We start from the raw sequence: 121,896 nt of genomic DNA on the forward strand, positions 1-121,896 counted from the left end.
GCAATATCCATGGTAATGAAAATAATAGATATTTTCTTTGTTTCTTTTTGTTTACTTTGAATACACAATATTTTATTCCACTAGAACTGAATCATTTTTAAGTTGTCTTCATTGTGTAAGAAGCTGACTTTGGACCCTTTTACTGAAGAAATATGGGGGGAAAATTATTTTGTTGTCAACAGAATATGAAGTATGGAAACTTCTGGCATTCAGATTAAAATTTCTGTTGATTTCATGCAAAGACCAAAACAGTAGTGAGGAAGAAACACTGCAAAAATAAAAAAGAGAGAGAGAGAGCATCCCACTGGAAGAAATAAAAGGAGAAAAGCTTCTGAAGCTGGAGGAACAGGGCCAGGCATGTCCCCTAGATATGAGGCGTATAATGTTCCTCTTTCCTTCTAATAAACTGCAATCTGTTGAGGACTGACCATCTGTCAGCTCAACAATAACAGTGATCTTTATGTGATAAATAAAATGCAAATTCTAACTGATTTGAGTAAATTAATCATCTGTTACAGTGTATTCTAAGGTGTTTCAGGGTGGAACTCATTTAAACATATCCATTTAAATTCTGATTTAAATCATTGATCAAAAAGACTTTGTTTAATCTTTTTTTTTTTTTTTCCTATGAGCTGTAAATCACCTCTCTCTTCATTTTCCACTTTAAAAGTGCACTTTTGGGGAAAAATAAGGATCTGAATTATGTAAAACCAAAATTGCACACCAAAAATTTTTTTTCTGAACATTCCTATGTTCCTTTGGGAGAAGAAAAGCATACATTACATATTATCTTTGGAAAAAGCATAATTTAATACTTGAAGTTTATTATGTTCTGTGTATAATAATTATTTTCCTATTATGAAATATTGTTTTTCAGAACAGAAATAGGCATAGTTCCAAATTCTGATTTCCTTAGTAGCTTTCTAGATATGCCTCTAAAATACCTCAAATCTAGCCCCCAATACTATCTTTAATTTAACTTATTTGTAGAAAATTTTGAAAGTTTGAATGAGGGCTTCCCTGGTGGCTCAGTGGTAAAGAATCCGCCTGCCAGTGCAGGAGACATAGGTTCAATCCCTGGCGCAGGCAGATCCCACATGCTGCGGGACTAAGCCCATGCACCGCAACCACTGGGCTGTGCTCCAGAGCCCGGAAGCCACAGCTGCTGAGCCCACGTGCCACAACTACTGAAGCCCCACCAAAGCCCAGCTGCTCTAGAGCCCATGCTCTGGAGCAAGAAAAGCCACCAGAATGAGAAGCCAGTGCAGTGCAACTAGAGAAGAGCCCACGCAGCAATGAAAACCCAGCACAGCCGAATACGTAAGTAAATAAAATTTGTTTTAAAGGTTTGAATGAATATATTCTTGCATGCAATGCCTTACCATGATGTTTGAATTGTAATTTATAAATTAATTATATTTTTGCAGTTGTTAGGATGTGTTTTGCAAAATACATATATATATGTATATATTACCAAACATTTTAGTTTATGTTTTTGTAGTTGAGTCTTAAAAATTAACCTGATATTTATCCACGTTGAGTCTCTATGTAAGTATTTTTTAGAACGTATTTAGAATGAAGGTGGAATAATGATTGCTATTTTCTTTCTGACAATCTCTCAGACTTCTGTTAAGCTATAAGTAAGCTGAGTCTGGACTCATGGAAAGGCTCTTGGCTGAGAATCAGAACTATACCTAAAACCATAAAGTTTTATTGCCCCTTCCTGTTTGTGTATTAGTCTCATCATTTTTCATCAAATATTTATTAGGCACCTACTGTGTGCCAGGAACTTGTTAGGTATTGGGTTTGCAACAGGTCAAAGAGCAATGTGAGTTCCTGTCCTCAGAATTTCTTAATCTACTCTCTTCTAATAGTGGCTGTGAATCAATCCTACCCATTATCTTAAATTCTCTACTGAACTCTAGATTTGAAGCAGTGATCTTTTCAAATACCTTTGCTTTTGCACAAGGGCCCAAGCTCCTCTGTCCAGAGCACAGGTCACCCGTTATGACTCAGTCATAGATTTGGTGCTGACAACTCTATTCAATTCTGTGTTATTGCTCAACCAGTGTCTAAGGATTAAAGGATCTTTATGAAAATTATATGTTTATCTCTCGAGCTCTAGATGGCTGAATATTACCTTATGGGAACATGTACTCCTCAACAATGGAAATATTGAAAAGGCAATTAAAATTTAATAAAACTGCCAAGCCAATGAGATTGATATCTTTAGAGATAATTTCCCTTGCTAGTTTTTAGAAATGATATAAAAGTCATTTCAAACATCCTCAAAGCTTTTCAAATTAACTTACACTACAGAGATACCATACAGGCTCTAAGAAAAGTAAGAGTATTTAGAGGCTTCAGAGATCTTGTTGTTGTTGTTATTTATTTACTAAGACAAAGAAAAACACTCCAGAAAAAGGACCAGGTTAAAAACAAAATGCATTATCTAAATTTGCTTTTGAAAGAAAATTAAAAGGGCATGTAGGACTGTTTGATATTATTTCTCTTATTTGTGGCGCTTCCCTGATGACTCAGACCGTGAAGAATCTGCTGCAGTGCAAGAGACACAGGTTCAATCCTGGGTTGGGAAGATTCGCTGGAGAAGGAAATGGTAACCCACTCTAGTATTCTTGCCTGGAGAATCCCATGGACAGAGGAGCCTGGTGGGCTATAGTCCCTGGGGTCACAAAGAATCGGATGCGACTGAGCAGCAGACATTCTTACTTGTATTGTTTTCTTGAAATCCCAAAGTCATACAATGAACAAAAGGGTCAGCTGAGCGAACACATATATTTGAGATAAGCTACTGCTCAGCAATGGAGCGGATAGCATCTCTCTCATTTTTGTTTTAACAATGATTTAATGAATGTGCTTATTATTGCATTTCACAAAAACATCATAGTTACCTACTAAGAATCAAAAATAAGGGATCCAAGATGGTTAGGATAGTCTGCTTCTGGCAAGAAGGCAGACAGATATTTTTAAATCCTCCTGTAACAGAACACCTAGATACCAGATAAATTTCACAAAACTGTGTAAAACGTGTATCTGAGATTATATGAACGTGAGAGAGGACTAATATGTGAAAGCTTGTCTGGCTACAGGCTTCAGCTGACCTCAAGACATCTGAACAGCATAGAACTAGAGCCTTGTTTGTTTAACCATCATCATCGTTATTCCATGCTGCTGCTGCTGCTAAGTCACTTCAGCCATATCCAATTCTTTGTGACCCCATGGACTGTAGCCCACCAGACTCCTGTGTCCATGGGATTCTCTGGGCAAGAATACTGGAGTGGGCTTGCCATTTCCTTCGCCAGGGGATCTTCCCAACCTAGGGATCGAACCCAGGTCTCCCACATCGCAGGCAGATTCTTTACCATCTGTCACCAGGGAAGCCCTATTATTTCATAGCATTCACTTATTAATAAGCACCCTGACAATCTACATGTGTTTCAGCTTTCATGTTTACAGAGGAGGAGCTTTTTGCCCAGATTATGTTAGGAATTCCCATTGACTCCCTGGTGAGTTCTATGAATATTGAAGTGGAGAAGCCATCTCCTGGGACTGACTGTCTGCTCCCAACTTTCCTTTGGCTCAATATGAATGAGTTAGTGGTTCCCCAAAGTAAATCTAGACTAGATATCCTTAGGAGATGTTCTGATTAAACTACTGCTGGACTAGAAACTAGATGGAGAATTCCCAGAATACTTACATGAAAAGTGACTGGCTTTCTTTCATTTAATAGCAATGTGCAAAAAATAAGTCTCAACATTTAAAAAGCATACTTTCACTAATCTATTGGCAAGAATGGAATTTGTATGAAACACAACAAATTTTTGGCCACCTGATGCAAAGAAATAACTCACTGGAAAAGACCCTGATACTGGGAAAAATTGAAGGCAGGAGGAAAAGGGGAAAACAGGATGAGATGGTTGGATGGCATCAACTGACTGACTCGATGGACATGAGTTTGAGCAATGTCCAGGAGTTGGTGATGGACAGGGAAGCCTGGCGTGCTGCAATCCATGGGGTCGCAAAGAGTCAGACACGACTGAGCGATTGAACTCAACTGACGTGAACTGACCACACAATTCATGTTAGCTGGAACTTGTACTAAATAACCTTTAAGCTCCAATCAGTTCCTTTTTAGTGGAATTCTTTTCAAGGAAAAATATGTGTTGGCTTCTCATGATCTAAGCTGACAGTTCTACTGTGAACTACTCTTGATGCATACATACATATTCATAGATCAAAGCCAATTTCCTTTAACAACATATAAAAAGATAGATTTTTAGGGTGCTAACTGAATGCTTCAATCTGAGTAATGATTTTCATTAGTAAGTTCCAAATTGCACTATTAGTCTTTTGGCTATCATGTTAGAATAAACACTGTATCTGTATTATCCTATAATAAAACTCTTGTTAGAATTTCATTATATATCTCAACTTGTATCATATGTCAACTAACTTGTATTTTTGTTCTTTATCAAAAATCGCTAAGAAAATTATTACCAGACTTTATATGGTTAACTCATAATTCCTGATTTCTTTATATGTTTAATATGAAATGGTCCAGGAGGTGTTTCCACTGTCAAAGATGATAATTCCTTTCAGTGATATAGCACATACTAGAAAATTAACTATTCCTCCACAAAAACACTTCAAATATAGTAAAAAGAACCATAGGTTTTTTGTTTGTTTTTCTTTATTTTAAAGACAGTTCTGCAGATTTATAGTTTAATATTGGAAGATTAATAAGCCTTTTACAATGTATACTCTGTGCGTGTGTGTGTGTGCACACGCTTAGTCGTGTCCAACTGTTTGTGACCCCATGGACTATAGCCCACCAGGCTCCTCTGTCCATGACATTCTCCAGGCAAGAATACTGGAGTGGGTTGCCATTTCCAACTCCATGGGATCTTCCTGGTCCAGGGATCGAACCCACGTCTCCTGAGTCTCCTGCATTGCGGGCAGATTCTTTACCACTGAGCCATGTATACTGTGCTGATACTTTATTTTTGTTTATTTTATTTATTTGGGTGCTGGGGCCTAGTTGCAGCATGTGGGATTTCTAGTTGAGTCACGTGAACTCTTAGTTGCTGCATGTGGGACTAGTTCCCTGACCAGATATCAAACCTGAGCCTCCTGCCTTGGGAGCATGGAGTCTTGGCCACTGGACTGCCAGGGAAGTCCCCAGAACTTTAGGTTTTTAATGACCGTTCTGGAATAAGAAGAAAGCCCTCGACTTGAACAAAGCAGAATTAGAATCCAGGCACCAGCAGACATTGGCCCTGTCTCCTGGGAAAAGGGAGAAAACTGGGAAACTTTGTATTCTGATTCTTGCTCTGGGTCAAAGAGTAATATAAAAATTGGAAATTCTTACCTGAGAAATTTTAACTGTGGCCCTTTCACTTGGAATTGTGTTTCAAATCATACTACCTCCATTATCCAGGCCTTCTATAGGAAAATATACCCTCATGTCAGAATTTAGGATTCCCCAGATCAGCCAAATGTGAGCTCCCAGTATTATTACCAAGCCTCCCAAGTCAGTCCCTGACCAGGGTCTGCCTGCCCGGTGTTGTTGGAGCCAATGGAACAAGACTGACTTAGATTCAGAAGCAAAGGAAAGCTTTCTTCTTTGACCAAAGGAAGAAGAGGCAGAAGCTTGGGCTGTAGAGGACACACTCTCCCTGACAGGCCGTGGGCAGACTGCTTTATAGGGATCTCAGGAAGAGGTTCAGGGGGGTGATGCAGCTGTTCTGTGCAGGCCGCCATCACAGTGCAGGGGTGCATCCTCTCTGCACCTGCCCCTCCCCGTGCCACCCCCGCCATCTTGGCTAGAGTGTCCCAAAGTGCGTGTCTGCCCACAGAGCTGAGGTGCCTGCACAGCCATTCCCCCAGGGAACTTGGGTCTGATGTGCCAAGCTCAAGGCTAACGCATGTAGCACCTAAGAGCAAGTGACACTAGACTGAGCACAATAAAAAAAAAAAAAAAAGGTTAGACTTTATCACCCAGGTTCTGATTTTATTCCCCAGGAATTATTTAATGGACTTTGCCAGTGACACCAACATAAAACGGCAAAAATTTTAAAAAATGGTGAAATGACTTACCATGAGCAAAAAGTCATGGCTGAATAAGATGCCAAAGAATTTCCGTATTGAAATTATCTCATGGATAATGTAAAATAAATGTTTATAGAAGCCAGCCATCAGTTTCCATGTGACTCCTCTAAAGGTGTCAAAAATATGAGTAAACAATAGCAGAGTATCATAAATGACCAGGATATTTGGAAAAGAACCAAAAATAACTTCTAAAATTAAAAATTTTGTCATTGAAGGCAGCAACCTAAGTGTCCATGGATAGATGAATGAATGGATAAAGAAGGTGTGGTACACATTTGTGTGTGTGTGTGTGTGTGTGTGTGTGTGTGTGTGTGTGCATGCGTAATGGCGTGTTATCCAACCATAAAAAAGAAGGAAATCTTGCTATTTGTGGCAGCATGGAACTTGAAGGCATTATGCTGAGTGAAATAAGTCAGGCAGAGAAAGACAAATACTGTATGATCTTATTTCTATGTGGAATATTTTTTTTAATGAACTTGAATACAGAGAATAGATTGGTGGATGCCAGAAATGGGGGTAGGGAGTAGGTGAAAGAATAAAGGGGGTCAAAATGTATAAATGTATAAAGTAAGTAATATGGATGTAATAAATAGCATGGTGACTATAGTTAATAACACTGCATTGTATATTTTAAAGTTGCTCAGAGAGTAAATCTTAAAAGTTTTCATCACAAGAAAGATATATTCACAGATGATTTATTGAGGTCAAAGACAGAACTGAAGAAATTACACATGATATAGCACAAAGAGAAAAATAAGAGAGATCAGAATCATAGAGGATAAGACAAAAAATTGAATATAAAAAAATTGAATATTACATGGAGTTCCTGAAAGAGAATAGGCATAATAGGGCAGAAACGATATTCTAAAATATAAGAGTTAGGGAACTGAATTGTTCACTTCAAATGGTTAATTTTTCTGTATGAATTTCATCTCAATAAATTATTTTAATATTATTTATTAACACATATTATTTCTTATACATATTACACATATAAGGAATTTAATATATATGATACATATCTTAGGGCTTCTCTGGTGGCTCAGCAGAAAAGAATCTGCCTGCCAATGCAGGAGACACATGTTCAATCCCTGGATTGGGAAGATCCCCTGGAGAAGGAAATGGCAACCCACTCCAGTGTTGTTACCTGGAAAATCCCATGGACAGAGGAGCCTGGCGGGAAACAGTCAGATATGACTTAATGACTAAGCACACACACACACATATGTTTATCAGATTAATAAAGCACGATATATCCCACGTAGGATAAGTAGAAAGAAATGTACAATGAGAGAAAACAGAAGCATTGACAATCAACTGAAGTCTTAATAGAAGCCAGAATTGTGTGAAAAATATCATATCCTCAAGATGCTGGGAGACAATCACATCAAAGTAGAGTACTTTATCTAGCTAAAATGTGACTCAGGAGTGTGAACAAAAGAAAGACATTTTCCTTTACTTAAGAAATAAGTAAAATTATTCCACAAGGAAAAACTGAGATAAAAGAATGAATAGCAAAGAAATTTGCAAATATGGATAAATCTATACAAATATTATAATTTAGGGAATGACATTTGGCAGGGTTATCAAAGCATTTAATCTACTTCATAAATTTCTCCTCCATCACATTCCTTTCTCCTGTTATGTGATCAGTCCTTGGCTTCATCATTCAAAGATTTTTAACACGTGGCCTTTCTCCGCACCCGCCCCCCTTTTTTTTGTCTCTTTCAGTACTGTAGGCTGCAAATTTATAAATGTAAGACTTTTATTCATGTTTTCAGCAACCATTCATTGAGTACTTGCTTTTCACCAGGGATTGTGCCAGGCACTGGAAATAACCAAACAGCTTACTGTCTGGACAGGTAGACGAATAAGGACAGGAAATACCATGTTAGAGATGCTGTCACCAACATATCCTAGACCCTTAGGAGAACAAAGGAGGGAGTAATTGATTATGAAACCTGAGGAGATTGGTGACAACTTAATAGAAAATGTATTTCCAAGCCAGCAAGGGAATCAAGGGCATTCCAGGCAGAAGGATACATGTGTGTTCAGAGAGGATTGGAGTGAAATCATATAACATATTAGAGGAACTGCAAAAAAATTTCACATGGCCTTAGCATGAAAAAAAGAGGGGCTGGGGCCACCACTAAAGACAGGGCTGGTGAGAAAGGCAAGGGTCAGCTCAGGAGGCAATTGGTCTGCCATAACTAAGAAGCTTGTGTGCACGTTCAGTCACTTGGTCGTGTTCAACTCTTTGTGACCCCATGGACTATAGCTCTCCAGTCTCCTCTGTCTTTAGGATTTTCCAGACAAGGAAATGGAGCGGGTAGCCATTTCCTTCTCCAGGGGATCTTCCTACCCAGGGATCAAACTTGGGTGTCCTACATTGGCAGGTGGATTTTTTTTTTTTTTTTTTTTTTTACCACTGCACCACCTGGGAAGCCCATGAACAGCAGGGAATTACTGAGTGTTTTTAAGCTGGGCAGTTACATGGTTAGATTTGCCTTTAGATACATTTCATGCCATCTATGTGGTAGGTAAATCATAAGATGGGATTTCCAGTCGAACACTTAGATACAATTGAATGTCAGTCTGTAGAGCTGTCCAAGAAAATGTCTGAAAAGTTAGAGATAAGATGAGAAAATATGGTCATCCAACACGTAAAATGTAGAGAGTTAATAAAATGATAAAGAGATCAGTCAGCCTCAAAATATTTTAAATATATATCATCAGCCAAATGAGCTGACTAGAGATGTGATGTGTCAAGGACCAGACAGCCCTTCAGCTACCTGAGATGACAGTGGGTTGATGAAGAGGATCTGATGCCTAGACAGATTTGTCTCCTGTCGCATAGAGCATTCATTGTTAGTCAACCCCTCATTCCCTTTGTTCCACCTCTGCTGTCAGCCTCATATTCATTCCTCGGAGTGGATTCCAGGACAGAGTGCCCTTAACAAGTGGCAGGTACCAAAGTATCCTGAGTTATTGCTCCCAATATAAATTAATACCTTAATTTTCAGGTTTATGAGTCTCACTTTTGGTTTGAATAAATCAACCCCCGAGAATTCCCTCAACTTCAAACCCACTGGTAATATTTATTTTCCTCAGCCTAAGAAAGCTGGTGACTATGGATTCATCCAAGATAATTCTCACCCACCAGCAAGTTTTTCCTTGGCAATTTTTCTATTGCAATAACAGCTATGATTATCTAATGTCCTAAGAAGCATCCATCCTCCTCTGAGATCCTCCAAGCTACATCCAACTCAACATGAAGAAAAGCTTAAAGAGATGAATCTCTGAATTTCTGTTCCTAAAGTGCTTAGTCATTCAGTTGAGTCCAACTGTTTGAGACCCCATGGACTGTAGCCCTCCAGGCTCCACCGTCCTTGGGATTTTCCAGGCAAGAATACTGGAGTGGATTGCCATTTCCTTCTCCAGGGGATCTTTCTGACCCAGGGATCGAACCCTCGTCCCTGCATCTCCTGCATTGGTAGATGGATTCTTTATCCGCTGAGCCCTTGGGGAAGTATCGTGCTCAAGTTTTAACTGATTGAACAGCTAGTTTCCTTTTACCCAAGGAACCAATGGTGACATTTTATAACACACTGGGAGATTTTTATAAATTTGTATTTTGGATCTATGGGCTTTGGATCTGAGGGCTTTAAAATAATACAATGCTAAAATACATTAGCATTCCACATATTTTAATAACATGTTAATGAGGCAGTTTTAGATTTCCGTTGACTTATACCTTAAAAACTTTAATATTACTTTTAAATTTTCTCAAATTCGTCATATTATAGCCAAAAACAGATTTTAAAATAATTGGAAGCATTTCAAACACCATTGGTCAACCTCCCAGAAGAAGTTGTGATCTTTATGTGTAATTACATTTCTATAGTTAAATTCACATTTCTTTTTAGTTATGTTACAAGATATTTATAGTATCAATTATCAGCTTTGGACTGTACTTGAATCTTGTCACTTTTTAAAGTTGTTAATGAGCATGATATTCTGTAAAAACCAACACTTACATAATCACTGTACTATTGTCTTTCATCCTGAAATCATCACCTACTTGCCATCACGTTCTTTTATTTCTTTTCTTATTTCACAGCTATAGTATTAATTAGCAAATAGCAGCTTCAACTCTGGTCAATACTTCATTGTCCTTTAATTCCTTCTCCAATCCATACCATTTTCAATACTGACTCCCTTACCTACGTGTCCCTTTGTTCCATTCAGTTAACATCCACCCTCATATTTCCAAACTGGGGCAACTGCCGTTGACTTTAAGAACTGTTGGCATACTGCAATAGTGAGAACAATTTTTTTTTTTTCTGGCGATATCTGAACATGTTGTGGTTTTAGTAGAAGAAAAAGGATATTTTTCCTGCTCCAACCACATCTTATGGTGATTTCTTACTCACTTTTGAACCCTTGGCTCCCCCATAGGACAGGGCTTGATTATAGAGAAGCAGAGATGATATAAGAGCAAGCAGTGTGAAGTTCCATTCAATAGCAAGCATTTATTGAGCCCCTTCTGTGCAGCTTTGTCCTAGCATTCTGGGCGGTGGAGATGTTAGCTTCTCTTTTTTTAAGATCAAGGACAGACCCACCCCCACCCCCACCCCCACCCAACTCACATCCTTGATTATAACTGATAAGAGTTTCAGGAGAATCTTCAGCTGAGAAGAAATTGCAGCACAAGCAGTACCTGCCATTTGCAGCAACATGAATGAATCTAGCAGATGTTATGTTAAGTGAAACTAGCCAGATAAAGACAAATACTGTACCATCTCACTTATAAATGTAGAACCTTTAAAAAAAAAAAAGTTGAACTCACAGAAACAGACAGTAGGATGGTGGTTACCAAGAACTGATGAATTGGGGAGATAGGGAAATGCTGGTCAAAGGTACAAACCTTCAGTTACAAAATAAATAAGCTCTGGGGACTGAATGTACAGCATGGTGATTGAGTTAATAATACAGCATTATGTAACTGAACTTTCCTAAGAGAATAGATTTTAAGCGTTCTTACCAAAAAAAAATGCAGTTATATGAGGCAATAGATGTGTAAATTAACCTGCTTGTGAATTATGTTGTTCATTCAGGCTTCCCTGAACATCACCATCTCCTGGAGCTTGCTCAAACTCATGTCCATTGAGTCAGTGATGCCATCCAACCATCTCATCCTCTGTCGTCCCCTTCTCCTCCTGCCTTCAGTCTTTACCAGCATCAGGGTCTTTTCTAATGAACTGGCTCCTCACATCAGTTGACCAAAGCATTGGAGCTTCAGCTTCAGCATCAGCCCTTCCAATGAATGTTCAGGACTGATTTCCTTTAGGACGGACTGGTTTGATCTCCTTGCAGTCCAAGGGACTCTCAAGAGTCTTCTCCAACACTACAGTTCAAAAGCATCAATTCTTCAGTGCTCAGCTTTCTTCACAGTCCAACTCTCATATCCATACATGACCACTGGAAAAATCATAGCTTTGACTATGCAGACTTTGTTGGCAAAGTAGTGTCTCTGCTTTTTAATATGCTGTCTAGGTTTGTCATAGCTTTTCTTCCAAGGAGCAAGTGTCTTTTAATTTCATAGCTGCAGTCACTATCTGCAGTGATTCTGGAGCCCAAGAAAATAGTCTTGTCACTGTTTCCATTGTTTCCCCATCTATTTGCCATGAAGTGATGGGACCAGAGACCATGATCTTCGTTTTTTCAATGTTGAGTTTTAAGCCAGCTTTTTCACTCTCCTCTTTCACCTTCATCAAGAGGCTCTTTAGTTCCTTTTTGCTTTCTGCCATAGGTTTGTAAAGTATACCTATGTCAAATAATTATGTTGTTCATTTTGAATATGTATAATTTATTGTCAGTCATACCTCAGTAAAGCTGAAAAGTAAAGAGTAATGAAGCTCTTCTGATTGGGGTGAGATTTTGATAGACCCACAGAACTAGATATATGGCATTAACTATTAATATGGGTATCATCTTTCTAGATTTTACAAAACATCTTCATTTTTTCTCCATTTGAGATGTTCTCGGACTTAAATAGACTGGGACTTAATATGAGACCTGAGAATATGGTAGGCTGAATAATGATGCTCCAAAGATGCCCACAGCATAATCCCTGGAACCTGTGAATAATAAAAGAGACCTTACATGGTATAAGGACCTCGTGAATATGATTAAGGTAAAGATTTTGAGATGGAGAGATTATCCTAGATTATCTGGGTGAGCCCAGTGAAATCACAGAGTTCCTTATAAGAGAAACCAGAAGATGATGAGGATAGTAGAAGATTGGAGTGATTGGGAGGAAATGACTATGAGCCAAGGCATGTGGGAAGCCTCTAAAAACTAGAAGAGGCAAGGAGTGGACTGTCCCCTGGAGGTACCAGAGAAACCAGCCCTGTGGAGACCTTGATTTTAGCCCTATAAGCCTCATTTTGGACTTTTGAGTTCCAAAACTGTGAGATAATAAATGTATGCTGTTTCAAGCCACTGTATTTGTGATAATTTGTTGTAGCAGCAACATGTTAACTTATAAACCTATGAAATGTTCCTGTTAAGTGTTTTCAGTGCTAGGGTAGGAATGATATTCCTGGTACTCAGTGCCTATGGTGCTTATATTATTACTGTTTTGCAGAAAAATCTCAAAGTTTTTATATCATCAAGTGAAGTGTGAGTGAAAGTCACACAGTTGTGTCCGACTCTTTGCAACCCCATGGACTATACAGTTCATGGAATTCTCCAGGCCAGAATACTGGAGTGGAGAATCCTGAAGCCTTTCCCTTCTCCAGGGGATCTTCCCAACCCAGGGATCAAACCCAGGTCTCCTGCATTGCAGGCAGATTCTTTACCAGAGGAGTCACTAGGGAAGCCCAAGAATACTGGAGTAGGTAGCCTATCCCTTCTCCAAGGGATCTTCCTGATCCAGGAATCAAACTGGGGTCTCCTGCCTTGCAGGCCAATTCTTTACCAGCTGAGCTACTAGGGTACTAGTACCCTACTAGTACTTAGTATAGTAGTACTAGTAGTATTACTTAAAGTATTACTATAGTAGTACTATATACTACTCATATCATCAAAGTTGATCTATCAAGTCCCAGTATTTTCCTGACAAGAATGCAAGATGTCTTTGCAAACTAAAGAAAAGTGAAGTCGCTTAGTCGTGTCCGACTCTTTGCGACCCCATGGACTGTAGCCCACCAGGTTCCTCCATCCATGGAATTTTCCAGGCAAGAGTACTGGAGTGGGTGCCATTTCCTTCTCCAGGGGATCTTCCCAACCCAGGGATCAAATCTGGGTCTCCCTCATTGCAGGCTGACACTTTACTGTCTGAGCCACCAGGGAAACAAATGAATAGCTACAAAGGAAAATTTCTTCTTTTTCAGTTGCCAAATAGGCAATCTCTTTGGGCTTGGGCAAATTTTTAATTACTCCTAGACTAATTAGCATTTCCATATAATAATGATTAGAATTTCATAAAAAATTAAAGAAAAAAAAACTCTCAAGTAGGATGGAATGAACAGATCCTGCAATTATCCTGCTACTCTAAAATCTTATTTCCAGTAGGGACTTTCTTGTTTTACGTAGTTTCACTGAAAGTATAAACAGCTAAAATATACTCTCTGCTGGAGTTTCTAACTAATGGTCCCATTTTTGCCTCTAATAAATCCTAATAAGATAATGATAGATTTGCCTTTTGCTAAAATCCCTTCAGCAAATTTCCAGTTTATGCAACTGAGACCAAAAGAAAATTGAATTTTTTCTGCAAGGAAGACTGTCAAGCTAATTTCTCTAATGCTGTATGAGTCACATAAGCCACAGTTAAAAGATTATATGTATTCAAATTTCAGAATTCTAGTGATTACTTAGGTTTCCTGAGAGTGCTTCAGAAAGAGAAGTAGCAGCCAATTCTATTTTAGGGGACAGACACATTGTATTAGTTTAAAGAAAGTGATTTTTTTTCCCCACAAAACACCAGATGGTCACTACCGAAATCAGAATGATTATATTCTTTGCAGCCAAAGATGGAGAAGCTCTTCTATACAGCCAGCAAAAACAAGACTGGGATCTGACTGTGGCTCAGATCATGAACTCCTTATTGCAAAATTCAGACTTAAATTGAAGAAAGTAGGGAAAACCACTAGGCCATTCAGGTATGACCTAAATCAAATCCCTTATGATTATACAGTGGAAGTGACAAATAGATTCCAGAGATTAGATCTGATAGACAGAGTGCCTGAAGAATTATGCACAGAGGTTTGTGACACTGTATAGGAGGCAGGATCAAGACCATCCCCAAGGAAAAGAAATACAAAAAGGCAAATGGTTGTCTGACAAGGCCTTACAAATAGCTGAGAAAAGACGAGAAGCGAAAGGCAAAGGAGAAAAGGAAAGATATACCCATTTGAATGCAGAGTTCCAAAGAATAGCAAGGAGAGATAAGAAAACCTTCCTCAGCAATCAATGCAAAGAAATAGAGGAAAACAATAGAATGGGAAAGACTAGAGATCTCTTCAAGAAAATTAGAGATACCAAGGGAACATTTCATGCAAAGATGAACACAATAAAGAACAGAAATGGTATGGCCCTAACAGCAGAAAATATTAAGAAGAGATGGCAAGAATATACAGAAGAACTATACAAAAAGATCTTCATGACTCAGATAGCCATGATGCTGTGATCACTCACCTAGAGCCAGACATCCTGGAATGTAAAGTCAAGCGGGCCTTAGGAAGCATCAATACGAACAAAGCTAGTGGAGGTGATGGAATTCCAGTTGAGCTACTTCAAATCCTAAAAGATGATGCTGTGAAAGTGCTGCACTCAACATGTCAGCAAATCTGAAAAACTCAGCAGCGGCCACAGGACTGGAAAAGGTCAGTTTTCATTCCAATCCCAAAGAAAGGTAATGCCAAAGAATGTTCAAACTACCACATAATTTCACTCATTTCACACGCTAACAAAGTAATGCTCAAAATTCTCTAAGCCAGGCTTCAACAGTAGGTGAACCATGAACTTCCAGATATTCAAGCTGGATTTAGCAAAAGCAGAGGAACCAGAGATCAAATTGCCAACATCCGCTGTATCATCGAAAAAGCAAGAGTTCCAGAAAAACATTTACTTTTGCTTTATTGACTACACAATAAAAAGCCTTTGACTGTGTGGATAACAACAAACTGGAAAATTCTGAAAGAGATGGGAATACCAGACCACCTTACCTGCCTCCTGAGAAACCTGTTTGCATGTCAGGAAGCAACAGTTAGAACTGGACATGGAACAACAAATTGGTTCCAAATTGGCAGAGGAGTACATCAAGACTGTATATTGTCACCCTGCTTATTTAACTTATATGCAAAGTACATCATGAGAAATGCCAGGTTGGATGAAACACAAGCCGGCATCAAGATCACTGGGAGAAATATCAATAACCTCAGATACGCAGATGACACCACCCTTATGTGGTGAAAGAAAGCAAAGGAGAACTAAAGAGCATCTTTATGAAAGTGAAAGAGGAGAGTGAAAAAGTTGTCTTAAAACTCAACATTCAGAAAACTAAGTTCATGGCATCCAGTCTCATCACTTCATGGCAAATATATAGGGAAACAATGGAAACAGTGACAGACTTTATTTTGGGGGACTCCAAAGTCACTGCAGATGGTGACTGCAGCCATGAAATTAAAGGACGCTTGCTCCTTGGAAGAAAAGTTATGACCAACTTAGACAGCATATTAAAAAGCAGAGATATTACTTTGCCGACAAAGGTCCATCTAGTCAAAGCTATGGTTTTTCCAGTAGTCACGTATGGATGTGAGATTTGGACAATAAAGCTGAGCACTGAAGCATGGATGCTTTTGAACTCTGGTGTTGGAAAAGACTCTTGAGAGTCCCTTGGACTGCAAGGCGATCCAACCAGTCCATCCTAAAGGAAATCAGTCCTAAATATTCATTGGAAGGACTAATGCTAAAGCTGAAACTCCAATACTTTGACCACCTGATGCAAAGAACCAACTCATTGGAAAAGACCCTGATGCTAGGAAAGATTGAAGGCAGGAGAAAGAAATGACAGAGAATGAGATGGTTGGATGGCATCACTGACTCGATGGACATGAGTTTGAGTAGGCTCTGGGAGATGGTGATGGACAGGGAAGCCTGGAGTGCTGCAGTCCATGAGGTCGGAAAGAGTCAGACACAACTGAGCGACTGAGCTGAACTGATGGTCATTATTCAGGATAGATGTGGGACATTGTCTCAGGAGTCAGAGAAACCTCTTAAAAAAGAGAATAGGGGTCCTCTGTGTTGTTTCAGTGGATAAGACTCTACATTCCAAATGCAGGGGGCCTGGGTTCAATCCCTGACCAGGGAACTAGGTCCCACATGCTACAACTGAGACCCAGCACAGCCAGATAATTTTGTTTGTTTGTTTTTAGGAGAGAAATAGGACTGTTTGTTTGGACTGAGGGTGGAGGAAGGAGGTTCCCACTGTGTCTGGCCTTGTTGACCATCCTCAAACAACTTCTGGAGATTAATGTTTGGGGATGAAAACTAACTCAAAAAGAAATCAATATAAACTCCAAGGATAAAGAAATAAAGAGACTCTCCGACTCACCTCCATAGGTTTGCCACTGTAACCATAGCTTCTAGAACAGTCCTGGACCCGTGGTAGACACTCAGTAGTGTTCTGGAATGAATGCATGAGTGCATGAATAGAAAAGGAGTTGCTTCCTTGAATAGCTTTCTAGTAACTACTTACTGGATCCATGCCAGAGGGCTCTGTACATAGTCTGATACATGAATGAAATAAAAGGTACAAGCAATGAGATGAGAGAATGGGATTGTTGACTCCTTGATATTAGGCAACTTCTTGAATATGATGGGCATAAAAATGCAATAAATAGAAGGAGAGTAGCAGAGGATGAAATGTTTCTGCTTATACCTTCTTGAATCCACACCATCAACCAGAAGTCCATGCCCAGAACACAGAATACCTTGGCTGCCAAAAGTTCAGAGTCCTAACAAAGCCTAACATTTGGAGCTCAGTGAGGCATCTCCCTGATGAATTATGATGAATTATGAAAGACAAAAACTGAATTTAAAATAGATCTGCCCAAGAGGATGGTAGAGTTATTGAATCTTGAACTTTCATATCAGTTGTCTAGTAAGAGACTCCACGTGCATCTTCAGAAAAAAAGAGGTACTTCCTTAGAAAAATGCATGAATTGATGTATGAGCACAGAAAGCTATTTTATATACTTTGGTAAGTCTCTCTTTCGAACATCATCTTTTGTGAAAGTTATAAACAGCAGAATTGCTATTAGAAAGAAAAAAGAAGAACAGTTTCCACTGAGGATACAGCCTTCAGGAAGACTGTCTTAACACCAGCAAAGAAGTTGATCTGGGCCAGCAGAATGTGCCTGGCCTTAAGTGTATTTTTCCAGCATTCCTAACAAGGCCTGTGTTCCGTTTAGCTAAGGGTCTCCATTTCCCTTGGAGAGTGAGACTTTGAGATTAACACAAATCTCCCAGGGAGAAGTCACACTTGAAATGATACCAACCTTTTCTACTAGGATAACTATCAGAGTGGTCAGGGGGACAGGGAACTAGAGTCTGACATCAGAGGAATGGGCCTAAAGGCAGGCTGAGGTCAGACTCACTAATTTACCACATTGCTTGGAACTGGCGCCGGGCGTCTTCAATGTTATCAAGCCCACAGTGCCCCCTGCAGGGCAGAAGGACAGGAATTTTGATCGTATTTTTGTTTTGCTTTTGATTATGCTACTGTCACGGAGAAGGCAATGACATCCCACTCCAGGACTCTTGCCTGGAAAATCCCATGGACGGAGGAGCCTGGTGGGCTGCAGTCCATGGGGTCGCTAAGAGTTGGACACGACTGAGAGACTTCACTTTCACTTTTCACTTTCACACATTGGAGAAGGAAATGGCAACCCACTCCAGTGTCCTTGCCTGGAGAATCCCAGGGATGGGGGAGCCTGGTGGGCTGCCGTCTATGGGGTCGCACAGAGTCGGACACGACTGAAGTGACGCAGCAGCAGCAGCAGCAGCATGCTACTGTCAAGTACTATTTTGTTAGAAATAAGGAGATAAAGACTGTGAATTCTCTTAATCTTCCAAAACAGTGGGAATTTAGCCAGCTTGAATTTGAGTTGGCAAAGCTTACAATCAGCGAAATCGTACAGTCTGAGGAATGACAATCTTTTCTTTCAAAAGACAAACAAAAGTCCTATAAATTTAAATAATCTTATAGAAAATATATAACCCACTTCCCTTCCCTTTAAGAGACATATTTTTCATCTTTATAACTTTTATGAATTTTAATTCTGTGTATGCTTAGTTTTAAATGGTTATAATTATATGTATTCTAAATGTCATTTAATTTTTTTTTTTAATCGAAGTCTCAATGGCTACATAGGTCTGTTAAGTTCCTGGATAATAATTTACTTAATCAGAGTTTTGTGCCTTGACACTTTGACCGGTATTTAATCTAAATGACGTGTATGAATGATTTGTTTCCCTTTGAATTAATTCTTTAAGATAACAGGCATAGTGACTAGTGACAGACGCACAAACTTTGGAGGAAGAAAGGTTGAATTCAGATCTTGATTTGACTGCATTTAGGCAACACTCTGTGGGGATATTAATTATTCTTTAGGAAGCTCAGACATCTCTTCTTTGTAATGAGGCTGGTAAGACTTAAATGATAAAACACAAGTACAGCCTCTGATACATGGTAGCAATGTGGTAATAGCATGATAAAGGGCAGCTATTGTGCTACAGCAATAATTATTAACTCTCAAAATTATTAAGTAGAATACCTTTCCTAGTTCTCCACTTCTGAAACCCAGTCCAGCCAGGAATCCAGTAAAAACAATACCTGCCCAGGTGTCTCCTCCTCTCGTCTGCTGAAAGAAGACTTTTTTTTTCCAGATTGCTGGGATAGAAGTCAAGGTGTCTACTACAATAGGAGCAGGAAAGAAGAGAAAAGGGTTCAATGAAAGGCAGAGCTAGAGGGATGGTTTTAGAGCACTGACACAGGAGAGATACTGGGCCCAGGAAAATTGGAGGATTACGTTGTGTGTTAGTTGCTCAATCCTGTCTGACTCTTTATGACCCCACGGTCTGTAACCCATCAGGCTTCTCTGTCCATGGGATTCTCTAGGCAAGAATACTGAAGTGGGTTGCCCTGCCCTCCTCCAGGGGATCTTCCTGACCCAGGGGTCAAATCCCAGTCTCCTGCATTGGCAGGCAGATTCTTTACCATCTGAGCCACCAGGGAAGCCCTGGAGGAAGGGGCTATTAAAAGATACTGCCCTGGATTCTGAATTATATCCCTCTAACCCTCTTCAGTGAATAAAAGCAAAGAATATAATCACTCTTTAAAATTTCCTTACTACTAAATTCTGCCTCTGGAATGTGTCTTTGTTCTGAAAATAAGCAATGTGGATCTCTTGATGTGTAGGAATTAAGTCATCATCATGGACTTCATCATCCTTATTATCATCATTATTAGTATTTACTCACAGACTTGAGATTATAGGATGAACTGGGTAAAATAAGTTTCATGGATATTAATAATAATATATTTCTGTTTGGAAAGGCTACTCTGGTTAACACTGGTTTGGCTCCCTTTCAAAAGAATTTGTCTTCTTATGTGCCCGGGGCTACAGCTGTTTGAGGTACATTGGTCACCAAGCGTCTGGTTAGAAACCTGAGTACATGTCTGGGTTTGTCGGTGAGGGGACTCACAGGATATTTCAGGAGAAGGGAGGTAACCGGAGAGGCTTTTTCTTTTTTTTCCATGAGCAGCAAAAGCAAAGCAAGCCCTTGACAGCTGTTCTCTCCCCAGCCCTTTCCTGGCTCCTCTGGCAGTCATAGCTTAGAGGCCAATCCTTTACGTTCTCTGTCTCAGCAACTCTGTAGTACATGTACACAACTACATCATGGTTCAGTTCAGTCGCTCAGTCATGTCCAACTCTTTGTGACACCATGGATTGCAGCACACCAGGCCTCCCTGTCCATCACCAACCAACTCCCGGAGCTTGCTCAAACTCACGTCCATCAAGTCGGTGATGACATCCAACCATCTCATCCTCTGTCATCCCCCTCTCCTCCTGCCTTCAATCTTTCTCAACATCAGGGTCTTTTCCAATGAGTCAGTTCTTCACATCAGGTGGCCAAAGTATTGGAGTTTCAGCTTCAGCATCAGTCCTTCCAATGAATATTCAGGACTGATTTCTTTTAAGATTGACTGGTTGGATCTCCTTGCAGTCCAAGGGATTCTCAAGAATCTCAGCAACTTTGTAGTACATGTACACAGTTTAGTTCAGTTCAGTCGCTCAGTCGTGTCCAACTCTTTGTGACCCCATGAATCGCAGCACTCCAGGCCTCCCTGTCCATCACCAACTCCCGGAGTTCACTCAGACTCACGTCCATCGAGTCAGTGATGCCATCCAGCCATCTCATCCTCTGTCATCCCCTTCTCCTCCTGCCCCCAATCCCTCCCAGCATCAGAGTCTTTTCCAATGAGTCAACTCTTCGCATGAGGTGGCCAAAGTACTGGAGTTTCAGCTTTAGCATCATTCCTTCCAAAGAAATCCCAGGGCTGGTCTCCTTCAGAATGGACTGGTTGGATCTCCTTGCAGTCCAAGGGACTCTCAAGAGTCTTCTCCAACACCACAGTTTAAAAGCATCAATTCTTCGGCGCTCAGCCTTCTTCACAGTCCAACTCTCACATCCATACATGACCACAGGAAAAACCATAGCCTTGACTAGACGGACCTTTGTTGGCAAAGTAATGTCTCTGCTTTTCAATATGCTATCTAGGTTGGACATAACTTTCCTTCCAAGGAGTAAGCGTCTTTTAATTTCGTGGCTGCAGTCACCATCTGCAGTGATTTTGGAGCTCCAAAAAATAAAGTCTGACACTGTTTCCACTGTTTCCCCATCTATTTCCCATGAAGTGATGGGACCAGATGCCATGATCTTCGTTTTCTGAATGTTGAGCTTTAAGCCAACTTTTTCACTCTCCTCTTTCACTTTCATCAAGAGGCTTTTTAGTTCCTCTTCACTTTCTGCCATAAGAGTGGTGTCATCTGCATATCTGAGGTTATTGATATTTCTCCCGGCAATCTTGATTCCAGCTTGTGTTTCTTCCAGCGTTTCTCATGATGTACTCTGCATATAAGTTAAATAAGCAGGGTGACAATATAGAGCCTTGACATACTCCTTTTCCTATTTGGAACCAGTCTGTTGTTCCATGTCCAGTTCTAACTGTTGTTTCCTGACCTGCATTCAGATTTCTCAAGAGGCAGGTCAGGTGGTCTGGTATTCCCATCTCTTTCAGAATTTCCCACAGTTTATTGTGATCCACACAGTCAAAGGCTTTGGCATAGTCAATAAAGCAGAAATAGATGTTTTTCTGGAACTCTCTTGCTTTTTCCATGATCCAGCGATGTTGGCAATTTGATCTGTGGTTCCTCTGTCTTTTCTAAAACCAGCTTGAACATCAGGAAGTTCATGGTTCACATATTGCTGAAGCCTGGCTTGGAGAATTTTGAGCATTACTTTACTAGCATGTGAGATGAGTGCAATTGTGCAGTAGTTTGAGCATTCTTTGGCATTGCCTTTCTTTGGGAAAGAGCAATATCTCCACTGGAGATCAGTGGAGAAATAACTCCAGAAAGAATGAAGGGATGGGGCCAAAGCAAAAACAATACCCAGCTGTGGATGTGACTGGTTATAGAAGTAAGGTCCGATGCTGTAAAGAGCAATATTGCATAGGAACCTGGAATGTCAGGTCCATGAATCAAGGCAAATTGGAAGTGGTCAAACAAGAGATGGCAAGAGTGAATGTTGACATTCTAGGAATCAGCGAACTCAGATGAACTGGAATGGGTGAATTTAACTCAGATGACCATTATATCTACTAATGCGGACAGGAATCCCTCAGAGGAAATGGAGTAGCCATCATGGTCAACAAGAGGGTCCGTAATGCAGTACTTAGATGCAATCTCAGAAACAACAGAATGATCTCTGTTCGTTTCCAAAGCAAACATATACACAACTACATCACAAATCACCAAAGGGAAAAAAAAAAAAAAGGTTGAATCTAGATTTACCAAAGTGATAAGAACAGCAGTTTCAGTCTTGAAGGGATTCAACTCTTAGAAGCTCCTCAGAGAAGTTCTGCTATCACACAGGGTTCGAATAGGAGATCTTTTATCTTCTTGACCTGAATACCTAATGAAAAGCTAAGAACAAACATCTGTACTAGCTCAAGATTGCAGTTAAATGGAAAGCAAAATTTAGAACAATAAGACCCTGATACAGATTAGTTTACAAGGGTCATATAACATTATCAGTTCTATAAATAAATAATGCCCCTGGCCAGAGTGAATAAATAGGAAGCATCAATTTCTGTATTATAAATGGCAATAGAAATGAGGATATTCACACTTACAAAAGGAATGGGCACTCTAGTACCTCAATTTAATTAAAGCATAAAATAAAATATAAGAAATCTAGAAAAATAAATATTTAGGTCAGTCTTTACTAACAGAAGTCATGGAGTAATACTATCCCTTCTGAGCACAGGAATAATTCACAACATAGCCCCTAAAGTCAAAGCGATGTGTTGAATAAATTTTGTGTGACATTGGAATCTCTTCAGTGAGATATGATAAATGTTTCTGGAAATGTGGTGTCAAGGATGTCATGAAGTGAGAAGCTTTGAAAAAGAAATTATTTGACAGATTTAAACCATTCTAAAGGGAAGTTTGAAGTTCTACTGAGTAGATTAAATTTGACAGAAAGTTTTAATTCAGAAACATTTAGAGGGAAATAATTTTGAAACCCTGAGATAGAGGGCAACATCTAAGATGGTCAAGTCCTGAAGCATAGTGACCCTTACCCACCCAAACACATGAGCGCGCAGGCACACACACACATACACCACCACCACCACCACCAGGTACTGCAAACTCACATGCAAGTCTTTAAGTATGTCATAAACCACCATGAATGGGAAAGAAATGTTTCAGTGCCTGGGAGGCCCACTGGGTGACCTGAACTTGGAAAACCCTCTGCTCTCTCTGCTCCCACTGGCCTCCTCCTCTTCATGGACTGGTTGGGGCGGGGTGTGGGGGGATGGCGGGAATGGGAAAAAGGAGCACATAACAAAGCAGTGGGCCTTGCTTCATCATCTTGAAAAGGGCCGCTAAATAAGTCTCTAGAGTTATTCTCTTTAAATGCTGGCACTCTAACAAGACATCGGGCTTGACTCCTTATATTGGCAGATGGTAAATGAATAGAGTATGTACCGTTATCTCTAGCATATGGTATCAGCCTTTTAAGAAATTAAGTCATCTAAGTACTTTTTTGGTAAAGTTATGGGTTTTATTTTATGCAAATCAACATCCCTTCTTCCTTCTCCTCTGCTATACCACAAACTTGCCAGGGTAATTTATTCTCTAGATCCCTCTTAGAAGACAGAGATCTGAGATCACATTGATTCTAAAGAAATATCAGGGCTTCCCTGGTGGTCCAGCAGTTAAGACTCTGAACTTCCACTTCAGGAGGCACGGTTTTGATCCCTGCTTGGGGGACTAAGAGCCCACATCCCTCATGGGACAGCCAAAAAATAAAAAAAGAAGAAGAAGAAGAAGCATTAACTGAAGGATATTTCCTGTAGTTAGTCCTGTAGACATAAAATGCTTCTTTTTAAATAAAAACTGTCTACCCAAATACCACAAAATAAATTTTTTTAGAGCGACTGCTTCCTTCTACAATCTTGGGCTCCTGTCCTGCTTAAAGCAAAGATGGAGACTTGCTATAAACCCTGTACCTGTAGGAGCACACACTGAATCACTGCACACACGATGCCTTACTGCCCTCACTTGAGTGTCCTCTTGTCCTTCCATTCATTTCCTGTTCTGGGCAGCACAAAAGTTCTTGCAAAGAATTTCAGACCACAGTGGCTGTGGGATTAAAAAGGGATATGCACTAGTGGTAGTTCTTGATCTGCTGCAAAAAATAAAGCAAAACAAAGGAAAAGTTTCATCAGTTCAGTTCAGTTCAGTCGCTCCGTGGTGTCCAACTCTTTGCAACCCCGTGGACTGCAGCACGCCAGGCCTCCCTGTCCATCACCAACTCCTGGAGTTTACTCAAACTCATGTCCACTGAGTTGGTGATACCATCCAACCATATTATCCTCTGTTGTCCCTGTCTCCTCCCATCTTCAATATTTCCCAGAATCAGGGTCTTTTCAAATGAGTCAGTTCTTTGCATCAGGTGGCCCCAAGTATTGGAGTTTCAGCTTCAGCATCAGTCCTTCCAATGAATATTCAGGACTGATTTCCTTTAGGATGGACTGGTTGGATCTCCTTGCAGTCCAAGGGACTCTCAAGAGTCTTCTCCAACACCACAGTTCAAAAGCATCAATTCTTCAATGCTCATCTTTCTTTATAGTCCAACTCTCACACCCATACATGACTACTGGAAAAACCATAGCTTTGACTAGATGGACCTTTGTTGGCAAAGTAATGTCTCTGCTTTTTAATATGCTGTCTAAGTTGATTATAACTTTTCTTCTAAGGAGCAAGTGTCTTTTAATTTCATGGCTGCAGTCACCATCTGCAGTGATTTTGGAGCCCCCCAAAATAAAGTCTATCACTGTTTCCACTGTTTCCCCATCTATTTGCCATAAAGTGATGGACCAGATGCCATGATCTTCGTTTTCTGAATGTTGAGTTTTAAGCCAACTTTTTCACTCTCCTCTTTCACTTTCATCAAGAGGCTCTTTAGTTCTTCTTTGCTTTCTGCCATAAGTGTGGTGTCATCTGCGTATCTGAGGTTATTAATATTCATGCTTTTATGATAGTTCATAAAAGATTCATGCTAGATGTTAAAATGCATGCTTTACAGTGGCTTGAAATTCTTTCAAGGAAACAATCAAGGAAACAGAGAAATTAGTAGGCGATGGATTAGAAATAGGTGGAAAGTGCTTTGACATGAAGGAAAACACTACCATCCTCAGGACTTTCTGACAATTGAGAAATAGAAGGGAGAAAAGATTGCGTGAGACACATCATGACTTTAAGGGATTTGAAGAGAACAGACGCAGGGACTATGTCTCTAAGGGGATTGTGCTCAGTAACAGTGGTTCTAAATGTGTGGTCCTGGATCAGCTGGACTAGTACCTCGATCAGTATCACCTGGGACTTTTTAGAGACATTCATTCTAGGACTCTTCTTTACCTCCCTAGGTAGATGATTCGAATACTTGCTAAAGTTTGAGAACCACTAGAGTTAAATCTTTGGAAAAGGCAATGGCACCCCACTCCAGTACTCTTGCCTGGAAAATCCCATGGATGGAGGAGCCTGGTAGGCTGCAGTCCATGGGGTCTCACAGAGTCGGACACGACTGAAGTGACTTAGCAGCAGCAGCAGAGTCAAATCTTGGTGGGGCTTTCATTTCCATGTTGTACCACCCATAGTGTGTTTGTGTGCATGTGTGTTTAAAATCTTAGAAGATAATAACCTTTAATTGTTTGCTTGTTTTTGATCCATGAATGGAGGGAATAATAAAAATGAAAGTGGTGTCCGTAAATAACAACCAGTGATCTTAAAATGATACTTTGGCCATCTGATGCAAAGAGCTGACTCACTGGAAAAGACCCTGATGCTGGGAAAGACTGAAGGTAAAAGAAGAAGAGGGTGGCAGAGGATGAAATGGTTAGATAGCATCACCAACTCAGAGGAAATGAATTTGAGCAAACTCCTGAAGATAGTGAAGGACAGGGAAGCCTGGCGTGCTGCAGTCCATGGGGATGCAGACAGTCAGACACAACTTAGCGAGGGAACAACAACAATCTTAAAATGATAGAAAAAGGTCAATAAGAAAATATGCAAATTGTTTTATATATTCTTTAACTTATCAAGTGGGAGGCCCTGGAAAATCTGTTGATGTAAAAATCATATTTATTTTCATTTGGAAAGAACCTTGGGAACATCTGGTACCTTCTCATTTTACAGATGAGCAACCTGATGGGTAAGGAGTTACTGACACACCTGTGAAACAGAAATTTATAATCTAGGTTCTGAGGAAGAGGGACCACAGGTAAGTGTTCAAATTGAGTAGATATGCTTGATTTGACTAGCAAGGGCTGTTTCTTTATCCTCTTGTTCTTCTGAAGACTTTTGTATCTTTAATATTCAATGCACAGAGCACATATTTTTCAGGGTCCAATAGGCTTCTAGCAAAAAGACTTCACAAACCATCTGCTTCATCAGCCATGAGCTTCCTGTTCTTTAAAAAAAAAAAAAGAAAAGAAAAATAAAATATTTAACCACATTCTGTGAAATTAAATGGCTTAATTAACTGTCTTCCCTATCTCCTGGCTGCTTCCAGAGGCTGGTGGCTAAGACTCAGATCCTTAGAGGAACACATGCTCTCTGTGGAGGCCATGGATCAGTAGAGCAGACCGTGGCCCCAGCTGCAAGGCTCACTCTGCCAAGGAAATGAAAGAGCCTTTTCACTCTCTACTTCTTCCCTCCCCCATGCCAGGCATGGCACCAGCTATAGCCCCCACCATCCTTCTGTGAATGCATGCCTCAATTCTGGAAAGAAATCCTAAGCAACTTGCCCAGGGAGAATTGCTCTTGAGTGAGTGAAAGAATAAACTTTATTATAATTATTAACCACTATTATTTTATTTATGCACAATATCCCTCCTTCCTTCAGAAGGTATGTAAGGGGAGACTGTTTTTAAGGGATGGGTATCTGTCCCACCCTCTCCAGATCACAACATCTTTACAAAGCAACCGGTTGGAGAGTCAGACCTGGACCTGTGTCTCAGTCATTCCTACAGTGCTGAGTTCACCGCCTTGAACACATTAGGAGGTCCATGAATATTCGGTGAATTACTGAATGGATGTGAAAGAGGAATGAGGGAAACTGGCAGTGGAAAGCCTAGGGAAATGTTCCCACTTGTCAGATGAGGATAAATTCCTAAGAGTTGAATCCTTTGTTTTGTACCTTTAGGAGTAAAGATTCCAAGAGTACATAGGGTCATGTTAGGATTACCCTGGAATAAAGCACAGCAAACCAGATCCATATGTGTCTCTGAGTCTGGGCAAAGAGATCTTCTGTATTCTCATGAAGGAAGGTAACTTGGGTTTGGAAATGTTCCAAGTCAGAGTCCAGACAATCTTCAAAACTGGGATGACTTTGGTTCTAGTTGAAAATGAAAACTCAGTGCTAACAAAAAAGGAACAGTGAGATAACAATAGGATTTTGAGACAAATTATGTTATATTCCATCATATAACATAGAAGGCATCTGCTAATATCAAAACTATGAGAGCCCAATACCTATTACTCTGAGGAGTATAAGACTCAAGTGTCAGATAAACTTTCCCTTGCAATACTCCTAACAATTCTATTATTTTTCCTACTACCACTTCTATGATAGCTTTTAAGTGACTAAATGAATTAATAAAAAAAAATTTTTTTTCATTTTGCCTGGGCCTCTTGCTATGTAAAGTCTTAATAAACAGTGAAGTGAAAAATATGTGGACTTTTGGAAGAAAAAAAAAAAGGTGGGAGGCAAATGACTTTGGAAGCAAATCAATAGCTGATTTAACTTAGAAAAAAAATAAAGTATTTAAAGAACAAATTCTGAGATTTCTTTTTTCTTAATCATCTTATTTGTGCTCAAAAAACTTACATGCAACATATTAAGATTTTATATTTTAGCTTCAGTAATATGCATCCCAGACTCGATGGACATGAGTTTGAGCAAGATTTGGGAGTTGGTGAAGGATAGGGAAGCCTGGGGTGTTGCAATCCATGGGGTTGCAAAGAGTCAGACACGACTGAGCAACTGAACTGAACTAAATAACTGATTGGAAAATTAAAACAAATATCCTTAATATATTAACAACTTGGACTTGTCTAAATATTAAATATCTCTAAGTATTAAATTTGACACATAGTGACCAACTGATTATCTTGACAAGATGTTTTAGGTTGTAACACTTTGATTTGCAAATCTTTTAGGCAAGGCATTTAAATGACATGTTAGAAATAACTTTCTATGGGCAAATTCTTAAAAATAAAGACAAGTAAAATATCTTGGATGAGAATCATAGAGATTGTGGGGAGGTAATGTTTTTGAAACTGAGTCCTCCTAAAACCAAGTTCCCTTACAGAGTTTATGGGTTCCCTTACAGAGTTTAGCCTCTTTATCCATTCTTTTTCTTGTCCCACCCCTGGTCCCCTCAGGATTGAAGTATTCCACAAAAAAAAAAGGTGGTGGTGGAGGGGAGACTGAATAAAGCAGGACCAAGGTCCATGTAAGTTTTCAGCCTTTTATAGCTAATTTATTTTTGGAACTCAGCTGCATTCCAAATTTTAGCTGGAAATTAAGTTGAGTATCATAAATGGGATCAGTACTTTACACATAATAGATACTCAGATATTTGACTGATGCTCTAAAATTGCTGATCCAGAATTCCTATGCAGGCAGGAAGTTAGAATAAAGAGAGAGATATAAAACAATGAGGAAGTATAGAGGTATGCAAGACAAGGGTGTTTATGGCGGTGGTGGTGTGATTGTGGTGTGATAATTCTGGTGGAGGGATAGGATGAGCTTCCATAGTATTTCTGACATTTGAAATAGATCTGAAAAGCAAAGAATTGTGGAATGCAAAGTCTATCCTAGAACAGCTGAAAGTGTGATGTGGCTGGAACACAGATGTGAAGAGAGGAAGGGAAGAGGGCTGAGGCTGAGATGGAAAGTCTGACCAGATTTTATGGAAGGTCTTGGATGCCTTTGTAAAGAGTTTAGATTTATTCTCCAGGCAATATTAAAGCTTTTAAGCGAAAGAATGACATGAACAAATTACGTTTTAGAAAACTCTGGTCATAGTTGGAGAAAGAATTGGGTCAGAGAGACTAGACAGAGGAGGCTATTGCAAAAATCCTGGTAAGAAATGACAGTAGTCTGAACTAGGTCGGCGGTTGTGGGAGGTTTAAAGACATTTCAAAAGTAAAATTCACAAGGTTTGGCTGTTGATCCTGTGCAGGGAGTTAAGAAATCAGAGGGTGAGACTTCACCTCCAAAACACTGGGCACTGTAAAGTGAGGTGATGTGTCTTTAGTCCACTCATTCCACAAATATTCATCAACCACCTATTCTATTGAAGGCTTGTGCTAGATTCTGGTGCCGAAGAGGTAAAAAGTGGGTAGATATTGATAGGCAGTTCTTGGGAGAGGAAACACATGAAGAGATGCTTGGCTTTCTTAGTGATCAGTGTTGTCCATTAAGACAACAACAAAAAACATTTGTGGGGAAGACTGGCAGACTGATAAAGACTAAAAATAATAATAATATCACAGTAACATATCCCAGTTTTATAGAATAGTGTACGCACACATACACACACACACACAAACACTAATGTGCAGGAAAAATGGAAAATGTATACACTAAATTATTTATAATGGTTCTTCTCAGATAATGAGGTGGTGGTCTGGTGGCTCCTATTTAATTTCTTGTGCTTTTTTTTTTTTTTTTTTTGCATTTATCTGTATATATTTTTAATTTAACTACGTATTACCCTATAAGCTAAAAATAACTAATAATGCTATTTCTGCTTTTGAAAAATGATCAAGAGCATTGAGAGGTAGTTAAGAGGATAGTAAGACAATAGTCCTGGGAGCAGGAAAGGTGAGTGGAAAGGGGTTGAAAGCTTGCAGAGTGGAGAGAGAGTTCAGCATCACCTGCAAGAGACAGCCGGGACATCGTGCCTGCAAGATGTAATAGGGAGGGACTTCCCTGGCAGTCCAGTCATCGACTTCACCTTCTAATGCAGGGGGTGTGGGTTCGATACCTGGTCGGGGAGCTAAGATCCCACATGCCTTGGGGCCAAAAAAACCAAAACATAAAGCCGGAGCCACAGTGTAACAAATTCAATAAAGACTTTAAAAAATCGTAATGAATAAATAAAAAGTCAGAAGAAATAGGTTAAAAAAAAGGTAATAGGGAACTAGGTACAGCTCCTAATCAGGAGAAAGACCAGGTCCTATGCACAGATCCATTTAGAGTCAGCACGAAGAATGAACTGAAGCAGGGCTGGTTAGTGTTTGGGAGATCACAGGACCTCCCATGGCAAGAGGACTCTGGTCAAATTAGATGTTTAACCTTCCTGTGCCTCCGGTACAATGGAAATAAGAATAGCAGCTGCCTTAAAGGGAGGTGCATCTTGAAACTAAGAAAGGTAAGTTTTCAGGACTTTTCACTGTTATAAGTACTAATTTTGGTAATTGTGATTTCCTTTTTTTTTTTTTTATTTTCTTGTGGTAAGAGCACTTGACATAATATCTATCCTCTTAGCAAAATTTTAAGTGTACAACACAGTACTGTTAATCATGGGCACAATGTCTTAAGTAGATCTTTAGAATTTGCTCATCTTGCATAATTTAAGCTACTTGTTGATTAACAACTCCCCATTTCCCCTTCTGCCAGCCCCTTGTAACCATCATTCTACTGTCTGACTCTATGAATTTGACTATTTTGGAATCTCATAGAAGTGGAATTACGTAGTATTTGTCCTTCTGAGACTGGCTTATTTCACTTCTATAATAATGTCTGTCTTCAGGTTTCATCCACGTTGCTCTATTTTGCAGGATTTTTTTTTGGTACTCATACTTCTCTGTTCTTTTTCTTTACAACCCCTGAAACCATACAAGTTTCAGGCCTTGGGAAACTTGGAGCCATTTCTGATAAGGCTTAGCGTTGCATTCAGGGTGAAATGAGCTAATCTGTGTTGAGTGTGTGACACATGGTACTTTCCACTGGAGTGTCAGCTGCTTCTATTATGTGGAGGTGGAATACAGATGGTGGGTGTGTCTAGGATGATCCCTGAGTATTCTGGCTTGGGCTGCAGCATGCTAATTTCCCATAGAGAGACTATTTAGTTTTAAAATGAAGGAATACCGGTTTAGTTTTTGATATGTTGAAATTTAAAGTGAAGATAAAATATTCAGTGAGTGTACAGAAGGAAGTAAGTCGTGAAATGGTTAGTTAGAGAGCTCAAGAGTTGTTCTCCAGGCTCTGAGTTGTGTCTGACTCTGTGACCACTGTAGCATGCCTGGCTCTTCTGTCCATGGGGATTTTTCAGGCAAGAATACAGAAGTGAGTTGCCATTTCCTTCTCCAAGGGATCTTCCTGACCCAAACCTATGGGAATCAAACCTGTGTCTCCTGCATCAGCAGGCAGATTCTTTACCACTGAGCCACAGGGGAAACCCAGAGTGCTCAAGAGAGAGGATATCAATTTGAAAATTATCCAAATACAAAAAATAGTTAACCTCACAATTATGGATGAGAGGGTCCAAGGAGCATGTGTAAAATGAAAATTGAAGAGGGCTCAGAACAGAATCCTGGGAGACACCAATCTTTAAGAATGAGTCAGATTGTGATGGTGGTTACACGAATCTATATAATTTCAAAATACTGTGCACTGCCCTCCCCCACAAAAAGAGTGCATATAAAAACTGGTGAAATCCAATTAAGGTCTGCAGTTGAGTTAATAATACTGTACTGGTGTAAATTTCATTTTTGATCATGTATTACGGTTGTGGATCAGGCGGTAAAGCGCCTGACTACAATGAGGGAGACCCGGGTTCCATCCCTGGGTCGGGAAGATCCCCTGGAGAAGGAAATGGCAATCCACTCCAGTACCATTGCCTGGAAAATCCCATGGACAGAGGAGCCTGGTAGGCTACAGTGCATGGGTCGCAAAGACTCGGACATGACTGAGCGACTTCACTTTCACTTTCAAAATGTTATTTGGGGGGAAAGTTAGGTTAAAAGTCCATGAAATCACTATTTTTGCATCTTCTTCTTTGTTTTTATTTCAAAATTAGAAAAAGTTGAAAAAAAAAAAAGCCTTGACTGCAACATATTCCCTGCAGATAGTGACCGACATACTCATTTATTAATAGATAAGGCTGATCCAAAGTTGTTGGATAATTTGGGGTAAGATATTGTGTGCTGATACTATTTTATGGTTTTATTGAGCAGCAATCTCATTTCAGGCTAAGTTCTAAAGAATGCAACCAACTGCACAAGCTAAAACAACGGTGACATTCCTGCTACAATCTGTCTCAGGTCAACAATAACCCTAAGTCTTTATAGGAACAAAATGAAAAGACTCTGGTAGAGGCAGAGAAGATCAGAGGGGAAAATTCTAGAAGGGAGTGGATCTAAGAGAGAGAGAGAAACACCTGTTCAACCCAACACTTGGTTTATTCCCAGACATTAAGAAACACTTCCATAGAAAAATTAACAAAGAAAAAGTAAACTCAATTAGTTTTTCTTTGGGGTTGTTGTTGCCTTCAGAAAAACAGAATCATTAATAATCTTTGTGTATGTGCTCAGTCGCTCAGTTGTGTCCAACTCTTTGCAAACCCATGGACTCTAGTCTGTTGGGCTCCTCTGTTCACAGAATTTTTCAGGCAAGAATACTGAATGGGTTCCCATCTTCCGGGGGATCTTCCTGATGTAGGGATTGAACCTGCATCTCTTGTGTCTCCTGCACTGGCAGGCGGATTATTTATTACTGCACCATCTGGGAAGCCCTTAATCATCTTTGGATGTGTCCTATTCTCACAGATCCTTGGGGATGTAAGGATTGTTTGAAGTGATTTAGTGCTGTGCTCTCAAAATGTCGTCTGTGGACCAGCAACATTGGCATTCCCTGGGGACCTGCCAGAAATGCAGAATCTCAGGGCCCCTTCTCAGACGTATGGAATCTGAATCTGGTATTTTTAAAGCCTTCAGAGGAAGGCTTTGCAGCTCAGAGTTCAAGCTGTGCAAGCTGAAGAATTCAAAGCCCTGGCCCAGCCAATCCTGCCCTTCCACCACATTCATAATCATCAATAGAAAATTAATAAAGAGGGCACTTCCTGCCACCATGGGAGAATAACCTCACATATGCAAAAAAGCAGTGGAATAAGATCAATTTTTAAATTGTCTAGGAACAAAATCATATGAACTATGCTCTTTATGAACTATTAGGTGGAGCCATATTAAAGTGCTTGTATCAGTGCTTTTGTATGGTTCTACACAGCAAACTCGGTGATGGTGAAGGAAAGGGAAGCCTGGCGTGCTACAGTCCATGTGGTCACAAAGAGTCAGACATGACTTAGTGACTGAACAACAATAACAACCCAATATTTGCACTATAGTAAAATTTAAAAATGAATTAAAATTTCCTCTGGTGGGGCTTTTTTTGAAAACATCAAGGATTATATGATTCAGGACTTGTATTTTTTGGTTGTTGTCAGAAAATTAAGGAATATCTCCCTTAAAAAGACAAATTCTTTTGACCATTTGAGGTTATGCTTAGTTTAATGCATTTTTCCCAGAAGTTTGAGATAATGCAGATGGTATGCATTATTCAAAAGACTGGAGTATAAACATAATTTTATTTGCTTTCAGTTGAAACCAGTTATATTATATTAGTATTGAAGCTGATAATAGACAACATTACTAAGTGAATATGCAATACTGCTTCCCAAGTAGCTCAAATGGTAAAGAATCTGCCTGCAATGCCAGAGACTCGGTTGGATCCCTGGGTTGGGAAGATCCCCTGGAGAAGGGCATGTCAACCCACTCCAGTATTCTTGCTTGGAGAATCCCATGGACTGGGGAACCTGGTGGGCTACAGTCCATGGGGTCACAAAGAGTTGGACACGACTGAGCAACTAACACACACACATACACATGCATTTTAGCTCCATGTTCGTATGTCTGTGCCTAAAGTAAGTATTAGAGAAATACAGCAACTCTCATGATAATTCTCAGAGAGGGCAATGGCAACCCACTCCAGTACTCTTGCCTGAAAAATCCCGTGGACAGAGGGGCCTGGTAGGCTACAGTCCATGGGGTTTCGAAGAGTCGGACACGACTGAGCGACTTCACTTTCACTTTTCACTTTCATGCACTGGGGAAGGCAATGGCAACCCACTCCAGTGTTCTTGCCTGGAGAATCCCAGGGACGGCGGAGCCTGGGGGGCTGCTGTTATGGGGTCATACAGAGTCAGACATGACTGACGTGACTTAGCAGCAGCAGCAAGTTATTTCTGGGCAGAGTAATCTAATTATAGATTTCCAAGTTGTTAGTGAACTTTTACAGACTGCATGGCATCTCAAAATGTTCTTTGTCTATGAAAGTATTAAATAAAGGACTTCAGGGAATAATAGGAAAAGGGTCACTTTGGGTTGAAAGTAGTGACTGTTCCAATACAACAATAGAAATATAGATGTGAAATTTCAGAATTTAAGGGCAAGGGGAGGAGGTGGGCTGTACTCTTGCCACTTTATGTTAAAAAAAAACTTTTTCATTTGACAAGTTGATTCACTTGCCTACATGGCACAGCATATTTCTTCAAAGATTTTCACCGATCTGTAAAATGGAGAGAGTGGTATCCACAGGATGGCCCTGAGAGGGAAATGGCGTAATATATACACAAAGTGCCCAGCACCGTGTGAGGTTCCTGAGAAACACTAAACAGTTGGTAGTTCTCTTATGTGCAGTCCTTCTCCAGTGTCTCCTATCTCAGTAACAGCACCTGGAGGCACAGCCAGTTGGTTAATCTCCAATCTGAAAACTATGCTTAATCCCTTCCCCTCCATATCTCCTCTCCACTCCCAAACTCCAGGGAACTTATTCAGTTCAGTTCAGTTGCTCAGTCGTGTCCGACTCTGTGACCCCATGGACTGCAGCATACCAGGCTTCCCTTTCCATCACCAACTCCCAGAGCTTGCCCAAACTCATGTCCATCGAGTCGGTGATGCCATCCAACCATCTCATCCTCCCTTGACCCCTTCTTCTCCTGCCTTCAATCTTTCCCAGCATCAGGGTCTTTTCCAATGAGTCAGTTCTTCGCATCAGGTGGCCATAGTATTGGAGCTTCAGCTTCAGCATCAGTCCTTCCAATGAGTATTCAGGACTGGTCTCCTTTAGGATGGACTCATTGGATCTCCTTGCAGTCCAAGGGACTCTCAAGAGTCTTCTCTAGCACCACAGTTTAAAAGCATCAATTCTTCGATACTCAGCTCTCTTCACAGTCCAACTCTCACATCCATACGTGTGTGTGTGTGTATATATATATATATATATATAATATTAAAATCACCCAAGTAACTGCCAAGTAGCTACCATTTATTCAGCATCTATTATGTTCAAAGTATTTTTAAAATTTAACAACATCTTAAATAGTGCTTACAATATACCAGGCACATTTAATTTAATGAAACAAATTTTTTCCTAAGCACTTTACACACGGTAACTCATCAAGTAGTTATTATCATTACCTCATTTTACTTGCAAGAAAATGGTGATACAGATGGGTAAAGTAAATTTGCCTAAGATCATAGAGCTGACGTGGGGACTCAGAGGTTGAATTCGGGTAGCTGGTTTTAGGCTGTGAGCTCTTAACCACTCCAATCTGCTGCCTCTTTGTAGGGTACAGAGTGTGGCATACATTATCTTTCTTATTGGTCAGGACAGTCTTCCAAAGTAGTTATTGTTATCCCAGTTATGTAAAGGTGAGAACTGAAGCTTTGACAGTAAATTGCCTATGTTTATGTCAAGGGAACATTTCATGCAAAGATGGGCTCAATAAAGGACAGAAATGGTATGGACCTAACGGAAGCAGAAGATATTAAGAATAGATGGCAAGAATACACAGAAGAACTGTACAAAAAAGATCTTCATGACCAAGATAATCACGATGGTGTGATCACTCACCTGGAGCCAGACATCCTGGAATGTGAAGTCAAGTGGACCTTAGAAAGCATCACTATGAACAAAGCTAGTGGAGGTGATGGAATTCCAGTTGAGCTATTTCAAATCCTGAAAGATGATGCTGTGAAAGTGCTGCACTCAATATGCCAGCAAATTTGGAAAACTCAGCAGTGGCCACAGGACTGGAAAAGGTCAGTTTTCATTCCAATCCCAAAGAAAGGCAATGCCAAAGAATGCTCAAACTACCGCACAATTGCACTCATCTCACACGCTAGTAAAGTAATGCTCAAAAATCTCCAAGCCAGCCTTCAGCAATACGGGAACCATGAACTTCCAGATATTCAAGCTGGTTTTAGAAAAGGCAGAGGAACCAGAGATTAAATTGTCCACATCTGCTGGATCATGGAAAAAGCAAGAGAGTTCCAGAAAAACATCTATTTCTGCTTTATTGACTATGCCAAAGCCTTTGACTGTGTGGATCACAATAAACTGTGGAAAATTCTGAAAGAGATGGGAATACCAGACCACCTGACCTACCTCTTGAGAAAACTATATGCAGATCAAGAAGCAACAGTTAGAACTGGACATGGAACAACAGACTGGTTCCAAAGAGGAAAAGGAGTATGTCAAGACTGTATATTGTCACCCTGCTTATTTAACTTATATGCAGAGTACATCATGAGAAACGCTGGGCTGGAAGAAGCACAAGCTGGAATCAAGATTGCCAGGAGAAATATCAATAACCTCAGATATGTAGATGACACCACCCTTATGGCAGAAAGTGAAGAGGAACTAAAAAGCCTTTTGATGAAAGTGAAAGAGGAGAGTGAAAAAGTTGGCTTAAAGCTCAGCATTCAGAAAATGAAGATCATAGCATTGGGTCCCATTACTTCATGGGAAATAGATAGGGAAACAGTGGAAACAGTGTCAGACTTTATTTTTTTGGGCTCCAAAATCACTGCAGATGGTGACTGCAGCCATGAAATAGCCATAAAAGACGCTTACTCCTTGGAAGGAAAGTTATGACCAACCTAGATAGCGTATTGAAAAGCAGAGACATTACTTTGCCAACGAAGGTCCATCTAGTCAAGGCTATGGTTTTTCCAGTAGTCAGGTATGGATGTGATAGTTGGACTGTGAAGAAAGCTGAGCGCTGAAGAATTGATGCTTTTGAACTGTTGTGTTGGAGAAGACTCTTGAGAGTCCCTTGGACTGCAAGGAGATCCAACCAGTCCATTCTAAAGGAGATCAGCCCTGGGATTTCTTTGGAAGGACTGATGCTAAAGCTGAAACTCCAATACTTTGGCCACCTCATGTGAAGAGTTGACTCATTGGAAAAGACTCTGATGCTGGGAGGGATTGGGGGCAGGAGGAGAAGGGGACGACAGAGGATGAGATGGCTGGATAGCATCACTGACTCTATCGACGTGAGTTTGAGTGAACTCCGGGAGATGGTGATGGATAGGGAGGCCTGGCGAGCTGCGATTCATGGGGTCGCAAAGAGTCTGACATGATTGAGCGACTGAACTGAACTGAACTGATGTAGGTAGTAGGTAAAACTGGCAAGGATTCAAACATAAGCACATTTTGATAGTTCATGATTCTATGTTTATTTTTGGAACTAAATTGAAGAAACTCCTGAATTTCTAGTCTTGGTAAAATTTTCTTTACTAGGATGTTTCAGATTCTTCCAAAATATGTTACCCCTTGGGATTTAGATAACCAACGAGACACTATCTTATAGTAGGAAATGCTAACTTTTAAAAAATATATACTTATTTTCGTTTACTCATTTGGCTGCTCCAGGTCATAGTTGCAGCTTGCAGGATCTTTTAGTTGTGGCACGAGAACTCTTAGCTGTTGCATGCAGGCTCTAGTTCCTTGACCAGGGATCAATCCTGGACCCCCTGCATTTGGAGCTCAGAGTCTTAGCCACTGGACCACCAGGAAGGTCCCAGAAATGCTAACATTTTAAAGTCAAAAATTCCAGTTTAAATTGTAGTTCTACCACTTTACTAGCCTTGAGATTTTGATCATATTACTGAATGTTAATAAACCTCATTCCATACTGTTTGGGGAAATTCAAAGATATAATAAGGAAACTACTCATACTGAAATACAGTAGTAGAAAATGTCAATTTCAACAAAATAATTCTGAAAACAATCTTTGGGAATCTTGGCTTTGTCAGGTACTTGCTGTGTGGTTTAGAATGTATAAACCTTCTGAGCTTCCATTTCTTCATCTGACAATTGCCTTCTTATTCCTGGTTCATAGAAGGTGAAATAAAATGAAGTAGGTAAAATGGCCAGTAGAGGACCTTCCACAGGGTTGGTCTACACAAAAAAGATATTTATTACTATAGCCCCAAATTTGTTTTTTCAAAAAATTTAATAGAAATTGTTTTTATCTGAGTTAATCAAATTCCAAAAACTCTTAAATTACTCTGATGGAGTAATTTATAGACTCTGAGAGCAGGCTTAATATATATACACAGTTTCCTATGGACTGGTTTAAACATGATTTTGTTAGTATTTTAATTTCTGTTACTTTAGAATTGCCTAAGAAGCACCCTGCTGTTACAATTAAGTCTTGTGACTAAATAAAGATCAGTGATGCTTAGTTATGCTGTGAGCTGATAACCCAAGGACTTGTCTATATGCAATTAAACTAAAGAAATGTTTTGGATGGCAGAAGTGGCTCTTTTAAAAGAAATAAGCATCCTCAAGATCACCCTCTATCCAGAATATGATTTTTTAAAAGCCAATAACTTTGTTGTTGGTAATAATAAGTGTTCCAGACAAACTGGGACTGTAGGAAAAGAAAATAATCCAAATTTATTGGATTTCTTATCTTCACATATTAATTATGACACCAAGTCATTGCAGATGTATTATAGGAAGATGAATATTGTTTAAAGTTTGCATTACTTTAGGAAAAGAAACTTTATTTTTAAAGCAACATCACCAGTTAGAAATCCAAACATGCAAAAAAGACTAAGAAACACAGTCTGTTCAGGAAATAAATATGATTGAACAATAAAGAAAGAATTTCTGGATAGAATTGTTTGAAGTTTTAAATTGTAAAATGTAATCCTTGGTGTATTTTTACAAAATTTCATAAAATAGCAGACATTGTTTTCCCCCATGAATAGCATCTTTTCTTCTGAACTCTCTGTGAACTGATGCATTCAAATCTGTGTCCAGTATTGTGTCATCTGCTGTAACATCAGTTCTGGGGACAATCAGGCTAGGATGGATCTGCCCCAAGTAATGAAAGTGCTGAGGATGGAATTTCTGGACCTAGATCTTTCCATTCAAATCGCCTGAATATTGCCAGAAAAGACTTAGCTGTTCTATAAGGGGAATCCCCCCAAGACAATCAAGGATGTCCAATAATGAATTCCTGGTGTTCAGTGGATTTTAGTAGCAACTCATTGCACCGTTTTCTTTCCAAAAAAAAAAAAAAAAACATAATTAAGATTTATACAATTTTCACAGAAGAGTAGGATACAAATTCTATTCAAGTGCCAAAGACTATAAACTAGGAGGCACTGGAACATAACCAGGGACATAAAACAAGGTACAAAAATTGCATGGCCTAAAGGTACTAAAGTCAGAGTCTATTCTCTTAACACTGTGGAATTATGTTAGAAATCAATATCAAAATGTATTTGAAAACAACTTACATATTCTCAAGTGCAATGTGACATTTACCAAGAGAGATCTTTGACTTAGTCACTGAAAGTCTTAATAAAGTTAGAAGACTGAAAAAACACAGAGGGGGTGATTGCAGAGAAGAAAATATTTAAATGAGAAAATTAATATGAAAGATAACTTAAAAACTCCAGGCATTTGGAAATTAAATGTCCACTTTTAAATGATGAGTGTATTTATGAAGCCATAATAAGGAAAATTAGAACAGTATAGAAATGTATAATAACAGTATAAAAATGAAAAGAGAATTTACCGGAATTTGTTGCATGCTGCTCAATGCAACTAAATACAATGCAGAATCTTGAATAAGATATGAAAACAAATAATAGACACTAGCATGACATTTTGTGAAATTTAAACAAAACTCTGTACTTTAGTTAATAACACTGTATTACATGTTAATTTCCTGTTCTTTTTTTTTTTTAACAATTGTATTTATATTCTCAGAACTGAATTAGAAATTTTAAGCCTCATTCAAAAATTTTTTTGAAAATCGCTAAGATGATAATCTTTCTAGACTTTTAGCAGTAATACTAGATGCCAGAATACATGGAACTATGTCGGTTTTGAGTCATCACACATTTTTCTTCCCAACTTCCCCATAGGTAATATACTCAAGAGGGAGAAGAGGCTAACATATAACTAGCCAACCAGCACTAAAGATACCCTCTTCCCTTTATGCTTGTCATCCCTAATTACACAGAACTTGGAAAACCTTTACACATGTACATGGAGTACTTAAATATAACCACCATTTTTGCTATAGAGAAAAAGAAACAACTTCACTGTTTTATCAAGGGGTTTTCTCACATTCCACTCACAGGTTTCTCCTACAGAAAGACAAGCAGTGTTTAAATAGAAGTTTAGACTTCGTATGTATCCTTGATGGTCTTAGACTGAAGGGCACTGACATTTCCTTTGAGCCTCCATCTCCACCTCTTGTAGAAAATCTGACGATCTCATCCACATGTCCAGACATTCCCAAGGCATTCACAGTCTACAGGACACTTCTGTTTCTGAGATTATGCCTTCCCTAGTTTAGTTCTGTTCAGCATCAACTGTATATTTGTCTTGTTCTGGACAATGTAAGCAAGATGGATATTGAAATTTTAGAGAAATTTCCCAAAATTTTTAGTTCAAATTAAACAAAAACAAAGCACAATGCATTTCGTTTCTTTCTTTCTTTCTTTTCTTTTTTGGCAAACTACACTAAGGATTCAGGAAATTTAGGTTTCTTAATCACAAATCAAAACAGAATCAAATGCAATATGAGGTAAATTTTTTTCTTTTGAGGTTTTTTGTCAGTCTACTGGGTTGCTTGCCTTCTTCTCTCTTCTGAGTGTGCACTGCTTCTCATTTTTCATTCCACCTGCTGCCAATCTCTGCTCATTTCTAATCTGTAACAGTATTACAAAATGCTATGCATATTCTTTCATTTATTTCTCTCTTATTTGCCTGTGTCTTTAGGCACTCATGTGTACTTGCTCAGTAGCTTCAGTCATGTCTGACTTTTTGCGACCCTATGGACCCTAGATAGGCCACCAGGCTCCTCTGTCCATGGAATTCTCCAGGCAAGAATACTGGAGGAGGTTGCCATGCCATCCCATGGACTACAGCACTCCAGGCTTCCCTGTCCTTCATCATCTCCCAGAATTTGCTCAAACTCATGTCCACTGAGTCAGTGATGCCATCCAACCGTCTCATCCTCTGTTGTCCCCTTCTCCTCCTGCCTTCGGTCTTCCCCAGAATTGGGGTCTTTTCCAATGAGTCAGCTCTTTGCATCAAGTGGCCAAAATATTGGAGCTTCAACTTCAACATCAATCCTTCCAATGAATATTCAGGACTGATTTCCTTTAGGACTGACTGGTTGGATCTCCTTCCTGTCCAAGGGACTCTCAAGAGTCTTCTCCAGCACCATAGTTCGAAGGCATCGGTTCTTTGAGTTTTTCCAAGATATCAATTCTTCGGCGCTCAACGTTCTTTATAGTCCAACTCTCAACATCCATACATGACTACTGGAAAAACCATAGCTTTGACTATATGGACCTTTGAGGGTAAAGCAATATCTCTGCTTTTTAACGGAGACGTATTAATACATATGCTGCTGCTGTTGCTGTAAGTCGCTTCAGTTGTGTCCGACTCTGTGCAACCCCATAGACGGCAGCTCACCAGGCTCCCCCGTCCCTGGGATTCTCCAGGCAAGAACACTGGAGTGGGTTGCCATTTCCTTCTCCAATGCATGAAAGTGAAAAGTGAAAGGGAAGTCGCTCAGCCGTGTCCGACTCTTCATGACCCCATGGACTGCAGCCTACCAGGCTCCTCTGTCCAAAAATTTTCCACTTGAGAGTACCAGAGTGGCGTGCCATCGCCTTCTCCAATTTATACATATAAATATATAGAAAATAAGGTACTTTACTGAGCATGTCATTAACCTCTTTATAATATAAAGAGTATCAACTTGATCAGAACAAAGCCAAATCAGGTTAGTAAGAAATGTTAAAAGAATTGCTTTCCGTAGTTTAATTAATAGGTTCTTTTTAAAAGATATTTATGTATTTGCTAAAGAAACCAACTAAAGATCCTCTAGAGAAGGAAATGGCAACCCACTCCAGTAATCTTGCCTGGAAAATTCCATGGATAGAGGAGCCTGGTGGGCTACAGTCCGTGATGTGGCAGAGTTGGACATGACTGAGCACACACCCATGCAGGAATCCTTTCATGTCTGATGACTGGAATCATTTGAAATAGATTTGCTTCTAGCCCTATATATTTCAAACGTTGTTTCTCTTCCATCAGTCTTTTGATTCTGTGTACTGTAGGACACGTTCATAGAGCAATATGACCCTTAGCTGGCATCTTTATGTTAAATGGCAACAGATAAGCCAGCAGAATAGGAATTTCCCTGGAAGTCAGTGCTACAACAGGATGGCTAGCAATAACACAATCACACACAGAAGCAACTATAAACATATCTCATAATTAAATGCACAACATTGGCGGTGCTAAAGCCTTTGATTGTGTGGATCACAACAAAGTGTGGAAAATTCTTAAAGAGATGGGAATACCAGACTACCTTAACTGCCTCCTGTGAAACCTGTATGCAGATCAAGAAGCAACAATTAGAACCAGACATGAAACAACAGACTGGTTCCAAATTGGAAAGGAATATGTCAAGGCTGTATATTTTCACCCTGCTTATTTAACTTCTATGCAGAGTACATCATGAGAAACGCTGGGCTGGATGAAGCACAAGCTGGAATCAAGATTGCCGGGAGAAATAGCAATAACCTCAGATATGCAGATAACACCACCCTTATGGCAGAAAACAAAGAGGAACTAAAGAGCCTCTTGATGAAAGTGAAAGAGGAGAGTGAAAAAGTTGGCTTAAAGCTCAACATTCAGAAAACTAAGATCATGGCATCTGGTCCCATCACTTCATGAAAGATAGATGGGGAAACAGTGGCTGACTTTATTTTTCTGGGCTCCAAAATCACTGCAGATGGTGACTGCAGCCATGAAATTAAAAGATGCTTACTCCTTGGAAGGAAAGTTATGGCCAACCTAGACAGCATATTCAAAAGCAGAGACATTACTTTGCCAACAAAGGTCTGTCTAGTCAAAGGTATGGTTTTTCCAGTGGTCATGTATGGATGTGAGAATTGGACCATAAAAAAGTAGAGCACCGAGGAATTGGTGCTTTTGAACTGTGGTGTTGGAGAAGACTCTTGAGAGTCCCTTGGACTGCAAGATCAAACCAGTCCATCCTAAAGGAAATCAGTCCTGAATATTCATTAGAAGGACTGATGCTGGAGCTGAAACTCCAATACTTTGGCCACCTGATGGGAAGAACCAATTCATTAGAAAAGACCCTGATGCTGGGAAAGATTGAAGGCAGGAGGAGAAGGGGACAGCAGAGGATAAAATGGTTGGATGGCATCAACGACTCAATGGACATGAGTTTGAGCAAGCTCTGGGAGATGATGAAGGACAGGGAAGCCTAGAGTGCTGCACTCCATGGGGTCACAGAGTTGGACACGACTGAGGGACTGAACAACAACAACAACCAACTCCACTTCTTGAAAGTGAAAGTATAAGTTGCTCAGTTGTGTCCGACTCTTTGAGACCCCTTTGACTGTAGCCCACCAGTCCATGGAATTCTCCAGGCAAGAGTACTGGAGTAGATAGCTATTCCCTTCTCCAGGGACCCATGGATAAAACCCAGGTCTCCTGAATTGTGGGTAGATTCTGAGCTACCAGGGAAGCCTAGATCTCAAACGCTCTGCAGTCATGTAAACACCAAGGACAGGAAGGGAAGTCAAGTGTAAAGAGTCAGTGGTCTTAACTGATTGTGACTAAACTCTTTTTTCTTTCTGCAAATTTTAGTAAAACATACAGGTAAGCACATTTTAAGTGCTACCTTGGAAGAAGCCTGTGCAAATAGCCTGTGCAAATAAAGGACCTTAACAGTTAACCAAATAGCCCACATTATGGTGATAACTTAAAATAGAGTGGTAATGTTTAAAGGGCTACAAAATTAATCAAGTTATGCAGGATAAAACACAGAGAGGAAAACTTAAATATGAGTTTAGTTTTTGTGGATTTTCAGTAAGGCAATTAAAACCCGCCTTATTGAGAGTGTCAATTTTTCCTTAACAGCATAAGGCACTCTGCAGACCACTCCCCCAAAAGATCTGAAATCAGAAGAACACAGAGAGTTGGTGGTATTTAAATCAAGAGTCACTCCCTCCTTCCTTCTACCCTCCCACCCCCTCCTCTCCCACTTCCCAGACCTAGGAGTGCTTCCCACGCCACTGCTAGGTGTGGCTCCCACTCCCCACACCTGGCAGTGGGGGGCTGTCTGTCTAGGAGGGTCAGGGGCACCAGCGATCCTCCTGCCCCAGTTACCTGGTGCTGAAGCGGAGTTCTGAGTGAGTGTAGCAGTGACGTGGGGGTTCCCTCCTTGTGCCCAGCCACCACTAGAGGTATTCAGGCACTCCCTTGAATGTGGCATTACTAAGGATACTGGGACCTCAGTGTTACCAGATGGTCTGTGTTAATAAAGCCTTTTTGGTGTTCGTCCCAGAAATTGAGGAGGTAAATAACATTATAACTTCGTGACAGATATTTTGGCTGTCAAGTGATTTTCAGTTTTTTAATTTAAAAAATGGAATAAGGATCCACTGGAGTAAAATACAAATTTGCATGATGTATCATAGTGATATGCAGCATAAGATTTGATAGTTTAAAGAATTGAATGACGATGCTGTTATAAAATTCCTTCTGTTAATTTTATTTTGTTTATGCAAGCAGTTTCTCAAGCTTTACATTTTTAAATGTTAAAAGTGGATAGAACCGATGCTAAATCCTGTCCCATTCTAAAATAAATGATCAGATCAGATCAGTCGCTCAGTCGTGTCCAATTCTTTGCGACCCCATGAATCGCAGCATGCCAGGCCTCTCTGTCCATCACCAACTCCCGGAGTTCACTCAAACTCATGTCCATCGAGTCGGTGATGCCATCCAGCCATCTCATCCTCTGTCGTCCCCTTCTCCTCCTGCCCCCAATCCCTCCCAGTATCAGAGTCTTTTCCAATGAGTCAACTCTGCACATGAGGTGGCCAAAGTATTGGAGTTTCAGCTTTAGCATCATTCCTTCCAAAGAAATCCCAGGGCTGATCTCCTTCAGAATGGACTGGTTGGATCTCCTTGCAGTCCAAGGGACTCTCAAGAGTCTTCTCCAACACCACAGTTCAAAAGCATCAATTCTTCAGCACTCAGCCTTCTTCACAGTCCAACTCTCACATCCATACATGACCACAAGAAAAACCATAGCCTTGACTAGATGAACCTTTGTTGGCAAAGTAATGTCTCTGCTTTTCAATATGCTATCTAAGTTGGTCATAACTTTCCTTCCAAGGAGTAAGTGTCTTTTAATTTCATGGCTGTAGTCACCATCTGTAGTGATTTTGGAGCCCAGAAAAATAAAGTCTGACACTGTTTCCACTGTTTCCCCATCTATTTCCCATGAAGTGGTGGGACCGGATGCCATGATCTTCGTTTTCTGAATGTTGAGCTTTAAGCCAACTTTTCCACTCTCCTCTTTCACCTTCATCAAGAGGCTTTTTAGTTCCTCTTCACTTTCTGCCATAAGGGTGGTGTCATCTGCATATCTGAGGTTATTGATATTTCTCCCAGCAATCTTGATTCCAGCTTGTGTTTTTTCCAGCCCAGCTTTTCTCATGATGTACTCTGCATATAAGTTAAATAAACAGGGTGACAATATACAGCCTTGAAGAACTCCTTTTCCTCTTTGGAACCAGTCTGTTGTTCCATGTCCAGTTCTAACTGTTGCTTCCTGACCTGCATACAGAGTTCTCAAGAGGCAGGTCAGGTGGTCTGGTATTCCCATCTCTTTCAGAATTTTCCACAGTTTATTGTGATCCACACAGTCAAAGGCTTTGGCATAGTCAATAAAGCAGAAATAGATGTTTTTCTGGAACTCTCTTGCTTTTTTGATGATCCAGCGGATGTTGGCAATTTGATCTCTGGTTCCTCTGCCTTTTCTAAAACCAGCTTGAACATCAGGAAGTTCATGGTTCACATATTGCTGAAGCCTGGCTTGGAGAATTTTGAGCATTACTTTACTAGCGTGTGAGATGAGTGCAATTGTGCGGTAGTTTGAGCATTCTCTGGCATTGCCTTTCTTTGGGATTGGAATGAAAACCGACCTTTTCCAGTCCTGTGGCCACTGCTGAGTTTTCCAAATTTGCTGGCATATTGAGTGCAGCACTTTCACAGCATCATCTTTCAGGATTTGAAATAGCTCAACTGGAATTCCATCACCTCCACTAGCTTTGTTCGTAGTGATGCTTTCTAAGGCCCACTTGACTTCACATTCCAGGATGTCTGGCTCTAGGTCAGTGATCACACCATCGTGATTATATGGGTCATGAAGATCTTTTTTGTACAGTTCTTCTGTGAATTCTTGCCATCTCTTCTTAATATCTTCTGCTTCTGTTATGTCCATACCATTTCTGTCCTTTATCGAGCTCATCTTTGCATGAAATGTTCCTTTGGTATCTCTGATTTTCTTGAAGAGATCCCTAGTCTTTCCCATTCTATTGTTTTCCTCTATTTCTTTGCATTGATCACTGAGGAAGGCTTTCTTATCTCTTCTTGCTATTCTTTGGAACTCTGCATTCAGATGTTTATATCTTTCCTTTTCTCCTTTGCTTTTCACTTCTCTTCTTTTCACAGCTATTTGTAAGGCCTCCCCAGACAGCCATTTTGCTTTTTTGCGTTTCTTTTCTATGGGAATGGTCTTGATCCCTGTCTTCTGTACAATGTCACGAACCTCATTCCATAGTTCATCAGGCACTCTATCTATCAGATCTAGGCCCTTAAATCTATTTCTCACTTCCACTGTATAATCATAAGGGATTTGATTTAGGTCATACCTGAATGGTCTAGTGGTTTTCCCTACTTTCTTCAATTTAAGTCGGAATTTGGCAATAAGGAGTTCATGATCTGAGCCACAGTCAACTCCTGGTCTTGTTTTTGCTGACTGTATAGAGCTTCTCCATCTTTGGCTGCAAAGAATATAATCAATCTGATTTTGGTGTTGACCATCTGGTGATGTCCATGATAGTCATCCACAAATATATGAATCAATTGAAGAAGTCTCTATCACCTTATCAGGGTATATTTCCAGTAAATATATACTCTTTGTTCAATAAATGTTTATCCAAATGTATAATACATATAATATAAATAATAGTCAATCAAGGAGTTGTTATTTTTTTTCTGGCTGCACCCTGCAGCTTGTGGAATCTTAGTTCCCCAACCAGGGACTGAACCCAAGGCCTCAGCAGTGAGAATGTGGAGTCCTAACCACTGGATCACCAGGAAATTCCCCAGTAGATATTTTTAAACTGTTTAAATATAATTTAAATATCATAAAATTCACTCATTTTAAATATGCAATTCAAGTGAATTTCATTGTACTTACAGAGCTGTACAACCATCATCACAATCTAATTTTAGAACATCTTCATCATCCTAAAGGAAAAACCTCCTGTCCATTTACAGTCAATTCCATTACCAAGCCCAGCTCTCGGTAACCAATAATCTACTTTCTGCCTCTTTATATTTGCCTTTCAAAGAAAAATCATTGAAAAAGAAATTTATGTTCATGTCTGGCTTCTTTCACTGAGTATAATGTTTTTGAGGGTCATCCATGTTGTAGAAACTTTGGGAATAGAATATTTCATTGTAGTGATATACTGCATTTTCAAAGATCAGTTCATTGGCTGATTGACATTTGGGTTGTTTTCACTTTTTGGCTGTTTTAAATAAGGTTGCTATGAACATTTCTGTCAAGTCCTCTTGTGCACTTTGTATGTGTGTACAAGTATTTATATTATTGTTTGTATTATATGTAAACTATTTCCAGAACTAGACAGAATTCAACATCCTATTTCAATATTGATATTTATAGATGTGAAAACTGAGAAACTCTAGCCACCTAAACACACTATTAATAAATATATAGGTGTAGAAAGAGTTTTATAACAGCAGCATCTCCCAATATTTTGAACCAAGTAAAATGAAAACATATGTCTATAGAATTTCACCTATAAGAGGAGTTTCTAGGTCATATAGTAATTGTAAGTCTATGTATAACCTTTTAAGAAACAAACTTTTTCAAAGCATCATTTTACATTGCTACTAGTAATGCATGAGGTTTGAATTTCTCCACATTTTTGTACGACACTAGTTAGTGTCTTTTTATTACAACCATTCTAGTGAGTAAGTAACGGCATCTCGTTATGTTTTTGACTTGCATTTCCTGAAAGACTAATGACATTGAGAATCTTTTCATGGACATTTGTATATCTTCGGAGAAATACCTATTCAAATCTTTTGCCCACTTAAAATTTTATTACTTAGCTTGTTGATTATTAGGTTATAACTAACCTAATAACTTTCATATGTTTGAAATACAAGTAAAATATGATGATTCAAAAATATATTCTCAGTCTGTATGTTGTACTTTCGATTTCTTGATGGTGTTTTTTGAAGAGCAAATTGTTTTCATTTTGATGACATACAATTTACCTTTTTTTTTTTCTTTTTATTGCTTATATTTTGGGGATAACCAGAATAAATATCAGGGTAAATTTTCATCAAGTGATATGGAAACATGAAAGTGAAAGAAAGTGAAGTAACTCAGTCGTATCCAACTCTTTGTGACCCCGTGGACTATAGCCCGCCAGGCTCTTCTGTCCATGGGATTCTCCAGGCAAGAATACTGGAGTGGGTTGCCATTCCCTTCTCCAGGGGATCTTCCCAACCCAGGGATCGAACCCAAGTCTCCTGCATTTCAGGCAGATGCTTTATCCTCTGAGCCACCAGGGAAGCCCCATGGAAACATGAGTTTAGGGCAAAAAGGAATGGGTATTTCCCTAGTGGTTCAGTGGCTAACTCTCTGTGCTCCCAAATCAGGGGGCACAGGTTTGATCCCTGGTCAGGGAACTAGATCCCACATGCCACAACAAAAGATCCTGTCTGAGATCTACAGGATCTACAACTAAGACTTGGTGCAGCTAAATAAATAAATAAAAAGAAGAAAAGGAATGGTGTAACATTTTCTTCTATTAAAGAAATGCTTGTCAATATAGTTTTAAAAATTGATGATGATATAAAACTATCTGGTATTTAGGCTCTACTGGCTACAATTAAAAGTTATGTATCTCTTATTTTAGAATGTCAAGTTACTAGAAAACAATTTGTATTCTTTACAACTCTTAAAGTGAGATGAAAATTTTTGATGCTCAATCAAAAATGAGGGAGAAGGTACATAGTCACAGTTTCTCATAATTCTTTTTAAGGTGTATAAGAGAAAAATCATTTAAAACCACTGTATTAATGTATACCACCCCCACCCCCCATAGGTTTTTCTCTTTGGGATGGATGGCTGTTATCTTTTTGAGATTTCAGAGAACTATTAATACCAAATGGAACTACCAAATTTTAAACTCAAAAGCCTCCCCCAATAGTCATCCAATATTTCCCATCATTAATTTTGACTGAAGGAAAGTGAAAGTCGCTCAGTGGTGTCCAATTCTTTGGGATCCCATGGACTATACAGTCCATGGAATTCTCCAGGCCAGAATACTGGAGTGGGTAGCCTTTCTCGTCTCCAGGGGATCTTCCCAACCCAGGGATCGAACCCAGGTCTCCCGCATTGCGGGCAGATTCTTTACCAGCTGAGCCACAAGGGAAGCCCAAGTTTGAACGGAGTAACAATTCATCTGGAATTAAGTCACTGCCATTCTCAAACAAGTCACTTAGCTAGTCTTAAGAGCTCAGGGCACTATATATAGACTTTAATGCAAGTCTATTCAAGACTGTAAAATCTGCCATCTGCAGACTGAAGAAAAACATACAATCTAAAAGTTTCAAGATTAAGTTTTATACCAGGCTCTTACTAAAGGCTATTGCCCTGGAGACAGCCTCTTAGATAATTTTGAAAAACTGCTCTGAAGAATCAGGGAGAAAGAAACCAGAATATGTAGTTTTGTGGAGTGTTTTCCCCTTAAGGGGAAAAAACGTGGAACTTCAAAAGATTACTGCTAATCACAAAGAACAGATTAAAGTTCGTGATCTTAGTCCCTTTCTCTATATCAGAAGATGCAGGAGTCTGGGTTCATCTTTAGATAGGCATCTTCACTATCTAGGACCAGTAACCAAAGCACAGACCCGCTGTTGTGTTTTTCTCCATCCTAAACTCGCCTCGGGGCTCATGTGAGGGGGCAGGGGCGGCTGCACTGGCTTGATCCTTGCAGAACTGGAAAATCAAGCAACATTCCCTGTCCACGCACCGAAACTATCTTATTAACTTTAAAGAACATTTAAAGAAGCCTATGTTTACTTTGATATTCCTTTTGACTTTCCATAATCATAAATGGAATCAGCACATTTGCTATTTAACCTTAGCAGTCAGGAACTTAATTTTCTTTCTTTTTTTTTTTTTTTACCGTGCTGTTTCTACAAACTTTTAGCACACACGGCTCCCCCTAACCATCAAGCCTCAACGCCCACCGCTCTGGACCACTCCCTCCCGCGGCCTGGGGTCCGCAAGAGAGTAAGAGACTGCGCAAGCGCTGGACCGTCGACGTGGCCGGGAGACCCTAGTTGGGGAGTCCGCGCTGAGTCGCTGGCTCAAGTGGTTCTTCCCTGGCCTTCGGCCCTTTATTTTTTACTCCCTCTAGAGTTTTATGGTGACTCAGACATTCCAAGTGGACTGACTTCGCCACAGAGGCCATTTAGAAGGTCTGAGCGGACAAAACTGAGGCTGGGAGGGCGGGGGACGAGTCCGCGACGGAGCGGGCCCGCGTGGGCGTCACGTGAGGGCCGAGCTGCGGGGGCCGAGCGCTCGGGTCACGCGGGAGCCGCGCTGGCGGGCGGGGCGGCGCGGGCGCGTGACGTGGCGCATTCCGCAGCGCGCGCCTCCTCAGGCTTTGTCAGCCGCGGCGTGCGGGGCTCCGGGACCCGCGGGTTAGTCCGCGGGGAGCTCTGGGGGCCGGCGGCGGCGGCGGCGGCACCGCGTCTGAGGGAGCGGACTCTGCGCTGCGGCCGAAGGACCGGGCGGTCTGGCAGGCACAGGTGGGGCGGCGGCCGGAGGGAGGGAAGGAGTCGCCCCTGCGCGGACCCCCCCACCCAAGGCGGGCGGGTGGCGTCGGCTCCCCGGGCCGGCTGCGCGCTGGCCGGGCGGGAAGGGCCGAGAAGGCCTCGGGCCCCCATCCCGGTCTCAGGGGTGGAACTTTCGTGGAAGGGAGCGGTTTCGGGAGGGATTCATTTGAGAAGTTCTTAGTTAACCCTCACCTCGTGTATCTGCGGAACCTTCGAGCTCGCTACGCCCCCTCCCTGTTTACTGTTGGGTTGGAGGGCGCCGCCTGGCCCCCTCGGGTGGCGGTCTTCCCGAAGCATCTGTGGACCATTCTGGCCTCGCCACCCCCGCTGTTTACCGATTTTTCACCCTCACCCGGCGCTTACAGCTTAGAGAAAGTTCCGAAACCTTTCTTTACAGAAAGTCAGCCACATGGGGGTGGGTAGCTCACGATTTTACTCCTTCGAAAACAGTTGTTCCTGTTTGGGGGGGGGCGGGGGGGGGCACTGCGCACTGCAGAAGATCCCTCCGACTTAATTTCTCTGCCTGGAGAAAGTTGCTTTTGGAATGCGCAGTTCCGTGACACGGCATTATTGCGTTACTGTAGGGTTGGCCCAGTTCGCCACTCTCTTTATTGTAAATGAATTGCTTTACTCTGTCTCTTGAGGATGCTCGAGATTTGCTTTATTGTATTGTAATTTAATGAGCTTGTCTTCACTGTTGTTGCCTCTGAAATGCGTGGCCTCAAAATGTTTAGAAATTCAACTATTTTCTTTGAAATTTCCGAACGCAAAAGTAATATGAGAAGGCCCCCCTGCCTTTATAAGTGGAAGTACTTTTTGTTTCGCTCTCTTTTACATTAGCAGACTTAAGTTGGTGACTTTATGTGAAACGTATTTGGAATAAGAAGCTCTTCTCTCCTGCGCTGTCTCTTACCTGTGAGGCTTTGTGAAATGTCACTATATATAGTTCCTCTAGCAAACCAAAATAGGGTGAGTTGCTACAGAGGCAGTTACAGATAGATATTTGGGAAAAGTTCCTGCTCCTTTTGTTTGTTTGCTTGGTTTTATTTTGTAAAAGGCCTTCTAGGGAGATGAATGCTGCTGCTGCTGCTAAGTCGCTTCAGTCGTGTCCGACTCTGTGCAACCCCAGAGACGGCAGCCCACCAGGCTCCCCCGTCCCTGGGATTTTCCAGGCAAGAACGCTGGAGTGGGTTGCCATTTCCTTCTCCAATGCGTGAAAGTGAAAAGTGAAAGGGAAGTCGCTCAGTCGTGTCCGACTCTTCGCAACACCATGGACGGCAGCCCACCAGGCTCCTCCATCCATGGGATTTTCCAGGCAAGAGTACTGGAGTGGGGTGCCATTGACTTCTCCGGGGAGATGAATGGTTATATTATTAAAGACTTCTTGTGATATTGATTGTTAGCATGATTGTTACTACTTTTAGTGTTTATGCTGCTGCTGCTAAGTCGCTTCAGTCGTGTCCGACTCTGTGCGACCCGATAGACGGCAGCCCATCAGGCTCCCCAGTCCCTGGGATTCTCCAGGCAAGAACACTGGGGTGGGTTGCCATTTCCTTCTCCAGTGCATGAAAGTGAAAAGTGAAAGGGAAGTCGCTCAGTCGTGTCCGACTCTTCACAACACCATGGACGGCAGCCCACCAGGCTCCTCCATCCATGGGATTTTCCAGACAAGAGTACTGGAGTGGGGTGCCATTGCTTTTTCCCAAGTGTTTATGAGATTGAACTAATAAATAAAGACAAAGTGTTTGGTCCAGAATTGAACTTCTTTGCTCCTAGTGTTTTTTTTAAAGTGCGCTTGTGCTTGCGCGCACGCGCGCGCACACACGCACACACACACACACACACACACACACTGTTACATGAAATAAATGCATTTTACTTTTATTAGAACATTTAAAAAATAGGTTAAATGCGCCATTGGTATCTGGAGCCAGGTTTTGATTTGTGATTGAAGATAAATGTAGTGATTGAAGATGAATGTAGTGGTGTAGGTATTGTTTTATTTGATACTTCAGATTGACGTTGCAAAGTCTTCTGTTTTCAACTTTAAAAATTAAAGTGGGAAGTCATGTAATAATAGTTTTTATCTTTTGAAGACACTTGATAAGCACTTGACTATGGTTAGGAGTAGGATAGACTTCTTTGTTTTTAAGTCACCATCGTATAGTCCTTTTTTCTGTGAAATGCATCTTCTCAGAGAGTACTGAGAAAAAGCAAATCCCGTAACAACCACAAAATAAAAATGTAATATTTTAGTAGAAAGTTTCTTCTTTCTGTGATATATATATATATATATATACACATATATATATATATATATATATATATATTTCCCTCTTCAAAGTGAAGACAACAGCAAGGAAGGCTCTTCAGCAGCAGCTGACCCATGGAACCACCCCACACACACACACACACACAAATGGACGTGTGCGCACACACCTGTCTTCCCTGTGAATAGCCCCCACCCCCTTCCTCCAGTGACACATTTAGGAAATCTTTCAGCTCATTATGTGAAATAAATTTTTAAATAAAGACGTTTGCAAGGTAATACTGCTTCTACCTAGGGTTTCTTTATCGTGCATGCTTTCTGTCTTCAAATGCTATCTACCCTTTAAGACTTAAGCCTGAAGTCTAAGTAACTGAAACACTTCAGTTACCCTTCACACCTCCTTCTCTCTGCTCACTACTTGTTCATGTAGCGGGAGGTTTAACTTTGGAGTTAGGTCATTTTCTTGACAAATACTATTGAGCCTGACTCTTTGAATCTATCTTTTCCATTTACCACCTCATTGACTAGTTCTTGAGCAAGCTGCTGAGTATTTGTTAAACATTTTCTAAGTTAGAACAACCCTCCAAGGGTATGAGGAGTAAATGGAGCATATAACAGTGCCGAGCATATCCAGAGAGCTTAATAAAAGGTAGTAAATTACGGTGCTTCGAAGTGTCACAGACCATGTGTGTCTCATGTTTGCAATATAATATCATAGTGAGTGGATTTAGAACTGTGTTTTTAATTTACTTGTGAACCCCCAAAATAATTTGTGTAAAACAATTCCACTTGCATAGGTTTAAGTTGGTTTATAATGTTTTGCATTATACTCTCAGGTGGTTGGAAAGGATGCAGTATCCCACGTAGCATAGATACATTTTAATATAAAATTGGTTCATCACTCTTAACTGTATCTCATGGGGTATAATATTGCACTTTTATATACATCACCATCAGTTTTTAAAATATATGCTATTTTACATGGTTCCTTTTTCTTGAAATTGTACTTTGATTTTATCCATTTCTACTTTTACTCACTCCTGAGTATTCTTTTAATGTAATTTATTTATATTCAAAAGCTTTTTCTTTAATAAAAATACTTGTGTAAGTTGAAACTAAGTTTTAAAATTTTTCTTTGACTATAGCTCTAGGAGTTTCTTTTCTTCTGGATTGAATTATTACAAGTAGTAATAGAACAGCATAATACCCGATGGATTTTGATAAAGGATAATTCAATATAAAAATGGAATTTTAGTGGAAATTTATATCTTAAGGAGATGAATAGTTGGAGTCATGCCTAAAATTGAAATCAACACCTGTGACTTTTGGGCTGTTTGATTCTACCATGAATTCTGCCTTTCCATGCTGGGAAATACACCATAGTAAAAATAGAAATGGGAGTGTGGTATATTTGGTAAAGTTTTGCAAACTGGGAAGATTGTGAAAGGAGCTTGAAATAGGAAAAGCAATAGCATGATAGCTAAACTGCAGGTCTGTTGCCCATAGGTCAGTTTTAGTGAGGAGGGATCTGAAAGCCTTTTTCTTAAAATTGTATATGTTGTTGTTACATGTTCCTTGACAAATCTTCATGTTCCCCTGGGTACACAGTCCCTCATTTAAAGACCATTTGAACTGTGATTGTCAACAGGGGATGATTTTGCAGCCAGGGTACGTTTGGCAATGCCTGGAGATTTAAAAACAATTTTACTTATTTATTTTTTAAATGTTTGGCTGTGCAGGGTCCTTGTTGCTTTGCGGGCTCTTCTCTAGTTCCTGTTGTGACTTCTCTTGTTGCAGAACATGGGCTCTAGGGCACTTGGGCTTCAGTAGTTGCGGTTCCCAGGCTCTAGAGCATAGGCTCAGTTGCTTCGCCTCAAGTGGGATCTTCCCAGATCAGGGATCAAACCTGTGCCTCTTGCGTTGGCAGGCAGATTCTTTACCACGGAGCCACCATGGAGACATTTTTGATCATCATGTGGTGGGTAGAGGTGGTCGCTGCTTCTGGCACCTAGTAGATAGAGATCAGAGTGGGGATAAACATCCTCCAGTGATCAGGACCGGAGAAGGCAATGGCACCCCACTCCAGTACTCTTGCCTGGAAAATCCCATGGATGGAGGAGCCTGGTGGGCTCCTTAGCGTCCATGGGGTCGCTTAGGGTTGGACACGACTGAGCGACTTCCCTTTCACTTTTCACTTTCATGCATTGGAGAAGGAAATGGCAACCCACTTCAGTGTTCTTGCCTGGAGAATCCCAGGGACAGGGGAGCCTGATGGGCTGCCGTCTCTGGGGTCGCACAGAGTCAGACACGACTGAAGTGACTTAGCAGTGATCAGGACAATCTCCCATAACAAAGAATTTTCCAGCCCAAAATGTGAATCAAACTGAGATTGAGAAACCCTGATTTAGAGGATTCAGGAATCATACTATCTAATTCTGTAATCTAAGGCAATGGGTCAGTAAACTCTTTTTAGTAGATGGTAAGATGTTTTAGGCTTGTGGGCCACATACAATCTCTGTTGCATATCCTTGTTTTTATAACCTTTTAAATATACGAAAGTAATTCTTAGCTCCAAGGTCTTTCAGAAACATGTGATCTAAAGCAGTTATGGCCTTCAAACCTCATTTTTCTTCCTTCTGCAAAGTACTGGTAACAGTAACAATGTCTCAAGAGTTGTTTGTAAGGACTGAATGAAATGAATATCTAGCTTGGTCTCCAGCACACATTAAAAGCTCTGTAAATGGTGTCCTTGGTAGTCGTGGTGTCCTGTGTGAGTGAAAGTCGCTCAGTCCTGTCTGACTCTTGGCAACCCCATGGACTACAGTCCATGGAATTCTCCAGGCAGGAATACTGGAGTGGGTAACCTTCCCTTCTCCAGGGGATCTTCCCAACCCAGGGATTGAACCCAGGTCTCCTGCATTGCAGGCGGATTCTTTACCAGCTGAGCCCAAGGGAAGCCCAAGAATACTGGAGTGGGTAGCCTGTCCCTTCTCCAAGGGATCTTCCCGACCCAGGAATCAAACTGGGGTCTCCTGCATTGCAGGCGGATTTTTTTTTTTTTTTAACCAGTTGAGCTATCAAGGAAGAACACGTGGTATCCTATAGCACAGAGCAAAAAATTTCAAGTCACAGTGTTGTTCAAGACCCTGTTCAAGTAAGTCATTTGAACAAACTTAGAAAGAGTGCTGGTTAAATTCCTGGGTCAGCTCGCCATAGCCTGTGTAACCTCTGCTGTCTTGCTTTCTGAACTCTGAGCCTGCTTGTATCTTAAGGAGGGTGGAATGCAGAATTTCTGTCCCATGATGTCTGAGGAAAGAAAGCATTCTACTGGCATTCTGTTCTAAAGACAGATTACAGTGTGGGGTTGTCAGTTTTCATAGGGGATTCAAGGTGGGACAAGTAAGATCTCTGATGATAGTCGATTTTATGTGATGTTTTCTAAATTGGGGACAGATATATATAAATGTACACACACACACACTCTCTCTCTCTCAACTACCGTGAAGTCCCTGTATGTGACTGACCAGTGGTTTATTTTTCAGGTTAGAAAGTATGGTTAGGCTAGTTTGGTGATGCCTTTATAGTGCAGATGGTTGCTAAAAGAGCCTTAAGTCCTTTAAATTATCCTATCATTATAATTTTTACTGAGATCATAGGAAAATAAAACCACAGTGTCTGTAGTAGGCACATCTGGGTATTGAGGGCTTGAAATGAAGGTAGTTGAAATTGAGATATGCCTCAAGCGTAAAATACACACTAGGTTTTGAAGACTTAATGCCAAAAATAAGGAAAACTATCTCAATAATTTTTATATTGGGTACATGGTGAAATAATATTTCGGATGTTTTTGGATAAATAAAATGCTATCACTGAAGTTTTTTACTTTTTAAATGTGGCTATTAGAAAATTTTAAATTACGTATGTAGTTAACATTTATAATTCTGTTAGACAGTGCTGGTTTAAAGCTTTAGTTTAATTTTTAAAAATTAATAATTGTTTTTATCCTGCACATATAAAGAATTAAATATTTTTATAAGGCTTGCAGTGAAAATCAGAGATCCCACCACCCTGGTCTCATCCCTTACTCCCAAAGCTTGTATCCATTTTCTTACCACTTCTGGTCTTTCTGTCTGAATCTATAATAAATAGGATGCTTATATTGTTACTTTATTTTTCAGTGTTAGGCATTGTCCATTAACTTTCTAGTAGGAAAGATGAAATTTTAGGTCTCCCATGCTGTACCACAGGCACATAAACTTTCTATCCATTCATCTTCCCATCTTCTCAAGATGGTTGTATTATAATTTGGCTTGTATCAGGATTCATTATTTATATTATTATGATATTAATCAAAATTGAAACATGCAGTACATTGATTACTTTTCTTTCTAGCTCAGCATCTTGTTTTCCTTGGAGTTAATAATTGTCTTGATTTTTATTTCCTTAGTTTACCATGTACTTATTGCTGATTAAACCCTGAGTCCTCCCACAGTTAATATAGATCTCTTCTGAAAACTTAAGAACACATTAGGTATTTTCTTTTATGCTCTTTTGAATTAAAGCACCCAGTCTTCTTTCCAGGCTGGAGAGAAATAGTGTTCTTGGGCTGGTTAGGAGAGATCTGAGGGTCTACTCTGTAAATTAGCTTTGACTCCATCCCTTATTCAGTCCTTACTCTCTCTCCCAAAGGAGGACTGAATCTCATCAGTTCCTGTGCCTTTGGAGGTTCTACCATGAAATATATGTGGGGCTGCTTCTCTGGTTTCCTGATTGACAGTGTAGGCCTCCATTTTCTCACATCTGTTTTCTGAGTTGCGGTATCTGCCGCCTGTTTCAGAAACGAAGCACTGTTGACTCCCTCCGCCCTCCCTTTTTGTGAGTTTTGGCTCCGTTATTTGTTTTATTAATGGATATAATAAGGTGAAATATAGTGCATTAATCTTAAGTTTACAGATTTTTAATATATGCCTACACCCATGTAATCACCACTCAGATCCAGATAGGGAGCATTTCCGTATGCTATAAGGTCGTCCCCTTGTGTCCCTTTCAAGTCTATACCAGCACCTGTAATCATTGTTTTTGTTTCTGTCATCAAAGACTAGTTTTGCCTGTTCCTCAAAATCATACAGGATAGTAGTCTCAGTATGAAATCTTTTGTGTGTAGCTTCTTTTGTCCAAAGACTTGGTGAGTCATCAGCATTGCGGGCATCAATTTAAAAAAAAAATCCTGTGTATTACTGCATAATATAAACATGCCACTGTTTATCCCTTCTCCTGTGGGTGGGCATTTGGATTGTTTCGAGATTTTGGCTTTTATGAATAAAGCTGCTCTGAATATTATTGTACGTATTTTTGGTGTGTATATTCATTCATTTCTCTTGGTTATATACCTCTAAGTGGAATTGCTGGATCATAAAGTGGGTGAATGTACCTTAGATAGAAATGCCAGACTTCCATAGTGGCTGTACCATTTTTCACTCACACCAGCAAAGTATACGACAGTTCCAGTTTCCATCTTCTCTAACATTTGCCAGTATTCAATTTTAGCCACCTGATAAGTATATATAGTTGACCTTGAACAATGGGATTAGAGGTGCCAATCACCACATAGTTAAAAATCTCTGTATTACTGTCTCTGCCTCAGACATAAAGGAATTGATAAATAACAAGGACAGAAAACTGAAACACTTTGGATTGAATCAGGATACAGACCCTCTTTCTTTTGATTCCACATGTTGTGATGACTCTAATCAAACACAAACTTTTCCCCACACTTAATTAAAGAGCCATAAAATGAAAATACAGTACTGTATTTATTGAAAATAATCTATGTATAGGTGGATCCATACTGTTCAAGGGTCAGCTGTAGTCAGCTGGGTTTTAGTTTCATTTCCATGAAGGAATCATGTGTTGAATGCCTTTTCACATGGCCATTTGTGAAGTATCCATTCATGCCTCTTTCTCATTGAAAGGAATGGTTATGCCTTTTAAATAATCTTGTGAGTCACTTTAATGGAGTTTGGGGAGAGAAGAGGGCTAACTGCATGTGAGAAACCTGCCACCTTTAAATGAAAGTAAGGTAACTTTAAAGCTTCATTCAGATACATTCCTCCCCCTCATTTCTGTCCTCTCCAGTATGTGATTCAACTTCATTTTTAATTAGCTGCTGTAATCCAGAAGTATAATGAGTTGTAGAATGAGACTCTTTTGTTCCAACCTAAAAGATATAGGAAACTTTTCTTTCTTATAAGAAACTGGAACAAGAAAATTATTCAGTAGCTATATTCTGTCTTATTCTCTTACATCTTTAATTAAAAAGATAGGAGCAAGAGCAATATTTATCCATTCAACAAATACATACTGAGTATTTCCTGTATGTCACATCTAAATAGGCTTAGGAAATACATCAGTGAACAAAGACAAGCAAGGCTCCAGTCCTGAAGTATATTCAGGTGGGAGGAATTGATACTAAATAAGTAAACAAATATCTAAATAAGGTAATTAAAAATATATTTCCTGTTTTGCAGAAATGGAACAAGAACCCCAAGATGGAGAACCTATTGAAATTAAGATCATCAAGGAAGCATACAAGAAAGCCTTTGTATTTGTTAATAAAGGACTGAATACAGATGAATTAGGTCAAAAGGAAGAAGCAAAGAACTACTATAAGCAAGGAATAGGACACCTGCTTAGAGGAATCAGCATTTCATCAACAGATCCTGAGTACACAGGTCCTGAGTGGGAGTCTGCCAGGCAGATGCAACAGAAAATGAAAGAAACGCTACAGAATGTACGTACCAGGTTGGAAATTCTAGAGAAGGGTCTTGCCACTTCTCTACGGAATGATCTTCAGGAGGTGCCCAAGTTGTATCCAGAATTTCCACCTAAAGACATGTCTGAAAAGTCACCAGAGCCTCAGAGCCTTAGTTCACTTCCTCAGCACAGTGAAGTAAATGGCAGCACTTCAACTGCAAGTGCAGAATCAAGTAGTACACCTACTACTTTGTCCTTGCTGTGTCAGAGTCATCCGTCTGAAGCACCTCCTGCTTACACTCCCCAGGCTGCTGAGGGTCACTACACTGTATCCTATGGAACAGAATCTGGGGAGTTCTCGTCAGTTGGGGAGAACTTCTATAGGAATCCCTCTCAGCCACCTCCTCTTGAGACCTTAGGGCTGGATGCAGATGAGTTGATTTTGATACCAAACGGAGTACAAATTTTCTTTGTAAATCCCGCAGGGGAGGTTAGTGCACCTTCATATCCTGGGTACCTTCGAATCGTGAGGTTCTTGGATAATTCTCTTGATACCTTTCTAAATCGTCCTCCTGGATTTCTCCAGGTAAGCCAAAGAAAGAGGTAAACAAATTTGAAATATGTGTAGAACATATTGCTTTTATTTGATAATATTTATGATGTGTCCAAGGCAGTGAATGCAAAAAGGTTACTATAATTTCTAGTTCCTTTTTAAATTCATGAAATTTATGTGCCTTCAGCATCTACGTTTGTATTTGACAACATTTCTTTTTCTTTAGATATAAAGTCTTGTTTTAGTATTAAATGTGTGATGACAGGACCTGAAGGAGATTGGAATATTCATCCTTTTAGTTTTTTATCTGAAGAAGAAACCTAATAACTTTAATTTCAAAAGGGATTTGTGTAACTCTTGTGTGAATGTGTAACTTTAAATTTCCACAAATGTTGTCAGGCCCCCACTGAGGGGCCAGACTGGGTTAGATGCAGCCCGGTGTCTGGAACAGTGGTTCTCAACTAGTAGGAACCACCCCTGCCGTCTCCACACACCCTGGGATATTTTGACAGTAGTGGGGACATTTTTGGTTGTCATAGCTGGGACTGGGGTGTGTGCTGTTTCTCCTGGAATATATAGTGGGTAGAGGCCAGGCATACTGCTAAGCATTAAACAGGATAGCTCTTATCAGTTAAAAAAAATAACTGAAAATGTCAGTCATGCCAAGATTAAGAAACCATGGTCTACAAGTAGAGACTGTGATGATGATCATCTGAGAAGCAATTCTAACTTTCCAAGTATATAGATTTACCAGGATACACTTGGTCCAAGAGCAAAGACTGTTGCTAAATAAAGGTTGAGGTTAGGACACTTATGGAATTCCTGAGGTATTCTGAAGGTGAAATTCCTGAGGTATTCTGAAGGTGATGGTCCAGTATCAATCTGTCTTAGTATGGGGAGATGGGTTTCTGGAAGTACAGATTCAGTATTCATTGGATATAACAAAAGGATCTGCATGGCAGGGAGATGACTATTTGAGAAGGCAGGTGCTTTTAAAAGTCCAGGTGATGTGGTTTAGCTACAGTACTAGTTATCTACATTTTTTTTTTCTTTCTTGATATATTTTCAATTCTTATGCAGCTTTTACTTTATAAAGTCCACACGAAGGTTGTTTACAGATAGTTGGAGATTTACTAGGAGTGTATGAAGGAGATATCTGGGAGCATTGTTGGAAGAAACATTTCATTAGTGGACAGGAAGAATAGTGTGAATCATAAGTTATTTTTTGAAAAGAAGCCTTAACTTTGAAAAGAGTAGGCTTATTGATTCTGAGGGGTCTGATAAAAGATAAAATATTTTCTGCTGAACTGATAATAAAATGGCATTGTAAGAGTGGAATTTAAAAAACCTTTGGGTCCTGGGCTACTGGAGGTTCAGGGAATGAAAATTTGAAACATTCTATTCATTACATGAGCTCAACCATTAAAATGACTTGTCCTTTAGTAAAAATTTGTTCTGTGCTTTTAATTCTGTTTTTCTAGTAGCTCCTATTTTGAGTCCTAAATAAAAAAAGTAAAATTGTACCCCAAATGTGAGTCTTTTTAAGGACTCTCATTTACACGTGTTCAGTTATTTATAGCAGTGCCCTAAAAGAGAGTTGCCATGTGTTTACTGAATTCTCTGTTCTTAAAAATCACTATTGCTTTATTTAGGAAATTAGAAATTAAAGTTGGCAGACTAGAATTCTGTGGCTTCTAAAAACTATTTTTTTCTTGAATTTAGTTTTAATATACTTTTTAAACCTGTCAGATTTGTCGTCAGTTCATATGGAACTTGGATATGAAGTTGCTCTGTGAAAGTGAAACTGGGAGAAATCAGCCTGTGGTGGGTGAGCTCACCAATCTATAATACTCTGCCCTGAGAAAGGTCTATAAATTTTATTTGAGAAGATTTGAGGATACTCCATTTCGGTTAAGGTGACCAGAATGTAGTTTATCTTAGAGAAATAATGACACAGTAAAAGAAACCTTTTCCTAACTTTCATCATTTAAGTGTAACAATTACAATTTTTTTTTGTTGTTAAATCCACCACCTGTTATTCATATTTTTTTAAATGTCTATTTTTTTAACTTTATCCTAAGCAATAACAACTGTGAAATTGAGGAAAAGAAGTTGTATTTTTTCCTACATATTTCAATACATGTAGCTACTCAAATTTAAATAGTTTGTATATTACTTGAAGTCATTTCACATACTACAGATGGTTATATATCATACTTTGGAACATACAGCCATCAGTTTTATTGTAACTTGTCTGAAGTTTGATTTTTATGAAAGCTGGAGAGTGGCTTTTAAAATGACTAAAACAAAGATAATCCACTAAAATAAGAATTTGAAAATGTTTGTTAAGCACTTTTCTAGGAAAGAGTCAGACTTGCATACTTGATCTCTACATATTTGTATTCTGTTGGTCAGAGATGTGATAGTATACCAGAATTTTCCATTGTTTATATGAAACCTTTCATCTCTTTGACTCATATACATCACACAATATTTGATAATAATCAATTGTTCTTCCAAGTTTCTTAAATATTAGAAAATGTCTTGGTGAGGGGAAAAATTATATTCTGGTCACTGAAAGAATAATGGAAATTAATACATTTGGATATTCTGATTTAAACTTAATTTCTTCTGAATTTAGATCTCTAGGAGGTGAGTTTAAGTCTTAGTTGATAATCTGACCTCCCCGTATGATGTTGCCGGGCAGCTTTTGGTTTAACTTCAAAATAGATAGTAAATCCATAAATGTAACTTAGTATTCTTGCTCTATCAGATCAGGTTGGACTTAGTAAAAACAAACAAACAAACAACTGTGTTTCTAATTAAAATAATTGTTTAACTTCTCCAGTGGCAGATAGCACGTGTTTAAACCCTAGCTTCACTTTTTAGTTGTTGACTCTGAGCAACTTAATTAACCTCTCAGTGCCTCATTTTTCTTGTGGTTAAAATGACACTAACCAACTTCATGGAATTGTTTTGAGGATTAAATCAGTAAATACATGTGGAGTACTTAGGAACAGTTTGATTTTATTTAGTTTCCGCAAAGAGATGTTTAATAATAAAGAAAAGCTTAATTTACTTTGACTATTATTTCTTTAGAGCTAGACTCATTATCGGTTAACAGTGGGCTATTTCAGGGCACTGGTTTTAAGACTGTTAAATTAGAGGAGTAGTAAGATTTTTAGCACAGTTCCTGTGTTTTGCAGGGGAATCAGGCTAGCAAATGATTTATTTTTATTGGGGGTTTGTTGATGCTGATGGTTCTACAAAGCCTTATGAAATGCATTTCAAACCTTAAAGTGTGTATTTGCTAATCAAACAATATTTAAAACCTCAGTGAAAACTTTGTTAATTGATTTGTTTTTAATTAATCCTTTCAGGTTTGTGACTGGTTGTATCCTCTAGTTCCTGATAGGTCTCCAGTTCTTAAATGTACTGTAGGTGCCTACATGTTTCCTGATACGATGTTACAAGCATCGGGATGCTTTGTGGGGGTCGTCTTGTCATCTGAATTACCAGAAGATGACAGAGAACTCTTCGAGGATCTATTAAGACAAATGTCTGACCTTCGGCTCCAGGTAACTTGTGTGCCACCTTCAGGATGAAAACCTACTTTAACGTAATCACTCCTGCTTTCAAAGAAATTGTAATAAGCTCCAGTTTGATCAGTAGGAAATAGTATATAATTTGCTTGTGTGTTCACAAATATTTAATACACGTTGGGAATTGGCTGTAAATAATGATTATTGTGGTCTCCGAAATCAAATTGTCTCGATTTGAATTTGAACTCTTGCACTTAATAGCTGTCTAATTCAAGTTGATCTATAACTGAAAGTTACCTGAATGTTGATGTTCCCTATACTTTAGTTTCTTTATCATAAAATAAAGATAATAACATCCACTTTATTGGGCTATGATGAAGATTAAAAGTTAATGCCTTAAGACACTTACATCAGTGCTAGCAAGTAGTGTGGTATTAGCTCTTGTTATGACCACTGTCTTCTCGGTTGGAAAACTGGGCTGAAAGAGCCCCAAAATGGGACTCAATGGTGAAGTGGAGGTAATTTCAGCATTGATAGTGAAGTTGCTCAGTTGTGTCTGACTCTTTACGACGCCATGGACTGTAGCCTACCAGGCTCCTCGTTCCATGGAATTTTCCAGGTAAGAGTACTAGAGTGGGTTACCATTTCCTTTTCCAGGGGATCTTCCTGACCCAGGGATTGAACTAGGGTCTCCCATGTTGCAGGCATACGCTTTACTGTCTGAGCCACCAGGGGAGTTAATTTCAGCATTAGCAGATGGATAGTGTTAGATGTTTTAGGGGTATGTCTTGAGGAACAGGCTTTGTCTCAGGAAATTGTCTTTGTTCTTATGATGAACGAAGGCAAAATGTGATTTAAAAAGTGGTTGGTCATCCTGTGAACTTGCCTCATTTAACCCATTTTCTCTGCCCAATACTGATCTGTTTTAGGAAGTTGAAATAGAGTATAATGGGGATGTTTTCTTTAGCTGTTCTTGCCCATCCTAATGTAGGACAAGGGAGGAAACCATTTTTGATTGTGCATATTGACAGTTATTAGAGGTTGAAGAAGATTGATAGCCTGGGTAATATATACATAATAGTATATATAGAAAACCTTTTATTTTCTCCTTCAATCAACAGATATTTAGAATTCATTATTTAACCTGGTTCTGTGTTAAATGATGGAATGGTAAGGAAGAACAGAGGGGGGCTATAAAAATACATATATAATAGCTTCTATTCTTGAACATGTTAATAGTCTGTCAAATAACAATAGTATAGTGTAATCGATAATGGAAAAAAGTGAAAGGAGGTCAGGGAGGATTTCACAAAATAGTTTTGAGTCCAGTTATGAAAGATTTGTTCCTTTTATCTCAGAAAGTAGAATACACCTTCAGTCCATACCTATATCAAACATTTAAGGGCAAAGGTGATGGGAGCAGATCACCAGGTAAGAGATAGGTCAGAGAGTCATCTCAGCATTAGATTGTAAGAACAGTATACGAGAGTGACCTGATGATCAGTATGAACTAAAATGCCACATATTTAAGCTATGCCAACAAAACTTTTGACCCCCGTACGGAAGTGTGTGTAGCCTCAATATGCTCAGGAGAGTTTACAAAGACAGCACTGTGGTCAAATGGGTGTGGGTTCAAATCTAAGCTTTGCTGTTTCCTAGCTGAAGACAGTGACATTTTTAAGTAATCCAGACTTTATGGAGCTGTTATTCTCTTCACCCCTACATTCATTTGACCTGTATTACCAAGCTCTAGGCAAGAAATTAAACTGACCTTTAGTTTAGTTGTTTATGTCCTCTGTTCAGTTTTATTTTTCGGTTGCATGTTATTTTTAGTTTTCTGTATTGTCCTAGAGCTCCAGCAGTAAAGAAAAGCTTAGTTACTCGCTGTACTTTTGACTTGTCTTTACTCTTAAGCATTCATTCAGCAAAGTGTATGTAAGCAGATTACCTTCAGTGTTGAGTGCAGAAGTGAAAAAACAAAAGCAGCCTTCCAACAATGCAGAGTAATTAAACTGGATATGAGTTCCTTTAAACTCATTTAGTCCTATATGTGTTTCCTGAAACATTTATTGTTTAATTAAATTCAAATGTATTTGCATCTGATTTTGTGATCACTTACACCAGCAACTGCTGTAAGTTTATCTTTCATACCTTTTTGTTTTTTGAAATTTACTTTAGGCCCTATCCCCGTGAACCAGAGAACTCAAAAAGGTTTGAGATTTGATAATGAGACAAAAATATAGAGAAAGACTAGCAAAAGTAGTTGTAAAACACTGTCATTTGAATAAGTATATTACTGCAGCATGATGCACCATAGCTTAGAAGAAATGTGAATTTGAACTAAACTGAGTCCTTTATTCCTAGACCAACTGGGACCGGGCAGAAGGAGAAAATGAATTCCAGATCCCTGGAATATCAGGATCTGCCTCTGACCAGTTGAAGGAAGCCAGTGGCACTGACGTGAGACAGCTGGACCCAGGCAGTAAAGATGTGCGTCAGAAGGGAAAACGAGGGAAAAAGGTAAGTAAAGTGAGTGAAAAATCAACAAGGTATGAGGGTGTGTTCTAGCCTAAAGGTACCTTTCACCAGTTTATTTATAAGATCCCCATTTACTAAAGCAGAGCAACTTCCAGACCACAGAGTGATCACTGGTTAAAGTAATTAGAACCAGTGTTAATGTTTCCCTTTCCAAGTATTTATTTAAACTGTCTTAAACAATAGTCTGTGTTTGGAGGATACATCTTTTTCAACTATTGGAAAGATTTTTATATTCACATTAATGATGCATATGCTTTTTTGTTTTGTATTATCTTCTACCTTCCTGTATACACCAAGATCTTGGGTCTAGATATACTTTTCCTTATACTGCCATTTTTATTCAGTTCCTTATTTCTTCATGTAGTCAGCAGAACAGAGAAAATGGCCTTTTAAAAATACATATTTAGCATTTTTTCTTTCATTTCTTAGATTCTGTGTTATGTACCAAATGTTGAATTTGGATTAGAGGTCAGTAAGTATTTATTGAGTGCTAGAAAGCTGCTGGGAGGGGTGGGAGCAGAAGGAGAAGGGGACGATAGAGGATGAGATGGCTGGATGGCATCACCAGCTCGATGCACATGAGTTTGGGTGAACTCCAGGAGTTGGGGATGGACAGGGAGGCCTGGTGTGCTGCGATTCATGGGTTGGCAAAGAGTCGGACACGACTGAGCGACTGAACTGAACTGAGAAAACTGAACATAATAGAAAAAAGTTTAAATTCCTCATCTCAAATATTTACCATCTAGTGTAGAGGATAGATTAGCAAAGAGAGAATTTCTACCCAACATGATGGTTAGATGAAAGTACACAAGTTGTACAGAAGACTCGGTTGTGCCTTCCAAGAAGATGTGTGGTGTGGGAAGCAATTGAGGAGGTTCCTTCTGGGGGGCATTATGGCTGAGATAAGTCCTGAGGTGAAGTAAGCAAACCTGTGAAGAAGGAAAGTACCGTTGTGTGAGCATTGAATAGTAAACAATTTGGCATTGTTTATTGTTGTAACTCTTAAGTGCTTGGTAATTGTCTTTGGAATTAATGAATGTCACATGAATATTGTACTTTTACACACCAACTGTCACTGTGGGTTATGTTGAGCATCTTAGACAGCTTTATGAGGACATGGGCATTCAAAATGGAAGTTAGAAGTTCATTTTTTAAAATTTAATTCTTTGATTAAAAAATATCAAATTACATAAGATGGTAGATATCTTCGAAAAGCTTTATTTCCACCTTCATCCCTATCTACACCTTTCCTTCTGCCATTGTAGGTAATTTTATTAGTGTCTTCTGTTTATTTTCTGGGTTTTTTGAAGTAGATAAAAGCAAACAAAATCTGTTATTATTTCTCTCTCTTTCTTATATAAAAGGTGGCATCATATAGAGTGTCCCAGAACTTACTTGGTCTTTTTTACGTTGTATTTCATTGTATGAATAGATCACAGTTTATTTAATCAGCCTCTTATTGAGGGGTATTTGGTGTGGTTGTTTGCTATTACAAACAATGCATCAGTGAATAACTTTGTAGAGCTATTGATTCATACATCTGTAGGTAATTCATCAATTTCTTAGAGGTGGGGTTACTGTGTCAACAGATAAATGCATTTGTGATTTTGATAGATCTTGCTACATTACCCTTCCTAAGGATTACACAGTTCAGATGGTACTAGGGGTACATGAACACCTGTCTCCCCACAGCCTGCTAGCAGAGTGGATGGTTGCTCTTTCTGTATTTTGGCAGTGCAATGGTGAGAGAAATATACTGGAATACATTAATTTGCATTGCTCTTTTTGTGAGTAAAATTGAGCAGATGTATAAGGGTGACTCGAATTTTGTTTTCTGTGTGGTGTCTAGTCATATCCTTTCTCTGTGATGTCTAGTCATGTCCATTTTTAGTACTGGGTTGCCAGTCCTTCTCAATTTCTAAGAACTCTTTATATATTATGGACATTGGCCCATTGTCAAAGATAGAACTTGCAAGTATTTTGTTCATTTTGTCTTTAGGTTTTATTTATGAGTGGCTTTCCCCCACATGTAGGAGTTTTTGTTTTTAATGTTTTATATTTTAAATCAGGTTGTATTTCTGTTGGGTTAAATTTGAGTTTCAAGTTGTTTTATAATATTATGAGGTCTGAGTTAGCCTGCTGCTAAGTATTTAGAATGAAAAAATAAATTTAGCTTTGAAATTTTGAGTGTTGGCCCTAGCCATTGAATTAGCAAGTATTTCTATGTTTCTTGTTTCCATTCAAATGGAATGGCAGATTCTGTGTTTATGTATTTTTATTTGCTTTTACTTGAAGTCTGTCAAAACCAGTTCATTTGGATGCATTCTTCATTACTGATTGAGTTATTTAACACATCTTTTAACCTTACCGAAGACTGTATGCGTATGGGTATTTAGGGGAATGATAGCCCTCTGAAGGAACTCGGTCTAGTCAAGGAAAGAAAAAAGTCAATTTAAATATAATCTAATAAATGCTGTATTGGAAGTATGTTGGTATTTAAATCTTACTTACCAGTGGGACCTAACATAAGACCAGAACAGTTTTCAGCTTCATGGTGGTTATGGGTATTGTGTTTTATGTACTAAAATGTACTAATAATTAGTTTGGCTAGAAATATTTTCATTCATTAGTATTTATTGGCTTAATATTTTATTACAAAATGCTTATGGTTTTCCTTCATCTTAGTTTTTATTATTTTCATTTCTTGAAACATTTTTACCATTTAGACCAAAGGAACTTCAAGTGAAGAAGTTAATCTGAGTCACATTGTACCCTGTGAGCCAGTTTCAGAAGAAAAAGCAAAGGAGTTACCTGAATGGAGTGAGAAAGTGGCTCACAACATTTTGTCAGGTATTACAGTAATGATAACTTCTTTCACTTATGATGTGAAGCTTTTGGGTGGGTCCCATTAGAGAATACTTGGAAAGATACTATTTTATATTCTGGTTTTAAATGATCAGTTTATAAATACTTAAAAATAGAACTGATCTCTTTGAATGTTACATATTGTCATATTGGTGTAAGTTCTTCTTGGTTTATTTTTCTTTTTTTACTCTTGGGAGAATTGGTAGTGAAAAGCTTCAAGAAACCCCAAGCTTTCAGAATAACTCTGAACGTAAAATAAGTTATTTTCCTTTCCCCTTGGAAATCCCCTCTTAATCTTGGTATAGGTATTAAATGTATACAATGAAAGTATGAAAGTGAAAGTTAGTTGTGTCCAATTCTTTGTGACCCCATGGACTGTACAGTCCATGGAATTCTCCAGGCCAGAAAACTGGAATGGGTAGCCTTTTCCTTCTCCAGGGGATCTTCCCAACCCAGGGATCTAACCCAGATAATCAGTCCTAATTTTATCCAGTTATTTTTCCTTTTAAAAGGTGCTTCCTGGGTGAGTTGGGGTTTGGTCAAAGGTGCTGAGTTTACTGGCAAAGCCATCCAGAAAGGAGCGTCTAAACTTCGAGAACGAATTCAACCAGAAGAAAAGCCTGTGGAAGTTAGTCCAGCTGTGACCAAGGGACTTTATATGGCAAAGCAGGCGACTGGAGGAGCAGCCAAAGTCAGTCAGTTTCTGGGTAAAGTGACTTTAGATTCCTTTACTACTTTTTACTTACATTAAAAATTTTCTTTTAGTCCATTAATCTAATCTCATTTAGATGGTTTAACTTTGAGGGTAAAGAATTCGGACAAAGAAGCTTGATGTTGCTACTTGTGGTGGGATCTGTAGACCAGCAGCACCGACCTGAAAGCCTTAGAAGTATGTCAGGCACTGACACACATACTGATTGGGTATTTCCAGTTCACAGGATGTCTCAGTGATTCTTACTTGCTTATTAAAGCTTGAGAAGCACTGGTTAAAGGTTATTTTGATGGGTTGGAGAGGGGAGCATCTGTGCCTTTGAAAGGGAATGTATTTGCCAAGTGTATTTACCATCCTGGAGTATGACACATGCTTTCAAGGACAAGTCACTGCATTTGAATCAGATTTTTGGTGTGTTACTTTCATATACACTTAAATACTTAATTACTATTTCAGTTGAGTATTTGCTGATAGGGAGAAAAAGTACAAATTCGCTTAGCTGGAAAACATGATAGTTGGATCTACCAGTCTTACATTTAAATAGAAGAGGTGAATGATTCTCTTCTAAGCAAAATGATGAAACATTATATTTAAGACTCACAGTTGGTGATGGACAGGGAGGCCTGGAGTGCTGAGATTCATGGGGTCACAAAGAGTCAGACACGACTGAGCGACTAAACTGAACTGAACTGAACTGAAGCTTTGCAAACACATCCTTAAACCAAACAATAGCCTTTGTTTAAAAAAATAACCAGCCTTGTTTTCATCCTTTTTAAATAGGAATGGTAACATTGTACAATGAAACAGCTTTAGTTACTCATGAAAAAATTTTGCTTAATGAGAATGGTAAAATCAAGGGAAAAATACATGTTTTTCTAAGTTTTTTTTTTCTTTTAAATGGTTATATTAGTTGATGGAGTTTGTACTGTGGCAAATTGTGTTGGAAAGGAATTAGCTCCACACGTCAAGAAGCACGGAAGCAAACTTGTTCCAGAATCTCTTAAAAAAGACCGAAATGGAAAGTCTACCCTGGATGGCGCTATGGTTGTAGCAGCAAGTAGTGTTCAAGGTAACATAAAACTCTGAAAACTTAGGAAGGTCTGTTTGCCAAGGGTTGGTTTTATTTACCTTTGATTGTATTTTCAGGATTCTCAACTGTCTGGCAAGGATTGGAATGTGCAGCTAAATGCATTGTTAACAATGTTTCAGCAGAAACTGTACAAACTGTCAGATACAAGTAAGTTGAATTTTATCATTTTAATAATGAGATCTCATAGCATTTGTTTAACTCTGGGGACAATTAAAATAATTGTATGTCTATTTTTGATTAAATATCTGGTAAAACAGTTTTTTTCACTTGCTATTTCTAAATAGGGAGAAGAGTAAAGATTCTAGAAATCAATAGTATTACTGTGACTTTGCCTTGTATTACTAATTGTTATATTTGTTCATCATTAATGGAAAGAATAGATTCATATTATTTTTAATGCCTGGAGTTTCTATATGCCTTCATGTTCTTGTGAGTGGTGTTTATTTATCTGTGATTTTGGTGGGGAAAACTTGAATTATATTTAAAGTATTACACTTTGTTAGTACTAGTCCCTTCTATATACGAAGAATATTAAATTTTCACATCTTATTTGAATGTACCACTGTGCATGTGTATTGGAACAGACAGATGGTATAAGACATGCCATTAAGAAATGAACAAACATAGAACTGAATTATTCATCCAAGCTCATCTGATAAGTGGTGTTAAAGATGAGACTTAAAAACAGGATTTTAGCTTTTTATTCTGTCTTTATAAGTACTAGAAGGCTAAACTCAAATTTAGTATGAAGGACTTGAGTTGCCTTTTTTAACTTTGAGTTTGTTTAGAGCTTAATAGTTAATGTTTATTTAGAAGAAAAAATCGTGTTCTCAGCTCTTGGTTATATGTGTTAATTATTTACTCACTGACAGCATTTGAGTTCGTACTTCTGCATCAGACATTGTGTTCACTGCTTTTCATATGTAGTGTTTAATTTTTAATGCTGTTATCTCCATTTTATAGATGAAGAAACCAAGAGCATAGAACATTAAATACCTGGTTAAGAATTGGACCCTAGTAAGGGGTAGAGCTGAGATATAAGCCAGGTCTTTGTCGTGCAGTGTCAGGGAACAGTGCCGGGCCACCACTCCCCTTGACGGGATATCTGTGTGAGTTTAGTATCTGGAATTCTTTTCCAGCACTACATCAGTACGTTTAGACTCCCTCCCATCATAGTAAATTAGCTAACTAGTAAATTACTAACTTAATTTCCAGCCTAAGTTGGTTTGGTCTGCTCAGTCCGGGGCAAACATACCTTTGAGTAAAAGTAACATGGCCTGTCATCAAGGAGTGTCAGTTTTACCAGAGGATTTGGAAAAGCAGATGCAGAGTAGATCTGAAATTTTGATGGAAATGTAAAACCCAAGTCTCCCAGCTGACTTCTTGCTACTCTTGGCATTGACCTCTAATCTAATACTCTTTTTGTTACGCCTTTTAGGTTACTTTGATGGATTAGTCATCATTAGAAAAATGGTTTCTTTTTTTGTTGCAAGCACAGGAGAAAGTCGGAAGTGTCTTTTAGGCCAAAAGTGGATTATTTTTAGATTATTATGTGCTAGCTTGGGTAAATAGGTGGTCACATGAGTAAGTAGGCAGTGCTTTATTAGATTTGTCCATTTCCTACTCCTTAAAAAAAAAAAAATGTACCTGAGTACTTGAATTAAGTTGAGTCTTTTAAAAAGTTTGAAGTTTACCCAACTAGGAAGTACAAGGTTTTAGTGTAGATTTTGTATTTTTTGTCCTTAGTGAGGAGAACTTAATGTGATATTAGAGTATTTTTACTGTGATTTGGAGCTAATTTATTTCTGTTATGGTGTATATTGCTAGTTTTATCCTTTCCTCCAAAGATTCAGTTCTTTTTTTCAGAAAAGAAGCAGGTGAGGATTTAGTTAATTAGATTTGTAATTCCAATTATCAGGATATCTTAGTGTTAGCAGTAACTTAATTAGAAACTTGGAAAGACAGGAAGGACAGTGGAAATAACAGGTTTTGTCCAAGTAATACTATTTTCTCACTTATGAATAATCTTGCCCAGAAGTAGAAATTGCTTTTTAGGGGAAGAAACTGCAGGTATTAAACCAGTAATAATTCAGTGATATTTATCACTGAAGAATTTTAGTTCTCCATAATTGACATAAATTTATATTTGTTTGTATTTATGAATTTATACCTATTTAGACTATGAAAGCTATTTGATACAGATGTAACATTTGTATTTTTCTACTCTAATCCACTGATGATGGTATAATGAAGAAAACTTATTATTTTTTGAACATGTATATTCTTATTGCCTATGAGAAATTACTCTCCCAAGTAGTTGTTTCAAATCTGTCTTAATTATTTGCACTATGCCTAAGAGAAAAATATGTTACATAAATTTCCATATCAAGTTTCTTGTAGTATAAGCAAATACAAAGAATTATTATTTTTTTAATTTAGGTATATTTAAAGGCAGGTTGTATTAGATAAGTATATTCTCCATGCCTTTTATGGTTTTGATTCTAATTCAGGACTGTGTTCATTCATTATGAATGACTTACCAATGACCTATATAATTAAATACACTCCTAATTTTTTGAGGTAAATGTATAAGAAAGATTTGTTAATACTTTATTTTTGTCAGTTATATTACTACTTTTGTTATATAGATTTAGGAGCAAGAAGACCTACAGGAATAAGGAAAAAGCAATTGAGTAACTTTAAACCTACTATACCTGATTGCAGTATAGTGTCTGCTAAATAATTCATCACTCTTCTACATAGCTTCTAACTTTCACCTTTAAGTTCCTTTTTTCCACTTTAAATTGTTTAGAGGAAAATAATATAACTTTAGTAAGTTAGGTACATTTTTGTTTCCCCCTCAGTAATATTTTATCTTAGAACATATATTTGTGAAGAATAAGCTTAGTAAAAATATTTTCCTGTAGCAAATTAACTCTTTTAAGATCTAGTATTTAACTGGTTTATTTAGTAAATTTTAATTAAAGTTTCCCTTAAATTTTCACTGGGTGAAGGGACAAATTCAAATCCATTTGAGGTTATCCCCTTTAGCAGATGTCATATTATCCATAAAACTCTATATCACATCTACTCAGGAGTTGTATAGGATCAGTCTTGGTCTTTTCAATATGGTAACTGTACAAATATTTAAATATGGTCATTATGTATTTTGCTTATTTTTTCTTTTCTACTAAATACTCCCAGTTTAACAATTCCATATATAGTATGGTTTCCAGATCTTTCCTTCACGAATGTTCTCAAAATATGGAACCCAGACTTGAATCTAATATTCTAGAGGTATTGTAACCAGATTGAATACAGTGGGGTTGTCTCCCTTGTTTTGGTCATATTTAGCATGTGATAAATATGGAATAGAAGACAAAGGGTATGTCTTTATAGTAGCTGTTACTTTATTGACCCATATCAAACTTGTTTTTCTTAACTGAATTATAATTGCTTTACAATCTGAACCTTTGCCTTATTTTTAGACGGTTGATATTTGTACCTAAATAAAACTTTACATTTATTCTGGCTTAATTGTACTTCGTTGATTTTGATTTTGACTCATCATTAATTCTATCATTTTGGCTTCAGATTTTGATGTGTGCCATGTTAGCCTTACATTTTGAGTTACCTGTAGGTTGAAAGACGTGTCTTTCTTACGTCTTAAGATTTTTTTCCACAGGGTTTTTTTGTGTGTGTGTGTGTGTGTGTGTGGATAAAGTCAAATCACATGCTTACTGTAGCCTTTCTTCCTAATTGATCTTTATCCAAGATTTAATACTTATTGAGACTGGTGGGTCAGCTGTTTACACATCTCCTAACAGTATTGTCTTTTCCCACCTTTCAGTTTTGTCTTACAGATACTTCTTAGGGTGGTTGTCTTCCACACCCATTTCTTAAATATTGGTTTTGTGTATGGTTTTACTCTGTACTCCCTTTTCTGCTCTTTGTGGATATCATATATATATATATATACACACACACACACATCTATGGCCACAATTATCACCTATATCTCAGCAGCTCTTAGATCTATATTTCCTCTTAACTTTTAATCTATAGGCTCATACATCCCAACTGCATACCACTGCACCCATTCAATCCACAGGTTTTTTTTTTTTTAATTGATCCCTTTAGCTCCAGCCTCATTAGCATTACCTTAGAATATATTTTCATCATTTTTCATCCAGCTCAAAACTTGTTTCCTAACTGGTCCTCAGTGTTAAACCCTTACAGTTCACAATGCAACCTGTGATAGATCCTTCTGAAATACAAATTTGGTCATACCGTTCCTACTGATTTCAAGATAAAGTTTAAACTCCTTAGCTTCACCTATAAGGTTGCTTGTAACCCATCTGTGTTTGAGAACTATTAAGAAGCTATTTCTGTTTTAAATATTTAAGGTTAATATTTCTAAGAATAACTTTGAAGGCTGCATGTAAATTGAATTTTAGGCAGATTTATTAGAAAGTTGTGATGAAATTTTGCTATAATGAGTGAAATCTGGAATCACTGCCAGGGTGCTATTTTGCTATATGTTACTGAATGCACTGGAGAAATTCCTGAAAAGTATCATTCAAATTGACATCTGAATCCCATTGACTTATTTAGAACATTCTTTATATTCATTTTTTATTGTTCTTAAATTGGTAGTATTCAGTATGTAAGATGTAATTCAATTAGCTAATTATAGTTAACTTTTTTAAAAGGAAGAATAAAAAATAAGCTTTTTTTTTTTGGCCAGAGATAGGCTTTCTAGGAGTCTTTAACAGTGTAGTTTGAGTCTGAATAAAGAGAAGAACTGAAGAGTTATTAAGGCAAGAGAGGAGAAAGGGATGTCTGCCAGGAATCCTGGCTCCTGGGCATGTTGGGAAGCAGAGGTGATTAGTGAGAAGATATTTAAAAAATAAACACAACTTCTGAAAAACTGTTCTGTAGGGTCTTTAAAAATATATTTAGTCCTATGGAATTTTCAAAGTGCTTTCACATACACATCTCATAAAGGAGAGGAAATTTTATGAGGTACAGAGAGGTGGGGACTTCACCTGGGTCACATGGCTAACTGTTGGCCCATTTGGTATTAGAATCTTCATTTTCTGACTCCCAGTTTAGTAGTTTTCTCCAAACACTAATATGGCCACATTCTTCAGTCATCATGTCACTTGACTGCAGTTAACCCAGGCCTGGAGAGAGAAGCCCTGAGAGGGACCTGCTCAACCAGGAGTTTGGGGCACCCTTCCAGTGCTGAAACTGCCTCCGCCCCTTTCTTCTCATTGAGCCTGAGCCATTGCCACGTGATGACTGTATTTGTGACCGGGGCGTAATTGACTGTGAGAAAGCCCCATGTCTTTTGCAACATCAGCAATTCTGTGGAATTCTGAGGGGTTGCAAAGCAGCAGGGACTGGCAAAAAGCAGTCAGGAGCTTTTCCATTGGGTAACTGTTGTGAAAACCCCAGTCAAGAGTGGTATAGACATAAGGTTTGACAGATTGTAGGCTCTGCTGTGCTCTAACATTGTGAATGGAATATTCAGAAGCATTATAAGATTATTGCATATTTCTAGCACTGAAGTTGAAAAAAAAACAAAAAACATGAATAAACCAGTAGGATCGCAAACCACAGAAGGCCAGACTGATACTAATAGAGGACTTGTTAATTTGGAGATCTGATCCAGTGTAAGAAAAAATGTCCAGATACTGGTCACAAAGCATCTAGGAAACTTCAGAATGTTCTGGAAAAAAAGACTGTAGAATTTTGCCTCTTTGTTCTTGTTTGTTGTTTAAGCAGTCCTCTATTTGGGGAAACCTATTGACAGGAAAAGATTTTAAAGCCTGGTACTTAGAAAAAGGTAAAGAGTAAAAGTAGAATAAGGTTTAGTGTCCTTGTATACGCCTCAAGTTGTATTTTCTTATGGAAATGGTATTAAACACCATCAATTGTATTGATTATGGTCAGAAGTAACTGCTTTGTGTGATGTTTTACAATTTCCCCAGTCCTTTGCTCTACTTGAGAACCCAGGAAGCTCTTAGATGGCTAGGGCAGGGCTTACTTATTTTATTCATTCAACAAATATTAGGTATTAGGCACTGTTCTAAGTACTTAAGATACATTAATGAACAAAGCAAAGAGATCCTTTTATAATGGGGTTTATATTCTAGTGAGACAAAGAAGCAAAACAAAAACAGTGGGGGTTTTTGCTTTGGTGTTTAGAAAGTTGTTCTGTAGTTGTCAGTTCAGTCGCTCAGTCATGTCCGACTCTTTGTGACTGTAGCATGCCAGTTTTCCCTTTCCATCACCAGCTTCCAGAGCTTGCTCAAACTCCTGTTCATTGAGTTGGTGATGCCATCCAGCCATTTCATTCTCTGTCATCCCCTTTTCCTACCTGCAATCTTTTGCAGCATCAGGGTCTTTTCCAGTGAGTCAGTTCCATAGAAGAAACAGGCATTAAGTTAGAGAAGAAAGAGCTGTTAAGGGAGGATTGATTGGCTGTGGGATGAGGCAATTAAAATAGGTTAAATGCTAAGAGGATTATACCTGACTTGAAGGTGAGGCAGTTAGCCATGTGGATACCTGTGGTGAGAGTAGTCTTAAGTGGATACCAGCCAGTACGAAGGTCATAGGGCCACTACATGTGTGCTTGGTGGGTTCAAAGAACAGCAGGAAGGCCATTGAGTCTGCAGTAGTGTGGAGTGGAGTGAGAGAGAAAGTTGTAGAATCTCTGTTTAGAGACAAACTCAGATTCCAGTAGTTTGAAAGGCTTAACTAGAGTCTAAGTTAGAACTCAAAACCATTTATAGTGACCTATAGTTGTAAGACCGGGAGCTGACTGTGGCTCACATCATGAATTCCTTATTGCCAAATTCAGACTTAAATTGAAGAAGGTAGGGAAAACCACTAGACCATTCAGGTATGACCTAAATCAAATCCCTTATGATTATACAGTGGAAGTGAGAAATAGATTTAAGGGACTAGATCTAATAGAGTGCCTGAAGAACTATGGACAGAGGTTTGTGACATTGTATAAGAGACAGGGATCAAGACCATTCGATGAAAAAGAAATGCAAAAAAGCAAAATGGCTGTCTGAAGAGGCCTTACAAATAGCTGTGAAAAGAAGAGAAGCGAAAAGCAAAGGAGAAAAGGAAAGATACACCCATCTGAATGCAGAGTTCCAAAGAATAGCAAGGAGAGATAAGAAAGCTTTCTTCAGCTATCAATGCAAGGAAATAGAGGAAAACAACAGAATGGGAAAGACTAGAGATCTCTTCAAGAAAATTAGAGATACCAAAGGAACATTTCATGCAAAGATGGGCTCGATAAAGGACAGAAATGGTATGGACCTAACAGAAGCAGAAGATATTAAGAAGAGGTGGCCAGAATACACAGAAGAACTGTACAAAAAAGATCTTCATGACCCAGATAATCACGATGGTGTGATCACTGACCTAGAGCCAGACATCCTGGAATGTGAAGTCAAGTGAGCCTTAGAAAGCATCACTACGAACAAAGCTAGTGGAGGTGATGGAATTCCAGCTGAGCTCTTTCAAATCCTGAAAGATGATGCTGTGAAAGTGCTGCACTCAACATGCCAGCAAATTTGGAAAACTCAGCAGTGGCCACAGGACTGGAAAAGGTCAGTTTTTATTCCAATCCCAAAGAAAGGCAATGCCAAAGAATGCTCAAACTACCACACAATTGCACTCATCTCACACACTAGTAAAGTAATGCTCAAAATTCTCCAAGTCAGGCTTCAGCAATACGTGAACCGTGAACTTCCAGATGTTCAAGCTGGTGTTAGAAAAGGCAGAGGAACCAGAGATCAAATTGCCAACATCCACTGGATCATGGAAAAAGCAAGAGAGTTCCAGAAAAACATCTATTTCTGCTTTATTGACTATGCCAAAGCCTTTGACTGTGTGGATCACAATAAACTGTGGAAAATTCTGAAAGAGATGGGAATGCCAGACCACCTGACCTGCCTCTTGAGAAACCTATATGCAGGTCAGGAAGCAACAGTTAGAACTGGACATGGAACAACAGATTGGTTCCAAATAGGAAAAGGAGTTCGTCAAGGCTGTATATTGTCACCCTGTTTATTTAACTTATATGCAGAGTACATCATGAGAAACACTGGGCTGGAAGAGGCTGGAAGAAGCATAAGCTGGAATCAAGATTTCCGGGAGAAATATCAATAACCTCAGATATGGAGATGACACCACCCTTATGGCAGAAAGTGAAGAGGAACTAAAAAGCCTCCTGATGAAAGTGAAAGTGGAGAGTGAAAAAGTTGGCTTAAAGCTCCAACACTCAGAAAATGAAGATCATGGCATCTGGTCCCATTACTTCATGGCAGATAGATGGGGAAACCGTGTCAGACTTTATTTTTTTGGGCTCCAAAATCACTGCAGATGGTGATTGTAGCCATGAAATTAAAAGACTCCTTGGAAGAAAAGTTATGACCAACCCAGATAGCTTATTCAAAAGCAGAGACATTACTTTGCCAACAAAGTCCGTCTAGTCAAGGCTATGGTTTTTCCAGTGGTCACGTATGGATGTGAGAGTTGGACCGTGAAGAAAGCTGAACACTGAAGAATTGATGCTTTTGAACTGTGGTGTTGGAGAAGACTCTTGAGAGTCCCTTGGACTGCAAGGAGATCCAACCAGTCCATTCTAAAGGAGATCAGCCCTGGGATTTCTTTGGAAGGAATGATGCTAAAGCTGAAACTCCAATACTTTGGCCACCTCATGCAAAGAGTTGACTCATTGGGAAAGACTCTGATGCTGGGAGGGATTGGGGGCAGTAGGAGAAGGGGACGGCAGAGGATGAGATGGCTGGATGGCATCACTGACTCGATGGACATGAGTTTGGGTAAACTCCGGGAGTTGGTGATGGACAGTGAGGCCTGGCGAGCTGCGATTCATGCGGTCGCAAAGAGTCGGACACGACTGAGCGACTGAACTGATAGTTGTTTCAGTTAAAATTCTCTCATATTTCCAGAAAAAGACAAAACAGGAAATAATGACTGATTAACAACCTTTATTAAAATTTACACTCAGCATAAACAGTCTTCATTGCATTAATCTCAGCCTCAGTTTATTTTCGTAGTATTTTTACTGAAGGAGAAAATAGAGTGTGTGCACAGTGTGATTTTATTCTTTACTGTGTTTTATGTTATTCATTAAATTGAAACATAATCTTTGATTTTGCTTCTAAGGATAACATACTAATCATGTGAGCTATTTAACACTAAAATTCAGAAAACTTTGATTTGTATTTGTAATTTTGTTGTGCTTTCTCTAATCTTTCTTTTAAAGATATGGGCATACTGCAGGAGAAGCTACACACAACGCAGTAGATTCTGCCATCAATGTTGGTGTAACTGCCTATAATATTGACAACATTGGCATCAAAGCAATGGTGAAGAAAACTGCAAAACAAACAGGACACACACTGCTTGAGGACTATAAAATCATTGATAATTCTAAGGGGGAAAATCCAGGAGGAGGAGCAAGTGCAAACCTGAAAGGGGAGAAAGATGAGCAGAAAGAGGGGCCGGAGAAGAACGGGGCAAAGAAGAAAGATAAGTGATGGAAGTGCTATGCATTGCCTATACCAAAGCCTTATAGACGGATGCAATTTTGTTAAATAGGCTAATGTGATAATCCTCACAGGTTAACCAGGATTTTTAAAATGTATTCATTCCTACAAAGTGACTATTTCATAAGCTTTATGTCATGTATTCTACTTCTGTGAAAAAGAATCAGTATTCTTGCATCTGATCTTTAGAAATATAGTTAACATTCTCTGTGAATTTATTTTTTTCTAAATGTGGCTAAAATATTTTTGCAGTTAAGACTAATAATAGATGTGCTATAAACCTCATTAAACCTAATGTTAAACTATTTTTGTATTTGCTGTCTTTCAGAAAGTGAAGTAGGAAATCATTATATTATATTCACATATACATAAAATTGGCACTTAGTAACCTTAGTTCTATGTGTACTGGGAAGGAATGACTTAAAATGTTGTTTCCTCTTTTTGCACTAATTGTGGACTTTTTTTTAGGGTGCTTGTCAGAATTGTCAGTATGTAAGCTAAACAAAAACTGTGATCCTAAATGAAAAGAATTCTTGCATAACATTTAAAAGACTTTTTCAAAACAAGGAATAGACTAATCATGAAAATTAAAATGAGTTTCTATAAAAATTATTTGGTAGTTTATCTCTTTGTTAGTAAATGGGACAGTCTTTTTGATTTTAAATGATTACAAACAGATTTTTAAGTCTTCTAGAATTAAGTCTTCTAGATTTATACTGTTACTGATCTATTAGGAGCCTAGGAAATTTCGGACTGTGGTTGGTATTGTAACAATACAAAGTGATTATTATCAGTTCAGTTGGACAAAAATGTAATCACTTCTACTGTAAGTTTTTCCAAAAGGCTAAAATTTAGTGAAAACTAAAATATAAACAGTTGAGTTAATGTACGGTAAATAATTTTTATTTTGGGATTCAGTCGTTAAAATTGTATATACCAAAAAGCCAATGAATTAAATTATTAGAAAGATTTTATTCATAATTCAGGTAAAGAATGTGAAGACTTTAGGCATTTATCCATCGTGAATGGCATAATGGTGTCCACTTTGGCAGAAGACAGGATATTCACAGACCTGTAAGCTACAAACATGTTATAAAAATAGCTAATGGCATTTTACTTTTGTTTCTTGATTTTAAAAAATTTGGCATTGGTTTTCATACTATAGTCCTTTCTGATATTTCTGAATGTCCAATTGCTATTTACTTTATTAGACTTTATTTGAAGCTAAAGAGTGCACTTTGTGAATAAACTGTCTTTGATTTACTTGGCCTCAGATGTATTCATGGGCTTGTATTTCAGGAACACAGAATCAGAGCCTTTTCCTAGGGCCAAGGATAATGTTCTAGTTGAAATGGAAATAAAGTCGAATTAGTAAATAGCCTTCAGTCAGTCTCTGCCTTATTTAAGAAATGGAATGACAATTAATGGAGCCTGGAGTTTAAAAAATTATCTTAGAGCACAGGTCAGCAACAGAAACCTACTTGTCCCTTTCACTTCATTCTACTCTGTTCACTTGTTTGTGGGTTGCTGTTTCAGATCAACAGCAGTTTTTAAATTAAGGCTTTTGAACTAAAACCACACTGATGACAGTATTCAGTCTGTAACTGTGGAAGTGGGGTGGAAATTAAAGTGCTGGGAGTTGCAAACTGAAGGGTGAAGAAAGATTGACAGTGGAAGGATTACCTTTTTAGTCAGTCAGTAGACAGGTTGTGACTAGTAAGTCTGGGTGAAGCAAGGGGAAAAGTGGATGGTGTCACACCCAAGATGGCGTATCAGAGGAGTGGGTTCTTACATGAAGATGGAAGCGTGTAGTGATGCTGGAAGCAGCATTAGAGGCAGAGAGCATTTCTGACTCTCCTGACCCAAAGGAGCAGGAGTTCTATAGACAAACTAGAGAATAAACCCATCAGTTCTTAGATTTTGACATTTCAAAAGCTATGATTTATGTGTGAATCAGATTTGGGAAAATATGTGACGATCTCTCTAACATCCAGCTCACTCTCACCCCACCTCCCCAGTCTATGAGAGAACTAAGAACAGTGGCTAAGGACCAGAAGGGGAGCCACCAAGACAGAACAGACACTGGTGAGTGTCTGAGAGGTGACCAGCACCTCGCTCCCCACAACCTGCCTCAGGTTGGGCACAGAAGTTAGGAGTACTAAATTTGCCATACCATGTGATATTGACATCCTGTGAGGAGAGTTCTTTTGCACTTTTCAGTTAAACTAGATTCTTTGAAGCCAGTGCACGTACTTGGTATCTTACACATCACTTTGTACAAAATAAGCCTTCAATTGTATTTAATTGAATTGATGCCTCACAATGCTGCCAATTATCTTTGGCCCACAACCCAGGATTGTTCTTTTGGACACTAAACACCCTATCCGTCTAACATGCCACTACGTCACGTTCTGTTTAAACAATTCAATTCGAAACTTCCAGTACTGGCCCTCTAACACCTGTGAACCACTGAGAGACCCAGCCTGACGGCGCCGCCCTGTGACGTTACAAGGAGCCTGGCCGAGAGCGAGGCCGTTCCCCCGACAACGGCTGTGAGATCTTCCCCTCACCCGGCTTCTGAGTGTCCCCTCAGGTCTAGTGTCAGCTGTGTGAGGGGAGGGCGTGGGTGGCCTCTGAACTGACGCTATGTTGGAAGGAAGAGGCGACAACTTCAACTATGTGAGCACCGACCGTCTTAAATTGGAGTTACAGGAAGAAATGCACCTGAAGTGAGTTGGGGACCAGCGCGCACTCCCGCCGGGTGTGGGGGTCACGGCCACGCCGCCAACGCGAAGGCCGGCGTCTGGGGGGTGGGGGGGTCCAGGGCTCAAGGTCGAAGCCCCTGAGGCCGATGTGACAGCTGCAGGGTCACTGATATCCGGGCAGAGCTGGTGACATCTGAAAGCAGTATAGATTCATTGACCTGGTACATTTGGTGTTACAAAGAGGCAGGTTTTGAACTGCCTTCAAGATCAAGTCAAATGGAGTGTACTATGTGCATATGCTCTAATGCTAAAATGTGTGTGTGCACTTTTGATGTTCCAGTAGGTTCAGGTTTTCTGTTTCAATTGCCAGACATTTTGTTCAGTTATTATACTGCTGTTTTATCCCTTTGCTGCTGCTAAGTCGATTCAGTCGTGTGCGACTCTGTGCGACCCCATAGATGGCAGCCCACCAGGCTCCCTCATCCCTGGAATTCTCCAGGCAAGAATACTGGAGTGGGTTGCCATTTCTTTCTCCAACGCATGAAAGTAAAAGGTGAAAGTGAAGTTGCTCAGTCGTGTCTGACTCTTAGCGACCCCACGGACTGCAGCCTACCAGGCTCCTCCGTCCATGAGATTTTCCAAGCAAGAGTACTGGAGTGGGGTGCCATTGCCTGCTCCGTTCATCCCTTTAGAAGCACTTAAGAATTGGTGACATTTTGTAAAAATGAAGCCCCTCCTATATATATACTTCTTAAAATTCTCCATATAAGCATTCTTACTAAAACTTTGGAACATTTTAAGCAGTTTTTGTTTTGTTTTGTTTTTTAAGGTTCCCCTGTCCCCACCAGTAGGCCACAGGAGGGTAGACCCGCCTGTGTGGAAGCAGTGGTCTTTATAGCTTCCTTTGCTTTCCACTGTTAACAGGTCCAAACACACTCTTTTAGTTGCTCAGTCAATTCTTGGTCTGACAATAAGCTGTAAGCCCTCTGAGGACAGGTTCTGTAGTCCCTGAAACAGTAGAGTATAGGTACCAGTACTTTAGAGGAATCCTGTACAAATTCAAATCCCAGCACTCTTCACTCAGCAACTACATGATCTTGGGCAAGTTAATGAACCTCTAAGCTGCTGTATTCTCAAATCTAAGACTGTAGTAGAAATGTTTATCTCACACATCATGTGGTTGTTACCAGGACTAAATGAAATGTTTGTAACACTCAGCATTGGCTTGTGATAAACATTCAGTGGAAGTTGGCTGCTGCATATTGCTCTTCTTATTTGGGTATATCTTCAGCACTTATCACAATGCCTCTAACATAATAGGCATTCAAAAATATGTACTGAATAAATGATTCTATTATATTTTGAGAACTACTATGCTTATTGATGTCCTAAATAGATTATCTCTGTAGTGTTACATATGTATTTTTTTTTTAGTGCTTCTTTTTTTCTGTTTATATCAGGTTGCCAGTTGTTACCTGTTGTCCTAGCTATTCTTTCTATAGTAATTTGCAGCTCATTTGTTGGGCTTTGAGAAAGCAGATAACCAAAAACTGTCAGACTTTTTGGGGTCAACTTTAAGAATAAAGAGTGTTAAGTGGTTACATGGAGAGCTTTGAGCTTTAGTGCATTTGAGTGTCCTTCTGGACCCAGGTTATCAGAAGCCTGTGTTTTTTTCTTGATTCCTTGTTCTCGACCAGACCATCAGTGAGTGATATTTCATAGTATGGTGTTTCTGAAGTAGTGAGTTACCATGTGTTATTCTTTTCATATTATTTTTAATTGAATCATAATCAACTAAATGTGTTCAGTAATAGCGATATAGTGCAACTCTCAGTGCTTAAAATAAGACACAAGATTGCAGAACTGGAAACCAAACTCAATACTGATGATGAAGGTATATAAGTAAATATTTTTATGTGTGACTCCTAGATAGTTACTGTTCATTGTACTATGATATCTATAGTACATTACATATTTGGAATAATAGTGCCCAAATTTTAGTCTTGCTTTTTGGCAGCATTAATAATAATTTAATATAGAGGCTTTAAAAATTGATTTTTGGAATGTCAAACCTGTTATTTTATAATTATTTATCAACTTATGATTTCAAAATGTTCATTCTTCAATTAGAAGAACCTTTGTTATGTGAAATCAATTCATTATTGATAAATAAAATATTTTTATTATATATAAATAAATATATAAATATATTATTTATAAAGTAAATATTTAATAAAATATTAATAATATTGATAAAGTTATTGAATAGACAATATCTGATATTAAGATTTATTACAATATATTAATGTTTAATTATATTAATAATTTCATATTTATTTAAATAAATAATTATCACAAAGTTTTCTACATAATTTGAGTAATAACTTTTATACCTTAACTGCTAAAGTTGAAGTATAACCTTAAAATCCTTATCTAGGTTTTGACTATTTGTGTTGAAAGAATGGGGAAGGGGCAGGTGAGTGTTGCACTCACACGGCACACCTAACACACAGGCATCCATATGTCCTTAAAATTTGTAATGTATATAAGTTGTTAATTTGTTACACGAATATTGATTGAGATCCTGCCATATGTCAACACTTTGAATGGAGGACCTTTCTTTTCCCTTTTCTAAAGAGGTTCACTGACTATTGGGAGGAAGTGTCAAATTAAAATATGAACATGACAAGTAATGTAAATTCTGCATAAGGAGAAATGGCACCTCAGGTAAGGGCAACCTAACACAACCTGCATGAGGGAAGGGGCAGTCTTGAACTGAATGCTAGAGAACAGTAGGAGCTTATTAGGGTTATGGGGCTGGGCTTTGGTTCTTAAACCAGCTCTTGCTGTTCCATTCTATTGGGGAAGCTGTAAACAGAATGGATTAGCAGCCATATGACAAATACAATGCTACTTTTCATAATGCCTAATGCTCTCTTAGAGCTTGATTGGAGAACACTACTTTATCTCAAGGCTGAAGTAGCTTCCTCTGCTTCCCTATCTATATCCTTAATGAAACCGGCTCCATGAGTGCAGACTGTTGAGTACACTTACTGAGTATTTGCACTGTTAAGGCTGGCTGGACTTTCCTCGTCCAGCTAATTATAGACAAAACAGGTCATGCTCACAGGTACACACACAATGCAATAACTTTGGTCACTGGTAAAATGTACGCCCAACAAGTTGTATTACCAACAGCTCTTCTCACGGGGAAGAGCTGGTTTGTGGGTATAAAGAGAAAAGGTAAAATGATAGGTGAGAAAGTTCTTTCCTCAGTGGGCTAAGCTAAAGCCTAAGATGGAAGGTGGAAACCTTTATGCCTTCTTCAGCATCAACTAAGGCCAGCAGAGGTGACTATTATTATCCCCATTTATGGAAAAATGAAGTTCAGGAATTTAAGTCGCCTGCTAAGATCACATAGCCAGGGAGCAGCAGAACCATGACTTTATCCTAAATCACCTATCTACCACTACCACCATTACCATGATGACTGCTGTCTCCCTGGTCAGTGCTCAACAGTTCTGGTTATCTCCTGTTGCACAGCCAATCACCCTGTGATCTAGGGGCCTAAATAACATCTTTCTCACAGCCTGTGGATTGACTTTCTTCATCTAGGATGTTCCTAATTCGGGTCTCTTATGTGATTGCAGTCAGATGTAGTCTGGCACTCAGTCATCTGTAAGTTCAGTGGGGTTAGACATTCCCAGATGATTCACTCACATGGCTGGCATCTCATCCTGGGTGTTGGTTGGGAGCCCAGCTGGGACGGCCCATCAGAAGTGCCTGCTTTTGGCTATGTAGCTTTTGCTTCTCATAACATGGTACCTGGGTTCCAAGAGGCTGTACCCAAAAGCAAGCATACTAAAAGGAGCAAGGACAGAAACTGCCAGGCTAGGTAAGGGCTACTCCCGAAACTGACAGTGTCATTTCCACTGTGTTCTATTCGTCAAAACAATCATAGATTTGAGAGGATGGAGAAAATCTACTTGTCAAGGTCACATTGCACAAGGTCAGGTGAGATGAGATAGATTCTTGCAGTCATCTTTGGAAAATTCAGTCTGCCATAGGGAGCATTAAATATGTCTTTTGAGAACTCTGAAGTAACTGATGAAGACAGAACATAGATTGTGATGAGAACATGGCAGGAGATGAGATTAAGGTTTATGAAGAAGAGGAAGAATAATCTTTAATATGATGCTGATGTATTTTTATTTATCCTGAAGAAGTAGAGTGAAGTGAAAGTTGCGTCCAACTCTTTGCGACCCCATGGAATTCTCCAGGCCGGAATACTGGAGTGGATAACCTATCCCTTCTCCAGCGGATCTTCCCGACCCAGAGATTAAACCCAGGTCTCCCACATTCCAGGTGAATTCTTTACCAACTGAGCTATGAGGAAAGCCCTTTTATCCTGAAGGCAATGGGATGATTAAAGGAGTTTTCAAAATAAATTTATTATTGCTCAACATTATAAAAGAAATACATGCACATCTGTTTAGGTAATTCTTTCACACTTCCACCTCCTCAAATCTTGTCACCTCTCTCTCCATTCTCACTCTCAGCAAATGAGCGTACCTTTCTCTTCCAAAAAGAGATAAGAAACAATCAGAAGAGAATTTCCAAGTGTTTCAACTGAGCTACCCACTTACCTGCATCTTTACACCTCGTCTTCCTTCCCTCCTGTTCCTCTGTGTGTTCTGTGTTCAAGATTCAAGGATAATCCCTCCACTTGTGCAGCAGATCTGGTCTACCCTCACCTCCTCCAGGATATAACTTCAACAACTGATCATCTTCTCTCTTTCCTGCACCATCTGTTTTCGCTGCTCCATTGGCTCATCCCCAACAGCACACAGACAAGCTGACTTTATTTTATCTAAAAAACAAATAGCAACCCTCCTTTGGCTCCACATTTCACTTTCTACCATTATCCCCTTTCCCCTTTCACTGCTCCATGTATAGCAAAACTCTTCGGGTTTTTTTTTTTTTTAATTTCCACTCTTACCTCTTTATTCCTAGTTAATCATTTAATCTACTTGGTTTGTGACAGGATTAATTTTTAGGCAAAATGGCCAACACAATGAACTTCAAAAGGATTCACATATTTTAGTGGCCTTTTGAAGCCCTTTAGGATTCATAGGAAACTATATGCAAAAAAGTGGTTTATGTTTGAAGTAAATCTGAATTTCACCATCTTAAAACTTGGCCACAAGACAAGGAACAGGAAAAAAAATATCCAGGAGACTTAAAAAGTGAGAAGAGTCATATTGGTGTAGGGGGTTTGAGTGCATTTTTAAAAATTGAAACCTTGCAACTACCCTTTAAAAAATGTATCACCTCATTTTATAGATGAAAAACAGCCTTGGGGATTCTCACTGGCTTTCTCAAGGCTGCAGAGGTGGGGAGGGACAGATCTGGAATTTGGATCCAGGCATTCTGGCATCAGAGCCCAAACTCAGCTTCTACTTCTTTCCACTGAATTTTCTTAAGTTTGCTTCTCAAGTTTTTTTCATCTGGAGAAGAGAACCTTGATTTACTGAGGCTCTGGGACATTGATAATCTAGGCATAAAAATGGGCTGAATTTGCCCAGCACAAGCACAGTTTTCTCATTCTGTCTTGGAGTTGATCATTCCAATCAAAAGTTTCACCTCTAATCTCCTGAAACTGTTCTTATCAAGGTCATCAGTGACTGTCAATTTGCAAAATACAGTGTCAACTCTCAGTCCTCATCTTGACTTATTAACAGTCTTGCCACAGCTGATCACCTTCATCCGTGAAACCCTTTGCTTGTCTTCTGGGATGCCAAATTCCCTTGGTTATCTTCATATCTACTGGCTACTCCTCACTTCTCTTCATCTTCATGAGTTCTAAAAACTTGGAGTGCCTCTGTTCTGACTTTTCTCTGATGTATGCTCCCACTACTTAGGGGATCTCCTCTGGTCGTATGGTATTAAATGCCATCTGTGTACAACACACAGACATATCTCCATCCCAGACCTCTCCTTTGAACTCCTTTTTCGTCTTCATTTATAGGCTGGTTTCTAGTTTAAAACTCTATGGCTATTAAGTAAAATATTGGTAAATCAAATAGTTTTTACAACTCATCTCAATAAATGCTAAAAAGTGTTTTCATAAAATTCAGTTTGTCTTTCTTATTTAAAAAAATTCAATTTAAGTAATATACTGGTAGATCAAATAGTTTTTACAACTCATCTCAGTAAATGCTAAAATATGTTTTTAATAAAATTAATCTTCCTTATTAAAAGATGTTTCTATTTATCTTGATCAGGCATAATACTTAATGATGAAACGTTAGAGGCATCCCCATTCCTGGAAAAAAAGCAAAGATGCCTCCTGCCACAATTAAAATTTAATGTTGTTTTGTGGTGTTGAAGAAGACTCTTTGAGAGTCCCTTGGACTGCAAAGAGATTCAGCCAGTCCATCTTAAAGGAAATCAGTCCTGGGTGTTCATTGGAAGGACTGATGCTGAAGCTGAAACTCCAATACTTTGGTCACCTGATGCGAAGAGCTGACGCCTTTGAAAAGACCCTGATGCTGGGAAAGATTGAGGGCAGGAGGAAAAGGGGACGACAGAGGATGAGATGGTTGGATGGCATCACTGACTCAATGGACATGGGTTTGGGTGAACTCCAGGAGTTGGTGATGGACAGGGAGGCCTGGCATGCTGCAGTTCATGGGGTCGCAAAGAGCCGGACATGACTGAGTGACTGAACTGAACTGACGGTTCCAGTCAAGCAATAAAATGTGAAACAGAAATAAGAGTTATAGCTATTAGATAGGAAGAGATAAAATTATTATAATTTTAAACTTTTATAATTTGATATCTATAACTTTCCAGAGGATCAGTGGAAAAACTAGTATATTAGTAAAAAATTAGAAAATGGTTGAATACAATAGTGGAAGAAATATTTATTAAAAACATTTTGTGTAGCAGTAACAGTTGGAAAACAGTTTTTTAATATTGCACAACAGTTCCGGCCTAAATCATCAAATATCTGATAATATCCTTGATAAGAAATAGTCAGGATCCATATGAAGAGAAAAAAGACTGTGACTATAATGAGATAATAGCCATTCAGCAAGAATTCTCACTTATTTAACATGAGAAATGTAATACTGGAGAGAAACCCTAAAATAAAATTTAATTGGAGAATTTATTAATAAGGTTTTATAAGAAGGACATAGACTTTTTCTATATCGGAGAATTGGATGTTATAAATGTGCTCATTCTCATCAAGTTAATTTACTCTTATTAAAACACCAAGCTGTTTTTTCTTAACTTCAATAACTGACTCTAAAGTTAATTAGGTACATAAGTAGACATGGATAACTGATAAGAATTTGTGTAGCGGGTGTCGACTGAAAAAAAGATGTACAACTTGAGAGTTGTGAGTTAAGTTTTATTTGGGGCAAAATGAGGACTGCAGCCCAGGAGGCAGCATCTCAGATATCTCTGAGAGACTGCTCCAAAGCAGCAGTGGGGGAAAGTCAACGTGCAAGGTTTTGGTGAAGGGGAGTTCAGTGCCATGAAGCACTCATTTTACAAAAGGTTTTTGTTAGTCGTGAGGATCTGATGTCACCATGAAGGGATTTAGTGTTTCTCTAGATATGAGGAGATGCAAGGGTTGAGACCATAAAATCTGTTCCTAAAAACATCCAACTATCTAAAGACCTGTCCCAGGAGATTCCCTGGAGCACAGAGTGCCTCACGCCACTCTGAACTCCCTCAGGGTGTGTTGAAGGTCAACAGCTATAGCAGCGTGGGGTTCAGTCTCCGTAGAGGCAGAGGGCAAATGCCTTTGTTCTTCTCTCGTTGGCAGTGCTTTAGGTAAGTGCCAATTTGTAGTTGACACAGGGTTGAGGGACTCCTGTAAAATAAAATAAAGCTATAATGACTAAAACTAGAAACAAATCAGTAGAACAGAATAGATAGTGTACCAGTTTGCTAAAGCTTCCATAGCAAAGTACTGCAGACTGGTTTATTTTCTCACAGTTCTAGATACTGGAAATCCAAGATCATGATACTGGCAGAGTTGGTTTCTTCTGAGATCTCCCTTCTTGGCTTGTATTCTCTGCAGTTTCAGTTAGAAAACACTTAAGTCCCAGTAGATAAATACAAGTAGGACATAGAGACAACTCATAAATATGGAAAAGGACCCAAATTGTTTTTAAGTTAAAGAATGTGTTGCCTAAAAAAAAAAAAAAAGAAAGAAATGTGTTGCCTATCAAAAAAGTAGAGTTTTTTTGGTTTTGTTTTAAGTGAAATAGGAATGTTATACTCTACTGAAAGCAATGTAGTACTACCCTTTGGGGAAACAATTTTGCAGCAAATTTCTAATGATAAAAATGATAATAACAAAACCAACTAATTTCTATAGCAATTTCTGTGTGTGTTTCACTGTCTTAAGAATTTCACGTTTAATTAATCCTCTCAATACCCAAGAGGGTAGGAACTTTAATTATTCTCATTTTACAGATGAGAAATTGAGGCACGGGAAAGGTAACTTGCTCAGGATCACAGAAAGACACTAGTAAATGGTGGAGACATGACTTAAACCCACTAGTCCTTCTTTGGAGATGTTTTTCCTTATGGAGTCTCTTGAAAATTTGGTTAGGGGGACAACTTTACCCAAAGGAGATACTCTTTGCACCATACTTCCCTTTGGGACATATTGGTATTTTTATTCATGTAATTCTCACTGAATATTCTTATTCTCTGGCTTAGAATAGATGTCATTTCCCTCAAGAAGCATTTTCTGCCCCTCTTCAGTCTTGATCTCATTTCTCATTCCCTTCTGCCACCTTCCAGGTTGGATGTCCTTCTCTGTGTTCCATTACATCCAATTAACCAAAGACTCTCACAAATATTCTGGGTATGTCTCTGTACTCTTCATGCTTCCTAACTGTCCTACTGCTGATTGACAGCAGGGACTATGTCTATTTTAGTTTTGTATCCCTCGTGCCTTGTATAGTGCCACATAGTAAGCTCTTTCCTTTCCTTGTTAACATTTTCTTATTTTACAGAGTTTTTTCAAGTTAATATAACTCCATCACTGTAATAAATATAGTGAACAACACAAACATGAAAGTCTATGTAGCGTCAAGTTTCAATTTAACTATGTTCTTTTTAACAATTAAAATATTTGGCATTGTTGTTTAGTTGGGCTTTGTTTGTTTTGTTAACATGCTATCTCTCTTTGGGGGAAAAAGAAAAGTCCATATCAGAAAGGTAGGCCTCCACCTAATATTGTCTTGCTTTATGAACTTCCTCCTTTAACGTCAATTTTTACCATAAATCAAATTTCCAGTATTTTTCAATTTTTGGTGTGATTTTGCTTTTCATTGTAGTGATTCTAGCCAAGATCCCTCTTGAGATTACAAAGCAGTTTGATTTTTCCCCTCCAAAGTACACTGCTTGTTTTTTGTTTGTGTTTAGAGTTACCATAAAGGCAATGGTTTCATGGAATTATTACTCAGGGTACTTTTTCTCCCAAGAGACACAGATGTTTCTGCTAAACTTTTATCCTCATAATCTGCATTTTAATAATGACTTGTTATGGGTTCATCTTAGGCCTTGATAGTTTGGCTGCTGTTGTGCTCAAGGTCATGGATCATCTTTTTTGGAGTCATGTTTGTTGTGATTGTTTAATGACAGCACCACATCTCTTATCTGGGATGTTTTCAGATGGCTCTGGACATTCCTTAGAATCAAGATTATTTCCAAAATTTGCCATTTTTAATTGTTAATCTTATTCCCAGTCAAGAGCATAATTTAAATAGTATTGCATTTTAAAGACAGATGAAAAATTATTTTTCAAGAAATTTTGCAAAAAAATTGCAAACCTCAGTATATTCAATCAGATCAGATCAGATCAGTCACTCAGTCACGTCCGACTCTTTGCAACCCCATGAATCGCAGCATGCCAGGCCTCCCTGTCCATCACCAACTCCTGGAGTTCACTCAGACTCACGTCCATTGAGTCAATGATGCCATCCAGCCATCTCATCCTCTGTCGTCCCCTTCTCCTCTTGCCTCCAAATCCCTCCCAGCATCAGAGTCTTTTCCAATGAGTCAACTCTTCGCATGAGGTGGCCAAAGTACTGGAGTTTCAGCTTTAGCATCATTCCTTCCAAAGAAATCCCAGGGCTGATCTCCTTTAGAATGGACTGGTTGGATCTCCTTGCAGTCTAAGGGACTCTCAAGAGTCTTCTCCAACACCACAGTTCAAAAGCATCAATTCTTCGGTGCTCAGCCTTCTTCACAGTCCAACTCTCACATCCATACATGACCACAGGAAAAACCATAGCCTTGACTAGACGAACCTTTGTTGGCAAAATAATGTCTCTGCTTTTGAATATGCTATCTAGGTTGGTCATAACTTTCCTTCCAAGGAGTAAGCGTCTTTTAATTTCACGGTTGCAGTCACCATCTGCAGTGATTTTGGAGCCCCCAAAAATAAAGTCTGACACTGTTTCCCCATCTATTTCCCATGAAGTGATGGGACCCAATGCCATGATCTTCGTTTTCTGAATGTTGAGCTTTAAGCCAACTTTTTCACTCTCCACTTTCACTTTCATCAAGAGGCTTTTGAGTTCCTCTTCACTTTCTGCCATAAGGGTGGTGTCATCTACATATCTGAGGTTACTGATATTTCTCCCGGCAATCTTGATTCCAGCTTGTGTTTCTTCCAGCCCAGCTTTTCTCATGATGTACTCTGCATACAAGTTAAATAAGCAGGGTGGCAATATACAGCCTTGACGTACTCCTTTTCCTCTTTGGAACCAGTCTGTTGTTCCATGTCCAGTTCTAACTGTTGCTTCATGACCTGCATACCGATTTCTCAAGAGGCAGATCAGGTGGTCTGGTATTCCCATCTCTTTCAGAATTTTCCACAGTTTATTGTGATCCACACAGTCAAAGGCTTTGGCATAGTCAATAAAGCAGAAATAGATGTTTTTCTGGAACTCTCTTGCTTTTTCCGTGATCCAGCGGATGTTGGCAATTTGATCTCTGGTCCCTCTGTCTTTTCTAAAACCAGCTTGAACATCAGGAAGTTCACGGTTCACATATTGCTGAAGCTTGGCTTGGAGAATTTTGAGCATTGCTTTACTAGCGTGTGAGATGAGTGCAATTGTGCGGTAGTTTGAGCATTCTCTGGCATTGCCTTTCTTTGGGATTGGAATGAAAACTGACCTTTTCCAGTCCTGTGGCCACTGCTGAGTTTTCCAAATTTGCTGGCATATTGAGTGCAGCACTTTCACAGCATCATCTTTCAGGATTTGAAATAGCTCAACTAGAGTTCTATCACCTCCACTAGCTTTGTTCGTAGTGATGCTTTCTAAGGCCCACTTGACTTCACATTCCAGGATGTCTGGCTCTAGGTCAGTGATCACACCATCGTGATTATCTGGGTCATGAAGATCTTTTTTTACAGTTCTTCTGTGTATTCTTGCCATCTCTTCTTAATATCTTCTGCTTCTATTAGGTACATACCATTTCTGTCCTTTATCAAGCCCATTTTTGCATGAAATATTCCTTTGGTATCTCTGATTTTCTTGAAGAGATCTCTAGTTTTTCCCATTCTGTTGTTTTCCTCTATTTCTTTGCATTGATCGCTGAAGAAGGCTCTCTTATCTCTCCTTGCTATTCTTTGGAACTCTGCATTCAGATGTTTATATCTTTCCTTTTCTCCTTTGCTTTTGGCTTCTCTTCTTTTCACAGCTATTTGTTAGGGCTTCCCAGACAGCCATTTTGCTTTTTTGCATTTCTTTTCCATGGGGATGGTCTTGATCCCTGTCTCCTGTACAGTGTCACGAACCTCATTCCATAGTTCATCAGGCACTCTATCTATCAGATCTAGGCCCTTAAGTCTATTTCTCACTTCCACTGTATAATCATAAGGGATTTGATTTAGGTCATACCTGAATGGTCTAGTGGTTTTCCCTACTTTCTTCAATTTAAGTCTGAATTTGGCAATAAGGAGTTCATGGTCTGAGCCACAGTCAGCTCCTGGTCTTGTTTTTGCTAACTGTATAGAGCTTCTCCATCTTTGGCTGCAAAGAATATAATCAATCTGATTTCAGTGTTGACCATCTGGTGATGTCCATGTGTAGAGTCTTCTCTTGTGTTGTTGGAAGAGGGTGTTTGTTATGACCAGTGCATTTTCTTGGCAAAACTCTATCAGTCTTTGCCCTGCTTCATTCTGTATTCCAAGGCCAAATTTGCCTGTTACTCCAGGTGTTTCTTGACTTCCTACTTTTGCCTTCCAGTCCCCTATAATGAAAAGGACATCTTTTTTGGGTGTTAGTTCTGAAAGGTCTTGTAGGTCTTCATAGAACCGTTCAACTTCAGCTTCTTCAGCGTTACTGGTTGGGGCATAGACTTGGATTACTATGATATTGAATGGTTTGCCTTGGAAACGAACAGAGATCATTCTGTCATTTTTGAGATTGTATCCAAGTACTGTATTTCGGACTCTTTTGTTGACCATGATGGCTACTCCATTTCTTCTGAGGGATTCCTGCCCGCAGTAGTAGATATAATGGTCATCTGAGTTAAATTCACCCATTGCAGTCCATTTCAGTTCGCTGATTCCTAGAATGTCGACATTCACTCTTGCCATTTCTTGTTTGACAACTTCCAATTTGCCTTGATTCATGGACCTGACATTCCAGGTTCCTATGCAATATTGTTCTTTACAGCATTGGACCTTGCTTCTATCACCAGTCACATCCACAGCTGGGTATTGTTTTTGCTTTGGCTCCATCCCTTCATTCTTTCTGGAGTTATTTCTCCACTGATCTCCAGTAGCATATTGGGCACCTACTGACCTGTGGAGTTTCTCTTTCAGTATCCTATCATTTTGCCTTTTCATACTGTTCATGGGGTTCTCAAGGCAAGAATACTGAAGTGGTTTGCCATTCCCTTCTCCAGTGGACCACATTCTGTCAAATCTCTCCACCATGACCCGCCCATCTTGGGTTGCCCCACGGGCATGGCTTAGTTTCATTGAGTTAGACAAGGCTGTGGTCCTAGTGTGATTAGATTAACTAGTTTTCTGTGAGTATGGTTTTAGTGTGTTTGCCCTCTGATGCCCTCTTGCAACACCTACCATCTTACTTGGGTTTCTCTTACCTTGGTTGTGGGGTATCTCTTCACGGCCACTCCAGCAAAGCACAGCCATTGCTCCTTACCTTGGATGAGGGGTATCTCCTCACCGCTGCCCTTCCTGACCTTCAACATGGGATAGCTCCTCTAGGCCCTCCTGCACCCATGCAGCCATGGTTCCTATATATATATATATATTCAATACTTCTGGCTTATTACAGAACAAAATGTGGTAGGGAAAATAAAACTCAGTGTGCTCATTTTTTTCAGAAAAATAAAACAGTTGATAGTAGGAAATTGACCAGATTGGGGGTTGGGGGCAGCAATACTGTTATGTAGCAAGAAAGCAAAAAAGTTGTTAATTTCCGGTTTTGTGGACCTCCATCCACTTGTTGAGTATTTGGATTAATGACTTTGGACTTGGGTATGGGAGGACATTCCTGCCCCCTCTCCTTGTAGACTACATTTGCTTAGAGATGAGGGTGAGGGCAGGGTTGTGCAGGGTTGAAGACATTGGCGGTAATGTGAGCTAATGTCTTTCTGCTTAGACTCCTCCATCAACTATCGTGTAGTAGAAATTGCCTCATATATGTAAAAAACATTTAAAGTTTAGAAACAAGCTATTTTTTTTCTCACTTTTACAAAGTATGACTTTCCAGACTCAAAAACCAAAAAATTAGCTTTGAGCCTTAAAGCTGAAAAGGAGCTTTGTGTGTATGTGTGTACTTCTATTTTTTCTTTTAAGTATTTAATATTTTCTTGAAAAATTTTAAATCTCATTCATGTCTTATTTTTTAAATCTTTGGTTTATTTTTTTACATTTTTAAAAATTTGTATATTTTAAATGAAATAAGCATGAATATTTTTAATGGTAAAAGATACAATTCACAAAGCAGATAGACATCACGAAAAGGAGCTTTTGATTCTAGGCTGTATCTTCCTCCTCTGCCTAGAGCAATAAGACAGATGTTTTGGCCTCAATAGCCAAAGGAATTTAAAGAAAACTGCTTACAGATAAGAAAAGATGCTTGAACAGGTAGCCAGATAATTACCATAGCACAGAGGTTAAGAGGACACACTTTCAAGTCAGAACAAACTGGGTTGAAACCCCAGTTCCCCATTTATTAGCTTTGTCACCTTAATAATGTTATTTGACTTCTCTGAGCCTGTTTTCCTTATCTGTTAAATGGATAACTAAATGTTTGTAAATAAGGATTGAATCTGCTAATATATATAAGGCACTGTGTGCTTTTAACACAGCAAACACATAATTTGTAGTTGTTAAATGGACTCAGAATTCTTTTGCAAAGGAAAAAAAGGAGAATATTACATTGGATGAGAGGCTAGTACTTTTCAGGCTGTAACACTGGGTTTGGCCAAAAAGCTTGTTTGAGTTTTCCATAACATCTTATGGAAAAACCCAAACTTTTTCGGCCAGCCGAATTATAGCTATTTCAAGTTCTGAGGAAAGAAATGTGTTACTGATATTTCCTCTAATAGAATTCCTTATAAGTATACACAAAGAACTCAAAGAACAAAAGCGGGCGGAGAGTGAGCAGACTAGGAATCACAGAACAGTGACTGTGAGGTCCAGGCCGGTGGGAACCTATGAGTCTGCTGTCTACACAGATCCTGTCTAACAGAGACATTAGTTCACTCTGGTGCATCTGTGTTACTGATAAAGCCCAGTATAGTGACAGAGTCAGGCTGAGCTGATTAATGTTGTTTTCATGAATAACGAGAGTTGGTGAGGTGATCTTGATCCTGCCCCCCTTTTCACTCAGGTGGTGAATTAGGAGACACAACTTGAACTAAATGATCAACTAGAAAAGCAAATTGTTTCTCTCAAAGAGAAAATGGAAAAAAATCGTGGAAATCCTTCAGATATGGAAGCAACTATATATATATATGTATATTTCATAAGTTGAGTAAAAACTGATAAAAGATCAATTACTTATATTTGCTTTGTTATAGACAGACTGTCTTCTATTTGAGTCTATGAACAGATGCCAGTGGTGAGTAAAAGATGGTTAAATAAAAGGAATAATTGAAGGAAATTATGTGTATTTCCTGCCCCCAGGCAGATTCTACACAAAATTTTAAAGGTCCAAATAAAATACTTTGTTCAGTGGAGCTTTTCTCAGGATGTAAGGAATCCTATACATATGGCCTTGATCTCTCCCTTATAAACTTGGACAGAGATTCTGTTGCAAGTACAAACCAAATAGAACTGGAAGGATCTCAGTGGTCAGGCTTGAGTGTATCTGTTCCTTGTAATCTAAAAGTGCCTGTGTGCTGTGTGCTAAATCACTTCACTCATATCCAGCTCTTTGTGACCCTATGAACTGTAGCCTGCCAGACTCTTCTGTCCATGGGATTCTCCAGGCAAGAATGCTGGAGTGGGTTCCATTTCCTCTTCCAGGGAATCTTCCCAACCCAGGAATTGAACCACGTCTCTTCGTGTCTTCTGAATTGTCAGATGGATTCTTTACCACTAGCACCAACTGGAAATAGTTCTCCTCATACCCATCACTTCCATCCTAGTTCCTCTAGAATACACACACACACACACACACACACACACAATATGTATAAAATCTAACAACCCATTCAATTACCTCACTGGCCTGCTTTACCTACTTCGTTTGTTGGTTGCCTAGCGACATTGTTTTTCCTTTGAGAGCTAATTTTCAGTTCAGTTCAATAGCTCAGTCATGTCCGACTCTTCGACCCCATGGACTGCAGCACGCCAGGCTTCCCTGTCCATCACCAACTCCCGGAGTTTACTCAAAGTCATGCCAAATGAGTCAGTGATACCATCCAACCATCTCATCTCCTCTGCTGTCCCCTTTTCCTCCTGCCTTCAATCTTTCCCAGCATCAGGGTCTTTTCTAATGAGTCAGTTCTTTGCATCAGGTGGCCAAAGTATTGGAGTTTCAGCTTCGGCATCAGTCCTTCCAATGAATATTCAGGACTGATTTCCTTTAGGATGGACTGGTTGGATCTCCTAATTTTAATCCCTGATAAATGAATTTATGTTTTATACTTTACAGAGCGTATTTATTTGCATTTAATTCATTCAAATATTTTGGAATATTTGTTTAAAATGTAGAGGAGGCCCCTAACATGACTTATGTCGAACTCTTGCTGTTTTTATTGCAAGAATACTCAGAGAAACATGAAAAGCTTGTAAATAAATCAAGGGTACTGTGCATGAAGATGAAGATACAATACTCAACTAAATTAGCAGGACTTAACATTACTCTTAATAGTAATAATAATTTGTCCATAATTAAACATATGTATATAATATGCAAATTAATTCCATACACATTATTTCTGTCTTACAACAAACCCCATGTCATAAAATTTAATATTGTTATTTTAATATATGTGATTTTAAGCTTAAAGACTCTGAATGATTTACTCAGTTTCACACATCTGGAAATGTGGATTCAAATTCTCTTACTCTTAAAACTATGCAATTTAACTCTGCTGTACCAACAACCCTGCAATACTGCTAATCAGAAGTAATGTGTGTTTTAGTACCTGTGGTAAGGCACTAAGTGCCTGCTGTATTCCTGGGCATTTATGGAGAATACTCTGAATAACTGCAAACCTTTAATGAAAGGTATAGAAAAATCGTCTACTTTTGTTAATGAATTTAGGGATAAAGTAACTTTTTTTTGCAAACCTGTTATGTACAATCCAGAAATACCATTGTGACTGTGTTTTATAAAGTCAGGAAAATAATGTGGTTTTTTTGTTTGTTCTTTTTTCTTGTTGGAAAAGTGGCCAAGTTTTTTTCCTCTGCCATGGAGTCATAGCTCCATCTTGTGGTATTTAGAAATTGCTGCAAGGGCTGTTTTAAATGTAGTGTTTCTTAACTGTCGGTAGAATTTTACTACTGCCTACAGAATATGGTGGGCTGCCGTCTATGAGGAGAAGGCAATAGCACCCCACTCCAGTACTCTTGCCTGGCAAATCCCATGGACGGAGGAGCCTGGTAGGCTGAAGTCCATGGGGTCCTTAAGAGTCAGACACGACTGAGTGACTTCACTTTCACTTTCCACTTTCATGCATTGGAGAAGGAAATGGCAACCCACTCCAGTGTTCTTGCCTGGAGAATCCCATGGACAGAGAAGCCTGGTAGGCTGCAGTCCATGGGGTTGACAGAGTCGGACACGACTGAAGCGACTTAGCGGCAGCAGCACCAACAGAATATAAAATATCAAGTACTGCCTACAGAATATAAAACATTCTGGCTTCCTTCTTCTAGATAATCCACCCCCAGTCCTAGCTCAAGAAATGAGGGCATCTAGCATTACGGAGAAGGCAATGGCAACCCACTTCAGTACTCTTGCCTGGAAAATCCCATGGACGGAGGAGCCTGGTAGGCTGTAGTCCATGGCGTCACGAAGAGTCAGACACTTACTAAGCAACTTCACTTTCACTTTCATGCATTGGAGAAGGCAATGGCAACCCACTCCAGTGTTCTTGCCTGGAGAATCCCAGGGACGGCGGAGCTGGGATCTGGTGGGCTGCCATCTGTGGGGTCGCACAGAGTCGGACACGACTGAAGCAACTTAGCAGCAGCAGCATTATGGAAGTTAGCAACAGAGTGCTGGTGTGACATGAGAGAAGACTCCGCTGCATATCTAGGAAGGATTTCATCAGTTTTCTCATTGCTACCTCAGACTCTGTGACATACTCATGTTCATGAAAAATACATTTATTTCCCTTGATGAATTGTTATTCTTGAAGAAAATGTCATTCTCTAAGAAACAGAGAATTATATTTCTCTTCAAAAGAACAAAAAAATGTTAGAAGAACCAAGAATGTGGGGCCACATACTAAGCAGAAAGGAAAGATAATGAAAGTTCAGGTTCTTAAGGAACTGACCCTCTCTCTTCTCTGGGAGGTACCCTGAGTATTCTGGTTTTCTTACACAGCGGAATTCAGGAGGAGTTTGTCTAAAGAGCAGGGATTAGGAATCTAGCCACGGAGCTGGTGCTGGAAGTAGCCAGTGAAAGTGAAAGTCGCTCAATCGTGTCCGACTCCTTGTGAATTCACCAGGTCAGAATACTAGAGTGGGTAGCCTTTCCCTTCTCCAGGGGATCTTCCCAACGCAGGGATCAAACCCAGGTCTCCCGCATTGCGGGTGGATTCGTTAGCAGCTGAGCAAGGGAAGCTGAACAAAGGAAGCCCAAGAACACTGGAGTAGATAGCCTACCCTTCTCCAGCGGATATTCCCCACCCAGGAATTGAACCGGGGGTCTCCTGCATTGCAGGTGGATTCTTTACCAACTCAGCTATGAGGGAAGTTGGAAGTAGCCAACTGCTAAGCAAAAAAACTTGGGATCCTAGAATCCTGCATCCAGTCAAGAAATCTCTCTTTTCCAAGGACAGAAGAGGTATTGTCTTATTCTTTATATAAAAAGCAATATTTGTGAGGATCAGACATGTACCATTTGTGTAATGCAAACATTTTGGTTTTATGTTAATTTTAGGTTGATAATCAGAGAAAAGGGTTTAAATTAGTTGTTTTTGTTTGTAAATTTACAGACACTTTATCCTTGTTGTAGATTGCTTAGTCTTTTGGAGTAACCTATACATGCATACTTAAGAAACTGATGTTTCTTAGTTTGAATACTGATTTTGAGTAACTTCAAATTGCAAGTTTGCTTATGAGCAACAAAAGGATGAACGCTTCTTTTTTCATGAAGGCTACTAGAGATATATAAAACCAGTACACATAGTGCCTGACAGAGTGAGCTGCATGTTAGTTCCCTTCCTTCCTTCCCTTGATAAAAGAGAAGTATAATTTCATTGAAGCAAGTCTGTTGTGAAATTAACCTTGATCCACTTGAAGGAATAAGGGCGAGGGCAAAGCCCAGAGATGTGCAATCTGACTTACTAAGCTCTGCTGTCATTCAAGTTGTGAATCTTCTGGTACCTTCTTAAAGCTCTGGTAGAATTCTGTGGTTTTTTGTACCTGTCCAGATAGCAGGGGGGAGAAGGCAATGGCACCCCACTCCAGTACTGTTGCCCAGAAAATCCCATGGATGGAGGAGCCTGGTAGGCTGCAGTCCATGGGGTCGCTAAGAGTCAGACATGACTGAGCGACTTCACTTTCACTTTCCACTTTCATGCATTGGAGAAGGAAATGGCAACCCACTCCAGTGTTCTTGCCTGGAGAATCCCATGGACGGAGAAGCCTGGTAGCCTGCAGTCCATGGGGTCGCACAGAGTTGGACACGACTGAAGCGACTTAGCAGCAGCAGCAGATAGCAGGGACCTCTGTGGGGATTTAATGCTTCAAATAAAAAGCGTAGAACCTTTACTCCCCTTGGGCCAGCTGGGTTGTACATTTTCTAGCCCCTTTTGTTTGCATCCACTGGAAACAGAACCTAGAGCCTCCCTAATGTTCCAGGAATTTTCAGATGTGTCCCACAAAGATCTGCAGCCTTTCCCTGGAAAGCTAGAATCTGTTTTAAGTGTACCAAACAACTAAATGTCAAGGCTAATTAGGCTGTTTCACCTCTGATGAGCACTAGCGAGTTCTCAGGTTCTGACCTGGCCCTCTGGGTTTCTTCATTAATCTCATTTAGGCAGGTTACGGGCTGAGGATGCACTATGCTCTTTATCAGAGCTTGATGACCTCCGCTATGCAGCCCCACGGATGGTTCCCCAGCAGTGTGCTGAGCAATCTTTCAGTGCTTTACTGTCATGACTAACATTTGGCAGTGCGTGCCTTCTTTCCTAGGTTAGCTTCCTTAGGCCAAGTCAAGCTTCGTACCCATGACACTGTGCCACACACAGGAAAGAAGATTGGCTCCTCTGCTTCCCAACGTCCCTTTACTGACCAGCACTGCCACATCGTTAGCTGCTAGCCAGTCTATCAAGTTGTGTTCTTTAACTTTCAAACTCTTTAAGAATCACATGGATAATGTATTGAAAGTTTACGTTTTGGGGTTTACTCTAAGAGATCCTCATTTCGTAGGTCTAGGGTAAGCCCTGAACACTAGTATTTTTAGCAGGCATTTCAATAGGTTCTATTGTAGAGAACAATTTGAAGGGAAAAAAAAAGATTTGGGGAATTTATATCCTTCAGAGAAAGATGTGCAAGACAGCCTGTCTTGTGACAAGAGTTACTATAAAGTTTTTATCACCAAGTTTCGCCATTTCCCTATGGCCCGCTCTACTGCAAAGTGGAAGTCCTAGTCTTGACACACTTGGAATCATGAAATCAGTGATCCCTTATCTCAGTCTGTTTGGGCTGCTATTAAAAAACAAACAAACAAAATGAGTGGTTTTTAAGCAGCAGAAATTTATCTGTCTCAGTTCTGGAGGCTGAGAAGTCCAGGATGATGATGCCAGCGGATTCAGTGTTTGCTGAGGGCTCGCTTTCCGGTTCATAGACGACGCCCTCTTGTTGTGTCCTCACATGGTGCAAGGGGCGAAGGAGATCCGGGGCGGGGGGTTCTATTTCATAAGAGCATTAAGCCTGTGCATGAGGGCTCACCCTCATAAGCTAACCATCTTCCAAAGGCCCCCATCTCCTGACACCATCACGTCAGGCATTACGATTTCAGTATATGAGTTTGGGAGAGGGACACTCAGACTGTAGCACCCCTGTTTCTCTCTGTTTCTAATTTTCCCCCAGTGTCCTCTCCTTTGTTTTCCACTACATCCAGACAACTCGGACCCTTCAAGGAAACCTCTCACCAACACATGTGTCTGTCAATCAGATGGTTAGAGCACAGGAGATTCTTTCCTAAAGCCAACAAGACGGGCTGATGGTGTGAGGCACAAGGAAGGGGGTGTAGAAACAGAAAAAAACATTCTTTAGGAAAATATTTGGTCCACCTCAAGTGTTCTCTGCAGGACTCTTGGTCAATCTATAGAAAATCAATTCATGGAAAGACAATTTGCCAAAATCCAAATCCTTATAATTTGTTCTTATATCTTAAGGCATTTTCAGGAAGGTTCAATTTGTTGAAAATGGTCTGTAGAATCAATATGAGGTATTCTGTCACAGACATCACCAGATTTGTGTTCTCCCCAAAGATCAGAATGGTTAATTTGGAGACAAATGTAACCTCAAATCAGAGAAAAGTTAAAACAAATTTTATATGTAAATCTATTGTTGTCCACCAGGGGGCGCTTGACACTTAAGCATGCATTGTTAAAATTGCCTTCCTTGAGAAGTATGGCATATCTACAAGTTGTGATTAACTGTTTTCTTAGGGTTTTCTCTTGTAAACATTCAATAGAGTGATTTTTAAAGCTTGTAGTTTTTATATGTTCTTTAGCATAGCAATTACCATTATTTAGAAAAATAGGTGGCTAATACTTTGGCCACCTGATGCGAAGAACTGACTCATTTGAAAAGACCCTGATTCTGGGAAAGATTGAAGGCAAGAGGAGAAGGGGACGACAGAGGATGAGATGGTTGGATGGCATCACCGACTCGATGGACATGAGTTTGGGTAAACTCCAGGAGTTGGTGATGGACAGGGAGGCCTGGCGTGCTGCAGTCCATGGGGTTGCAAAGAGTCAGACACGACTGAGCAACTGAACTGAATTGAGGTGGTTAATAGAGCCTCTTTTCTACTTGGGATAAAGGAAAGGGACATAAAAATCTAAGTATGTTTAATTTCAGGTGTGTAAATATACCCTGAAATTTCTTATTCTTACCCTGTTGTTTCAGTCTTCTGTTAGAAGGTGACTTTTTACAGATTAAGACATGAATATAGGTGAAGTATGATACTGCTTGCAATGCTAAGAACTGACTAGTTTCAAAAATAAAACAAAACAGCTTTTCCATAATAGGAGTTGAATTGTGTGTGTGTGTGTGTGTGTGTGAGATGGGGCAGGGGTGGGGAAGGGGCATAATTTCTAGTGGAGTCTTCAATTTAGCTGTAGCTTCAGTATATCTTTCCAAGCTGCAATTTTCTAGCATGTGACCACTGATTATATAATCAGATAAAACCAGCTCTTTGGGAAGACCAAGAACTTGTGAGTCTTCCAGTGATTTGGATGTGATGGGATAAGAGACTGTGTGCCTTTGATAAAATCATTTTTAAATACTAGTTTATTTTGAAGTCAGTAAAATAAAGAATCAAAATCTAGAATGAACCTTAACATTATAGTAGTATGACTTTATAATTTTTAAAGGATTTCCAATGTGTATAATAATTTTATAAATGGAATCACAAATGTCTTGCATTTAATGGTCCATGACTAATGTAGTTTTCACAAAATCCAGTATTTGTCCTCATTTTCTCAGCTCTCTTCCCTTTGCTCTACTCCCAGAAAACCAGCAGCCAGGATTACTCCTCACAGCATAGGAAATTGGGGGGTTCTTCAGTTGAGAAACTAAAATGCCCTTAAGAAGAGCAGTCAGTGTGTCCACCCGGAGAATGTATCTCACAGACTTCCCAGCACAGGAAGGTTCGTTGACTGAGGACCCTTGGTTTTGGGCTTCGAAGTCCATCACTGCTTTTCATCAAGACCACACCTCCCACTGTTCCTACCACATGGTCAGAAGCAAGGGGATACCAAGGCAGACGTATTCCTGGGAAACACAGTTACCCCGTTGTGGGTAACTTTGCCAGACTTTCCTTAGGCGGCTGCCAGCCTGGGCTGCTTCCGCTTTCTCCTGACCTCCCATTCTCCCGTTCACGGGGGGTCACACTTGCATTACAGTTGACTGCTTTCCCAGCCCTCTCCTGCTCCTTTCCTGTTTCCTTTCACACAGGCATTTCTAATAATGGATTATTTTCACATCTAATCCCATTTTGGTATCTGCTTCTTAGAAGACCACATCTACAGCTAGTGGTACTGGGGGTGCTATGAGAAAACAGCGGTAACATGAGATTTGGGCCTGGCTCACTTACTGAGTGACAGCCAGAAGGTGCTGTCCTGATCAATAGATTGGCACCAGTGGATCCTGGCTCAGTGTGGCCATTCAGTTGCTAAGGACTTCGCCGATGGCAACCTTGGAAAATGTTCTTGTGGAGGAAAATTCTGTGAAAAAAGCCATGATGCAGGCATTTGGAAAATACAGGCTTATTACTAAGTTGTATTTCCATCCTTCATAAAGATAATGAGTGTCTGAGAATAGTTAGTAAGCCCTTAATGCCTAACAATGAAAAGCAGAGAGCCTTGGTGTGGTGGTGTCTGCAAGAGGCTGTCTATACAATAGTGAAAGGGCAGCCACAATAGAACAGCAGGGCTGTCCAAGCAGGCCTGCTGGGAAGGGCAGGGCCCTGATGGGAAGAACCAGGGATCCTAAACCTGTGGCAGGACATCTGGATGACTGCCCGTAATGACTCTACCCCTCCACCCGGCCCCTCTGGGTGGGCAGGGGCGGCCCACGTCTAGCTCTGGGAAGGGCTGGAGCACTCACAGTCCTGGAAGCTGCTGCACAGGCCTCTCGCCAACAGGGCGACCATCTGCCCCCTCTGGAGCTGTCCCCACCTCTTCTCCTGGCTGCCAAGACAATCAGTGAGGGTGGTGTTCAACATCTATAATTTTTAAAATTAAAAAGTTAAGAACAGAGGAGTGAAGGCTGAGGACAGTTAGCCTAGTGAAAACCATGAGTCTTTCCTTATTTCCCAGAGCTAACCAATTTTTAGATCCAGAAATCACTGACCAAAGAAGCGGCTGGGTTACTAGAAGGAAGGACCCTGCAGTAGCAGTCCAAGTACATATCACGACAGTATCTCCAGTCTGCCCCTCAAGAGACCTCTGACCACGTGCCCAAGTAGCTGTACACTGCGGGAAAGGAAATAACCAGGATGGGGGTCTAAGCCTGAAGTCCAAATCACAGTGGGCCATGTGCCCACAGACTCGCCTAACCCCACAGTGATGATTTTCTCAGTCCCTGAATACCTAGTGAAGTCCATATACTTGGCAGTTGACATTAACCTTCCACCAGGCCCTCATCTCTGAAGTAAAAGCTATCATGGTGCAGAAAACCAAATAGAAACGTGGGAAATGGTGCCTTCCCCCACCCAGGCCAAAATTGCCAAACACAAATAATTTCTTATCCCAGGGAAGACAGCAGAGGGCTTAACATCACTCTGTTTAATTTGCCAGTCTGACCTCTGCAAACCCTGGGTGTATCTTAGAGAAAGACTGTAGGTTACTGCAGGCTTAACCAGTTAGTAGCCCCACCTGTTTTGCCAGGTGTGGTATCACTGCTCAAGCAGACTAGCAGGTCTTCAGTGTAGGTTGTGCAGCCACTGCTTGGAGAGTATACTCTTTCCATTCTGACTAGAAAAGAGAGTCAAGACCAATTTGTGGCTTCTAGTTTAAGTTCCAGGTATGTATAGTGCTTGGAAGTCATCGATCTTGTCACCACAACAACAGCAAAGATGGGTAACCTGAAAATCAGTGACTCTTCTTTACTCATTAAAAAACTGAATTTGCAGAGCAAATTCCCACCCTGAAATCTGTATAAACAGACAAATCCAGACAGGCATTGAGATCTGCTTAGCCTAGTATACAAACTGATAGGAACATTTAAATGGTAATTGTGATGCATTACTGGAGGAAGTATAGGCGCATCCATTATGAAAGTTGGAGACTTAACACGCCCTGTCAGTAATTGATAAATCAAGAAGGCAGAAAAATCAATAAAAATACTCAATAGCTTATCCGAATAGCACCATCAGTCAACTCAATCTGTTGACATTTATAGAATGTCCCATCCCACTACAGCAGAATACAGATTCTCCTCAAGCTTGGGTGTAACACTCACCAGTGTAAAGCACATTCTAGGCACCCTATTAGACTCTGAGCTTCATGAGTTAGGGTCTGGGCTTGTCAGTCTCACTGTGGAATCCCCAGCACAATGCCTGACACACAGGAGGTGCTTGATGAATATTTTTTGCATAAAGGAATGAATTGTAAAATTGGGAGACAAGGAATCAGATCGTCATGGGAATAGCACCAAGATACAGTCTTAACACAGAGAAAGCAGATGGAAAATATTTAAGCTTCAAAGGTTAAAACTGCAAACCCACACTGACAAATAACAGAAATCATCCTTTTATTGTAGAAACTACCACTTGATTAATATTCCTAAACCCCTGCTTTCATCATATCACTTCTTTAATAACTTTCAATAGCTGTGGTGTTTCGACTCCTGAACTTAGCATCCTAAGCCTTCTCTAACCAGGACCTTCCCCAGTTATCTTGCTGCTGCTGCTGCTAAGTCGCTTCAGTCGTGTCCAACTCTGTGCAACCCCATAGATGGCAGCCCACCAGGCTCCCCCGTCCCTGGGATTCTCCAAGCAAGAACACTGGAGTGGGGTGCCATTGTCTTCTCCTCCCCAGTTATCTTACCTTGCCTCTTATTAATTGCTCAGATATTTTCCTTCAGCTCTTGAATTCACCTATTTCCTATCTACATTTCTTGTTTGAGCTTCTAGAGTTTTGGAGTGTATCTCATTCATATCTCATTAATATGAAAATAACTTGTGTTCCATTTGTTTATTTGTAAATTAATTTCTTTCAGTATTTCAAGTGCATTTTTCCATTGACTCAGTATTAAAAATGATTAGATTCTATTTACATCTCTAAAAATGTATTAACAAATGATGTAAGTGAGGCGTATTACTACAGAAAGCAAAGCTGGGAATCCTTGGAGCAAGGGTCTATGTAGCAAAATTTTGGACTACATCCATCACTCCCTGATTGTCCCTTCAATAACTCTCATTTTGGAGCATTGGTTTACTTCGTAAGGGTTTAATTTTCTGTAGAGAACTCAGTCCATTTATCCTCTTCTACTGATAGGGCTTTCATTGATTTTCTTCTGGAGCAAGTTTGTGTTTGGAGGCATGTATGTATATGTGCAAGCTCAGTCGTGCCTGACTCTGCGACCCCATGGACTGCAGCCCGCCACGCTCCTCTGTCCATGGGATTTTCCGGGCAGGACTACTGGAGTCGGTTGCCATTTCCTCCTCCAGGGGTTCTTCCCAATCCAGGGATTGAACCCGGGTCTCCTGCATCTCCTGCAATCCAGGCGGATGCTTTACCGCTGAGCCACCAGGGAAGCCTGTATTTGGAGGTGGGGGGTTGGAAACCACTTAGGACACCAGTGCATAATTTTTGAAGACAAGTAATGGCTGCCTGAGAAGTATCACTGACCATGTTTTAACAGAGATGTTAAGCAAACATGCACAGTGGAGAATTGTCACTTCCAAAGGATTTGTTTTATCATTGCTGCTATTTTTAGACACTAGAACTTGTCCTGTTACAGCTGACCTAATTATTCCCATTAATACAATTTTTTTACACTTCTGATAATTACCAGCAAGTATCTAAGAGAAAATCAGTAAGTTTTTAGAGAATGAGCTGAATTTCAGGAGGTGCGTATGAGCTCTAAAATAACTTGCAGTTTTGCTTTGTGGCGATTTAAATCAGCTGCTTCCATTTCTATTTGAATGTTTCTTATAATAGATTCAGTGACCCAGATCATGACCAGCAAGAGCTGTGTAGAATTCGACTTGGAGATTTTTAAATTTTAAGTGTCAGAATATGAGAAATAATGGGAGTTATTGGGAAAGATCAGTTATTAATTTCGGAATTAACATTCTAAACCCAATCTGTGTAATGCATTATTGTTCTGGTGCTTGGCTAACCCTTTTCTCCTCTATGCTGTTCACCTATTTGTGGTGATAGGTTGATGTCATGGTTTCTAGAACTATTCTACTCTGCCATATTTTCACAGTTCCCTTGATTATCAACTTTACTGCCTGTTCTTCTTTTTATTTATTTATTTATGGCTGTACTGGGTCTTCATTGCTGTGTGGGCTTTTCCCTATCTGCACCAAGTGGGAGCTTCTGTTGTTGAGCACGGGCTCCTGAGGGCCCTGGCTTCAGTAGCTGCGGCACGTGGGCTCAACAGTTTCAGATCCCAGGCTCTCGAGCACAGGCTGAGTAGTTGAGGCACGAAGGGTTAGCTGCTCCGTGGCATGTGGGATCTTCCCAGAGCAGGGATCAAACCCATGTCTCCTGCATTTGCAGGCAGATTCTCTACCACTGAGCCACCAGGAAAAGCCTTACTGCCTGTTCTAACACTGTACTTTAGTTACCCTGATAGCAATTGTATGAATACACACATATAGTAATCATTTAGTGTGTATTGTCGTTGGAGTCAGATTACCTGGAACCCAGCTCTACCATTTACTAGCTCTGTGCCTTTGGGCAAGTTATTTAAGCTCTATCAGATGCAATTTTCTCAACAGTAAAATGAATATATTAGCCATCTTCATGGCTGTAATAAGGATTAAATAATCTGTAGAAAGGATTTAGCACAGTACATGGCATATTGTAACAATAAATATTATTGCTGAAAAGGTACATATTATAGACTTTTGAAGTCACAGAATGATATGGAATAGAAGGAATTTGCCAATGAAGAAATTGGTGGTCCTAATATTATTTAAAATGTGAGTGCATGTAAAAACACTGTTATACTTTCAGAAATCCTTAAATGCGTTGCTTAAACAATTAGAGAGAAAAGGAATCTTGAAAATCAAGTGAAAGACTATGCACTGAGACTGGAACAAGAGTCAAAGGTTTGTTTTTATTTCTATGCTAAGAAATTCCTTTGGAACTGGCATGATTTTTGGTGTGTTATTAAAAACATACTATATAATTTTCCAGTATACTTACAAAACCATTTTGTATACTATTTGGAAAAAGCATAGAGACATAACTTAGCAGTGGTCTTGCTAGTATTGTAAATCTTCTTCGATACCAGTTTCTTTACTTTTATATCTTTCACATAAGCTTGCCACAGGACCAGCAATGAGCGCCGTACATACTCTGCTGAAATGTCTCAGGTAACTTTTGTTTCTTTGCCTTCAGTTTTTTTTTTTTCTTTTTTAATTCAAATTTATTATGGCTTTAAGGAAATATCTGATTAGGCATCCAAGCTTTTGCTAAACCATAACATTTTAAAAATTATTCCTTTTGAAGTATTGTTCAAAGCTGTATACACTTTAAGAGGTACTGTAAATTATGTTTTTCACTTTTCTAGGTTTTTTGATTGGTTTGGTTTAGTAGAGAAGCAGCTGTTGGAATTAAAGGAGAAACAGTACCAAGTTTCTATATATGGAAGGTGAAAAAGAAAATATGTAACTTTTATAAAAAGGTAAAAATAAGATATATGTTTCCCAAATTAAGATTATATTTTCTGTACTTGTTTCTTTAGTTGTTCCTTTAGTTTGATTTGTAATTACTAGAATTCAAACAAGTAGTTATCACTTCTCTGTCATGAAAGTCAAGGCATTTTATCTCATAGCTATGCATGATGAAGTCTAAGATAGACCCCACACTGCTATTGCTAGAAAGTGTGCACTTAGAAGCAGCAGGACAGGAAGTGATCAATGAATTATGAAAGACACTGCACATACTTTCCACAGTTTTTCATTCCCTTTTCCATTTTATTTATGATGTTGTTGGTATATAGTTTTGGTTTAGATGTTGTCAGACCTATCTTTTATTTATGGCTTCTTGTATCATATTTTAAAAGACTGTCTTTGTCTCAGTGTTTCATAACATTCATCACATCTCTTTAGTACTTATATGGCTTAATATTTGATATTTAGATATTTAATCCTTATTAACTATTTTGATATATGTTTTCAGGTTAGGATGCAAATTCAGTTTTCAATGTGCATGATTTGAATGGAAGTGTCCAAAGAGGGGTAGGATGTATGAATCTAAGAGAAAAAAATAAAAGATCAGGATTGAAGCAATGGATTTAGAACTTATTAGCATATAGATAGTAAATGACCCCATGTGAATGAATCACATGCATCAGGGAGAATACACAGGGTGAAGAGATAGTCTGAGATACAGCTCTGAAGAGTTTCAGGAGTGATAGCCAGGGAAGAAGAGCCGAAAAGAGGGTCAGTGTCCTCAAGACATAGGTACCTGAGACACTGAGGTAGAGGACCTTGAGGGCTGGTTTTGACATAAAAGTAATCAGCTGATCACTGATTTGGTGTTTCCAGAGGCTCAATGAAGGGACTGGAAGGAAGGGAGTTAGCTTTGGGAATTGGAATAGAGAATGGGGTGCACAGAACAACTTGAGAATGAAAGTCAGGGTGAGGGGTAAAGGCAAGCTTGGACTTCTAGTGCCAACGAAGGTAAGTAGGAAATTGAGACAAAATTATGGTCTCTTGCCCATGAAATGGACAGTCAGTCCACCTTTTATAGTCCTGGGTGCTTGACTGGAAGCCCTGCTTCCTCCTGCTGCACCGGCATCCAGGGGCCTTTCCTCAGACCACACTCTCTGTGTCCTCAGAATATGCTGCTTCTCCTACATTCCAGTTCTGCCTCCTTCAAGGTGTAGCAAAACGCCCTCTCCTTTATGAGGCCATGATGATGAGAGGCCACAGACTTTGGAGTCACTGTGAATTGGACTCAAATCCCAGATTTGTACCTACTGTGGTGTGACCTTTGGAGGCCTCGATTTCTTTCCTCCTCTGTAAAAGGGAAGTAGTTGGAGTATCCTGCCAGGGATTTGTGAGGCTCTGGAGATATGATGTATGTAAAGTGCTGAGTGAAATGCCTGGCACATAATTGGTTCTAAATTCCAATAAACTGAATATTATTTTCCTGTTTTTCTTTCCAACCTCCCTAGCCCCTCCCTCTGTGACAGGGGCATCAGCATTTCTACTTGCCTTAGCCATCCTCCTTTAGCTTTGTTTATCTGAAAAAAAAATCATTTGGGTGGAATAGCTCCTACTCTGATTATACAGGATCACTGAACATACAATCAAAGCCTATTTTAACAGCTTCCCAGGAAGATGTTAATCCTGTTTCCCTGTATAAATGTTAATAAGGATTTTCACTCCAGAGTGAATTGTTAATCTTTATAGTCAAAGATCGTTCTGACTATGTGGATACTATGGTGACTGGAAAGGTCAATGAATGATTTGCCATTCTTTCCATGCTGAATACATAAATAATTGATTCTTTAGTAGATAACTAGAGCTGTTTGCTGAGTCTGCTGTTTATATTTCTGCTGGCTTCACAGTTTTGGCTGAAACTGAGTTTCCACATCTTAGGATTCTTCCAATTTACACGGTATATGGACAGTATGGACATTGCTTTTTAATAATATCCAGGCAATCTAGCCAATATTTTATAATAACTATACAGTATAAAGCAAAATGAAGTGAAAGTGTTAGTCATTCAGTTGTGTCTGACTCTTTGCAACCCCATGGACTGCAGGTTGCCAGGCTCCTCTGTCCATGGAATTCTCCAGGCAAGAATAGTGGAGTGGGTTGCCATTCCCTTCTCCAGGGAATCTTCCTGACCCAGGGATCAAACCCAGATCTCTTGCATTGCAGGCAGGCTCTTTACCATCTAAGCCACCAGAGAAGCCCCCAAAATGCAGTATAACCTGTAAAAATTGTCAATCACTGTATTGTACACCAGTACAATACAATATTGTATAATTTTGATGTACAATATAATATTGTACATCAATTATACTTCAATTAAAAAAGAAAGAAAGGAGAAAAAAAGATACACAGGCATACCTAGAAGATATTGCAGATTTGATTCCTGACCATCACAATAAAGTAAAACAAATATTACAATAAAGTGAGTCACATGAATTTTTTGGTTTCTAGTCCATATTAAATTTTTTTACACTGTAATGTAGTACAACAGCATTATATCTAACATACAGTATCCATACCTGGTTAGGAAAGAGTTAATTGAGAATTGACTATTCCTCTTATCTCTGAAAGCAATCAAGAAATAAGAGAATAAATGCTCAACTATTTGTATTTCAGACCTCTGGCTCCTACCAAGTTTCTCAAAGGAGACAGATGGATCAGCTGCCTAAAATGAAAGAGAATCTAGTGAAAACGTAAGTCTAGATCTTTCCATTCTAATTAATTACATTCAAATGTGAATGGTATTCATGAAACAGGTGTCCATTATATTTTGGAAGCTTAACTTTTATAGCAACAATGTAAAATAGCAGATGTTAAGAGAACTTAGAGAAGTTTGTATTCTCCATTTACTATTTATATATATATCTGGTAGGTTCCAGGAATATTGTTCATCCTCAAACATGATGTTATTTTCTAAGCTAAAATGATACTGTTCCCAAGTAGAGCTTAGAACTACACCATTAACAACAAATCCAATTAAATGATCTGTCTTAACCTTTTAGTTTTACTACTGTGGGTGAGAATCCCTTAGATGAAATGGAGTAGCCATCATAGTCAACAAAATAGTCCGAAATGCAGTACTTGGATACAATCTCAAAAATGACAGAATGATCTCTGTTCATTTCCAAGGCAAACCATTCAGTATCATGGTAATCCAAGTCTATGCCCTGACCAGTAATGCTGAAGAAGCTGAAGTTGAACAGTTCTATGAAGACCTACAAGACCTTTTAGTACTAACACCCCCAAAAGATATCCTTTTCATTATAGGGAACTGGAAGGCAAAAGTAGGAAGTCAAGAAACACCTGGAGTAACAGGCAAATTTGGCCTTGGAGTACAGAATGAAGCAGGGCAAAGGCTCATAGAGTTTTACCAAGAAAACACACTGGTCATAGCAAACAACCTCTTCCAACAACACAAGAGAAGACTCTACACATGGACATCACCAGATGGTCACACTGAAATCAGATTGATTATATTCTTTGCAGTCAAAGATGGAGAAGCTCTATACAGTCAGCAAAAACAAGACTGGGAGCTGACTGTGGCTCAGACCATGAACTCCTTATTGCCAAATTCAGACTTAAATTGAAGAAAGTAGGGAAAACCACTAGACCATTCAGGTATGACCTAAATCAAATCCCTTACGATTATACAGGGAAAGTAAGAAATAGGTTTAAGGGACTACATCTGATAGAGTGACTGATGCACTATGGATGGAGGTTCGTGACATTGTACAGGAGACAGGGATCAAGACCATCCCCAAGAAAAAGAAATGCGAAAAAGAAAAATGGCTGTCTGAGGAGGCCTTAAAAATAGCTGTGAAAAGAAGAGAAGTGAAAAACAAAGGAGAAAAGGAAAGATATACCCATTTGATTGCAGAGTTCCAAAGAATAGCAAGGAGAGATAAGAAAGCCTTCCTCAATGATCAGAGCAAAGAAATAGAGGAAAACAATAGAATGGGAAAGACTAGAGATCTCTTCAAGAAAATTAGAGATACCAGGGGAACATTTCATGCAAAGATGGGCTCGATAAAGGACAGAAATGGTATGGACCTAACAGAAGCAGAAGATATTAAGAAGAGGTGGCAAGAATACACAGAAGTACTGTACCAAAAAGATCTTCATGACCCAGATGATCGTGATGGTGTGATCACTCACCAGACATTCTGGAATGTGAAGTCAAGTGGGCCTTAGAAAGCATCACTATGAACAAAGCTGGTGGAGGTGATGGAATTCCAGTTGAGCTATTCCAAATCCTAAAAGATGATGCCATAAAAGTGCTGCACTCAATATGCCAGCAAATTAGGAAAACTCAGCAGTGGCCACAGGACTGGAAAATGTCAGTTTTCATTCCAGCCCCAAAGAAAGGCATTTTTTGGGTGAGTGCACAATTGCACTCATCTCACACGCTAGCAAAGTAATGCTCAAAATTCCCCAAAACAGGCTTCAATAGAACATGAACCGTGAACTTCCAGATGTTCAAGTTGGTTTTAGAAAAGGCAGAGGAATCAGAGATCAAATTGCCAACATCTGCTGGATCATCGAAAAAGCAAACGAGTTCCAGAAAAACATCTGTTTCTGCTTTATTGACTATGTCAAAGCCTTTGACTGTGTGGATCACCACAAACTATGGAAAATTCTGAACAAGATGGGAATACCAGACCACCTGACATGCCCCTTGAGGAATCTGTATGCAGGTCAGGAAGCAACAGTTAGAAGTGGACATGGAACAACAGACCGGTTCCAAATAGGAAAAGGAGTACTTCAAAGTTATATATTGTCACCCTCCTTATTTAACTTATATACAGAGTACATCATGAGAAACACTGGGCTGGATAAAACACAAGCTGGAATCAAGATTGCCAGGATAAATGTCAATAACCTCAGATATGCAGATGATACCCCCTTATGGCAGAAAGTGAAGAAGAACTAAAGAGCTTCTTGATGAAACTGAGTGAAAAAGTTGACTTAAAACTCAGCATTCAGAAAACTAAGATCATGGCATCCGGTACCATCACTTCATGGCAAATAGATGGGGAAACAGTGGAAACAGTGGCAGACTTTATTTTTTGAGCTCCAAAATCACTGCAGATGGTGACTGCAGCTATGAAATTAAAAGACGCTTACTCCTTGGAAGGAAAGTTATCACCAACCTACACAGCGTATTAAAAAGCAGAGACATTACTTTGTCAACAAAGGTCTGTCTAGTCAAGGCTATGGTTTTTCCAGTGGTCATGTATGGGTGTGAGAGTTGGACTATAAAGACAGCTGAGCGCAGAAGAATTGATGCTTTTGAACTGTGGTGTTGAAGAAGACCTTTGAGAGTCCCTTGGACTACAAGGAGATCCAACCAGTCCATCCTAAAGGAAATCAGTCCTGAATATTCATTGGAAGGACTGATGCTGAAGTTGAAACTCCAATACTTTGGCCATGTGATGCAAAGAACTGATTCATTAGAAAAGACCCTGATGCTGGGAAAGATTGAAGGTGGGAGGAGAAGGGGATGACAGAGGATGAGATGAATGGCATCACGGACTCAATGGACATGAGTTTGGGTAAACTCCAGGAGTTGGTGATCTACACAGAGGCGTGCTACAGTCCATGGGGTCACAGAGAATTGGACATGACTGAGCAACTGAACTGAACTGAACCTTTTAATGAGCAAGTATGGACACTGAAATAAATGTAGGTGTCAATGCAATTTAAACTATGTTTTTGTATGTGAATAAAAATAATTTAGGATGAATAAAGAACAGAGGAATATTTTAGAAGTTTAGGAGGTTATGTCTACACACACTTTTCTCTGGTCCCGTACTAAGTATAGAAGAATTACTCAGGCAATCCTTGTCTTCTATAACCTTATCTCACGCAGATAATATATTCATATAAAACTTAACAGTATTAAAATTGTAAGTAAAGATATAAACTATCTATAGATCAGAATTTTTTTCAAACACAGGCACTCAAAGTGCATGTAGTATAATAGGTTTCTTTGGTGGAAATTCATAGAATAGCAATGTTCTGTTCAGTATTTGGCTAGATGGATAAGAATGTATTTATTCTTCCTTGAGTAATCATAAATACTTGAAGTGTACAAGATAATGAATAATCAATGGAAATACAATGGAGTTAAAGCATTTAAGTCAATTGTAGAAAAGGACTTCCTTCTGAAAAATGCTGTACTTCTGTGTTGAGAGGACCCCAAGACGACTCCCGTGTTCAGTGGTTCACTAGAACGACTCACAGGACTCAGCATCTATTTGTGCACACAGCTAAGATTTATTACAGTAAAAGGATACAAAGCAAAACCATCAAAGGAAAGAGGTGTGTGAGATGAAGTTTGGAGGGAACCAGGCACAAGCTTCTAAAAGTTCCCCCAGTGGAGTTTCGCAGAAACTTAGTTCTTCCAGCAATGAGCTGTGAAGGTTGATTCCAGGGGCTCACATTAGATATTTAGTGCCCATATATTTGCTGGCCATTTGTATATCTTTTTTGGAGAAATAGCTATTCAAGTCCTTTGCCCATTTTAAAAAGCTTGTTTGTGTTATTTTTGTTGCATTATAAGAGTTCTTTATATTTTTTGGTTATTGGACCTAATCAAATAAATGATTTGCACATATTTTCTCCCATTTATTGGTTTTTTTCCTTTCTTGATGATGTTCTTTGAAGAAGACAGTTTTGATTTTGATGAAGTCCAATTGTTACTGGCTTCCTAGGATTTATTTTCTCAGTTGCTTGTGCTTCAGGTATCATGTCTAATAAACCATTGCCTAATCCGAGAACATACGAATTTATACATATTTTCATCTAAGTTTTATAGTGTTAGCTCTTTTTTTCAATCCATTTTGAGTGAATATTTGTATAGGATGTGAAATACATCTAATTTTAGTCTTTTGCATGTGTTGGCCACCTCATGCGAAGAGTTGACTCATTGGAAAAGACTCTGATCCTGGGAGGGATTGGGGGCAGGAGAAGAAGGGGACGACAGAGGATGAGGTGGCTGGATGGCATCACTGACTCGATGGACGTGAGTTTGAGTGAACTCTGGGCGTTGGTGATGGACAGGCAGGCCTGGCGTGCTGCGATTCATGGGGTTGCAAAGAGTCAGACATGACTGAGTGACTGAACTTAACTGAACTGAACTGATTCAATTATTCTAGCATCATTTGCTGAAAAAACTATTCTTACTGAGTCGGATTGCCTTGGCATCCTTTTAAAAATTAGCCACACATGTGTTCCCCATCCCGAACCCTCCTCCCTCCTCCCTCCCCATACCATCCCTCTGGGCCGTCCTGTGGCGGATTCATTTTGATATTTGGCAAAACTAATACAAATATGTAAAGTTTAAAAATAAAATTAAAAAATAAAAAATAAAAAATAAATAAAAATTAGCCATAAACATACAAATTTATTTCTAGGCCTCAGATCTATTCCACTGGTCTGTAAGTCTGTCCCTATGCCAGTACCATTCTGTCTTGATGACTATAACTTTTCATAAAGTTTTGAAATCAGTGAGTGAGTCCTTTAATCTTCTTTTCAAGATTGTTTTGGTTGTTCAGAGTCCCTTTATTTTCTATATACATTTTAGGATTAGTTTGTCAGTTTCATCGTAGGAATTTCACCACAGAGCTGAGGAAAGAGTGGAGTAGGGCGAGTTAAATAGCTACAGAGTTCAGTGTTCTTACTGGATTTTGCCATAGGTGTGTGTGTGTATGTATTAAATTCTCCAGGATTGCTGCAAGCCTTTGGTTAATTTCTAGAGTTCTAAAAGTTTGCTTCTGACCTTTTTTTTAAAATTTTTTTTTTTGTAAATTGTCTCATTGTTTTTAAGGAGGAAATTATTTTTTGGGGGTCCCTATTCTGTCATTTTCACTCCAGTGTTCTTGCCTGGAGAATCCCAGGGACGGGGAGCCTGGTGGGCTGCCGTCTCTGGGGTCGCACAGAGTCGGACACGACTGAAGCGACTTAGCAGTAGCAGCAGCATTCTGTCATTTTAGCTGACATCACTCCCTGAGTAAAATATTTTTAAGCACCTGCAGGGAATTAAAGGTGGCTTTTACTTTATCAAGTGAGCACATGGGGAAGTTGTCCTTATAAAGACATATAAGTCAATGAGGGAAAGACAGTTTTGTGGAAATCCAAGAACAGGAATTCCAATATAACTGGATCCACAGATACTAGAATTTGAATTCAGAGAAGCCTTAAAGACCTCAGTAGATATTCATGGATCATTACTTTAGTGGTTTGCCATATTGGATAGTAATTAAAGGCATAGACTTTGAACTTTGACTTCATGGATTCAAATTCCAGATCTACTTACTTACTATATAACCTGTTTCTGTTTTCTGTCAGAAATAACAGAGCTAATGATAGTATCTGCATTATAGAGATTTTGTGGAGTTGATAATGAGTAAATAAATAAAATTTAGAACAGTCCCTGACTCAGATTATGAGCTCTAAGAATGTTGCTATTATTATTTGTAGTATAATAGACCACTAGTTTATTCTCTGCTTCATTTTTCTTCTCATTACCAACTGCCAATTTCACTTTCTACACTTTTACATTACAGACTCTGGTATATATCATAGTTTCAATTTTATTGTAATTTTAAGTCACGCATCTTTGGCTTACTCATGGATTCTTATTTCCATCTTGTCCATACTCTGCCTCATGGACTGTATTTTCTTATCTTTAACTCACATTTCCAGAGACAAGCATCAGATTGGTCCATCTCATCCCTCTTTGGACAAAACTTTCCACATTAGGCTACCTCATGGGCTACTTCTAGGCCTTTGGATTATTTGCCCTTGAGGGAGTTGTCTCTGTAACTTGACAAGATGATATGATATGCTGTAACATATGGCTGTTTAGGATTATACAGTAAACAGAAAATCTGCATAGAGAGATTTCTCTGTGAAGGACTGTGGACTGGGGGAACTAGGAGAACTAGGTAATTCTCCCCATGTGACATACTAGTGTTTTTGTTGCACACAATGGTAACTGAAAAATCATGATTAATGCTTATCTTATTTCAGGGTAAGATGTAATTCAGTGAATCAGAAGACAATGAATGCCATGAGAAGACCAGTAAAAAAGATTTCAAGATCAAGCCGTCTTTCAAAACTCAATCTGTGATTCCTGAACTGGATAGTTTATATTTCTTACCTTTTTTCATTTTAATATTTAACTTGTGAAGTTAATGGTTCACATACTTTTCAGGGAATGAAATAGATAAGAAAGAGCTATCAATCTTATCTTTAGCTTTTCTTCTAGAAGTTTGTTTTTTTTTGTCTGTATGAAAGTAATTTTCTCAAGACCATAAACCATCTAATAGCATTCTTATGATTTTTTAAATATCCTAGTAAGCCTTAAGGTTGGCATCATTACACTTGCTTTTAATGATATACTCATGATCTGTTCTGATAGTAACATTGCTATTTTATTTGGGTTCTAGTTAGCTATTAGCTAAAAATGTGAGTTTATCAGAATGTTTTTGCTATTTTAGGCTATATCACGTTCAGCTTTTTAAAACTCAAGGTTTAAACAAAGCTGGA

At 39.3% G+C, this 121,896-nt stretch overlaps 2 protein-coding genes across 7 annotated transcripts; both read left to right on the plus strand.

Moving 5' to 3' along the window:
* The first annotated feature begins 50,868 nt into the window (after positions 1–50,868).
* SPART (spartin) lies at positions 50,869–82,677 on the plus strand. 6 transcript variants are annotated; one of them, XM_061434764.1, is made up of 11 exons: positions 50,869–51,018; positions 60,175–60,986; positions 62,703–62,777; positions 64,334–64,531; positions 66,860–67,015; positions 67,463–67,501; positions 69,760–69,883; positions 70,411–70,605; positions 71,521–71,679; positions 71,757–71,847; positions 81,017–82,677. In XM_061434764.1, exons 2-11 carry the CDS (start codon positions 60,177–60,179, stop codon positions 81,288–81,290), a joined length of 2,121 nt encoding a protein of 706 aa, XP_061290748.1. In that variant the 5' UTR covers positions 50,869–51,018; positions 60,175–60,176; the 3' UTR covers positions 81,291–82,677. The 6 variants fall into 6 exon arrangements, with proteins under 6 accessions (XP_061290748.1, XP_061290747.1, XP_061290749.1 ...); XM_061434763.1 differs by lacking the exon at positions 50,869–51,018 and adding an exon at positions 51,260–51,351; XM_061434765.1 differs by lacking the exons at positions 50,869–51,018; positions 67,463–67,501 and adding an exon at positions 51,260–51,351.
* Positions 82,678–82,765: 88 nt separating this feature from the next.
* On the plus strand, positions 82,766–121,678 carry CCDC169 (coiled-coil domain containing 169). The gene is given in 10 exon segments (XM_061434419.1): positions 82,766–84,028; positions 85,819–85,898; positions 98,630–98,727; positions 98,926–99,015; positions 99,106–99,144; positions 111,629–111,656; positions 111,659–111,727; positions 111,938–111,990; positions 114,961–115,037; positions 121,378–121,678. Coding segments are annotated over 10 exon segments (717 nt in total). The 5' UTR covers positions 82,766–83,945; the 3' UTR covers positions 121,478–121,678.
* The last annotated feature ends 218 nt before the right edge of the window (positions 121,679–121,896 follow it).

Source organism: Bos javanicus, chromosome 12 (genome assembly GCF_032452875.1).
Source record: "Bos javanicus breed banteng chromosome 12, ARS-OSU_banteng_1.0, whole genome shotgun sequence".
NCBI lineage: Eukaryota > Metazoa > Chordata > Mammalia > Artiodactyla > Bovidae > Bos > Bos javanicus.

What these genes read in the sequence shown, in the direction of transcription:
- SPART (XM_061434764.1), top strand. Translation starts at nt 60,177, where the DNA reads ATGGAACAAGAACCCCAAGATGGAGAACCTATTGAAATTAAGATCATC. An exon ending in TGTCTGACCTTCGGCTCCAG is followed by an intron (nt 64,532 to 66,859) that starts GTAACTTGTGTG and finishes CTTTATTCCTAG; the next exon opens with ACCAACTGGGACCGGGCAGA. An exon ending in ATGTTGAATTTGGATTAGAG is followed by an intron (nt 67,502 to 69,759) that starts GTCAGTAAGTAT and finishes TTTACCATTTAG; the next exon opens with ACCAAAGGAACTTCAAGTGA.